This window comes from Artibeus jamaicensis, unplaced genomic scaffold (assembly GCF_021234435.1).
Source record: "Artibeus jamaicensis isolate MK-2021 breed Jamaican fruit bat unplaced genomic scaffold, CSHL_Jam_final contig_548, whole genome shotgun sequence".
Classification (NCBI taxonomy): Eukaryota; Metazoa; Chordata; class Mammalia; order Chiroptera; family Phyllostomidae; genus Artibeus; species Artibeus jamaicensis.
This window is the reverse complement of record NW_026521883.1, coordinates 6,223,269-6,342,943: the sequence shown is the minus strand read 5'-3', so window position 1 is coordinate 6,342,943 and position 119,675 is coordinate 6,223,269. Positions and strand designations below refer to the sequence as shown.

Below are 119,675 nucleotides of genomic sequence, written 5' to 3'. Positions count from 1 at the left end.
GGCTTTTAGAAGAGGGCAAAATGTTCGTGTCCACTTAAATGTTAATAGTGGAGAAAACCCTCCCAGGATTAAATACTCCTCCTTTTTTTCTCTCGCTGGACAATTTGCTCTTTTCTGGTACACACCACCAGTTGTAGTAGCTTTATTGGTTCACTTGTCTGTTTTCCCATAGAAAAAACTAGAGTTGGCAGGGACTTTGTTGTATTTAATATCACATTGTATACATAACCCTTAGAAACAGGGCCTGTATTTAGCTACTAAATAATTCTTCCTAAAACAAAGTAGTTAATGAATGAACATCTTCAGAATTTTGTCTAAGGCCCCTTGTTAAGTTCTTATTTGGGCTAGTCACTTTTCCTCTCTGAGCTTTTATTTCTGAATACATATTTATATACCAAGGGAATTATAATCTCTTCCCTGTGTGCCTCACTGACTTGTCATGAGGAGGATCCGAGCTAATAAACCTGGAAATGCTTCATTAAGTGATCTTTAAACGTAACGGATTGTTATTTTTAGTCCACGCGTACCCCCGCAGGTAGCAGGTGCTGATTGGAAGAGCGGGGCTCTATTGTTTCCTGTGACTGGAGCCCTGGAAGCTTTACAGAAAGGTTCTGCTGGCCTCGTTGGGGCGGGGCTCAGGCCAGCAGCCCTCCGGCAGTGGCGGGTCCTTGGAGGCTCTAGCCCGGCCTGGACTGGGGGCGGAGATGCCGAAGGGGGAGTAACTGTCAAACCTCCCTTCTTGGCGCCATTATTTAAATGCAACGTGTGCGTTTTGCAGCTGTACGCGCCCGGGGCGGGGCTCCAAGCTCCAGCGACGGGGCGGAGGCGGGGGGCGGGCCTGGGAGGTGGAGGGACGAGATGGGACGAGCCGGGGCGGGGCCAGACTGGTTAGAGGGGCGGGTCTAGCCCCGGCCCCCGGCGAGGTTCAGTGCGCTTGCGCTGACAGACGCAAGATGGCGGACAGTGCGGAACTAAAGGTAAAGCGCAGCTCGAATTCACTTCTAATATTCGGCCGCGGAGACGGTGCCGCTGGTGCCGGGGGGAATGGGTCTGGCTCTGGGGGGCCGCTCGGGCCTGCCTCCACCCGAGTCTGGAGTTGTAGGGAGGAGCGGCGCTCCGGGCCCTAGCTGAGGGGGCCCGGCAGCGGCGGGCCGCGGGCCCCGGGTGCCTCGGGGGCGCTGACGGGTCGTCGCCAGCGTGTTATTGTTGTGGGCGCCCCTGGCGGGGGTGGCGGGGGAAGAGATCGGGATTCGGAGGTGCGGGCTGCGGCTACCCCTGAGGCTGGGTTTCTTCCCAGTCCAGTCAGCCTCCCTGGCCCACCTTGAGGTGCGGGGGCTGGGGTAGAGTGTACATGTAGGGGGGATTGGGAAGCTTCCCGTCGCCGCTTCCTCTTCCTTCTTTGCAGTCCCGGGCTCCTGTCAGGCGCTCTCCTCAGACCCTCGGGAACTTGGCTCCGGCCGCCCCGCCCCTCCGTGGCTCCCTGCCGCCCCCGCCGCGGACTCGGCTGTCCCCGACTGCCCGCCTGTCAGGAAGCTCTTGGGGTGCCCCGCTCGAGGGCAGTACGATCTGGGGCGGTGGGGAGGGGTTATGGGTAGAAGCTCCAGTAAAGTTTAGTGAGCCCGGGGCGGCGTCGGGGTTCGGCTGCGGGGTAGCGGGGAATCTGCCTGGGCGGGACGTTACTCTCTGCGATTCTGGGCTACCGGGGCGGGGGGGGCTGTATTTGGAAGCAGTCGTGGGTGGTGGGAAGCACCTCTTTTCCTTCGGCTAGTGTGGAGGGTGAGAGGAGCCTTTGGGGGTCTCTGCACACTCCATGATGGCGATGCTATAGCTGATGGAGGTGAATGGTTCGTGTTTATATCCCCCCGTTGCCTTTTGTTTGTAGGGACATCTTGCTGGCCATGTTGATCTGAACGAAATTCTCCCCTAATCCTACTTCAACCCCCAATAAATAGAACGTTCCTCCGTTCCTCTCAACTGTACCGATTACTCACGCCTCGCGAAATTGGATGAAAGGGTGCCCCCTCTGCTCCGCTTTTTCTCCCACCCCAATCTTTACCTGATGATGGCTTCTTTACCGAAGCAGTATACCACTACACAAGCAGTTGGCGGGGGCGGGGGCGGGGGGGATGGAACCCTTATGATTGGATTGTGATAAATGGGTCTCCGCTTGAATAATTTTGGTTTAGCAGCAAGCAGTTTTTAACTAACGCGTATTATTTGGAGGCTCTCAACGCGATATTCCCCTCTGCGGCTTCCTATGTGTGAACCAAGCAGCTGGTTATATCCTGACCCAGAGAACTGACACCTATCAGTGGGGATTGGGATATACAGTTGTAAATCTTGGAGGGGTCCTCTTTCATAGTTAATAAAAATCATTAATTTTTTTCTGCGTAATAATGAAACGACAACTTCTAGAAGAAGCAGACACCAGGTTAGTTTCTGGAGAGTTTTTCTATAGGAAGCTTCGCTGAAAGATCGTTTTCCTCAGTAATTTTGCAGTGTTAATATCCCCAAATTTGTATATTCAGACATTATCTTTGAGTGTCATTCTTTTAAAATTTACTTCTGATTACAAATGAAGGGAGAGCAGATTTAGATTGGTTAGTTTCGCTTTTTTTTTTTTCCAGTTAAACTATTGACTGAGATGGAAAAGCCTCAGGAATTTGCATATTTGGAGGTAATTAACTCTTGAACTAAAGAATACATAGCTTTAGTTCATGTTTTCTGTAGTTTTGCTCCTAAGACGTAGTCAACTGTGTGATCTTTGCCTTCTGGTATTTATTTTGTTAGAAATCCTTTTGAATGAAGCTAATCAGTTCTGTTTTACATGGAGCACAGAGTAAAGCTGAAAAGCTTGTGCTGGCTATATTGTCACTCTTGATGCTGTCCAAAGAAATTGGTATGGAAAGCACATGCTGGGAGATTTCCTCCTTTGTTCTTTCTCATTTTAAAAAAGTGCCTTTGGGGATAGATAGATCAGATCCCTGGTGAGAGTCTTGTTAGGTAAAGTTTCTTTTTACAAAAATGAGCCGGTATCAGATAAACGCTAAACAGTTGGTGGAAAACATTTTTCTAAAATCGATCGCCCTTTTTTGCTCTCCAAAATATACTTGAGGTTCTCCAGAGGAGTTGTTTTCTACTTTTATGGTCCCGTTGTACATTTTTTAAAATTGTAATAACTTTTGACATACTGGTCTGTCGTGTGTGCCCAGTACTTTGAGGAGCTGTGATAAATTGCTTTGCAGGTGATAGCTGTATTAAAAATCTTGTTAATATTTGATTATGGTTAGATTTGCCCTTATTTTTGGAGGAAGAAGCTGATCTTAGGAATGCCTATCATAGTTATTTTATAATGTGTTTACATAATGTCCTGTGCTCCTTTTGGAAATTACATTTTCTGATGGTTTTTGGAGGTAAATAGCATTCATTCCTAATAAGGTAGGGAAAGTCATTTAGAATGAAGAAAAACCAAGATTTTTTTTTTTCAAAGTTTTAGGTGAAAGTACTGCCAGTGGATTTCCAGTTGTGAGGCTTTGAGTAAATGCAGTGACTTTTTTGTTGTTTGAATTCACAGCCCACATATTTTGCTGTGGATTGTATTTATAATTATTTTCCTCATAGCCCCTTTTTGTGTGTCCTTTTAACTCTATAACAAACCTACAAAAATCAAATGAGAAAAATGAATAATCTGTATCCCCTGTAGGAATAGTGCAAGCTGCAACACTTAAAAGATATTGCCAATAAAAATTGGATTGTGAGTCATACGTATCAAAAAGAGTTCTCTGCACACATTTGTTTGTGAAAGGTTTAATTTTTCATTAGGGGTATACCCATAAGTGACATTTGTTGAGACTGTGGAGAGTGAGGATTTTATTATCTTTAGGAAGTTAAAAGCAAGAGGGTGTGATGGCTGGATGATCTTGGAGTTATCCGACAGCTCCGTGTATCTCTGTCTTCTTAAATTACTTTTAAAAAACTACACATGCTTTATGCATTAAAACTCATCAAGTTATGTTAGCATGTTAGCTCACAGGAGGACCAGTGGCAAGGAAGAAGTTAGTAATCATTTTAGTGAATAGTGGAATTCAATGGGAAGACAACCATACTTTTAAAAGTACTATAAGTCTGTCAGTAAATTCTATCATCATATTTTGTCTTTTTATTTTCAAGAAATAGCCACTTAATTTTGGTATTTGTGGTAAATTCTCTGCTTTTATTTTAGATATAAGCAAGTATATCTGACTATGGATTTGTTTTGAATTTCCATGACTTGGCTTTTGTCAAGTGCCACATTTATACGGCTTTTGTTTTAGGTCACCATTTTTGTGAACATTATTTGAGTACAGTTTATAGAACACTTTAGTTTTTAGGTATTTCATTGTAATTGTTTTTGAAATACTGCATTTTTCTCCACCGTTTTCTTCTGGGTGATTGTTGTTTTTCTCCTCAAAGAATCTGCTGTAATCCCTGTTGATTGCTGTAGCGCTTAGTGGTGAGTCTATAGCTGATTAACCTTGGGTTTCTCCTAGTGCACTCCATCACCATGCTGCTCCATGGTGCTTGCTGAGGCTTTTGAGTTCAGTGTAATTCGTACCTTTTCCTGCTGGTAGCTAGGGATTTAAAAAATGGGTAATGATTGTAGTGGGTCCTGGAAAGAAGTGTCTAAGTTTCTGAAAAACTGGGTGTTTATGATGAGATGTAGCCTTTAAAAACACAAAACTACTGGTTCATTACTTCATAGAATTGATTGTAGTGTTTTCTGAAGTATTCTGCCCTGGCATTAGGCACGTTTTTTAAATGTTTGAATAATATATAGTGCTTTGCAGTTCATAATGTATCTCATTTTCTCGTTCGATCTTTCCAACAGTTTTTTGAGCTAGGAAAGGCAGGTAATAATCTCTTTTATTGATAAAAAGGGAGCCCAGAAAGGCTAAGTGAGTAGTAGCTCAAGGTCATACAAATAAAAGTGTCAGGGACTTGAACATAGGTCTTGTGATTTCAGAACGTACTGTAGGCTGTTTTAGAGGTGCCTTGTTAGTCCTGGTAGCCTCATTTGCTAAGATTTGTAGTTACATTGTGGCTGATATTTTTTCCTCTTGTTCTTTGCCAGGATATTTTGGGTGTTACTTGGGTTTTTTGCAAGGAAGATTTTGAAGTTTATTATTTGGGGTCATAGATACTAATTCTTGGAAATACCATTTTGCTTGGGAAAATTTCAGAGAATAGTAAAAAAAGTAAACATCAGAAAAATAAACATCAGTGCTAGCATTGCTAATCCTAGCATTTAGAAGTATTGTGGTTAACATCTGGGTATCTTGTTAGATTTTCTCTCTGTGAACATATGTGTTTGTATGTTCATCACAAAAAGACATCATAGTACTCTTTGTAAGCTGCTATTTTCATGGCTATCTTTCCAGGTTAGTAAGTATGATCATTTCCAGGTCTGTATAATAATTTGAAAGGCAACATTATATTTTATTCATCTAGTCTCTTATCATTGGACAATTAGATTATTTCCACTTTCTTGCTATTTTAAACAATATCTTGACAAACAGCATGATATAAAAGTTTGCAAATGTTTTATTCTAACTAAATATATTAATGTGACAGTCCTTTTGATGCTTTAGGGAGCAATGCAGATGGCATTTTAGTTAGATGAAGTGTGAGTGAAATAAGTAATTTTTTGTTCATTGTCTACACCTTTATTTTTGCGTCTGTAAATCTATCAGATGAGATTATTAAATGATGACAGAGATAGATTTTATAAAAATGTAAGTGAACATTTCTTCTGATTCAGACATTTAACAAAAATGAAACAGTTTATGAAATAGTATGTACTTCAGGTATGTTTGATTTTGGAAAATTATGTGACAATAGTCAAATATTGTAAGATTATGTGCCTTGTTTAGATGCTCATCTGTTTTTAACTGGCATTTTAAAACATAGTGCTGAACATTAATCTTCAGAAAGTGGAAATGAGAATTTGCTTTACTCATATTTTTAATCTTAAGAGAAGTATTGCCATAGTATTAGATTGGTAGGTAACATTGTTTCCAGGAAGCTATTGCAGAAAGGAGGCTATATAGGCAATGAAAATATTTTTTGTATTTTAAGAAGGAAGTGTTAATGTATTAAGACAATTAATAAATAATAAATGCATATGTGGATTAAGATTATTTGTACAACATCTGAAAAATACTGACTGTGGAAGGAACAGTTGATAAAATTAAGGATGTGAAGTTGATCATACTTTAAATTTGATGTCAGATTTGGTCCTCATCTAAACCTGCATTTATGTAACAAATTTTATCATTAGGATTTTTTGGAAATTGGTGATAGAGCAATGTGAAATGCCCTTGACTATCAATTTATAGTAGTTCTAATTGCACTTTTTATAGTAGTCCATGCACTTTTTGCTGCTTGAACTACAAAATATTTGTACTGTACTTACCCTTCCATGTTAAAAATTATGGAGCTCCCATTGCTTTTGATTCTATTCTTGGTTTCAGTGGTATCCCATGAAAAGATAGCACTCCAAATCCCTTCTGCCCTCAGAATTTTCTGGTAAACCTTCATTCTTCCCTATGCACTTCTAAAATTCATCCAAATTAACAAACCACCTTTTTTTTTTTTTTTTTTTTGCTTAATCTTGGATCAACAAAACAAACAAACTCTTTGGACATTAATTAGTAAGCTTGAAATAACACTAACACAGGACTGTTACAAATGATCCTATTTTTAAAAACTTCATCTCTTTCTTACCTTACCTTTCCTGCTATTCTTTTCTGCGTTCAGTATTCCGGTTTGGTTGCCAGGTTAATTTCCCCCAAACACTCCTTTCATCCTGTCACTCCAGTGGCTTTCCATCAAAAACAGGATAAAGTCTTAGCTCTCACTTTTGTATTCAGGATTTTCTGTAGGCTGACCCCAGTCTACTTTGTGTGTGTTTTGTCTCGATGCTGTCTAGCAAACGTCCTTAACTTAAAGCTATAGCTGTTAGTTTGCTTCTTTTTGTTGACCAGTATTGTTTTGTATACCACTCCATTCTCACAGTGGTGTTTAAGATATGTTTATCAAATGAACAAATTATGTCCAAGATTTTTGTTAGGGAGCTGATGTACAAGTCTATTTGTCAGATAATTGTTAATGTTCTGAGATGGAGTTATAGCTTCACACTTTTTTTTATTGTTTCTTAGATGAACTTGCATGACATTAACTCCACAATAATTTATGAAAGACTTTCAGGTTTATATATCTTTAGATAGATAATGCATGAACATATTTCTCATTGTAATGATATAGCGGTAAATAGTGTAAAGATTTTTTTAATTTTTAAAGATTTTATTTATTTATTTTTAGAGGGGGGGGAAGGGAGGGAAAAAGCGGGAGAGGAACATCAAAATGTGAGAGATACGTTGATCAATTGCTTCTCTCACGCTCCCAGCTGGGGTCCTGGCCCACAACCCAGGCATGTGCCCTGCCTGGGAATCGAACCAGCAATGTTTTGGTTTGCAGGCTGGCACTCATTCTGCTGAGTCACACCAGCCTGGGCAATAGTGTAAAGTTTTAAAGGTCTTCATCATTCCCCCTCCCCAACCACTTCAGTATCTAATCTTTTTGGGGTAAGGCAGAGCATAGCAGCTTTATTGAGATAATTTATATACCATATAGTTCATCCATGTAAAGTGCAAAGTTAAATAGTTTTTAATTTACTTAAAAGTTGTGCATTCATCACCATAACCAGTTTTAGAATATTTTTCTTATCCCTGCCAAAGCAGTCATGCACCTTTCAGCTATCACTCCCATTGCCCACAACTCATCTCACTCTCAGGCAACCACTGATGTATTTTCTGTCTCTGTAGATTTACCTATTTTAAACATTTTGTATAAATGGAATCATATAATATGTCGCCTTTTGTGTCTGAGCGATTCATTTTTCTTTCTGGGCTTTTAATTATGTGTGTCTGTATAATTTTAATTTATTGTATGTGTATATGTCTCAAACTAAAGCAAACTAGGTGAATAGAAGGAACTCTTAAGTATTTATTAAATTAATGTACTTATACATAAATATATTTCCTAAAAACATAAACTGGATCATACTATGCATAGTATCCTTCCACTTGCTTTTTTTACTAAGGAACATATACCGAACATCTTGCCACGACATGTTCGAAGCAAGGTGGTCTCATTGTTTTTAACAGTGTAAATATTTCATATGTATATTTTTTGTGTTGCCCAAAAAGTCTGTGTGTTTTTTTCTGTAAAATAAAAGACACATTTTACATTTTCACCAATAACTTTATTGATTTGGACATTTTGAGTATGTCAGCTATCTTCTGTGTGGTAAAACATTAATTGTTCTCAGTTAATGTCTCGATTTGATTGCTATCAACTTAAAACTGGTCTGTCCCACCATTGAGCATCATCCATCAAGAAGTCTCTAGCACAAAACTTCACAAACCATTTTTGACATGTTCTGTCAGTCACAGCACCTTCTCCCTACACAACACAAATCTTTTTTTGCATTTCAGTTATGTTTTTATCTTTCTTGAAATAATAAAGCATGATACACCAACAGTGTTGCATATTTTCCTTTCATCCTCAATATTAAAATGCCTACACAAAATTTCACCAATTTTGTAGAGTTTTTTTAATGCATGCTGATATGACAGCTGTCATAATAACAGTCTAACAGAATTGTTTTGAATGAAGTTAAAGACAACTAAGCACTACTAGAGCCATCGTATGAAACTTTCACTAACCCAATAATAATGTGTCAACATTGGTTCATTATAACAAGTATATTAAGTTAATGTAAAATGTTAATTGGGGAAACTGGGTGTGGAGCATATGGGAACTTTCAATGTTTGTACATTTAAAACAGTTTTAAAATGAAAAGTTTATTAAAAACAAGATTAGCTCCAGAGTCAAATATGCTGGGTACATCACTGCTTAAGATAACAGAACCTCAGTTTTTTCATCTGCCAACCCTAAGGTCGTCTACAGTTCTTCTAGGAGTTTTATCTTCATGCCTTTTCTATAGTTCCCTCTTAATCCCTCCTCTAGGCCATCAGCCTTTCAGTTTGATTTACCTTACTGTTTCCTAGTCCAGCTGTTAACAAAGTGTGGGGTCTTTCAAAACAAGATGTTATTTGAGATTTCCCCTAGATTAACATTTGCACTGTTGGTGAAAAAGCAATGGTGGACAAAGCTGCTGGCAGCATTAGCACAAGTTAAAGCAGTGTCACCAAACTGCCCTTAAAAAGAAGAAAGCAAACAAAAAACAGAAAAGAATCTAGCCCTGACCAGTGTGGTTGAGTTTGTTGGAGCGACATCCCATAGACTGAAAGGTGGTAGGTTCAATTCCAGGTTAGGCCACATACCTGGGTTTGGAGTTTGATTTTGGGTTTGATCCTGGATTGGAGCATGTATGAGAAGGCCACCAGTCAATGTTTCTCTCTCACATTGATGTTTTTCTCTCTCTACCTCTCTCTGTCTAAAATCAAACATATGCTTGGGTGAGGATTAAAAAAAGAATGGTATTTTGTGTGTAATTGAATCATATTTAGGGAAGAGAACATGAATTTTAGAATTGCCATTAGTTTTCACTCCTGAGTTTAGACAGTAATCCAAGGAATAGTTCAGACTAAGGATCAGCAGTGAAAATTAATAACCCTTAATTTCAGACTATTTTTAAAAAGCTTTTTCAAGTGACAACCCTGCTGTGCCTAATGGAAAGAATGTTAGAGAAAACTCATTAGTAACTAGCAGCATTTGCATGTAAAGAAAATGTGCTGTAAGTATTTGATAGTTCTGTTGAGTAGGTTTGACTTTGCTACTTATAGTTTAGATGATGATTGTTTAGAACATATTTGCTTGTAGGTAAACCTTCATACTCAACTAAGTTACTGGTTTTCTGGTATCTACTGATCGAACAGATGATTTATTTGAGTATGGAGCATGATACTGAACAGTGTATTTTGCAAATATTTGTAGCATTAGTAAAAGTGGCCTCTTGTTCAAACATTTGTCATTGTAACTGCACGATTCCTTTGAAGGATTGGGGTCTGAGGGTGATGTATATTTGTATATGGAGACAGGGTGAGGATGCTGTGAGTGAATGCTGTTGGAATTTAAATGGTTTGTCTTCCGTCCAAGATAATTCTACCAATAAAATTAACCAAGGGAAAAATGATACTGATATGAAGTACAAATAGTTAAATTCTAGCTCTTATTAATTAGCTCTGGCTTTAGGGTGTTTGAAGACATCAGTAATACCTTATTAGTATGGAAATAATTTTTTGATTTAATTTAAGAATTATTTAATTCCTTAATATTTTCTCTTGTAGCCATAGCTCATTAAAACTAAGTAGTGAAGAGAAACCTTTTTTACTTTCTATATGTTAGGCCTTTTCATGCACTCATTTATTCAGTGAATATTTGAATGTCTACTGTGTGCCTGGTACTCTGCTAGTCATCAGTATACAAAGATACTAAAACATAGTTCTTGACAGGAAACAATTTAGTCTAGTGGACCCATAGAAACATACAATCTTTCATCATAATTATCTGCTTAAGACCAACAATAATATGTATAGTTGATAAGTACTTTTTGCCTAACTTTTGAATTTCTACATTTCTGAATTATATTTAAGAAAATTAACTGGTTCTCCTCAACTTTCCCATATGAATGTTTTAGGTTGATAGAAAAAAAATTAGTTACCATGACTTAATCTTTTGAAGAATTTATATGAAGTCTTTTGTTCTAGATTCCTGTGACTCCTGTCCAGCTACTTGCCTCCCCCTCCCTTCCCAGCCTCATGGTTTTAAAAAAGTATCATTCATTTTTAGGTTAGCTATTTTGCCAAGCTAAATTAAAGTAACCAAAATCTATTAGGAGCAAAAGAGTTTAAATAAAGTTAACATTGAATTTTAATAATGATCTTACTCAATGTTAGTTTAACAATTTTTGATAAATCTAGCTTTTGAGGAAATTTTTTCTAAAGTATAGGTTTATCTCTTGGATATGAAACACTAGACAATTTGAAGTATGATATGATTTTGAACGGTTAGAACAAACATTTTCTTTTCTTACTCTTTTTTTTTCTTTTGTAACAAACTAAAGTATACAATGCCGGAGAGCCCAACCTGGTGTGCTCAAACTTCGAGGTTAAAAGCTTTGGTGTATTTTTTTCAGTTATTGTGCTAAGGTACTTTGTGACTTAGTGTGAAGACACATGGCTTTTATTTCTAGGAAATTATCCTGTATTAATCCATTAGTATTTTGTTAATTTTCTTCCTTTCATTTTTTCTATTTTCTTATGTTAGAGGACTGGTCCATTTGCCTATTTTTTTTTTTTTTTTATCAGTCGGTCATTATGTTTTGCTCTATGTCCTTGTGAATTAAAATTTTTTTAATTTACTGTCTTTTTGTCTCTTTAGGGAGGGAATATGGTAGATAGTTGAGTATGGTCAGTTTGTACTTAACTGGTAGACATTGTAAACTTTCTGTGAAGCTCATAATGTAAACTATATTAATATATGATAACCATTCTCAAGTAGTTGCCAATGTTGAAATAAGACTTACATTGAGCCCTTTGGCTCTCTGAGCAGCAGCATGGTGATTGGCAGAACAAGTGCCTTATGAAACATGGCAGAAAGGGAGGCAAGAAGAAAGTGGTGGATCCATTTTCTAAGAAAGATTGGTGTGATGTGAAAGCACCATCTATGTTCAATGTAAGAAACATTGAAAAAACACTGGTTATGAGAGTTCAAGGAACCAAAATTGCATCTGATGGTCTCCAAGGCTTGTTTGTGTGTGTGTGGTTTTTTAAAATTATTTATTTATTTATCTTTAGAGGGGACGGGAAGGAGAGAGGGAGAGAAATATCAATGTATGGTTGCTTCTGGTGTGTCCCCTGCTGAGAACTAGCCTGCAACCCAGACATGTGTGCCCTGACTGGGAATTGAACTGCAATTTGTTTGGTTCGCAGGCCTGTGCTCAATCCACTGAGCTATACCAGTCAGGGCCAAGGCTTGTGTTTTTGAAGTGAGCCTAGCTACCTGATCTGCAGGATGATGAAGTTGCATTTAGAAAATTGAAGCTAATTACTGGGGATGTTCAGGGCAGGTAATTTCTATGGCATGGATCTTACCCTGACAGAATGTCCTCCATGGTCAAAAAATGGCAGACCATGATTGAATCTCATGTTGATGTCAAGATGGTTATTTGCTTTATATGTTTTGTGCTGCTTTTACTAAAAAAAAATGCCACAGTCAAAATTAGAAGACCACTTATGCTCAGTATTAACAGGTCTGCCAAATCCACAAGACGATTATGGGAATCAGACAAATACAAACAATGTCTTGAAAGAAGTGGTCAATAAATTGATTGTAGATAACATTGGAAGAGACATAGAAATTGCTCGCCAACCTATTTATCCTTTCCATGATGTCTTTGTTAGAAAAGTCAAAATGCTAAAGAAGCCCAAGTTTTAATTGGAAAAACTCATGGAGCTTCATGGTGAATGTAGCTAGCTGATAGATATGAGCCCCCAGTCCAAGAATCTGTTTAAAATTCAGACATTTGATGATGCCAAGAAAAATCCTATTTATGATTTTGAAAAGGTTTATATTGAGTGATAGTAAAAATTGTTTTCTGAGACAAAGCTAGGTTGCTTAAATAAAAAATTAAAAAAATTTTATTCATTTATTTTTTTAGAGATAGCATAATAGAGGGAGAAAGAGAGGAACATTGATGTGTGAAAGAAATCTTGATTGGTTGCTTCTTGCACATACTCCAAATGGGGACCAGGCCTGCAACCCAGGCATGTACCCTGCCTGGAATTGAACCGTGACCTTTCGCTTTGCAGTAGATGCCCAACAAACTAGCTACAATGGTTGGGGTGCTAGTTTGCTTTTTAAAAAAGAAATAAAGGTATAGTATATGCAAAATAATATGTATAACGTTGTAGAAGAATGTATCACTTACAGAAGACTGATAAAACATCAAACTTAATAGAATATTCCAAAATTTTGAGGCCTATAATTTGTGCACTCTCGTTTTATCTAATCCCTGCTTCCTCCCAGGTAACTTGGAATAATAGGTTACCTATAAAATTGAAACTGGTAGTGAAATATTAGTTTTGTACATTATTTACTTGCCAGGTTGTTTTTAAGCCATTGCTTCTAACTAAACTAGTTAACTGCATCATAGTGTTATGAATTACCAAATTTGGTATAGCATTCTTTGAAGAGGAGGATTTCATAGGTAGAAATGAGAGGAAAGTTTTGGAGAACTTATTTTGAAAATATGCTTAACTGTGAATACTCATATATATGTTCATAGAATCCAGCAGTTATGCCTAAAAATGGGGAAGAAGAAGGGACTTAATTGTCACAGTGATGCACACTTGGTTAGGTCTTGAAAAGTGCTTTTGAATCAAAGTTATGAGAAAAGTCTGGCTTTTTAAAAAATATTTTATGTATTTTTAGATAGAGGTGAAGTGAGGGAGAAAGAGAGAGAGAAACATCAATGTGTAGTTGCCTATCTTGCTCTCCGTACGAGGGACCTGGCCTGCAACCTAGGTATGTGCCCTGACTGGGAATTGAACCGAGGACCCTCTGGTTTGCAGGCAGGCACTCAATCCACTGAGCCACACCAGCCAGGGCTACATTTTTGCATTAAAAAAGTTACTCTTCATCCATAACTTTGGCTTTGCTTCTTTCTTCCCTCCCTCCTTTTCTCCTTCCCTTGTTAATATTTTCAATATGTTAAAATTGATTCTGTTAAGAGTTTTTGGCGCCAGAGTTTGTGAGTAGCTCATCTTCCCTCTCCATAACTTTCAGGAAGAGTGTGTAGTATATTTTTATGGTCCTCATCTTGAAATGTATTTTTATGTACATTAGTGGAATTTTTTTCTGAAGAGAATATCAGCATTTTCTTAAACTTGCTTTCACTACTATAAAAAACTTGGAAAATATTAACCATAATGCTCTGTTCTGAAGATTATGATCTCTAAGTTTCATAGTGGTTTAGCAATTTTACTTTATGTAGAATAAAACATTTTTTTGTTGTGAAGTTGTTTCTCTTATAACTGGTGGAATAATTGGGTAAAAGTGTTCTATTCTGTGTAGAAAGGAAAAGAATATTATCATTAATAGGTTTCTAATAAGATGTAAGAGAATACTTAAGCAAGCTGTCATTGCAAGATTTGAACAATTTTTTCTTGAAACCTATTTTTTTCTTTTTCTGAAGCTTGTGAAGAATTATTGTCAGGGCTTTTTAGAATATTAATGTACATCTTTTTCTTAACTTTTTTTCTCTGAAATCTACAAATCAAATGGGATACCCTTCATTATTTTTCTTGTGTAACCTAGACAGTGTTTAAGATTGGGGAACCTTGGGGAAAGATACTGCTCTGAATCCTAAGTAGTTAAACAATCTTATTTGTAATCTTAAACTTTATTGTTAAGTTGGGGGAAATCTCAGGATGTGCCACAGGGCTGTATACTCTTGACCCCCTTATATTTCAAGTTTTAAAGACCACCTGTATGAATATTTAAGAGGCAAAACTCATATTTTGTAGGTGGTACAAAACTGTGAAGAATGTTAGATGACAGAATCAAGGGGAGTTAGTTGATCATCATCTCTTGGGCATTAACTAGATATCATGTACTATGCTTAGCATAGGTGATACAGAGATGAGTCCTTACCCTTGAAAAACACAAAGTCTGGAGGGAGGACCTAGAAAATCAGTGATTTATTACACTATGTGATTAATGCTGCAGTGGAGGGTGTAGGGTGCAGTTCTTCAAAGGGTATCAAGAGTAAATGATGATAACTCAAGTAAATGATGACCTGAAAAAAATGTTAAACAGTATTAAATACAAAGTTCTACTTTTAAATTTAAAAAATTATATTAGAGAATAAATAGGTTTAACCTAATAACACTTCATGTGAAAAACAGAATAAAGGTTTTTATGAACAACACTGTTTTGTGGTTGCTGCTCCCACTCCCTGCTAAAACATACCACATCCTTCCCCTTGCCCAAATAAAACAAGCCAGTCAGCCTAAAATGTGAATGCTTTATTAGGTTACATAGGTAGAGATACTGTGTTCATAGTAAGAGAGGTAGTAATACTGCTGTATTCAAGACTAGTCAGACCACTATCTGGATGATTTCATTCACTCTGAATAGGATGGACTGCAGAATGCTCAGAGAACAGTGATCAAGGTGAGGGGTGGGGTGGGGGGTGGTCTTGAAACTAGGACAGTTGGAGCAAAGGAGACCTCTTAAACACATTTTAAAAATAGACTGGTACACAAACAGGACAACCTTTTAGAATCATTGGGTGGAAGTTAAAGGAAAATTTTGATTCATAGATGTTCAAGTAATGTAGGCTGCTATAAAATTAGGCTGTGAACTCTTAGAAATGTTTCAGCAGAGGCTGGGAGACAATAAATTAAGGAGGTCACAAATGGAGAGTTGGATGAGAAGATGTATAAAGTTCTGCTTTATGTTATGATCCTTGTATTTAAAAAAAAAAACCCAGCATTTCTAAAATTACCTAATAGTGCTTGTCATTGTCAGTACTCTGCAGCATTGCATGCACTTTGGCATCTGACTTCAGTCTGAGCCCCACTAACTTGCTAGCTCTGTAACCTTGAGTAGGTTACACCTGTTACTCTGAAATAGTTCTCTTGATACTTTCCTTCCAGGGTTTTTCCTTAATCTCTTCCTGGGACCTAGATTGAAGGCTCTGATTTAAGGACATTATTTAGCAATAGAATGCATTTCCCCCCTCACTTTTTGCTTTGTTAATATTTGTCTCTTTTTCCTTTTTGGCTTCTTTCACATAGAGCATGCTGTTTCTTTTATTGCTTCTTGTTGACACTTTAACTCCAAATACAGTGTTTTGTTTGTTTTCGATTGCAGGGTTTGTCAAAGAATACTGTCTTTTATAATTTGATGACATAAAATTTCTTTATTTTTTATTTTTATTTTTTTAATTTATTTTTTATTGATTATGCCATTACAGTTGTTCTATTCCCCCCTTCATTCCCCTCCACCTTACCCCCCATCCCCATCATTACCCCCCTTTAGTTTATGACCATGTGTCTCAAGTTCTTTAGATTCTGTATTTCCCATACTATTCTTGCCCCCCCATCTATTTTCTATCTACTGTCTGTGCTACTTATTTTCTGTACCTTCTCCCCCCCTTCTCCTCTTCCCACTCCCCTGTTGCTAACCCTCCTTGAGATCTTCATTTCTATGTTTCTACTCCTGCTCTAGCTGTCCTTTTAGTTTGCTTTTGTTTTAGGTGTGGTTGTTGATAACTGTAAGTTTGCTGTCCTTTCACTGTTCATGTTTTTTTAACTTCTTTTTCTTAGATAAGTCCCTTTAACATTTCATATAATAAGGGCTTGGTGATGATGAACTCCTTGAATTTGATCTTATCTGAGAAGCACTTTATCTGTCCTTCCATTCTAAATGAAAGCTTTGCTGGATAGAGCAATCTTGGTTGTAGGTCTTTGGATTTGACTTGTAATACCTCTTTCCAGCCCCTTCTTGCCTGTAAGGTCTCTTTTGAGAAATCCCCTGATAGTCTGATGGGGACTCCTTTGTAGGTGACTGTCCCCTTAGCTCTTGCTGCTTCTAGGATTCTCTCCTTCATTTTAATCTTGGCTAATGTAATGATGATGTGCCTTGGTGTGTTTCTTCTTGGGTCCAACTTCTTTGGGACTCTCTGAGATTCCTGGATTTCCTGGAAGTCTATTTCCTTTGCCAGATTGGGGAATTTCTCCTTTATTATTTGTTCAAATAAGTTTTCCACTGGTGGCTGTTCCTTTCCCCCTTCTGGTACCCCTATAATTCGGATGTTGGAGCGTTTAAAGATGTCCTGGAGGTTCCTAAGACTTGCCTCATTTTTTTTTGAATTCTTGCTTCTTGACTCTTTTCTGTTTGGCCATTATTTGCTTTCTTCTGGTCCACTCCATTGATTTGAGTCCCAGTTTCCTTTTCATCGCTATTGGTTTCCTGTGCAATTCCATTCATTTCAATTAGTTTCACCTTCATATGTTTGTCTAATTTGTGGCTATAATCAACCAGTTCTGTGAGGATCCTGATCACCAGTGTTTTAAACTGTGCGTCGGAGAGTTTTGCTGTTTCTTCATCACTTAGATTTATAGGCTCTGGGGCTTTGAGATCTTCTTGAGCCATTTTTGGTCTGTTCGCACCAGTTAAGTACGAGGAGTGGAGCCTTGGACTCCCAGGTCACTGGGTTGTGACGCTGTATGTGGGGGCGTGGTCAGCGGGGAAATGGCAGCCGACCTAAGATTTCTTAAAGCCCTGCTTATTCTTTTTTTAATTTTTGATTTTATTTGAAAAAAAGTGTTTGTTTTTTTTAAATCCAGATGTCAGTTCTTTTTATCGAATGGAAATAATAATGATCTGTCTCTTGGGGTTTTACGAGGTTTAAATAAGATAATCATGTTGGCTGTAATTAGTATGTAATTGGCATAGTATAAGCATTTAACATATATTAGGTTTATCATTATTTTTAGTCTATTAACCCAAGTAAATGACAATTAAAATTTGGTTGAAAACATTGTTAATAGAGAAAGATTTCACTATTTGTATTGTTTGTATTTCTTTAACTATGGAAAAGTACAAGAATCAGAAGAATTCATTTAATAAGAGTTAATAGAATTATAGAATTTAAAAATTTGAAGGGACTGTTGAACTTCTTGTTAATTTCTCCTTTTTTCAAGTGAGAAAACAGACCCTAAAAAATTGTGATTTAGTCAATTGGTGATTGTTAGTACCAGAACCCAAAATTTAAATGTACTAGTATATATATATTTTACATGTTCAATAACTTTTGAATTAATATGATTATGTATGTATGTCTTTGAAGACTAACATATCTTTATGTATTCATTGTTTGTTCCTATATTCCCTCTTTTTGTGTACTTATTTAGGACCTATGCATTGATCCAAAAAAAATTTATTGAACATCTTGTTGACACAGCAGCTTTTTACCGAAATAAAAGTTGTGTTTTTCTCCTTTTGTGCAGGTAGTTTGGCAGTGTGTTAGAATTTTAAACTCTAAATAAAAAAAAATAAGTTAAACTTTGTTTTTTATTAGAAGAAATATTTTATCTAACTTTTGAACTGTTAGTTGGGTTTGTTATTTTTAGCATTTAAGTTATCTAGAAGGAGCCCTTTGAAGGGATATATCCATATGTTCCATGGATATAATGGTACATAAATGGGGGTGATTAATTTATCAAAAATTGAAGTTATGGTACCTCATTTCAAGAGAATATTAGGTTATACTTTGCTTGCAGGAGAATGGGATCTCCATATTTTGTTGTTATGTGGGAGCAAAATGCCACAAGTATGATGGAATAGACAAGGGGAGGAGGAAGATGATCAGCTAGAGGAGTAGGAACTATGGGTCATTTTTCAGTCATCTTCTATTGAGAAAAAATAAATTGGGTGGAACAAGATTATGGGGAAGTATGTAACCAACTTGATTTGCTGCTTTAGTAGAAACTGTCTGACTAGGTTTTCTGGTTGAACTGGGCATTGTTGACAAATTGCTAATCTAACAGCTGCTTATTAACTATTTCAAATGGAGATGATTAGAAATGATCCAGAAGCCAGTTTCATTACATGAAGAATCTGACTTTGAAAATAATGAATTAAATATTTTTGTTGTATTACTGTATGCAATTCAGAATTTTTGAAGATTGCTTTTGTGGATAGAAAGTAAAAATATGAGATATTATGACATTGTTAAATGCCTATTTTTTCTATCTTTAGAATTAATTTTGGTGTACAGTTGGTTATAAATTAATACCAGATAAAGATTCAGAATATAATATAGTCTGCTTTATGACTAATCCTTTAAACCACTGCAGTGGGATGTGTTAATGAGAGTAATTATGTTGTTCTATAGGAAGTGCCTAAGTCTTATTCACAATTTCAGTATGATCTCTAATAATGTAAGGTCATAGCTAGTGAGACAATAAAATTGGCACTTTCTATTTAATCGCAGAAGTACTCTGTCTACAATACTTGTTAATATTGCTTGAATATAGGGTTGTATTTATCTTTTTCAGAATATATTTCTGCCTCTAGTTGGAATAGTGTTCTCATACATGTATATAAACAGTATATATGTGCACGTGTTTGTAATATTTTACATATCTGAAAAGGAGATTGAATGAACTGTCTTAATGAGTTATAGGCACCTTGCCCTCATCTCTTCCCATTTACTTACTGTGAGAACATTGTAAGTCAATCTTACACTGCCAGAGAAGGACCCTGGAGGATTCTTTTCTGTCAAAAGTGACCAGACAAAAGGAAAATAAAGGAATCCTCAAAATAGCTAGGTTCTCCTGCCTGGTTATTCTAGAATAAAGTTCACTGGTGTGCTCACTCACACAGATCTTTTTAGGATCTGATTAGATGTAAATGTACAGCCAAGGATTCTCTCTCTCACATGAAGAAAATGTCAAGCAGGAAAGGCAGAGACCAAAGCAAATAACAAAAAAGAACTCAGGTTACAGAGACAGCGCAGGGAGCAGAAGAACAACAACAGTAATGTCAAACACTTAATTTATACCCTCAGAGAGAAAAGAAGATACTATATTATGGAAAATAAGAATAAGGTATAGAGAAAAGAGAGAAGAAAAATATATAGCAGACAGAAAAAAGCTTGTGGAAATTAAAAATACAATAGAAGAGTTAAACTTCTAAAGTTGAGGATATCTTTTAGAAAATAGAGCTAAAAGACAAGGGCTATAAAATACAAAGGAAAAAAATAACGGAAAATTAGAGAATCAATCTGGGAATACCAGTGTCTTAAAATACAGATGGCTCTCAACCTAGGATTTTTTGACTTTACGATGGTGCAAAAGGCATATACATTGATCTTTCCCCAGGTTTAGCAATATGTGGTTAAGATACTTTTTCATGATCCCAGGCAGCTGCAGTGAGCCATAGCTCCCAGTCAGGTCTGCCATCATCAGGCTAAACAATCAATACTTTTCAGTGTACTGTGATGTCAGTGATTTTTGGATATTGTATTCTGTGCACATTTAAGGTGGGTTGGACTAAGCTATGATCTTCAGGTTAGGTGTATTGAATGCATTTTTGACCTAAAATATTTTTCATTTATGATGGGTTTATCAGGAGGTAAGTCAAGGAACATTATAATAGACATAGGAGGAAGAGTAGAAAAAGTCTAAGGAAGATTATTCTAAGAAAATTTACCAGAACTGAAAAGCATTCATCTCTGCATTTAAAAAAACGCAGCAGTGATCACTTCAAACAGTTGGGGGGAGGAGGAACACAAGTCAACCCCAAGACATACTATAAAATTTCAGAGCACATAAACGGAACCTTCTGTAAACTTCTTGAGGGGGATATACAGGTGACCATGAACAACTGGGGATCAGAATGGTGCTAGGCTTCTTAACAACACTGGGAGCCAGAGGACAAGGAGGAAAGGCCTTCAAAATTCAGACAGAACATGTTTTCCTGTCTAGAATTCTATACTGAGTCAATTTCAGCTATTAAGTATGGGTAAGTGAAGATATTTTTAAACAATGTAACAGTTTTTAAAAAGTCCTTTCCATACCCTGTTCTCAGGAAATTACAGACAGAAATACCCTACTGAAAAGAGAAAACCAGTAAAGAAGTGAGATCAAGGAGATGTATCCACTGTGGAAGAAAGACAAGGGAATTACCAGGATAAGTTAAAGGGAAATTCTATGAACATAGTTGTATACCATGCCTGGAGAGCAAGCAGTCCAAGTAGGAACTGGTGGAGGGGGACTGGAGGTATAGGAAAGTAACACTTTAGCAAGAGCTTGCTGATGAATTAGAAAACTAAGCAAATGCAAAAATGGTGCAGTTATTCACTATAGGGAAAGCAGGTTCATACAAATAGGGAAAAGTAATGATACACCTTTGGCTCAGCTGTGAATATTATTTACAGCCATAGTAATAATGTAAACACTGACAATTGATCAACATCTCAGATGTATTTAGCTTTCTTGTCAACACTTCACATTCAACTGTTCCTTCTCTGAAGCTTTTCAGTTGAGTGATGCTTCAGGTGTTTGTGTTCCCCATTCCCTTTTATTTAGTTTTAAAAATACTGCATGCTTATTACAGTCCTTAAGAGTATGGAACAACTACTTCAATAATAGCAATAGATAGCACCTCATTTTTCAGTATACCCGATTATAAGGTGCAATGGCTGATTTGAATCTTGGTAATTCTTTTCTTAACCACCATTTTTTTAAATAACATAATTGTCTTTTTTTTTAAGACTTTATTATTTATCTTTAGAGGGGAAGGGAAGGAGAGAGGGAAAGAAATATCAATGTATGGTTGCCTTTCGTGTGTCCCCTGCTGGGAACTGGCCTGCAACCCAGGCATGTGCCCTGGCTGGGAATCGAACTGCGATACTCTGGTTCACAGGCCCACGTTCAATCCACTGAGCTACACCAGCCAGGCAACCACCATTTTTTTAAAAGCCAAAATGTTGAAGCTTGAAATGGAGATTGAATTTAAATAAATTAATCTTGTAAATGGTTTTTCTGGTTCTAATTAAAGGACATGTGGCTTGTTTTCTCTAAAAAATAGTATCATATACATCCTCTATCCAAGGACATTATTTTAAATGAATTTTTGGAGCTGGGAGATGGAAGGGAGCTTCCTCCATCTATCCCCCACATCCAGCCGGTGTTGCAGTACCTCTGGGAATGGTGCGCATGCAAAATAAATAAGTAAATAACAGTATCAGTATAAAAACACAGTGTTTGGAGTAGAAGTAGTTGTGCAACAGTCAGTAAATTTTTAAAAGATTTTATTTAATTTTAGAGAGAGGGGTAGGGAGGCAGAAAGAGGGAGAAAAACATGGATGTGTGAGAGATACATCTATTGGTTGCCTTTTGCATATGCCCAGCTGGGGGCCTGGCCAGCATCCCAGGCATGTGCCTTTATTGGGAATTAAAATGGCCAGCTTTTGGTTGGCAGGCTGACACTAAATGCACTGAGCCACACCATCCAAAGCAACCAATTTCTTAACCTTCCTAGGCCTCAGCTTTCCCATCTGTAAAAATGAGGGTAACATCTACCTCAAATTTGTGATGATTAATTATGCATCTTGTAAAACCAAAAACTATACATACATCATTAACTTTTTTTGACTATCAAGAGATTTTTATTTTATGTGAATTAATTATACCATAAAAATAGAATGATAATTACATCTGTGCTGCATTTAAACCCTTTTATAACAATAGAATAAGGACACAAGTGGTCATCAGTGTATGGCCATCAGTTTATGGTAATAAACTGGAACTGAATTACCATCAGTTTATGGTAATCACTGAATTTCGTTTTTGTTTGTGTTTGACTTAGGAGAAGGGAGTTGAATTGAAATGGGAAGGCATTTTTCTCTTTCTAAAACTTACAGTTTTCTCAGTGAAGTCCATTTGCCCAATGCCAGCTTCAATTTATTTTTAACCTATAATCTTTGAGGTATAATTTTTGTTATTTCTTTAAAAGCAGAGTCTTACTTTTTTTTTAAAGATTTTATTTATTTTCAGAGAGAGGAGAAGAGAGGGAGAGAAATATCTGTTGCTTGCCTTGTGCTCGGCCCCAACTGGGGACGTGGCCAACAACCCAAGCCTGTGCCCTGACAGGGAATCGAACTGGCAACCTTTCAGTTCACAGGCCGGTGCTCAATCCACTGAGTCACACCAGCCAGGGTGGAAGTTCACTTATTAATATATTGCTATTCTGTTGAGGTCTCTGTTTCTTATAAAATAAGGAATAAAAATCTTTACATTATTTTGTATTCTGAGGACATAGTATTGGGAAAATGATATCTTACAGACATTATAGGTAATAATAATTTAATCTCTGATGACCCCTAAAAATAAACACAGGATTTGGGGTGGACTTTGATGTTAAGTCTATCCCAACTCTATACCTACATTATGCCTTTTATAGAACATAAGGATTTAGGAATTAATTTGCATTTATGTTATATTTATATGTAAAACAAATCACTATAGATTCTACTCCCATTCTTGTTTGACTTCCTCTCTTCCCTCTCCTCTCAGTTCACCCCTCACCTTCCTCTGCCTTTCTCTCTGTCATTTGAAGAGTTTCTACTGTTGTCAGACTCTAGTGTTAGATGCTCAGGATAGCATGATCCTGTGCCCTAGTGGGCCTCAGTCTGGTCATGAAATCACTTGTATAAACAGAAAAGTATAATACAGCAAGGTAAGTGCTAAAATAAAGACAGGAAAAAGGGCCAGGAAAAGTAGTGTGGAGAGAGTCATTACTTCTTCCAGGCCTAATGAGCAAAAGCTGGACTTTGAGGAAACAAAGCATAATGCCAGGCCGGAAAAGTAGGGGAAGGGCTTATATTTTTTTTGATTAACCAGCTATATTGCATATAAAACTCTTTATACACTCTTTTTGTATTTTACTTTTTTCTTTAATTGTTTTGCAGTCTGCAAAGAACTAGAGGATTGGCTGGGAGAGGCTGTCATCTCAGGGAGTGGTGGAGAAGGCAGGCAGTTTAGCTTTTATGTACTGGTATTTAGTATGAGGTGAGGACATAAAACAGATAGCCAATGGTAAGCTTACATGTGTCTTGCATCCTAACACTCCCCTGTCAATGGTGGTAAAGTCAAGATTTTGCTGTTACTAGATGTGTGATCTTGGGTAAGCCATTTCTTCTTTGTGGATTTCATTTTACTCTCCTTTAAAATAAGAGGATTGGTATAGATAGACATTTTCTGTTGACAGTCTTTCTTAGTAGTTGGGGAGTGGGGAGAAAAACAATGACTAAATCAGTTTGGGAACACAGGGTTAAACAAAGTAAAATAGAGTTCTTTACCATAGTCTTACACATTGTGGCATGTGGATTGAATTTCTGGACTTTTTAGCCTGGCTTTGCTGGGGAGTGCTTCAGTAATGTTTCCAGCTCCATCCTTTTCCTAATGGTTTAGTGGAAAGAGTGTAGACTTTAGAATCATGCATTAACTGGGTTTGAATCCTGGCTGCTACTTAGTGGTTCAGTGGCCTTAGGTAAGTTATTTAACTTTTCTGAGCTAGTTTCTTTTTATGTAAAGCAAGAAAGATAACAACCTTGTGTAGTTGGAACGATATAGTGACAACCCATATGAAAATATTAAGTGTATCTGGCATATAATGGATCAGAAAAGGTCTAGGTTAAGTCCTACAAATTATAGAATTATTATACAATATAATACTTGATGTTATTTATATCTTGCATACATCTAATGTTTGAGGTGGGCTGTTTATGTGTTTCGTGTATACTTACAATTTCCCCCTAAGAAAACAAACATTCTCAAGGGCTCATTACTGTCTTTTGCCATCCATGTAGCACTCAGCATTCTTCTGGAGACTCAGTAAGTGCTTGATAAATACTTGATAATTTCATCAGAACACTGGGATGAGGTGAGATGTGGTTAATCTTAAATACCCCTGGGTAGAAGTCAGTGAGTTTATACATATTAATTTTCATTGATTACTCATGTTAAATGATTAAACTAAACTTAAAATAAGTAGAATCGATGGTAAATGAATTGTCCTCTAAGCAAACAATAAAGAAAAAGTGTTATAATCAAGTATTGTTTAATATTGTAAATTATATTCTTGGAATACTAATGCTTTACATTTTTGTTTTGTCTCTAAGCAAATGGTTATGAGCCTTAGAGTTTCTGAACTTCAAGTACTATTGGGCTACGCTGGGAGAAACAAGCACGGACGCAAACACGAACTTCTCACAAAAGCTCTGCATTTGCTAAAGGCTGGCTGCAGTCCTGCTGTACAAATGAAAATTAAAGAACTCTATAGGCGGAGGTTCCCCCAGAAAATCATGACGCCTGCGGACTTGTCCATCCCCAGTGTACATTCAGGTCCTATGCCAGCAACTTTGTCTCCATCTACCATTCCACAACTCACTTATGATGGTCACCCTGCATCATCACCGTTACTCCCTGTTTCTCTTCTGGGACCTAAACATGAACTGGAACTCCCACACCTTACATCAGCTCTTCACCCAGTCCATCCGGATATAAAACTTCAAAAATTACCATTTTATGATTTACTGGATGAACTGATAAAACCCACCAGTCTAGGTAAGATTATTCTTTAATGGTTATTTGGTTACTTCGGGGGGGATAACTTTTCACTTTAGAGTTTTAATTTGACTCACTTTATTATATAAAATAAAATTTACATTTGGTAACAACATCCAGATGATAATGATCTTTCAATTTTAGATAGAATCAGATGTATGAAAGCTGTCTTTTCGACAAAGGAAAAAGTACAATCAAGCTTTTAGTGATGGTTGCTGACACAGTATTTATTAAACCATTTTCAAAATATAAACGTGTAAAGTATATTTTATATTGATTAATATTTTATGATAACCCATACAAATTAAAAAACAAAAACCCAGTAATTATTACTAGCCTCTAAATTTAGTTCTTAATTTCCCAGGGTTGATAACATCTAAAAAAATGACTAACTAGTTTTGATTATTTAAATGAGTCAGTGGTTTTAATTAATAGAAAAGGAGATTTGAGATTTGATGTGTAGTATTTCAATTTCAGCTGATTTTCTAAAGTTGATATATGTGCTTTGCACGTGTACACGTTATCATGGTTATATAATGAGAATGCTTGAAATATTTACTGTGTTTTCCCATTATTTGATTAATGTCTAGCATATTAATAGAATATATTAATCAACTTGTAATTTTAATTGCTATAATGCAACCTTACTTTATTTAATGAAGAATAAAACTGACTCTATTGTGATCTCTTATGCCTTTGGTGTATTTTATTTAAATATCAGATTTCCAGATGCTGTTTTTTTTTTATGAATCTGTGGTTGGAAAATTATGGCAAGCAAGGCAAATATAGCCAGCAGACTGTTTTTTTTGTGTGTGTGTGTGTGTGTGTGTGGATCTGAGCTAAGGATGTTTAAAAAAAAATCCTAAAGAGTTGTTTTAAAAAAAATTTCAACAGAGACCATGTATGTCTGCAAAACCTAAAGTATCTGTTGTCTTTCAGAAAACATTTGCTGACCCCTGTTACAAATAATTAAACATTTCAGTTTGGGGTATTGTTGAGTGTTAAATTTTGAAAACATTTACTGAAATTCTTTGAACTGGAAAGTGTTTGTTTTTAATTATATTTTGCAGAATTTACCTGAGTAAATCAAGATTATAGGGATCATTTTCAAACAACACAAATTTTATATCACATTATTATATTTTTAAAATAGCCATAACAAGAATACTTAACTATACGTTGTTGAGAACCTACTGTATGCTTATGAAGTTTACACAGGCTCATTATAAAAAGTGCAAGTGCCAAAGTCTCTTCCTTGTGAGCAGTTTAATGTGTAAGCATATATGTATAAACAAATTATGTTTCCTGTTTTTCATGAAGGAATCATACATAGCATTCTGTGCCATGTCTTTTTTCCCATAATATATTACAGGTATCTCTCCTTGTTTATCACATTTGTATGTGTGTGTGTGTGTGTGTGCACATGCACAAAACTCAGGGCCATATATGCACACACATTTATAATGGCATGTATGTGTACATATGTGAGTGTGTGTGTATATACACATATTCTAGCTTATTTCTTATTAAAGATTGTATACTATTCTATGATTCAAAGAAGTTTTTTATTAAAAGACAAAAATTTCCAGTGTTCTGCTGCCGAAAATATGCTGGAGTGAACATTACCTGAAATTTAAAGAAAAAAAATGGTGGCTTTATTTGATCCCAGCTTTCAGATTTTCTTCTAGTTTTAGTTAATTAACATATCTTGCTGTTTTCATTTTCACTAACATAAATTACTAATGCCAGTATAAATAAGAGTTGTTTACATATGCATCTAAATTTTATTATAGAGGAGTGGAAATGCACACTGGACACATGTTATGATTATATTGGATAATATTTAAATTAAATTTAAGAAAAATTTAAATGATATTTTGCTGAGGCATTTTGTTTGAATATGTTTATTTCTAATTGTGTTTATTAATTGTCTTCTCATGCCTTTGTAGCTTGTTAATATAATTTATATCTTTTATTGATTTAATACTTCAGGATACACCTGTCTTTATGAACTTATTAATGGGTAATGGGTAAATAAGGAATTATGATTGTCGCTTGAGTCCAGAATGTGATAGGTAAATTTAATTTTTCATTTTTTACCCTTCCATTTTGACATTAGGCTCACTAGATTTAAACAGATTTTGAGATGTCTTGATGTAAGCTGAATGTTCTTATGGTACATGGTTCATGTTTCTAAAAAAAAAAAATCAAAATTTTTGTTATTCCCCCATTTTATTAAACAATTCTTACTCTTATAATCATTTAAAATTATTTCTTTGAATTAATTGTAAGGTATTTCTTACCAGAGAGTAATTGTGGAAATTTATTCAGTAAATATTTGGGGTAGGGAAATGGAGCTCAGTGAATCTGAAAAAGATTTATTGCAAAAAAGATTGAGTAATCTGCAAATATATTTTAAGGCTCTTTTTGTTTTATTAAATAAAATTAAAAATCTATAAGACTCTGTAGTGTTATTAAAAGACTATTTCTGTATTTTGTTAATTGAAGTGACTTCATCATAGAATTCAGTTTTCTAAAGGATTACTTTTGCTAGTAGATTATTTGTTTTTTTATTTTATTAGTATTTTTAATATATATTTTTAAAGATTTTATTTATTTATCTTTAGAGGGGAAGAGAAGGAGAGAGGGAGAGAAATATCAGTGTATGGTTGCCTTTCATGCATTCCATGCTGGGAACTGGCCTGCAACCCAGTCATGTGCCCTGACTGGGAATCGAACCAGTCACCCTTTGCTTCACAGGCCCATGCTCAATCCACTGAGCTACACCAGCCAGGGCAGATTATTTGTTTTGAATGTAGCAAAACAATATTTTCTAAAACAGTTAAGTGAATTACAGCATTCTTTTTGTTTCTAAAACATATTGGATGGGCCAAAAAATTCATTTGTTTATTTCCCTTAAGATAGCTCTAGTATCTTAGATGTCTTTAACTTTATTCAAAATCATTTTATTAGATTGTATTGTGACAGCTGTCATATCAACGTCCATTTATTTAAAAAAAACATCAAAATGGGTGGATTTTTGTGTAGCCATTTTGATGTTGAAAATGGAAGAAAATGCACAACATTTTCTGCATATTATGCTCTATTATTTTAAGAAAGGTAAAAATGCAACTGAAACACAAAAAGATTTCTGCATTGTATGGAGAAAGTACTATGACTGATCCAGTGAACGTGTCAAAAGTAGTTTGCAAAGTTTTGTGCTGGACATTTCTCACTGGATAATGCTCTGCTGTCAAGTAGACAAGTTGAAGTTGACAGTGATCAAATGGAAACATTACTTGAGAACAGTCAATGTGATACTCAAAATATCCAAATCAATAAAGTTATTGGTGAAAATGAAAAGTGTCTTGCTTTATGGAAAAAAGCATATGGAATTTTTGACCAACTCAATACTTAATATTTATTGTAAAATCTTTACAAGCTCTTAACAGCTAACCAGTTTGTTGTGATTATTACTTTAGTTTAGAATGTGACAGGTAAATTTAGTTTTTCATTTATTTCCCTTCTATTTTGGCTTTAAGCCCTAGATTTAAACAGATTTTGAGATGTTCTCATGCAAGCTGAATGTTTTTAATGCATAGTTCATATTTCTAGAAAATCAAAATAATTGTTTTGTTATCCTCCATTTTATTAGATAATTCTTATTCATTATATTTATTATTATTTGTTTAATTTTAAAGTACTTTTAAGGTCTTTCTTCATTGTGGAACCACATATTAATGAGAGAATTCTTTTCATTGTCCATAGTTAACTAGAGGAATTGGGAGATGAAGTCAAGGAGGTTGTAAAGTAAAATGCTTGATTTCTTGTGTATTTTTGTCTGTCAGTATTAAAATCTATTTGTTCTATGAGGTCCATTTCAAATGCTTTTTAAAAACTTTTCCATTGCTCTTTCTAAGATTCCTCACTTAATCCGTCTATCCTCCTACTCCATTTTTTAATCAATTTCATTTTCCTACATGCTCCTAAACATTTTGTTGTGAGTTTCTCAAAATGGTAAGGGCTCTGCTGTATTCATCTGTAATAGCTATCTATAAACCAGTTACGTGGTAGTTGTTAAGTAAGCACTTATTAGCTCTCCCAGTCATTTAAATACAATAGTCTTTTACTTTAATTCAGTGAATTCTAACCATTTTTTAATCCATTTACAACTGGGGTGTACCACATATCAAAAACAGTACCTTGACAGGGATGGAAAATAGAGTAGGTCAAAGAAGTATATCCTTCCCTCTGTTGTTCCACTGACCTTCCTACTCTGACCTCTGTGGTTAATCAATGACTTGGATATTTAATATACTCTTTTTAAAATTTTCTCTAATTGTAAATATATCACGTTTAATGTAGAATCATTGACACTACTTACTTTAGAGATAAATTTTAAAAATGTTTCTGCTGTGTTACTGTAGTCAGTCCATTACTCTGTGTGTATGTGTGTGTGTGTGTTTGTTTTCATTTTAATGAAGAGGAGACTCAAATACTGACTTAACCCAGCCAGATGTTAGTCACATATATTATTGATTCATATAAATAATGAGGCACAAAAAAATTTTTAATCTTCACAGTATATTGGATACCATGTGTTAAAAGTATATTTTGAAATATTTTAATAGTGTGCCACTTTTGGTGTTGATGAGTTATGAAATTTACAGAATTATGAATATCAGATGGACAAATAATTTTGAATTAAAATGTTTTGTTAACATCAATTTTGAGGAAAGATGTTTATCCTCAATCCTTTAATATCATTTAGAATAATACAATTATTATTGTTTCTGTTTATTAAGTTGCTTGTGTTAGACTATAATGGTAAAAACAATTTTTTTTGCGACGGAAAGAATAATTCGTAGGATGCAGTGCTTTATTTGATTCAGAATTGAATAACCAACTCCATTAATACTCTTTTTCATATCTATTACAAATTTCATTACTTCTATGTTCTTTGACTCTGGTACATTTTCAAAGAGAAAATACATTTTTAGCATAGTTATTTAAATATTTATAATTACTTCAAATATTTAATAATTACTTCAGAGGCTAGTATGTAGAGAACAGACAGCTTTGTATTTATTTGGAGTAGTTGTGTAAAAGTTTGGTGAGTCATCTCAAATTTTGCTTTATAACAAATTTAAACCAAATTATATCTTCCCCAAGAGATGTTTTCCTTTTCATGTTTTTATTTTTTATTATTTTATTTATTGATTTTTATTAGACAGACAAAAAGAAACATTGACTTGTTCCACTTACTTATGCATTCATTTGTGGATTCCTTTATAGGTATAGACCCACACCCTGGCATTATCTGACCACCTGAGCTATCCTGCTAGTGCTCCTTTTCAGATTTTTAAAGGATTTATTCAACTACACCCCAATAAATTCACATCATGTATCCACAGATTAGAGATTTCTCATATTGGTATGAGGAATAATTGTTGACATTGAGTGTTGTTTCTAATGTTCTAAATTGTGTTGTAGTTGATTAATGAAAGATGCAGTATTCCTTCCTATTGGAACCAGTAGTTAAATGATAGGACTGATGAATGATAAAATTGATACATAGTAATTTAAGCATCTCACTTTAATGTAAAACATGTCCATGTATGTTTACTTGCCAGTCTTTTGATGTAGGTCAAGGCCTTTCCTTTGAGACTGCTGATTTCCCAATTTTAGATTCCTTAATGCAGAGAGAGCATATAAACATTTGTTAAGCAATATGATTCCAGAATCTGCTAACAACCGGGAGAAACATCTTTTGTAGTTGTCACTCACATAATTCCAATATATATTATTTAAAGCAGTGTGCTTTTATTGGGTCTTTGCAGAGCATTCAATTTAGTTTTTATAGAAACAGTTTTTATAAAAACAGCAACTTTCCACACATTTCATCAGTGTTGTAATATTTAAGTTTTGTAATTACAAGTGCAACTGGCATAAACAGGTTTGAGAGTAAACACCCCTGGTTCTTGGTAAACATCAGTTAATCCAAGAGGTTAGCTAAGAGGGCTTCCACTGATTTTCTTTTGTACCATTCTTATTTAACTTTCCAAAGACAATATATGGTAATTAGAAGTTTTCTTTATCTTGCCTAAGAATAATTTAAGTGGTTTCTTCTCTGGAGGAATAACATGGATCATAATTTTTATGGTTGAGGGTTTTGTTTTTTTTTTTAAAGAAATCTTTTCGCTATCTGTCCCTTCATTGGAAGGATTATAATGGGGGGGGAGGATTGAGAACAGTAAGGAGGTAAGGAAATTAGGTTTTGATTGTACAATTTTATGTTTGTAGTGTTTCTTATAGAACTTAATACAATTTAATCTTTTTCTCACTGACCACAGTGACAGTAACTAATGATGATAAAATGAAACAATTCACACGTGTCTTTAAACTAAACATGGTCATAAAAACTGGAAATTGTCTGTGAAGATGGTCTCCTTTTATTTCTCCTGATTGTAAAAGTGTCCTAATATTGTTTGGAAAGTATTTGGATGCTATGTACTGAAGAATTCAAAACACCGAGACGTATTTTAATTGATTACGTGAATGTCATTCAATTTGTGATTAAACAGATCACTTATTTGTTTTATCTTTCTCATTTTTAAGCCTTGGAAGATGACTTCTATTTAAGTTTATTGTTTGTCAAAAAGTTGTTTACATAAAACATTACAAGTATCTGTTGTCTGCAATATACATAGTATTTGGATTCCTACAAGCAGATCTAATCTGATGTGGGACAGTAAACGGATACTTCTAGGGAGGACTGACCAACAACCTAGGTGGACTGGGTTTATAGTCTCAGTATTTTAGAAAGCTAGGTTGATTACTTTCCTTTTTAAAGTAGGATATTTTTGTATAGAAAATTACGATTATTTTAGGTTTGGGAAGATGTATGAGTAATTTATAGAAAAGGTTTGAGTTTTTTAAAAATAGACATGACTTGGGTTTTTTGCCTTAGGAAGAAAGGAGCAGATGCTTCAATACTTTGAAATAGTTAAAATGATCCATCTTGTTTTGTCCGGTGTGGGGAAGGTTTCTGTTACATTTTAATAATATTGGTTACCAGTGTTTTCTGCCAAAGGCTCCTCTGGCATTGGATTATATTTCACAGTTTCCTTTGCCTCTCATATTTTATAATTGAGTTTGCCTTCCTCCACATGCCTAATAGCCAGTGCTTGGAGATCAGGTGGTGCAAATTCAAGGACACAGGCTCTGATAAGTATTGGAAAGGGCATTCAAAGGTTTTATGATTCACTCTACTCTGCTTTTAAAAACTTTGCCTTCTAACAATTCAACACAAGCTGTGATCTTCTGTACTTGAATTTTGGGAAGTTAAAGCCATGTATATAAATGTGTGTATGTATATATGTATAAAATGTAAAGTTAGCAATTCATATTTAGATAGTTTAAGAAATTACAAAGGAAATGATGGCTAGAATTGATTACATAAGTATGTGAAACTTCTATGTATTAATGTTTTTTTTTAAGCCCCAGTATAAAAGTAAAGTTGGACAGTGAAGAAGGCTGATAGGAAAAAAAATCATTCATTTGAAATATGGTGTTGGAGGAGAGCTCTATAGGTACCTTGGGCCACCAGAAAAAACTAAGAATCGCATCCTAGAGCAAATTAAGCCTGTAACATAGCTGGAGGCAAAAATGACAAAATCGAAGCTGTCATATATCAGGGCCATCAAAAGAAGGCAGAGTTTCTTTGGAAAAGACAGTGATACTAGGGAAAATAGAAGGACTAGAAAAGAGAAAGGCCAAGTATGTATTTTGTTAACATGATAGGCCTTCTGTAACTTAATACCTGAATATTTTAAAGAAAACCTTAATTTTTTTCCTGACTAGTCTAGATTTTAGATTTTTGCTAAGATTTATTCTATTGAAATGACATATATATTAATCTTGAAATATTCCTGATGATTTTCTAATACTTTGGGGAGCAAAACAATTTTTGCCTTAAAGAAAATGATTTACAGTATTTTTTCAAGATGTAGAGGGACCTTAAAAATAAAATGAAGATTGTAAGGGTCCTTAAAAATACTAGGGAAGGAGGCAGGAACATACAGTGGGGTAAAGACAATCTGTTCAACTTAGTGTTGGGAAAATTGGACAGATGCATACAAAAAAAATGAAACGAGCACCTTCTTATATCGTATTACAAGAGTACACTCAAAGTAGATTAAAGACGTAAGCGTAAAGTCTCTGACATTTCTCTCTCTTTTTTTAAAAGATTTTTATTTATTTATCTTTACAGGGGAAGGGAAGGAGAGAGGGAGAGAAATATCAATGTATGGTTGCCTCTCCTGTGTCCCCTGCTGGGAACTGGCCTGCAACCCAGGCATGTGCCCTGACTGGGAATTGAACCGAGATGCTCTGGTTCACAGGCCTGTGCTCAATCCACTGAGCTACACCAGCCAGGGCTCTCTGACATTTCTCTTAATATTTTTTTCTGATTATCTCCTTGGGCAAGGGAAACTAACTAACTAAATAAATAAATGGGACGGCATCAAACTAAAAGGTTATTGAACAGCAAAGAAAACTGTCAACAAAATGAAAACACAACTTCCTGAATGGGAGAAGTTATTTGCCAGTGATATATCTGATAAGGGATTAATATACAAAATTTATAAAGAATTCATACAACTCAGTACTACCACCACCACCAAAAAAAATCCAATTTAAAAGTGGGCTGAGGACTTGAATGGGTACTTCTCCAAACAGGACTTGCAGATGGCCAATAGATACATGAAAAGATGTTCAACATAAAAAAAAAAGCAAATTAAAACCACAATGATGTATCATCTTACACTTGTCAGAATGGCTATCATCAATAAAATAAAAAAACAAGTATTGATGAAGATGTAGACAAAAGGGAACCTTCGTACACTGTTGGTAGAAATGAAGATTGGTACAGCCACTATGGAGAACAGTATGAAGGTTCCTCAAAAAATGGAATTGTCTTATGACCCAGTGATTCCACTACTGGAGATATATGTGTGTGTGTGTGTGTGTGTGTGTGTGTGTGTATATATATATATATAATCTCCAAAACACCAATTCAGAATATCTGCACCCCTGTGTTCACTGAAGCATTATTTACAAGAGCTAAAATATGGAAACAAACCAAGTGCCTACCAATAGATGAGTAGATAAAAAAGTGATGGTTCATATAAACAGTGAACTATTACTTAATGAACTATTTCATTTCATAAAGAAAAATGAAATTTGACCATTTGCAACAGCATTGATGGACCTAGAAGGTGGTATGCTCAATGAAACAAGAGAAAAAGACATACCATATGATTTAACTTATATGTGGAATCTAAAGAAAAAATAAAATAGAAAGAGACTCATACTTGTAGGAAACAGATTGATGTTGCTGGAGGGGGTGAGGTTGGGAGACTGGGTGACAAAGGTGGAAGGGATTAAGAAGTACGAATTGTTAGTCACAAAATAGTTCTTGGGGATTTAAAGTAGGGAATATAGTCAGTAGTACTGTAATCCCTATGTACAGTGCCAGGTAGGTATTGAAATACTGGAGGAAACACTTTGTAAAGTATATGATTATCTAATCACTATGCCGTATACCTGAAACTAATACAAAGTGATACTTACTGAAAACAAACTAATTGAAAAATCTTTTTAAAAGGGAGTATTAGGCAAAATTTTAAAGTTCTAAAATTAATTAAATAAAAGGTAAAATGCAGTTAGAGAAGACTCATGTAGTTTATTATTTTCTTTCTTAGTTCCTTTTTTGCTGATTTTTATCCTTTCCATATGCATCAAGCCAGTATAAAACATTCCAAAAGAACCAAGATCTTAATAAAGCATGTTTTCATTTTCATGTAAATGATCCATGGCCATGGAAGTAGATCCTTTCCATCCCTTTCTCTTAAAAGATTTGTGACTTTATAAAAAACATAAATATAAAAATAACAGTTTTGATTTTTAAAAAGTTTATTCATTCAACTAATATATATTAAGTGCATTGTTTGTGCCAAGCACCATTCATTCTAGTTGGCAGGAAGACAATAAAAGGAGTTCATGAGCTAGTCCAGGAATCAAACACATAGGTTCATCTTAGACAGCACAAGGCAAAGGAAACTAAAAAGCATAACCTAGGGTAAAAATTAAAAGGATTATACTTAACCAGGGAGCATGAATTTAACATTTTTTGTCTTGTAGAGTAGTTGAATCAGAAATACTGAGGGTGTTTATTATTAAAAATAGATTTCCCTGTACCCCAGGTCTTCTGAATTACACTTAACACCATAGGATATTATACACAGCTGCCCAGGTAGATCACTTCATTTATTTGAATTACTATAAAATGTATCATGTATAATCCTTTCTGTGAACATAGGTTTTTTTCTATTATTTTGCTCTATACCATTAAGCATTCTTATATATTAAAAATACATATTTTTGTACTTATGTGTTTCTTTAAATGCAAAGTAGTTTTCCAAGGTCAGAGGATATACATACTTCTAAGTTGCCATTAAACTGCATCCTCTACACCCCCTTAAAGTTTATACTCTACCAACATTTTTATGAGAGAGCTTATTACCCACAATTTTTTTAGTAATTAAAAATTTTAAGTGGTAAAAGGAAAATAATACCTTGTTTTAATTTATATACCTTTGCTTACTGCTGAAGCTGAACATTTTATAATTATCCTTTTGTACTCTGTGAATTGCTTGTTCATATTCTCTGCTCATTTTCTTCATTTGTATTTGTTTTTCCCTTACTGGTTTGTGCTTTCTGTATAATGCAACTAGTCAGCTCTCTATTATATGTTGTAAATATCTTAGTCTGTCACTTACTGTGTAACTTACAATATCTTGCATTATACAGAAGTTGAACAACTCAGTTGTCACTCAGATATGTGGGTTAATATGTTTATGATGTTTGGATTTCTTTAAACAGCTTCATTGAGATATAATTCACACATTTTAAATTTTGTTAAACCTAATGGTTTTTTAGTGGTATGGTCATGGAGTGAGTGGTACATTGATCAGCATTATTTGATCCAAAAATTTTCTATTACCCCTAAAGGAAACACTGTACTGATTAGCAGTCACTCTCATTCCCCTCCTCCTCCTTCCATCCCCTGAAAACCACTCATCATCTTTCTGTCTCTATGGATTTACCTAATCTGGAGAGTATATAAATGGAGTTAGATGACATATGGCTTCTTTCACTTAACATGATGATTTCAGTATTTATTCATGTGATAGCATACATCAGTGCTTCATTCTTTTGGGGGGGAGTATAATTAGTTTTAATGGGATGTGTCTAATTTCCTGTTTTAGAATTTTTAATTTTTGTAAAAAAAACTTAACCATTTAGTCATATTTAAATGTACTTACTGTTCAGTAGTGTTAAATGTATTGGTATTGTTGCACAGTAGACCTCTAGAACTTTTTTATTTAAGATTTTATTTATTTTTAGAGAGTGGGGGAGAGCGGGAGATAGAAAGGGAGAGAGACAGTGACGCGTGAGAGAAACATCCAACTAATGAAAACCGATGAGCAAAAAAAAGGTTTTAAGTAAATTTACACAGGCCACAGGTTGAACACCCAAGGAAGAGTCCCACTTCACTATTTTGTATGTGGGTATCCAGTTTCCTGAACACCATTTTTTCAACAGAACCCCTCCCCCCACCCCCATGTGGTCTTGGCACCCTTGTCAAAGATCATTTGACCTTACATGCAATGGTTTATTTCTGGGCTCTTCTGTTCCATTGGTCTATATGTTTTTATGACAGTGCCATACTGTTTTGATTGCTTTAGCTTTGTTATGTGTTTTGACATTAGGAAAAATGAGGCCTCTAACTTTGTTTTTATTAGTTTTTCCAAGATTGATTGGGCTCCTCTAAGTCACTTGAGGTTTCATATAAATTTTAAGGTTTTTTTTTTTTTTTTTTTGCAAAAATCACTATTGGGATATTGATAGGGATTGCATTGATTCTGTAGATCATGTTGGGTAGTATGGATATTCTAACAATATCAAGTCTCTAATCCATGAGTACTGGATGTGATTTCATTTGCTTGTGTTAATTTTTTTTAGCACTGTTTTGTAAATTTTCAGCATACAAGTCTTTTGCTTCCTTGGCATTGTTACTAAGTATTTTATCTTTTTTACTAGAAAATGGAATTGTTATTTTAATTTCCTTTTCAGATTGGTCACTGTTGTGTATAGAAACAAAGCTGATTTTTGTGTTAATTTTATATCCTGTAACATTCTTGAATGTTTATTCTACTAATATTTTTTTTAGTGGTATCTGTAGGGTTTTCTACATATGAATCTTTTCATATGTGAACAGAGATAATTTTCTTTTCAAATTAGGTTGCTATTTATTTCATTTTCTTACCTAATTGCTCTGAATCCTCTAACTAGGACTTCTAGTGTGATGTTGTATAGAAAGTTGTCTTGTTCCTGATCTTAAAGAAAAATTTTCAGTCTTCTGCCACTGAGTGTGATGTTAGCTGTGGGTTTTTGATTTTCTTTCTCCCCCTTCCCCTCCCTCCCTCCCTCCCTCCCTTCCTCATCCAACGTGTATGTTTATTGATTTTAGAGAGAAAGGAAGGGCAGTGGACAGGGAGAGAGACATCGAGACATATCAGTTAGTTTCCTCCTGTATACACCTCCACCAGGAATCAAATTGGCAACCTTTTGGTGTAAGATGACCCTCCAACCAACTAACTGAGCCACCTGGCTACATAGGCTCTTTATTATGTTGAGGTAGTTTCCCTCTAGTCTTAGGTACTCAGTGTTTTTAATCATGAAAAGACATTGAATTTTGTTAAAAGATTTTTCTGTATCAGTTAGGGTCACCATATGGTTTTTTCCCTCATTCTGTTAATGCATATTAGATGGATTAATTTTCATATTTTGGAGCATCCTTATTATGTTCCAATGATCTTAGTTGATTATAGTATATAATCCTTTTCATATACTGTTGAATTTGAAGAGTAGACATTATTATCTTGCTCTTTAGAGGGAAAGCATCTATAGTCTTTTACCATTGAGTATGATGTTAATTGTGGATTTTTCTCATAGGTGCCCTATTTGTTGAAAAAAAATTTTTTTAATATTTTATTTATTTATTTTTAGAGAGAGGGGAAGGGAAGGAGAAGGAGAGGGAGAGAAACATCAATGTGTGGTTGCCTCTCACATGTCCCCTACTGGGTACCTGGCCTGCAACCTAGGCATGTGCCCTGACTAGGAATCGAACCAGTGACCCTTTGCTTCACAAGCTGTGTTCAATCCACTGAGCTACACCAGCCAGGGCTGTTGAAAATTTTTAAGTCATGAAGGTATTTTGGAATTTATTTAAATGCTTTTTCTCCATCTTTTGAGATGATCCTGTGGGTTTTGTTTCTTATTCTATTTAATATGGTCTATTATATTGAATGCTTTTTATATATTAGACAGTGGCTTTTGGATTTTGCCTGAATTTTGATGCCTTATCTCCAAGATAAGTAAATTAACAGTCTTCTTATATTTCTATTTCTACCATTTGTGGGGTTTTAAAAACTAATTCTGGATTTTGCTTTTTTTTTTTTATATGAGAGTAAGGCTCTTCTTTCTCCCAAACTTTTTTGAATAAGTAGATCTTATTTCTCCACTAACATGGAATTATTGTACTTAGTTTTTTATTTTTTACAGTTTTTGGATAGACAATACATTCATTTGAGACAAAAATCTAAAATTACAAAAGGGGTTTATAATGAAAAGGAAATCTCTCCTCCATTTATCTTTTTTTATTTATTTTATTTTTTTATTTTTTTTATTTTTTTTATTTTATTTAGTTATTTTTCAAGTACAGTTTTTTGTCTATTTCCTCCATTTATCTTAAACACAGGTGGTGCTTTCAGTTCCTTTTATGTCTTTCCAGAGAGGTCTGCATATACAGATATTTGCCTCATTCTTTTTTTTTTAGCATCTCCTTAGTGTGTGATTAATTGGACTATGCTTTATTGAATACTCTCTTACTGATTGGCATTTAGGTATTTTCCTGCTACAAAAAACAGTGCTACTGAGAATATTCTGTGACCCATATCACTATACACATGTCTAAGTATATCCAGTATTTTAAAAGATAAATTCCTAGAAGAATGGACATTTAAAATTTTGATACATGTTGACAAATTTCTCTCCAAAGGTTTGTGTTAATTCTTAGTCCTGCTGTTTGTGCAGAGAATTCCTATTCCTCTAGCAATACTGTTATTACACTTTTTGATCAATTCTAATAGGTGAATATTTGCAACTCGTTATAGTTTTACCTTTCATTTCCTTTAAGAGTGAGGATGAAGATTTTTTTAATACATGTTTGAGATGATTATATTTATTTTTCTTTGAATTGTTCAAGAACTTTACCCATTTGAAAAGTGGATTATTGGCCCTGGCTGGTGTAGCTCAGTGGATTGAGCGCGGGCTGCAAACCAAAGGGTCGCCTGTTCAATTCCTAGGCAGGGCACATACATGGGTTGTGGGCCAGATCCCCAGCTGGGGGTGTGCAAGAGTCAACCACACATTGATGTTTCTCTCCCCCTCTTTTTCTTTCTCTTTCGCCCTCTCTAAAAATAAATAAGTAAAATCTTTACCAAAAAAAAGTGGCGTGTTGGCCTTTTTCCTCTCATACATAGAATTGAAGGAGTTTAGCACATTGTTATATAAATTGCAACTATTCTTTCCAGTGTGATATCTCTTGACTGTACTTATGATTAGTGTTGAAAATTTACCATTCATTCCTCTTTTTTTAAAAGATTTTATGTATTTATTTTTAGAGAGAAGGGAAGAGAGGGAAAAACATCAGTGTGTGGTTACCTCCCATGTGTCCCCCACTGGGGACCTGGCCTGCAACCCAGGCATATGCCCTGACTGAGAATTGAATTGGTGACCCTTTGCTTCACAGGCCTGTGCTCAATCCACTGAGCTACACCAGCCAGGGCCCATTCATTCCTTTTTATTGCTAAGTAGTAGTGCAGTATTTCATGGTATGACTGTAGGACAGTTTCTCTATCTTTTCACCTATTGAAGGGCATTTTGGTGGTTTTCCAGTTTCTGTCTCACAAATAATGTCATTTCCACTTGCAGTGTATGATAAATCCATATTTTCTGCATTCTTGGCAGCATATTGTTACTTTTTATTTTAGATGTTTAAGTAGGTATGTAGGGATATCGCATTGTGTTCTTAGTCTGCATTTCTTTCATGGTAATGATGTTGAACATCTTTCCATGTGCTAATTGCCCTCTCTGTATTCTCCTTAGTGAAATATGTGTGTGTACATCTTTCACATATTTTGACTGCATTGTTTGTTTTTATACTGTTGAATTTTGAGAGTTACGTTATATATTCCAGACACTAATCCTTACTCATATGTTGTTTGCAGCTATTTTCTTCCAGTCTATACCTTGTGGTTTTTTAAAACTTTTGATTTTGAAATATTTATAGATGTGTATAAGGAAGTCATGAAAAAGTATACATGAAGGAATGTCCTGTGTACACTCTTCATTTAGCCTCCCCCCATTGTTAGTATCTTTCCTGACTACAGAGAAATACCAAAACCAGGAAACTGACATTGGTACAGTTCACAAAGCTTATTCAAATTTTGAGTTATTTTATGTACTCATTTGTGTGTGTTAAACTGCCACCACAGTCAAGATACTAACTTTCAGCCCTGGCTGGCATGGCTCAGTGGATTGAGCACAGGCCTGTGAACCAGAGTATCGAGGTTCGATTCCCAGTCAGGGCACATGCCTGGGTTGCAGGCCAGTTCCCAGCAGGGGATGCATGAGAGGCAACCATACATTGATATTTCTCTCCCACTCTTTCTCCTTCCCTTCCCCTCTCTCAAAAAATAAATAAATAAAATATTTTAAAAAAAGATATTAACTTTCTAATATTATAAAACCCCTTCTTGCTACCTCTTCACACATTCACGCACCTTCTTCTCCTGTCCCTAGTCAGTTCTCTAGCTCTAAATTATGCTATTTCACCTATGCTATATAAAAGGAATTATGCCTTATACATCCTTTGAAGATTGGCGTTTTTCACTAGCATGATTTCTTTGAAGTTCATCCAAGTTGTTTATATCAGTAGTTTGTTCTTTTTATTGTTGAGAAATATTCCATCACACAACATGCTACCATTTGTCTAACCATTTTACCCACTGGAGAACATTTAAATAGTTCATTGTGTGGCTATTGTGAGTCAAGTTGCTATGACTGTTTATATACAAGTTTCCCATTTTACATTCCTACCAGTCATGTTTAAGTGATCTATAAGTGATAGATTTTTCTGCAGCCTGGGCAGCATTTACTTTTATCACTAGTTTTTATTTTAGGCATCTGATAGATTTATAATGATATCTCATTGCTTTTTAATGGCTAATGACATTGATTATGTTTTTGTCATCTGAGTATCCTCTTCGGTGAAATTTTTCTTTATAGCTCTTGTCCATTTTCTAATTGGAATATCAGTTTTTTTTTATTATTGAGTTTTCAGAGTTCTTACTATATTTTTAAATAAGTCTTTGAATATGTGGTTTGCAAATATTTTCTCATACCTTATAGGGTTTTTTTTAATGTTAATAGAGTTGTGGAAAACAAAATTAAAATATTTTTCTTTTATAGATCATGCTTTTGGTGTCAAGTCTAAGAACTCTTTGCCTAGCCCTGTCTGATATTTCTCCAATGCTTTTATCTGAAAGTCTTATATTTTATGTTTTACATTTTAAAATTAAGATCCATCTGTCATTACTTTTTATATAAGGTGAAGTTTAGGTCGAGGTTCATATTTGGATATTTGATTGCTCCTGTACCACTTGTTGAAAGGCTCTTCTTCCTTCATTGAATTGATTTTGCACCTTTGTCAAAAATCAGTTGTCCATTCTTGTGTGGGTCTATTTCTGGATCCTCTGTTATGCATGACTACTCTATGTGTCTGTCTCCCAGCTATATATACTACATGATCTTGATTACTGTAGCTATATAAGAAGTAATTTCTAACTTTATTATTTTGCTTAAAAGGTTTCTATGGGCTATTCTAGTTTCTTTGCCTTTCCATGCAAATTTTAGAATTATCTTGTCTGTCTATAGAAAAAAATCTTACTGTGATTTTTGATAGATGTGCATGAAATCTGCATATCAATTTAGGAATAATTAATAGTTTTTCAATATTGAGCATTCCACTGCGTGGACATGGGATGAGGCTGCATTTGTTTAGATTTTTTTATTTTGATCATCAGTATTTTGTAGTTTTCAATATACAAGTCCTGTACTTATTTGTTAGAGCTCTACCTAAGTGTTTAACTTTTTGAGTGGTCACCGATATTGATTATATTTAAATTTTTTATTTTCATATGTTTATTGCTAGTATATAGAGATACAATTGATTTTTTGGTTGTTTATTTTATGTCTTGTGACCTTGCTAAATTCACTTCTTAGTTCTAGGACGTTTTTTGTAAAATATTTGGGATTTTCTACATTGACTACTATGCCATCTGCAAATAGGAACAGTTTTATTTCTTCTTTTACCATTGGTGTGCCTTTCATTTACTTACCTTGCCTTATTGCAGTAGTTGGGATTCTAGTATAATGCTGAATAATACTAGTAAGACTGAATACCCTTTCTTTGTTTCAGTCTGAGGGGGAAAGCCTCAACATAAACTGATTGTTTTCTTGTTTTCAGGCTTTTTCTCTTTAAGTCCACCTTGTTTTTGTATTTTTTAAAACTTTTTGAAGAATTAACATTTGCCTGATAGAAACTTTGTTCTTTGTTTTGTTTTTTCAACCAACCTTTTGTGGCATTTTGTTTTAGGGTGTCCATTGCATTTAAACATGTAATGGCCTTAGTGAGATACAATTTACATACCATACAGTTTACCCTTTTGAAGTGTATAAGTTCATTGGTTTTAGTATAGCACCACTGAATTTTAGAATATTTTCATCAGCACAGAAAGAGACCCTGTACCTGTTACCATTACTCCTCATTCCTACCTTTCCTAGCCCCTGGAACTATTAATGTTTTTATGGATTTGCCTATTTTGGACATTGCGTGTAAGTGGTATCATATAAAATGTGACCATTTGTGGCTAGCTTCTATTAGTTAATGTATTTTCAAGTTTCATCCATATTGTAGCGTGCATCAGTATTTTATTTCTTATTATGGGGAAATAATATTTCATTGTAGAGGAGTACCACATTTTATTTATCCATTCATCAGTTGATGGATATTTGGATTGCTTCTGCTTTGTGGCTACTGTGGGTGATGCTGCTACAAGTATTTGCATGGGGATATGTTTTCGTTTATGTTTGGTGTATATATATAGAACTAGGATTGCTGAGTCATGTGGTAACTCTGTTTTAACATTTGAGGAACTGCCAGACTCTTCCAGAGAAGTTGCACCATTTTACGTTCTCACCAGTAACGTATGAGGGTTCTTGTTTCTTGTCAGTGCTGACTGTCATTTTGATTATAGCCAACCTAGTGGGTGTGAAGTGGTATTTCATGGTCGGTTTTCTCACTGATAAATGGCAATCAGATAGTTTGCTTTAAAAATTTTTTAAATGTAACTTATTCTCATTTTTATGTTATCACTACTCTATTTGGTCTTTGTTCTGCCATCTTTTTCTTGTTTATTTTTGTTTCCTGACCAGTAAGATGAATTATGCTTTCTTTTTTCTGGTGGTTTGGGAATTCTCCCTTCTATTAGTATTTAATAACTATTTACTATTTATTTATTTTAGATTTTATTTATTTATCCTTAGAGGGGAAGGGAAGGAGAAAAATATCAGTGTATGGTTGCCTCTCATGAGTCCCCTGCTGGGAACTGGCCTGCAACCCAGGCATGTGCCCTGACTGGGAATTGAACCGCGATACTCTGGTTTGCAGGCCCGTGCTCAATCCACTGAGCTACACCAGCCAGGGAGTATTTACTTTTTAAAACTTACCACTTTTAAACCTGAAGTTTTCTACCAACATCAACAGTTTTTCAGTGTAACCAATGTGTCTTATCTCTTTTCCCCTCTTCATTAATTTAATTTATTCATTTATTTTGTCAGAATTGTATTAATGGCTGGTTTCTCAAGATTTATATTAACAAGTAATGCTTGGAATCATTGACAAGCATTTTTCCCTCATTGTGTGGTAAGAATAAAAATCTAAATAGATTAATAATCATGGGTATGAAAGAATTGCTATAAAATGGAGAAATATACAGTCATTTTTAGTGACTCTAGTACATAAAATTGAAAAGCTAAGAAGCAGTCATTCAGTGCAAAGTAGGCGGCATGGGTAGGGGATAAGAAAGCCTGATGAATGCATCGGGAAATGAGTTAAAGTTCAACCAAAAGAGTGGAGCTATAATAATATTTAAAATGTCAAATTATAATTTTATCCATCTAGCAGATTAGGAATTCAGATTTTCAAACTCATGCAGCATGTGAATTAACATCCTCTTTTTTATACCTATTTGTTTATATTTTTAGAGAGAGGGGAAGGAATGAGAGAGGGAGAGAAATAATTGATTCAAGAAACACTGATAGGCCCTGGCTGGCATAGCTCAGTGGATTGAGCATGGGCCTGCGAATCAGAGGGTCACTGGTTCAATTCCCAGTCAGGGCACATGCCTAGCTTGCTGCAGGTCAGGTCCCCAGTGTGGGGCACATGAGAGGCAACCACACATTGATGTTTCTGTTCCTCTCTTTCTCCTTCCTTTCCCTAAAAGTAAATAAAATCTTAAAAAGAAAAGAAGAGAAACATTAATAGGTCACCTATCATATGTGCCCTAACTGGGACTGAGCCTGCAACCTGGGCATGTGCCTGACTAGAAATCAAACTGGCAGTCTTTCACTTTGTAGGATGATGCAAAACTGAGCCACACCGATCAGGGCAAACTTACTTGTTAGTAGAAAGAGTACATTATTGTTTATCATATAGCCTTAATACTATAAAATACATTTTTACCTAAGATTGAAGTTTCTGTAGAATTGATCTCATGGTTAACTTTTAGATAAAGTAAATTCGCCATATGTTTGCATTTATCATTTGTATATTTGTGTACGCTTTGCTCATGCTTATGCTTCCTCATCTGAGGACACGCTTATTGATTTTAGAGTGAGGGGAAGGGAAGGACAGAGAGAGAAGGAGAGAAACATTGATATGAGAGAGAAACATTGATTGGCTGCCTCTTGCACATGCCCCAACCAGGGGCTGACCGTGCTACCTAGGCATGTATGTGTTAGTCACTGGGTATTGAACCCACGACCTTTCAGTTTATGGGACAACTCTCCAACCAACTGAGCCACACGGGTCAGGGTGGTTATGAAGTGCTTTTGAAGTCAGTTTTAAGTCAAGATCATATTTATGTAACATTTATGTTTTGCATATTAATTTTCACCTTCTCACAGTAAGACCTAAGTGTGCTTAATCAGAAGAATGTTCGGAAGACAATGAGACTTTACTTAGTGTGACTAAATTAAAAAGTGCAGGAGCTTTTATTCCTCATGAATAATCTATATTAGCCTTTTTAATTGTGCAGCTTACTTTTACTCTGCTCCCCAATCTAGCATTTCACCTCTAGTTTTATCCTGTGATGCTTAAAAATATATTAAAAGGGTGTGTGGGGGGGCAAGATACATCAATGTGAGAGAGAAACATTGATCAGCAGTCCTCTTGTATGCACCCCAACCAGAAATCAAACCCTCAGCCTGGGCGTGTGCCCTGACTGGGAATTGAACCCACGACTTTTTGGTCTATGGGATGATGCTCCAACCAAATGAGCCACATGGACCAGGGCCCCTGTTGTGCTTTTAATGTAACTTCTGAAATGTGTTTTAACTTTATGTAAAATGAAACTACAGTTAGTAATGATAGTGGTTTGCTTTATTTCTTATTCTATACATAAACTTTCTGTATAAAATTAGAGGATAGGCATACATATTTTTGATAATTAAGAAATCATCTCACAATAAAACATTTTATCATTTAAAAATGATAATTACCAGTCTGATTCAGTTCATCAACTGAAGGTCATTGCAAAGTGTACTTTTTCTGTATGGTGAACTACAATTTAGATATTCATTTAGTTAAAGGTGATGTGCCCTTTTCCAGTTGATTTTGTATACTCTAGTTTGTATATGCATGCATTTGCATACATTAATATGTGTGTGTAAGACATAATACATTTGTTTGTACCCAGAGTTGGAGAGAGGAAGAGAAAGAAATGAGATTGCATGTATTGAGCAATTTATACTCCCTTTCCTCCCCTATCAAAACTAAAAATGATGGTTGAACCTGTCCCTGTGCTCATGAGGAAAGTAACCTATACTTCTAGAATTTCTAGATTCTATGAAAGGAGAGTGTTTTGGTACATGAAGGTGAACTTCAGAAGCAGGAAGAAATTAATTATTTCCTTACCTATGCACAAAATTGGTCCAGCCCAGATTTCATTGGGAGATCGTTTTTGGCATCTTGCTCTTTGTCTTTATTCATAGTTCTCCCTCCTCATATTGCCCCCTTCTTCAGCTCCTCACTGTGGTATTTTCCCCAGGCCTGTATATGGCACCTCCTGTGAAATCCCCAGAAACCCCTCCATTTTCCTTCCAATATTATCTGTAAAATAGAAAACAGTCTGATCTATAGAGTGAAGGGAGTTGGTTCTGAAAGTCATTGTATTAGTCCGACTGTTGAAAATTCCTGAAATTGTCCATGACAATAGTGTGCCAGGTTTAAATCAATATACAGCACAGTAAGCTTTCCTTCAGCATTGGGTCAGATTGCTGTTTCCTTGACTGAACAGAGATGAAGTAGGCTTATGTTTAGGGGCATGTTGTATGGGGGAAAAATCAGTACCGGATCTTTAAAAGACTAGCATCATATTTAGCATGGCAGGATGTTCTTGTTAGAAGTGCAAAGAAATAGACTGAGGAAGGGAACCAAACCCTTCTCCCCTAGGGACTGGTAAAACTAAATATCTGGCATTTTTATGGTTATTTAGCACCATAGAGGAAAAATGGTTTTGAACATTGAATTAAATCTAAAAGCTCAATTCTGGTTGAGCATTCTTCTGGTTTGGCTCCATTAAATTAATCTTGATATTCATAATATTTCTACTTTTGAAACATATGTTTTCTACTTAGGGATAGTAGTCCAGGATTATAGCTATTTGTACATGTTTGCCTATTTGTAATCAGGTGTTTGTCAGGGATTATTCATTAATTTACAGCTATTTTCCCCTCCGATCATCGCACATATGTGTGAATATGGATTCATTTGCCACCACCTTTAACCTGATGAGTCCTCCTAATCCTTATAAGAAGGAAATTCCATTTCTTCCTATGGGCAAGTAAACATACTAGTTTGTAAGGTAGAGTTCTCTTAAGCGTATTTCAGAAGTACAATCAGTATTTAATAAATGCCTGGAATTTCTACTTTGTATATTATAAATATACATTAGTTATGAGTAAATGTTATTAAATGCCTAATATTTACACTAGATAATTATAGTCTTTGGAGCCTTTTCTGGGTTAATGATTTTTTAAGCTGCTACTCAAATTTTAATATTTTATACTTCATTCAAAAAAAGAAAGGATATTGTAGAATGGATTTGAAAATGGCTATTTAAGTGATACCTAAGTGCAGTTATACAACTAGTAGTAATGTTTGATGGAAAGATAAAGTGGCCAGCACTTATAAACAGGAAAAAGGTTGATGGTAAATACTGAATGTTTATACTTAGCTAGAGAAAATACACACTTAAGAAAAAACTAAGTGCACAGACATTTCATTTCAATCTGAACTACCAGGTAGAAACGTTTAAAATAATTCCCCTTGCTAGTGCAAAGTGGTAGTGTAGTTAGAAACTTCTAGCTGCTTCTTTTTCAAGAACTCTTGTACAAGAAAACCAAGAGAATCAACTGTGAGGAAATGTTAGAACTAATTAAGGATTCAGCACAAGAGTTAATTAAAAGTTAATGTAAAAAAATGAGTATTCTTTTTCAAGTCTGCAAATGATAGAAAAATCCACCTAAAACTGGTATAAACACAAAAGCTAATTCATTTAGATTATAAAGCAAAGAATGAAGGGCTTGATGCTGAGCACAGTGAACACCACCAAGATACTTTCTTGACCCTGCACTTTCCCTGCCAGCTTCTACCCCACCGCTCTGTTCCTCATGGTGGCAAAATTTCATGAGCAAATCAAATTCACTCCAGTCAGGCATTTGCTCCAGTCACTCCACTGAAACCTCCCTTGTCAAGAAGCTCTGTGATGCCAAAGCTCATGGTCTCTTTTCAACCCCCAGCTTCCTGGATCTGTTAGCAGCATTTGACTGAGTCAATCAGGTTCTCCTGTTTGTAGCAAGCACAATGTCATTCAGGACACTTCTCTGTCTCTTGATTTTCCTTCTGTCTTACTGGTCATTTTTTCTTATACTTCTTTGCTTGTTCCTCTTCTTCTCCCAGACTTCTCTGTCTATACTTTCTTGGTGAGTTTATCTTGTCTCAAGGCTTTTAATAGTAATTTAACATTGAGGGTCTTAGTTTTATGTCCCAGTCAAGACCTCTCATTAGTTTCAGAGTCACATCCAACTTCCTATAAGAAAACATCATTCAGATCTTTATCTCAAACTTGTTAAATCCAGAAGTAAAGATTTGTTCTTTCTTCCAAAACAAATTATATCCGCAGTGTTCTCCCTCTTGGGTAAGGGTATCTTCATTTTTGTAGTTTCGTAGGCTAAAATTTTTAGTCATTCTGGGTGTTTCTTTTTTATTATGTCCAAATCTACTTAGGAAATTTTGTTGGCTCTATCTTTAAAATATATCCAGAATCTTACCACTTCTCATAACCTTCACTGCTGCTACTCTGTTTTGAGCCATCATCTCTCACCTGGATTAATACATTGACCTCTACTTCTGCCTTTCTCCCCCTTAACAGTATTATCAACGTAGCAGCCAGAGTGATTCTTTCTCTTTAAAACTCTCCATTGTCCTCCGGTATGATTCACAGTGAAATCCAAAATTCTTACGATTTAGTACTCACTTCATTACTTGTCTGATATCATCATTTACTAGTATTTTTACTAGTGTTTTTGTTAACTTTGCTGTAACCACACTGGCTTTCTTGTTTTTCCTTGAATATACTGTATTCTTTTAGGGCCTTGGCACAGGTCTGTTCTTTACCTGGAATGTTCTTCCTGCGGATAGCCACATGGCTGTGTCCTTTAACTCAAGGTATTAGTACTTTTCACGACACTTAACTGGACAACCCTATTTAAGTTTTTACCTCATTCTTTCAAGTTCCTATTACCCTGTCCTATATTTCCATAATATTTATCACTTTATAATATACTGTATTTATTATGATATTGTTAATATTATTTTTCCAGTTAGAATCTAAGTGTTATAAGGACAGAGGTTTGGATCTCTTGTTCATTCATTATCCCAAGAACCTAGAATAGTATCTTAAACCTATTCCATGCTCAGTAAATATTTGTTTAGTGATTGTGTAACAAATTTAATTTCAAGTTCTCTATTTTGTGACTCTGCTTCCTAGATGTTGGTCCCAGTTTTTTAGGCATTGTGTAGTCCCCAGCAGTTCCTGGAATTCTTCCAGATTTAAATCTAGCCAAAAAGAGGAAAAGTCTTTGTCCCAACATTTCCAGGAAAAGTCCTGAGCTTTACTATGATTGAACTACTTTAAATGCCATGTCTAGCCCTTGACCAATCAGTCCTGTCAAGGGAATGCAATGTACTTTTCAGCCCAGACTTCGGTCATATGGTCCATTCTGAGACTCCAAGTAAAGTCACAAACAAATGGCTATTGGAGGATTCGAAACTGCTAAGTAATATACAGGACATGTGTACTAGCTTATACACTGCTGTTTTACAAAATGTGGTCCTTGGATACTGGTTCTGTGGGATCCCAGTAGGTGTCTGACCATGTCTGATTAAGTTTAAGAACTTTAATTTAAATAAGTTTTGTTATTGCAGAATTTCTCAGGGTTTTAAATGTTCTCTATAAGTCTCTGACTGAGATGCTTTAAGCAAGAACTTCCCAAATATTCTTTGACCATGGAACCCTTTCTCTTCAGATCATCTCAAAGTGTTTTCTTAATGGAGCACACTATGAGAAATACTTCTGTACTTGCTAAGAACTAGTTAGAAAATTGAAGAAAAATCTCATGTAGCAATAAAATAAAATATAAAAGAATACTCATCAAATGTATATTTGAAGAAAAATGTTTATTTGAAGAAAAAAATGTTTACAGACTCCCCCCAAAATGTTAATATATAGAAAGACATAGCCCTGGGCAAGATAAGAGGTCTGATCTCAATAAATGTAGTGTGGTTGTAATTAAAAATCCAATTTAATAGGGAGGGAGATGAAGGGAAGAGGAGAGCTTTATCAAATTCTAAAATTCCTTTGGGTTATAGGCTTTTTTGATTACAAGGAAGAATAATACCTCAGGTCACCTAAGAAAAGTTCATTGTAAGAAAATATGGGAATTAAAACCAGGATTGGAAATCTATGATTATGTACTTTTTCTCTCTGGTTATGTGCATTCTTTCCCTTTATGGCACCTCTGTATCTTTCTAAGCATCTGTTTTGTTTGTCTCTGGGTACAAAGAGCACTTAAGACACTCCATGTTCCACACTCCACATCCTGGAAGAAGGTTGTTTGAATTGATTTTAGTTAATATGTTGTTAATGGATGGATCCCTTCAGGCCTGGTCATTTAATGCTTTGCCCAGAAGTCAGTGGATAGGCCACCCCTGAGAAAACTGTGCTCCCTGGTCGTATTAATGGCTGTTCAGTACAGAAAATAACCTAGAGTTGCTTCCCTGGTAGGAGGTGCAGGCTGGAAAGGTGCATCTGTAAGAAGAATTTGGATATGGTGGGTACCATGATCAAAATGTCCAATATAATAAAAAAAAATGAGAATAGAGGAATTCTGAAAAGGGGGTATATGCAATACCACATTAAATATACTATATATATGCAAAGGTATAGTAATTGAAACTGTGGAACTGGTGCCTGAATAAGCAGTTAATGAAGTTAAAAAATGCAATTTGAAAATAGCATAAAAATGAGATTTCTCATTAATGGGATCAATTGAATATTAAATTGTTTGGGAGTACGTAATTAAACACTGAAAAATAAGATTCCTACCTTGTAACTTATCAGAATAATATCAAAATTATTTAAAGGTTTAACTGCTTGAAATTAAGCTCAATATCAGGAAATATAGGTTGTGTTTAAATAAATGCCTAAACAATGCACAAATAATATTTTAAGTAATATTGGGTTGAGGAAGGAAAGGCAACAAGACAGTTTAAAAAAAACCCTTTATTACATTAAATGGCAAAATAAGTAAACCAAGGGAAAATATTTATAATATATGACCATATTATGTATCTTTAATATATGAAAGGCTATAAGGAGTAATTTGTGTGTAAGAGAGCTTAACCCTGCCCAGCCATCAGGTAGCGTTACTCTAGTTTACATATTGTCTCACTTTGCTAGATGACTATTCCATGCCTTATTCTCACACAGCACTATTTTCTGTTGACTTTGCTTCTTTCTTCTTCTGTGTTGAGAAAGTGGAACCAATCAAAAGTTAACTTCTAAAAGTTCCCACGATTGAAAGTACCTGTACTCACCTATCTGCATCTTGGACAGTACACTTTATTCATTTCCTCCTGTGACCCTGGATGAACTCTTTTTTAAAAAAAAATATATTATTTATTTATTTTTAGAGAAAGGGGAAAGGAGAGAGAAAGAGAGGGAGAGAAACATCAATGTGTGGTCGCCTTGCCTCTCATGTGTCCTCTACTGGGGACCTGGCCTGCAACCCAGGCATGTGCCCTGACTGGGAATTGAACCGGCGACCCTTTGCTTCACAGGCCTGTGCTCAATCCACTGAGCCACACCAGCCAGGGCTGGAAGAACTCTTCAGTCTCTGGGGTAACGCCAGTTCTTACACTCATGCGTTAGATCCCATTCACTTGCTTATTCATGGATATTGCTTAGTAATTCTTCTCTCTCACTTCTATATCATCAATTTCCCTCTTCACTAGACGATTCCCATTAATATACAACTTCATGTTAACTTTTTTCATTTTAAAAACAAATTACATTTCTCTTAATTTCCCTCCAGCTATACCTCCATTTTTATTTCCTTTACCACAAAATTCCTTGCCAGGGGTGTGTTGATTTACTGTTTTTGATTTTTTTCCTCCCTTTTTCTTGTGAACCTTTTCCAAGTAGGTTTCACCTACCCTCTGCCAAAGAAACTGTTATGTAGATCAAGTTCATTAAAAGTAGTAATCATTTCTCAGTTTTGAAACATCAAAAGAAAATTAAGAGATGACTAATATAGTAGATAGAGTGATTCACAACATAAAACTAATAAGGGTATAGAAAGTAGTCAACTTATAAAGTAGTCAAAGAAATGGAAATTTAAGACAAGACTTTTTTTATCTACTGTCCAGTGTTGGCAAGGAAATCAGAACTCTCATATACCATTTACGTAAGTGAACAACATTTCTGAAAACAGTTTGTCAACTTGTACATAATGTGTATATCTTTTGACCCACTCGTTCCTTTTGTAAGAGAATGTCCTAAGGGAATAAAGATTATAGAAAAAACACACACATACACACCTAGGGTGGAGGAAAGGATTCATCAAACATTGGTTTTGGAAGGAAAAGTTGGAAATAACGTCAAAATCTAGCAGTAGGAGAGTGGTTACATTACAGCACATCTATATAATAGAATACCGTGTAACCGGTGTCTACTCGTTTTCACCAGGGGCCACATTGGCCACGTGGTTGCCTTCAAAGGGCCAGATGTAATTTTAGGACTGTATGAGTGTAACTACTCCATAATGGTTAAGCGAGATCTCTGTACTCCCACCTGGTAGGAACAAGGTGCCAGGCCGGATAAAACAAGCTGGAGGGCTGGATTCAGCCTGTGGGCCTTGTGTTTGCCACCTGTGCCATGTAACCACTTTAAATGGTGATGAAGATATGCTATTAACATGGGAAGATTTTTTTATTATACACTTTTAAGTGACAAGATGTTCAGTACAATTTTGTGGAAAACAATGTGTATGTTATGTTTAGATGTCTGTATATATAGGAAAATGGCTGGAAGAATATATATCAAAATGCTTTCTAGCTGCTATCATTAAGTAGCAGAATTTTTATATTTCTTTTCCTAACTTGGAATGGTTGTATATTACCAGCAAGGAAAAAAAAACATGAAAAGATATTTTTGTAAAAGAAAAAGGGAAAACTAGCTTCCCAATTACAGTTGGCTTCCTTTTTCTATTTTTGCATTAAAACATTGATCATCAGACTTGGTTCATAGCTGACTGGCTTGGTTTGACTCAGTCCTGTTTCTTAACCCCACTGGACTTAAAATAGCCTGATAGCCTGCCAGCTATGATAGATGGGCCAGATAAAATATTTACTGTACTTTTAGCTTTAAAGTTTCCAAAGAGTCTATATAGGCTCATTTGATTAAGTCCATCAAGGGAACAGCTATTAACTCAGTGAACTGAGCCATAACATACAGACAAATAGAACAGGTAGAGTTAAACCCCAGAGAAGAAAGATGGTGAAAGAAGAATAGACAAGTGTACTGAGACTGAGTTTATTAATGTAAATTAATGATGTAATTAAAGTGTGATAAAAGGAAATTAAAGGGTTTTATAGAGCTACAGTCCAGTAATATTGCATGTGACAATTGTGAGTATTGGTATTTTTTGTTCTTTCTGAATGGAAAAATGCATGTGTAACTTTCGTTATACTCCAAAAACTTCATTCAGGTTTTATTGGAAAATACTGGACATCATGAAAATTCTCAATGTAGCAATAGAACATTCCAGCAGTATATTTAATGTGTGTGATACACTGTGGTTTTTTAATGTGGAGAATTTTAAAAGTAGTTACAAAGAAATTAGTTTTTGTTCAATCTTACTGGCCTTTGAATGCATATATATATATATATATATATATATATATATATATATATACACACACACACACACATAAATGTACTTATGCTGTACATATCAAGTTTCTATCGTGCCTTTTTTCCTTTAATAGTTTGTGACTGTTCTCATGACACTAATATTGTTTGCTTTAAAAACTTCCAGTTGATAATTCAGTATGTGCCTTTTATTGGAGGAAACAAATTTTCTTCAACCTTCTTATTGTTTTTAGAGAAGGGCGGGGAGAAAGAGAGAGAGAAATTTGTTGTTACACTTATTTACGTGTTCATTGGTTGCTTCTTATATGTGCCCTGAACTTGGGGGTCCAACTGCGCTGTCTTAATGGTTGTTAGTAGTCTAATCAATGAAACTATCATTCAGCTATATCTTTAAAAATTACATAGTTATCCAGGTTTTTGTTTGTGTGAATAAAGCAGAGAGCTCATTAAAGATTTTAAGCTCTGACATTTGTAGATAGGTACTTTAGTTTCACTTTCCCCAAGATAGCAAGAAATATTCTATAACAGAAAGATGACTATTTTTAGCTTTTCTTTCTGCTGGTGAGGTGGAATAGTGAATATTTTTAGAGCAGTTGAAAGTACAGCCACTTAGATTAGCTCAGTGTTTCTATTATCAGAATCTCAATAACCTTGTTTATTTTATGTATCTAGGTTTTACAGTCCAGTGTTTTGAATTTATGTAAATTGCAACATGATTCCTCTTCTTTTTAAGTCTAACTTACCTCTCTGTGGGTATGTAAAAAAAGGGGAAATTTCGAAAACCTGAACTTTCTCTGCATATTTTGTGTGTTTTGAATTATAACTATGTCCTGCAGATTGTGGGAAATGCTTTTCTTTCTTATAAATGAAACATTAGTAATTAATATTTATGAGGGTATGATTGTTGAAAATCTACCACGAACACAAAAAGCCCTTAATATTCACAAGAGAACATTCTAAAGTGTGGCCTTTGTACATATTCTTAATTATGAGCCACCACTAGAACATTTCATCTTTTCTCTAAATTGAAACATAAAGTGAAAATCCAAGTGACTTCTGTTTTTGCCCTCAACCACGGCTACTGACAAGTATAAAATTCAGGTCACGTTGAGAGGCTGAGGACACTCATCCTGCATCCTCAAAGCAGCCAATAAGCAAACTCCTTTCTTAGCAAAATTTTAAATTACTCTACACTATAAAATTTTGGAGGCTTTCAAGATTGATAATAATAATTCAAAATAGTATGGTAATAATTCACAAATCTGAGATTTTTTAACACTGTCCACTCTGGCTTTGAAATAACTTTCTCCCCTTGATACCAAGAGTGCCGTTTCCCCCTACTTTTCTTTCTGAATTTTTAGCCAATTCTTCCTTGACTTGAGCCTTAAATATAAGTACCAGTTCTCCACAGTTCTCTTGTTCAACTCTTCTGCCCTTTTTTTGCCTTTTTGCTTTAGTCACTACTTTCTTAAATGACTTTATCAAAATATTCTTGACATACCATAAATTACATATATTTAAAGTGTATATTTTAATACATGTTGAGTGCGTGACATTCTGACAATCCCAATAATGAATATATCCATCACTACCCAAAGTTAGCAATCCCTCCCAGCTCCCCCTTCCAATCCCACCCAAACCCTAGATTGGATGTACTTTCTGTCACTATAGGTTACTTTGCATTTTCTAGAATTTTCTAGAATCTACACTCCATGATTCCATTTATGTAATGGAATCACAGAGTGTATAGTATACTCTGGGGTGGAGGAGGTCTACCTTCTTTTACTTAAGGTTACATTCTAAGATTTATCTATGTCCAGTATATCAGTAATTTATTTTTATTGCTAAGTAGTACTTCATTTTGTGGGTATAATACCATTCATTCATTCACCTGTTGATACACATGGGTTGTTTCTAGACATTGACTGTTGAAAAGAAGACTGCTAGGAAAATTTTGGCCCACACCTCTGTATGGTTATATTCTTACTGTTTTCCTTGGGTAAATTATTTAGGAACGGAGTAAGTGTCATATAATAGATGCAGGTTTAATTTTTTATGCAACTGCTAAACTGTTTTTGACAGTCTTGGGCCACTTTACATTTTCACCACCAGTGTATGAGCTTTCCAGTTGCTCTGCATCCTTGTCAGTACTCAGTACTGTCATTTTTAAGATCGTAGACATTCTGTTAAGTGTGTACTTCACTGTGGTTTTAATTTGCATATTCCACAGACCAAGGATGTGGAACATCTTTTAATGTGCTTTTTTGCCATCTATATATTTATTTTGGTGAGGTATCCATTCACATCTTTTGCTCATTTTAAATTTTATGAAATCATTAGCTTTTTTGTTAGTGACTTGTGAGGGTTTTTAATATGTTCTGGCTGCAAGTCCTTTAATGGGTATGTGATTTGTAATTTTTTTCTCCCATTCTGTGGCTTTTTTTCCATTTCTTTAACTATGTCTTTTCAAGAGCATAAGTTCTTAATTTTTATGAAGTTCAGTTTATCAATTTAAACAGTGGATTGTGCTTTTGGTATCATAATTTAAATCTTTGCCTAACCCAAGGTCACAAAGATTTCTTTCATGTGTTTGCCTAAAACTTCTGTAGTTTTAGATTTTACATTTGGGTTTGTATTTTACCAATCTTTTTATTGTGGTAAATACATACAATGAAAAGGAAATTTGCTATTTTTAAGTGTACAATTCACTGTGCTAATTGCATTCACAATGCTGTGCAACCATTACCACTATTTCTGAAAAGTTTTATATCACCACAAACAATAACTTCATACCCATTGTGTAGTAACACCTCACTCTTCCTTCCCCCCTCCAACCTGTAGTAACACCCAACCTACTTTGTATCTCTATGAATTTACTTTTTCTAGATATTTCATATAACTGGAATCATACAATATTTGCCCTATTGCATCTGTCTTATTATAATTTTTATAATAATTTTATATGATAAAATTATAGTATCTTAATTGTTATACAGTATTATAATTTATAGTACAGTACTATGATTTACTATACTATATTTGTTATATATTATGTAATATATAAATACTATATAGTATTAGTAACATATATCTTATAAACATTACATATCAATATATGCTTGTATTGTATAATAAATAACATTAAATATTATACATTTATTATAAAATATAGTATAGTGTTATAATTTATACTATAATAAAATTATTATAATTTTATAATTAGTATAATTTTTCAATGTTTATTCATGCTTCACATATCACAACTTTATTCCTGCCCTGGCTAGTATGGCTCCATAGATTGAGTGCTCATCTGCAAATCAAAGGGTTGCCTGTTTGATTCCCAGTTTAAGGCACATGCCTGAGTTCTGGGCCAGGTCCCCAGCACGGGGTGCACAAGAGGCAGCTACACATTGAGGTTTCTCTCCTCTCCCTCCCTTCCCCTTTCTAAAAATAAATAAATAAAATCTTTTTTAAAAAGTCAACCTAAAAAAAAATCTTTATTTTTATGGCTGAGAAATATATTCCATTGAGTGGTGGATATACATTTGTTTATCCGTTCATCTGTTGATGGACCCTTGGGTTTCTTTCACCTTTTGCTATCACAAATAAAGCTGTTACGAGCATTGGCATGCAGGTATCTCTTGGAGTCCCTACTTTTAACTGTTTGGGATAGTATATATATGAGAGTGGAATTGCTTGGTCTTATGATAATTCTGTGTTCAACTTTTTGAGGAACTGTCAAATTGTTTTCCACAACTTCTACACCATTTTAATATTTCCACCATCAAGGTATGAGGAAGCGTTACAATTTCTCCGTATGCTCACTAACACTTACTTTATTTTGTTTTGTTCTTAATTACTGCCATTCTAGTCAGTGTGAAGTGGGATCTGGTTTTGGGTATATGATATGTTACTTTGATGTGCATTTTTTTAAATGACTACTGATACTGAGTATCTTTTCATGTGCTTGTTGTCCTTTTATATATATTCTTTAGAGAGATAGCTATTCAACTTCTTTGGCCATTTTTTAATTGGGTTTGTTTTTTTCTTGTTTAGTTTTAGGCATTCCTAGTTATTAAACCCTTATCATATATATGATTTCAAATATTTGTGGCTATTCCATGAGCTGTCTTTGTACTCTCATTTTAGTGTCCTTTGATGCACAAATGTTTTAATGAAGCCTTGTTTATCTATTTTTTCTTTTGCCTGTGCTTTTGGTGCCATATTAAAGAAACCCTGGCAAAATACAAAGTTATGAAGATTATTTCCCTCTCAGGTTTTTATATTTTAGCTCTTAAATTTAGCATTTGTTCTCTTTTGTGTTAGTTTTCGTATATGATGTAAAGGTCTAACTTCACTCTTTTACCTGTGGATATCCATTTTTTCCTAACACCATTTATTGGAGAGACTTCTTTCCCCACTGAATAGGATGCCTGTCAAATCAATTGACCATATAGATGTGAGGGTTTATTTCTGGGCTTGCACTTGTATTATTTTGGCCTCTATGCCTATCCTTGTAATTTTTTGTTGAGAGCTGGCTATTTTGAGTATTTTACTGTGCTAACTCTGGAAATCAGATTTTTCCTTCTCTTCAGGGATTGCTTTTGTTACTTGTTGGGGACTGTAGCTGCCCATTTGAATAGTGACTTTTTCGACACTATTTTTGCAGTGTTTGTTTCTTGTTGGGTATAGTCTGAAGTTTCTCTTCCATTGTCTCTTTAGTCAGCCTGTGACCTGACATCTCTCCAAATGTTTGGAACCCCCCCAAAAGGGTGTAATTTCTTTTAAATCTTTTGATATATGCTATTGTGGAAGCTACTGAAGCCTGATGCTGTCTTGAAACAAAGGGAAATAATCTGCTCTGGTCTCTCAGGGAATTGCCAGACCAAACAAAATGCACAGCCCCAAAATTTTGGAGGACTAAGTCCTTACTGTCCATACTAGCCAGCCTTTCCAGGAACTTGGGCCACAGTCTTCACAGCCCCAGTAAGGCTAAGGAATGGCGGGTAGTTCCTAGATCACGCACACAGCTCTCAGCAAATTTCGTCAGGTATTCCTCAGGCTGCTGTATGTATCTGGTCAGGTTCCAGACTTCTGAATTCATTGATTCTGATGTTTTCCCAGCTTAATTGTTGTTTTGCAGGAGGGACTAACCCTTGGAGTTTCCTGCTTTATCCCTTTCTGTAATATCTATCACTTATACTCTATTTTGAGGCAAACATTTTTTTTCTTGCACATATGATACCCAGTTTTTACAGCACCATTCATTGAAAAGACAGTTTACCTGAACCTTACATAATGTTGTAAATCAGTGTTACCTCAGTTAAAAAAAAAAAAGAAGATAGTGGGTTTTTTTTGTTTTTTGTTTTTTGGTAACTAAATTACCTTTGCACCTTTGTCAGAAATCAGTTGTTCATGTATATGTAGGTACATGTCAGGACTCTATTCTTCATAGATCTATTTTCTCTCTTGACACGAACACTGTTCTGACTTAATTATTATAGCTTTATAGTAAGTCTTGAAATCAATTAGTGCCAGCCCTCCAGCTTCGTTCTTTTTTGAAGTTGTTTTGGCTCTTCTGGGTGCTTTGCATTTCCACGTGAATTTTAGAAGCACCTTGTCTATTTCTTTATTAGAAGAAGAAAGCTAGGGTTTTGATTGAATTACATTGAATCTGTAGATCAGTTTGGAAAGAACTGATATCTTAACAACATTGAGTGTTCTGACCCATGAACACTGTATATCTCTTCATTTGTATGGGTCCTTAATTTCTCTTGAGTGGTTAGGATTTTTATGTGCACACATCTTGCACCACTTTGTCAGATTTATCCCTCCCTAAGTATTTTGATGAGAGGGATGCTATTCTAAATGTGTTGTTTAAATGTCAATTTCTGACTTCTGTGTATCGTCTTTACCTCACTAAATTAATTTTTTCTAGTAGCTTTTTGTAGATTGTAACAGAAATTCTACATTGATCATCCTGTTGTTTGTGGATAGACAATTTTACTTATTCTCTCATCCAGGTGATTATAATTTTTTTCCTGGTTACAGTAGTGAGAATTTCCAGCCCATTCTTGAATAGAAATGATAAGAGTGGCTATCTTTGCGTTGTTCCTAATTTTTTAGGGAAAGTTTTATTTAGTCTTTCACTTTCAAATACAATGTTGGCTGTAAGTTTTTTCATATAAATTCTTTATTGGGTTGAGGAAGGTGACTTTTGTTTCTGGTTTTCTGAGAGTATTTTTAAAATCAGGAATGGATATTGAATTATTGTCAAATGCATTTTCTACTTCTATTGAAATGACAATATGGTGTTTCATTTTTAGTTTTACCCAGTGATTTGAATGTCGAAGCAACATTCCTGAGATAAAGCTCCTTTGGTTATGATCTTTTTTATATATATAGTTGGATTTGATTTATTAAAGTTTTGTTAAAAATATTTATGTTTATGCTCATTTCCTTATAATGTCTTTATTTTACTTTGGTACTTGAGTAATAATGGCTTCATAGAATGAGTTGGGTATTCCCTCTTTAATTTTTTTTTGGAAAGAGTTTATATAGAATTTATATTACTTTGTAAATGTTTGATAGAATTCTTCAGTTTATGTAGAATTGGTATTATATTTTTCTTAAATATTTGGTAGACTTAAGATATCTGGACCTAGAGTTTTCTTTCAGGAAAGATTTTTAACAACAAATTCCATTTCTTTGCTAGGTATAGGACTATTCAGTTAATCTCTTTCTTCTTCTTGAGTATACTCTGGAAATTTTCAAGAAAGTTTTTTCTGAGTTGTCAGAAGATTTGCCATGTAGGTGTTCATCATATTCTCCTATATGCTTTTAATGTCTATAGAATTTATAGTAATGTCTCCTCTTATTCTGGATATTGGTCATTTTTGTCTTTTCTTTTTCTTATTAGTCTTCCTAGAGGTTTACCAATTTTATTGATCTTCAGAAAGAAACCAGCTTTTGGTGTTACTGATGTCTCTATTTTTTTTGGTTGCAGAGTACTCCATTATATGAATATTTATTCATCTTGTTCTATTATTAATATGTGGCATAAGAATAATCTTAATGGGAACTGTATAACTAATTTATATAATAAAAGTGATAAAACCTTGAGGAAACGAATAAACAGACATAGGTACTGTACCTGAGGAGGGGAAATTTAAAGATATAAAGATGTCATTTCAAAATAATTCATAGGTATATTGTAATTCTACTCAAAATACCATTGAGCTTTAAAAATAATAGCAAAGGATTCAGAAGATCATTCTGGGGTGTCCAGCTGGTGGGCTCCATGCAGCCCAGGATAGCTGTCAGTGCAGCCCAACATAAAGTTGTAGATTTACTTAAGACATTATCAGATATTTTTGTGATTACATGTCACAGTGTATTTAATGTGTGGCCCAAGGCATCTTCTCTTCTTCCAGTGTGGCATAGAAATGCCAGAAGGTTGGACACGAATAAATATTTGAGTCTATGTTCAAGTTTTGAAACAAGAAGAACAGATGGAGAGAGAACCCTAGCTATAATATATTAAAACGTAATGAAGCTAATACAATGAAAAAGTAGAGTGCTAGCACCAAAATAAAAAAGATCACTGGGAAAATAGCCGAGAAATAAACTGTGTTGAATATAAGAATTTAATATATTATAAAGGAAGCACACATATCCATAGGGAAGGATTATTTAACAAATAATGTGTTGGTATAACTGTATGCAATTTGTAGTAGCAGAAATTTAGATTTTAAGGTGTCACATTCTAAAATAAGTTCCAGATGGGTTAATAATTACATAGAAACAACAGGCCAAAGAATTGAATTTTTGTTGATTGAACCTAAGAAAGGGAACAACTAGAATTTACAAAGACGATTGATAGATTAGACAACATAAAAATTTAACTTTTACATCATCCAAAATTGTAGCCAGAATGAATAAATATAGCAGACTGGGAGAAATAATACTCAGCATATTTCCAAGGGTCACTGTTTATATATATCAAATCCTTATGCAAATATAAAAATTGGTGTAGGACAAGATTAAACAACTAAATAGGAAACTAAAAACAGGGAAATTCTTAATGCAAATTAAACTACTAAGGAGTAACCAGGACCCACCTATTAAATTAGCAACAACTCCAATGCAGGCCAGAGCAGGGTACAATTAGTAGATGCATAAATTGCTAACCTTATTTAAAATGTTACATACGTTACAGCCATTTGAAAATCATTCTGATGTGTCAAGATCCATAAAAATCTCTATACCTTTTGACCCCAAAACTTCACATCTGGGACTGATTCAGAGACAATAATAAGTACTAGCTCTCCAGAAACAAGCCTGTAAATTCAAAGGTGTTCACAGAGTTGTTTCACATAATGAGAAGTTAGAAACAACCTAAATGATTAATTAAGGAAGTAATAAAAGTTTTCATATACTCTGTACATAGAATACAATGTAATAATTAAAATACAGGGATTGTAAAATAGAGATTGTAATTGAAAAATATAGTTGTGGCAAGGATAATTTTTAAGAGAAAGCTTTCAAATTATATACATAATTTGATATAAAAATGGCTGGAAGGAAATATGTGAAAATGATAACTAGTTATGATGAGGGGTCGTGAGTAATTCTTCTTTCTTTGTGATCCAGTATAACACTAGGCTGCATTTGTAGAAGTATAGCACCTGTTAGGGGAACTAATAGATCTAACATTATGAGGAGAACATAAGCTTCGAAGATGTATAGATCTGAGTTCCAGTTCTTGTTCTACTTATATGAGGCTTGATAGTTACATTACCACCTGAACCTCAATTTCTAAATCTAAAAAAAAGAGCAGATATCATTTCTTCATGATTGTTGTGTGCATTAACAATATTAAATGGTTGTTGTTGATTAAAAAAAATACTGTTCTAATCACATCCTGGCAGGAATAACATGTCAGTCAGCTTACAAGCAACCATAAATCTCAGTGGCAAACCAGTAAGGTTTATTTCTTGCTTGTGTTGTACCTGTGGCACTGCTCCATGCTCTCTTCACTCTAGAGTCACAGCATACTGGAAAGAAAGATGGTAAAACCGAAGGGTAGCTCTGACAGAGTTCTGCTTGGAAGCAGTATGCTTCCACTCACATTTCACCGGGCAGGGCTAATATCAGTGGCATTGGAGGTGGAATCCTCCCGTGGGGGTGGGCCAGTACAGAGGGTGCAAATATTTGGAATAAAGTATGCTATGACAGAATGTGTCCAGTTCTGGCTGCCACCTTAGGGTGTGACAACCTGGGATTTGCCTATAGAGTAAGAAGACTATTAGGGTGGTGGGTAATTCCGAAATCTTCCCTGGAACATAGTGGGAAGAGTCAGTGGGGTGGGGGGCACATTAATGCTGTCTAAAATATTCAAAAAATGGCTGGATATGCTGTATGACATCAATGGGTGGAAGTTACAGCATTGTATATTTCGACTCAATATAAAAGCGTAAGGAGGAAAGGGGACAGAAAAGGGAATTGTTGGTTATTTTAAATACCTTACTGTGTTTATATTCTTCAAAATAACCCAATTAGGGTTTGTGTGTATATGTGTTTAAATATTGAAGGGAACAAACTCAGAGTGGGAAACTACCTAAGGTCACAAGGCAAATATGTGGCAAAACCAGTTTGGAATCTAGGCCTGTGTGATCTCATCTGTGTCCACTAAACTTTGCTGCTCTCTATAGGGCGGCCAGCTTTCTTACCATTAAACTGTTCATCACCAGCCATCTTCTGCCTGATAAGGTAATGGCCACTCTTGCTCATCTCTAAAAGGATTTAAACAAAGTATGAATGGATGGATTGAAATAAGGTTTAACTCTAGATCAATGGTCTACAAACTAATTTGATCATATGGATATCCCAGAAAAATAATTTAGCATATACTATGTATATGTTGTATATTAAACTATTAATGTTGTATATTATAAAACACAAAAAGAGAAGTGTAAGGTTTTCATAAAGTTTAGGTGTTTTTATTAACTAGATTTTAGATTTTATATAAAATCTCAACTTTTAAAACTCCTGTTTTATAAGTACTTATTTTTCCCTGCATCCATGTGTCTGTGTGGATACAAGACACAACACTGAGGTGCATACACCCAACACTGCAAGTCACTGTTTTGGATAACTTCTAAGAGTATGGAGATTTTATGATTGTTTGGCTTGAATGTTTCTAAAAAGGATATTGATAGCTTAATTCACTTAAAGTTTTTAGGTACTCTGTTATCTAAGACCCAAATTATAAATTCTTCACTGGTGTTCATAACAGAAATTAAGCCTGAAAACTACTTAGTATAAAAAGATGCTTTTCCAGATAAATAGTAATAACTGTGAACATTATAATTTGTGTATAAAAGAGGATGTTTTGTAATTAGGGGTTATTGTTAAGTAATAAACCTGATTCTGTGTATGGCACAAGAAACTGCCTCATTATTTTAGTCATATCTGCTCTATCTAAATCTGCATGTACATGTAGAAAACTTACTGTACGCATCTATTCTAAAATGAATCTGAAATTTTGCCTACTGAGTAATATGAATGTTTGTACTTGGGAAGTTATTTTAGCACTGTCGTAGAATGGAGCCAGAAAGCTAAATTAGGCTAAACTTACTGGACTAAATTTAATCTTTATAGAGACATCATCTCTAAGAAGCAAAGGAGTTACTTGCATTATGCCTGACACAGGAAACTGTCTGGTCCTTGGTTATTGGCCATTTGCCAGGTTGATACTTCACAATTAAGATAACTTTCTGGTTAGTAACTACTTCTTGGGGATAGATTCTTTAAGAGAAAAACTGCCACACAGAAAGCAGAAACACAAACCTGTCCTTTTTGAGATAAAGAGCAGCAGTGCTTTTCCCCTCATAGTTAAACGTTTGTACAGATTGTTCAGTGTGGCACACTGCAGTTTGGTGGTAGTTGTAGAGGAATTGGTGCTTGCAAGTAGGATCAAACCCAGTTTTTAAGCAAGAGTTGGCCAAATTCAGCTGCTTTTTCTTCACAGGTTTAAGTGGCCCACAGGCCAGGGATTCTTTTGGTATTAGCTTTTAGGGATCTTTTAGTTCTAGAAAATTACCCTGGAAAAGTACAGTTTAAATAGTTTAATCTGCTCTTTCTTAATTTGCATATTATTTTCTTCGGTCAACCGTCATTCAGTACTTCCTTGTGCCAAGCACTGAGAAAATATTAGTGACCAAGAGGGATGTTGACCACTGATTTTTCGTATATATAATGTGTATTAAAAGCTAATAGGGCTGTTGTTTCTCACAGCAGCATGCTGTGTGAATCCCTGCTCTGCACTGACCTGTGCTTGTTCTTCGGCTCTTTTCTCTCTCCCTCCACCTCCCTTTCTCTCTCTCCCTTTCCTTTAGTCCCTTCCTCTATTGTAACTCTTTGCATCTTTGAGATAGTGAGTGACCACAAGCAGATTCCGAAGTCAAGTCATCTAAGCATAGAAGAAACTATAGATGATATTTATTAGGTAAAACTTGAATGGTATAGTTAGTAGATGACGAAAGTCTTAATTTGCCGTAAAGACTAGATGTCACCTTACCTGGGCAGATCTCCAGGTGCATGTGTTTGTTACTCAGCTCAGCAACCATGTACTTTATCTTTAAGTGGGTTTATGTTCTACTTTAAGTAAAATTAATATCAGCATGTTTTATCTACAAGTGTGCTTCTTAGATGCCAACTTTATACAATTAGATTATATTTTATTAATATTTCTTGGATTACATATTTCCTGAATCTGAGTCCTGATGTATTTTCTGGAGTTAGCCATTTTCGTGCCTTTTCCTACAACTGGCACATTTTATATTCTTTAGTGCTTTCGTTACCTTGTTATCTAAACTCGAAAATATATCTCAGTTAATGAAAGGCATGTGATTGGTTATTTATTTTTATTGTGTTCTTTATTGATGAATTTGAAGGTATTTAAAAGTATAATTCTTCTTTTTTCTTTAGCATCAGACAACAGTCAGCGCTTTCGAGAAACCTGTTTTGCTTTTGCATTGACACCACAACAAGTGCAGCAAATCAGTACTTCGATGTAAGTTCAGCTCAAGTGTAACGTGCAGTTTGGCCTTTAAGTCCAGTCTTATCTATAAGTGATTTTTAAAAATAGCATATTGGGCATTAGTGTCATGCAAATATTAGTTTTGAAAATCCTATTATAGTGTTAGTTACCAAAAAAACAGTTGTATTTTTGATCATTTGAAAAACTACCTGGAGTAACAGTGTCTTTGAATCAGCTTTCATGTGCATATTTTAAAAATAATTGTAGTTCTTATTCTGTCCTTTCTAGGGATATTTCTGGGACCAAATGTGACTTCACAGTGCAGGTCCAGTTAAGGTACAGTGTTGACTACAGTATATACGGAAGTTTAAAAGTTAATGTTCCTGAAAGATTTTTTAAAATTCACCTAGTTTTCTTTTTTTGTTTTTAAAGATTTTATTTATTAACTTTTAGAGAGAGGAGAAGGGAGAGAGAAAGGGAAAGAAACATCAGTGTGGGAAAGAAATGTGGATCAGTTGCCTCTCTCACACCCCCAACTGGGGACCTGGCCTACAACCCAGACATGTGCCCTGACTGGGAATCAAACCCACAACCCTTTGGTTCACAGGCAGGTGCTCAACTCACTGAACCATAGCAGCCAGGATGGGGTTTCTAAAATAGTATTCTAAATGCATGTGGATATAAATAATGTTATTATTCAACATTTGATTCATCAATCTTTGATTCTCAGGGAATAATGGAGTGCCTTGCTTAGTGGATAGAATTAGATCCAGGGGATGGACTTAGAACATTTTGCTAAAAACAAAAAATTCCACAGGCAAATAAAGTTTGGAGATACTTTGTATTATATCTCCCTCTTAAAAAGTTACATGGATGTTAGCCTAGCTCTTGAGAAGTTCTATATTAAGAAAACTTAATTTCATTTTTTGATTCAGAATTACTTAAATTTGGTCAACTATAAAACCTTTTCCCTTCATCCCCTCAGAACATGCTTAAATAATTGGAAACATTATGCAGACAACTACAAGTGGATAGTCCTGATCACTGAAACTATATTGACAGAATTACCTACTTTAAACCTGTTTAAATATGCTTATTCATCCTATGAAATGTCTAGTCTGATAGTTTTTAAATTAAGTTTGACCATCTTTTAGATTAGCTATTGAGCAAAAATACTAATGAAGTCACATTTTAATAAAGGAAATTAAACTTGTTCTTTATTGTTTAGGTTTTGTTTATCAGAAACCAGTTGTCCACAAGAAGATCACTTCCCACCCAATCTTTGTGTGAAAGTGAATACAAAACCTTGCAGCCTTCCAGTAAGTCCTAAAAGCTTTTTTTTCTAAATGTATTGCCAACACAGGTATTAAATGGTCATCACAGCTGTTGTTAATCATAGTTTTTTTTATTGAGAAAACATCTCTATTTTGGATATATATTCACTGAGCGAAATGCTTTTTACCAACTATGTACAGTTAACAGCTGTGGAGACAAAATCTAGGACTTGGAGTTGGGTGTCTTAATGATGCACTGGATTTGGGGGAGAAGAAATTGTTTCAGTAAGACCTCAGCTATATTCATGTACATCTGGAAGCCTGTGGTAGAATGGAAGAATGCTGTGGGGTGAGGGGAGGGGCTGTTATCAATTATCTTTCCAGTATTCCTTGTATATACCTATTCGAGATTTTTATGAATTTATTCTGATTCTTTAATTTTAGAGATTTTTAAGATCTGTCACTGTTTGCTTCTTAGCCTTTTGGCTAGGATCCAGTGTAGATCTCTCGCCAACATTTTTTTTAGGCTTAGTATAATGAGACTATAGGGTTGTTTAGAGAAACACAGGCAATTCTTGTAAATGTTTGCTTCTCTACTTTTTAATGGAAATAGTCGTATATTCTAGTGCATGGTTTGTAGGGGTTTTTTGAAAATGGAAGTTGAAATGATTATAGAGATAATAAGCAGAAATAAATTATACTTTATTCTTAGGGTTATCTTCCACCTACTAAAAATGGTGTGGAACCAAAGCGACCCAGCCGACCAATTAATATCACCTCACTTGTCCGATTGTCCACAACAGTACCAAACACCATTGTTGTTTCTTGGACTGCAGAAATTGGAAGAGTAAGTAGTTTTTTTATATACCAAGTTTTTATATTACGATGGGTTAATCTCCATGGCTACCTGAGCTTATATGTAAATCGCATTGTAAAATGAGTTGCAGAGGGATTTATTTTTGTCTCATAATGAATTTTCAACATGTTCCCATTTTCAAAATAGGATCGTAAAGTCCCAGTGTTTTATAACCCGATCTTTCACTCAGCAGTTTATCATAAATGTCTTCCTGTGTTGTTACATATTCATCTACAGGATTTTAGACGGCTGCATTATATTCCAGTGTGCATGTGCCGTAATTTAGTCTAATTCCTGCTGTTCAGGACTTAATTGATTTATTTTTTGATTACTTCATTACTATTTCAAAGAGCGTTTTGAAGACTATACTAGTATCTATAGTTTTCCTAGGGACATGATAATTTACATAGAGTAAATTCCTAGAATGGAGTTACTGAGTCAAAGAGCATGCTGAATTTTAAGAAATATTGCGTGTAAAAAAAAAAAGAAATACTGCGTGCATTGGTGGGTTACCTTATGAAAGATGTATTGTACAGATTTACCCTCTGACTCTCAGTGTTTATTCACTTGCCTGTTGACTCCTACCCTGTCAGCACCGTATTTTTTTTAAATCTTTACTAATTTTAATAGATAAATAATGGCACCACATTGCTCTAATTAGTACTCCTTTTACTATTACTGACATTTAACATTTTATGTTTGTGATTATTTTTATTTTAAAATTATATTCATATCTATGTTGTTTTTCTTATTCTTATTAATTTGTGAGTTCTTAATAATGTTAAGACTTAACCTTTCTTCCCATGTTGCAAATATTTGTTTTAGTTTATTTGCCTTTTATTTTTATTTCTGTAGTTATTTCATGTGTAGAAGATTTAAATTATTATGGAGCCAGTTTTTTTTCCCTTCATAGTCTTTGCTCTTGCTCCTAGCCCCCGTCAATGCATAGCCTACTGGTCCTCCCTGAGATATGTAAATAGTATTTGTTTATATTTTCTTCTAGACTTAGAGGTTTCTTGTTTTCCCTTAAATATGTAATCCATAAATTTATGTGTGGTGTGAAATAAAAATTTACTTTAATTCTTTTAGTCATTCATTTGTTCTAATACCACTAAATAAATGCTTATTCAGAATACACCATTATTATCTATTTGATTTTTATCTGTCCTGGGTGTGTTTCTGAACTTTTAAAATATTATTTCTTATACTAGCATTCTTTTTCTGGAACAATGTCAGAATGTTTTTAATTCAGTTTTGTGATACGAGCTCATATCTATTCACTAATTCAATTGAAATTTCTTTAATGCTTACTGTATGCAATGAACCATACTATAGTATCATAGCAAGGGGAAAAATTATTACTCTCTTGGATCCTGAGATCCAAGGGTCAGGTGGTCACACACAAAAATGTGAATGTATTTATCTTAGGGACCATAAGGGAGAGAGGTGCGTGGTGATTTTAGACTGCACTAGAGGATATTTTGAACTAGAAAGAGATGAGGCAGGGCTTCCCTGATAAAGTAGTTCACTGGGCCAAGAGCTGAGAGAAGGGTGGAAGGAATCAGGCAAAAGGTTCAGAGAAAACAACCTGCACAACAGCCCTGTGGTAGAGATGAACGCAGCTGTTTTCAAGGAACTGAAAGGGAGCCGCTGTGGCTTTAGTGCGGGGAAAGGCACAGAGAAATAGTTGACATGAGGCTGGAGAGGTAAGAAAGGCCCAGCCTTAGAAGGTGGGCATGAGAAGCCATGGAAGAGTTTCAAAAAGGAAGGATGTGGTAAGCAGTGTTGAACAGATGTTGAGAAGTCAAGTATGGTAAACCCTGAAAAATACCCTTTGAATCAAGAACACAAAAGTGGCTTTATTTAGTGTGGGCTCTTTTTGGTGGGTGGTGGGAGAAGCCAGAAGGTGACCAGGTGGAGCTGAGGCAGTAGAGATAGTGAGTTATAGAAGTGTGGCTGGAGAGAAGTGTGAGAGTTATTTTTGACTTTAATGGGAGAGTCTTTAACATGTGTTAAGATGATGACAGGTATCCTTTGGAAAGGAAGAGATTAATATACAAGAGAAAAGGGGATAATCGATAGTGAACTGCATCGTAATGCGGGATAGCTAGAAGGGACAGCTTCTATTTTTTAATGGAAGAATAAAAGGACTGGATAAGTATATGTGATTGATACTGGAGAGATGAGCAAGTTCCGATCAGATGACTTAGGTTTGTGAGGTAAGTCTGCTGAGAGTGAAAGATTAAACGGGCTTTAATAAAGTAGGGTGGCCAGACAGGTTGAAAAAGTAATCGCAGAAAGGCTTGTACCTCCTGCATTACTCCCCCAAATCTTATTTATTGTTAACTTATTTAAAAGCCAGTTATGTCATATATTGGTTCCAATAACTTTTTATTTGATTTCCTGTTACTTCTTGGTAGGTAGTATGAGTTTCAGATGTATCATTATACAAATAATCCTAATACTTGGGCCATACTTTCTGTTGTGCTGGCTAGAACCTTCAAAACAATGTTAAATAATGTGCTAGTGGACATTTCTTCACTTGTTCCTTATGTTAATGAGGATACTACTAGTGTCACAACATTAAGTATTATAATAATTATTAATTTCTGATAGAGCTTATTACATCAGTGATACATTCCTATATTCCTCTTTTAGTAGATATTCTTGTGAGAAACATATTTTGAATTTTATCAGTTTTTTGACATCTGCCAAGGTCACATTTGTTTCCTTTGCCTAATTAATATTGTTAGGTTTTCTGAATCCTTTTTATTGCTACACTTCTAGTATACCTTGGGTTTCCCCTTTTTGACCCCTTCTTTGAAGGGGGTATTAAAATGTTTGTTTTTTTCCTCCTTGCGAGAAAAGTATAGCCTGCCAAGGAAGTGTGGTAGACATCAGGGTTTACAGTGAACTGAGAACAAGGCTGAACCTGCGGGACAGGAGGGAAGGTGGTTGCCGATACCCACACAGCACCAGAGGGGGGTGCTCTTCCCGTGGAGAGGCTTCCGCGTCTTAGAAAACAGGTAGTGATTTGAAGGTCTTCCAGGTGAGGCGAGATCTCGTATAGACTCCCGATCTACGGGTTAGAGACCTTTTTTGAGGTAAAACATTGAAAGAAAATTACTCTTTTTCAAAGCCCAGAAGACAATTTAATAGTTATTTCTCAATCACTAGTTTTCATTCAACTTGTAAAGATACTCTATTGTAATGTCTTATCCTACCTTAGATAGTCACTGCATTTAGAATTTCTTAAATGTTTATTGTAGAGAAGTTATTTACATACTGGTATAAAAAGCACTTAATAAGTAGACTATATCTTAATTATGGAGAAAATGGCCTATGAACTTTGAGAGACAGTTTTGAAGACTTTCAAAGAAAGCATTTGACAAAAACATCAGTGTAATGCAATATATATCAGTAGTCGGAGTTAGGTAGTACTTCGAAGAGTTACTGAGAACAGTGTAACAACTACCTAAAAGAAGAGATACTATACCACTATTAACTTTTAGGGGTGTTGCTACTGAATCTCTTTCATGTGATGTAAGATTTAATTCCGTATTATCAGTACAGGTGGCATTTGTTGATACCGGATCCGGATGTTCTTTTTGCTGTTGCTGCTGCTTCTGCTTTTTTTTTTCTTTTTCTTCTTCTTTGGTTACATGTTTCAACTAGAGTGAGCATGCCTTTTCCTGAACTTGTAGTTGTGGTTCTACTTGATCTTTCTTTAAAATTTTATATAAACCCTTAGGGTAATTTCTAGTTCTGAAGATTCAAGCTGTCAGTACATAATTTCACAGTGTTAATTAGCATTTCTCTAGTTTCTGTCATACTGGAAACATTAATTAAATAAATAATAAAGGTGAATAAAAATTTTCCCTCTAAAAGAAGCCTTTTAAGTTTAATATTAGATTGATATGTTGTATTCTCTAAAACTTAGGCAAATATTAAGATTACTTTTTCCTCATTAATTGTTAAATTTACAAATGAAAGTAAATTAGCTTTGACACTTCGTTTTTTAAAACTTGTATAACATGTGAACATGAACTCTAAATGAAAAATTGACCTTTCCGAGGGTATTATAGGATATTTTTCTCTCGTCAAAAGAGGGAAAAGCATTTTTAAAACTGAGAGGAACTGAAAGTCGAAACGTGCATGGGACTAGGTTGGGGGAGTCAAGCAGTCGGAGTGTGCGAAGGCGGGAGCTGGGGAGAACTCCGCTGACCTCGGTCGTGCAGTCCGTGCCCCGGGCCCCTCTCCGCTTGGCTTCTAGTGCAGCTTCATCACCAAGCAGATATGTGATCATGAGCAAGTTGCTTTTTGTGCCTCAGTTTCATCAGCCCTTCACTTAGAAAAATGCTTATCCTACCGATTTCTTATAGGCCTTCTGTGAGGTTTAAATGAAGCAGATAGTCTTACATTGAGTGCTTCAAAACTGTATGTAAGTATAAGATACTAAGTATAAGATAGAAGATGGCGGTAACTTTTTTTCTTTTGCTTCTTTCCAAATCTCTTGATCTTCCTCTTGATTCCCATACCAAATGGGAAGTGGGCCTTCTCATCTAGATCTCTCTTACCCTCATAAACCTCAGCCCTTTTTTCTTCCTGTTATGCAGTCACATACCCTTCTCTCTTCCTTGGCCTGTTGATTAACTTTTTCCTTTGTCCTCCTTTCCTCCCCGTCTCTGGGTAGTCTCTCTGCTGGTAATGGATATTCATTCATTTGCCAACCTAGCTGCTTTTTATTGAAAATCTTTAATATTCCCTCTGCTTGTTGTGATAATGGCCCAAGTAGGGTCTTTTCAAGGACTAGTTAAAGGCATAGAGATTAAATAAATATAGGTTAGGAAGCCAATCTAACTTGTAATTTTTTAAATAACTACTATTTCATATATATACATATATATATGTAAATATACAGCCTCCTAATGATGGTTCATGACGAGTTTGGCATCTTATTGACATTGGTTTATATTGAGTTGTAATTGTGTTCTTTTATGTAAGTGCTTTAGCACTTATTGAAGATTAGCTTCAATATAGAAGCATGAGAGACCTGGCTTCATCACTTGAAAGTTGCAAAATTAGGGCAAGTTCTTTTACTTCTCTACATTATTCACTTTACTTTCCTCATCCATCCAAGTAGGTTTCTGACCACCTCAGAAGCTTTTTGGTTAGGATTAAGGAGTTACTACTGTTCATGAAAACACCTAAGATACTGTTTGGCATATAGTAGGTGGTTTAACAAGTGTTAGTTTTCTTTCCCTATCACTGTGGGATTAAATTAGATGTACTGTTTACTTACATATGTTGTTTGTTTTCTGCATCTTTTTTTTTTCCAGAACTATTCCATGGCAGTATATCTTGTAAAACAGTTGTCCTCAACAGTTCTTCTTCAGAGGTTACGAGCAAAGGGAATAAGGAATCCGGATCATTCTAGAGCTTTAAGTACGTATGATGAACTTACTTCATTTGTGTAGTTGAACTGTTTTGGTAAAGGTTAGAGTAGTATTTTCTAAACTCAAGACATTTAAGGGCTTTTTAAAAAGTATTAGAGCTTATCATAACTGAAAACCTTGTTTCAAGGTAGAATAAATCGAGACTTGAGTAATTTAATATAGTTGTCATGACCTATATTTTATAATCTGTATTTTACTGATCTTAACATGAACTTTGTAAAGTCAGTACATGAACGTGGAAGGGTATGTTACTAAAACTGCATAAAGTAAATGTTTAAGCAATTCTAGGAGATGGGAAGGAAATCTTTGCATATATATTTCATGAGAATTACTTCACATTTGAGATTATCCAGGAAAAATGTGCAGGGATATATGGTAACCACATTCCCACATTAACAAAGCAAAAAGAGAGTCAGTGGAGTCGTAGAGATAATAACGAAGTGAGTTCTGCTGTTAATTAATTATGTGGCCGTGGGTAAGTCCCTGCACTCCTGTGAGGCTCATATTCCTCATCTGTAACTAGGTTTGTACCATCTGGTTTCTAAAACCCCTCCAAAGTCTGGGTTCATAGGTATTAGTGACTAGGTGATTCATTTTGTCATGTCGAGTGAGATGTAGTAGTAAGGTCTGCAGATTTACTCTCTTGGCCTCAATTTTTGAGAGTTAAGGCCAGAGTTTGTCAGCTTTTCTAAAAGGTGGACTAAGGTCTTTTATTGTTTTCTTTGTGAGGGATAGATTTTTCATGGATGGATTTGGGAATGGGGCTGGGTGCTTAGGGAATAAAACTTCTGCAGACAAGAGTTAATGTAGCTACCCGTTAAGGATTCTTGATGTGAACTGATTAATGAAGCCCACGATAAGATTTATAGTTAGGAACGATGTGGTGGAAAAAAGTAAATAGTAAGGCCAGCTGTTGTCTCATTTCCTTTTGTGACATAGCTTTTGTCTCTTTTTATAACCTGTTTCTATGCCAGAATAAAAAATCTACTACCTCTGAATATCTGTATATCCACAGTAGTTCATTGAAGGATTTCTCCATACTAAAGGGGCTTTTTAAAAAGGCAAATAATAATCCTGAGTCAGGAGGCACACATTTTTTGGCTGACTCAGTAGGCATTCATTGACAGTGGAGAGCTAGAATGACAGCAATGGGTTGGGGTCTACGGGAGTAGAAGCACCATTTGGCAGGGACAAACAGATAATAAGGGATCCTGAAAATAAGAAGGATCTGACATCTGTTTTGAGGGAGAGTGCAAGAGAAGAATTTTTTTCCCCACACTCTAGCTGAAGTCCATGCCTGGTCATTCTACTGAGACTCTTGTATTTGCCACATAGTCTAGGATCTCATGTAATTAGAAAGCATTCTGGAATTAGGTGAGCCTAATTCTAGGTATGGAAAAGGTTATACCAAGAAATAAGGCAGATGAATCTGTTATACTTAATGATGATGATGACAGTGATGCAGTAGCAAGCTGTCTTTGCACAAGCTCTTAACTCTTTCCCACTTGTAGCTGCAGCATCATCTGGAGGGAAAGTGGGGAGGTGAGCCTAGAATTATTCTATTTCCTGGAAGTAACCACTGTTAGCCACTATTAAGCAGCAAAAGCTGCATAATTCGAAAGCCATTGATTTCATCTCTGATACAGTGCTGGAGGTGAAGGGTGACTGCAGATTGGGTAGGATTGTTGTGGCAGTTAATATCTTACTGGCTTCAGGAACCAAAAATACATTAGTTTGGATCCCACCAATAAGACATTTGCTGTATTTAACTAAAGAACAGATTATTTGCCTTTATGCTATCTGTAAAGAAATAACTTTCCTAACGTATCAACTGCAATTAAAAGATTACATAAAACAACTTGACAGAAGAAAATGTTGGTAGGTTTCTTAGATATTTTTGAAGAATCAAATTAGCTATAAATATGAGTCACTCATCAATAAAGTCTACTGGCAAAGTTTTAGTAGTTGAATCAGGCACTATTATGTTCTTGAAAGAATAAAGTTGCTAGTATTTAGACTTTTTCCAGAGAATTCATCCTTTGATTAAGTTGATTTTTATATTGTAGTTTTCACGTTTGTGTAGAATTGTCCCCTCACAAGTATCACAGAAACAGTCCTTTAGTAATTCTTGGTCAAGGTCCTGCTTCCTCTCCCCCTTCCTTTAAGCAGTCACTTGACAGCTTGGCCATACTTGGTGCAAGCACTGTCCTCCTCTCGGCGCACTGTCAGTGCAGGAAAATTGGGGCTACATCATGTGAATTCTCTAAACTGTCAGTTTCTTTGTTAGTCTTAGTGCCATCGTAACTGCTTTTCAATGCACCTGCACCTGTACCCTTCCTTACTTTATTTTCTTCAGTCTCAGGAGGAAATATTCCTTTTCCTGATTAATCTTTTATTCATTTACTCTTTTCACTCAAGAATATTAAGAGTCTCCTATGTTCTAGGCACAGGAGAATGTAGTATTAAACAAGACATATGCAGCCTTGCATCCCCCCCAGAAGTTTGCAGTCTTGTGGGAAAGGCAGAATTAAATAATTGCACAGGTCATTAATGAATTCCAGTTGGGACTTGTGTCTTAAAGAAAAAAGACAGGGAGCTCTAGAGGTAATAACAGAACATAGTCCTCTCTGGTGCTGTGATGTTTAATACAAGATTGTAAGGATGAGGAGCATTTAAGCCCAAAGATGTGAGGTGGATATGTCAAGACACAAGGCCAATGGAGCTGGAGTGGAGAGAAAAAGGGAAGAGAGTGGCCAGAGAGATGGCCACAGGGCAAAGTCACGTAGGCAATAGATTTTTAAGCAGAGTGACATGATCAGATTTGAGCAATAGAAAGATTGCCAACTATTGAATTGAAGGTGGCGAGTGCTAAGGTTAATGCAGTGATGGTAGTTTGGAATGTATTGTAGAGATAACAGATAATGATATCTTGAACTAAGGTAATGGTGATGGAAGTAGAGAAAAATGGACAATTCAAGAAGTGTCGAAGTGTAGAAATTGTGGTGGGTTACATGTGGGGAGTGAAGAAAAAGGAGAGGTAAAGGTGTTCTGGGCTTCAGAAGCACCAGGTTACATGGTAGTGCTGTTTACTGAAATGGAAAACAGTATTGAAATGACCAGGTTACAGGGGAGAGATCAGAGTGCATTGTTAGACTTTTGGTATTTGATTTGTGTATGAGATTATCCAGAAGTTGATACTCAGAAAGAGTATTAAGAGACCTGGCTCCATATTACTGCACTCTGTCCTGTATTTTCATTTCCCTCTTTACAGGCTCTTTTTGTCAACCTTCCCTGTCAAGTTCTTTTTATCCTTTAAAAAAAATAGAAAAACAAATTATTCTTGAGGTAGACCTCTGTGTTCCTCCTATTGTTCTCATCCTAGTTTCTTGAAAGAGTAGTCTATACTTATTCCTCACTGCAACCCATTGTGATCTCTTAACTCCTAACTTTCCACTGAAACTGCTCTCAGATGTCACAAAGCAGTACTCTGATTGCCAAGTTTAATGCTTATCTTTTCAGATTTTATGTTTGATGGTTTTTTTTGTGTGTATGTGTTTCATATCAACCACTTTCTGCTTGAAATTCTCTTCTCTGACTATTACTACTCAACGCTTGCCTTCAATGGATTATCTTAAGGAAAGCATGCTAAATGTTTTCCCAGGGGTTTCATCCTTGGTCCACTTTTGTGCATACTTTCCCTAGAGATAATCACATCCAGTCTTGTGGTTTAAACTGGCACCAACTTCCACATAGATACCTTCACCCCAGACCTTCCCCTGAATTTCATACATAGAAATGTGTAGCTAACTGCCTTCACTGAAACATTCTGTTGGTTCCTCAAATGCAAGTATTTAAAACTGAACTCACCAAGTTCTATCAAACTTACACTCTAAGTATTTCTCATCTGTCTTTTCTCTCTTCATTAAATCACTGTTCTTATTTAAATTCTCATATCCTGCCTTTATTTTAAAAACTTTTTCTTAAATAAAGTATTCCTCTCCTTTCTTGGCTCCTCTTCATCTCTCTTTTGGTAGTAACCTAAATGATTAATACAGATCTAACCACTTACCATTCCATTGCAACCCATGTCTCCTTAACGCCAGTGGAATAAAAACTCCAACTTTGTTAGGATGACATGTGTAGATTTCTGTGATGTGGCACGTGCTTATTACTTCCAGTGTCATCTGTATTCACTCTTCTCATATTTTATGTTTCAAAAATACTTTAGAATTATCTTGTTTTTCCTCGGTGCTTTGTGAGTATTGTTCCCTGTGCCTCAAAACTTCTCTGTTGCCTCCTTTGCCCAGCTTTAGTTATTTTTTAGGTTTCACGTTCTCCGTGAGATTTATCAGAACTCCTACTGTAGAAGAGTTGACTTCTACATATTGACTCCTGAACATATTTCTATGTTCAAAGTTGACTCCTGAACATATTTCCATTAGTATCTTTACTTTCTACTGGACTATTAGTTTCTTTGGACAGGAATTTAATCTTATTTTTCTTTGTGTTCCTAGTGCTTAGCACAGTGCCCGTCGAGCACATAGTAGATCCTCAGATGTTTGTTGATGTAAACTCTTAAAAGGGCTACAGAATAAAAATCAAATGTCTATGCCTCTGTTTCCTTGCCTATACAATGGAATATTGGACTTAATATGTTCAATTGTTTCCAGCCCGTAGAATAATCTAATATTAAGAAAAGATAAAAATTATCTTCAGAAAACAAACCTAGAACATCACTGTCTAATGGAACAGTCTGTGATGCCGGAAATGTCCTACATCTGTTGTCCTACAAATGTTGTCCTATTTGGTGGCCATCAGCAACTGCGGTTATTGAGCACTTGAAATGTTGCTAGTGCAACTGAGGAACTGGATTTTAAATAAATTTAAATACAACCACACATGACTAGTAGCTAATTCTCATAGCCTGTGACAACAGAAACTTTTAAAAGATTAATTTTAGCCCTGGCTGGATGGCTCGGTGGAAGCCTTGTCCTGTGCACCTTTCCACATGCAGCTTTCAACTGCATGTAGAAAGGTTGTGGGTTCGATCCCCTGTCAGGGCGAGTACAGGAGGCAGCTGATAGATATTTCTCTGTGTCTCCCCCTTCCGCTCTCTAAAATCAATTGGTATATCCCTGGGTGGGTTCATTTTAAATGTGTCTAGCTTTAACTTTATTATAGGTCATATAATAAAATACTGTTACCACTGCATTTCAAAATGATACAAGAAAACTTTTAATTTCCAGAAGACTTTCTCATGTTGATTGGTTGCAGCCAGATGAATATTATGTCCTGTTTTTATTTTTTATTCCCTTTCCCACAAAGAATAAGTAGTTACTTTATTTTTCGTCCATACTTTCTTATGACTAAATTTAATATGATAATTTTCCCTTCAGTTATGTTTATTGAAGTATAGTTTACAAGCAGCAAAAATTCACCTTTTTAAGAGTACAGTTTGATGAGTTTGACAGGTGTGTGCATCATGAACCACATTACAATCAAAATACAGAAAATCTTCAACCCAGAAAGTGCCCCTGTGTGGCTCTTCGCAGTCCATCTCATTCCCTTACCTCCAGTTCCCCTAACCATTGATGAGATTTCTGTCTCTTCAGTTTGTCTTTTACAGAATGTCAGGTATTTGAAATGCTACTACAGCATGTACCCCTTTGTGCGTGGCTTATTGTATTTAGCATAACACTTTTGAAGTTCATTCATGTAGTTTATTCCTCTTTATTACTGAGTAGTATTCCATTTATTTACACTTATTTGCACCATAATTTTTCCACCTGTTTATTGGTTGATTTACCTTTAGATTGTTTCCAGTTTTGCATTGTTGTGAATAAAGCTGCTAAAACATTTACATTTTGAATATGGATATCCCCGTTTTGTAGACACACATTTTCATTTTCTCTTGGAAAAATATTTAGAACTGGAATTTCTGGGTCCTGATAAGTGTATGAAAAATAGATCAGCAATGTCCTATAAAGTGCATATACTGTTTTTGCATTCCCGTCAGTGATGTATGAGATTTAGAGTTGTTCCCATCCTCACTAGTGCTTTGTTGTCAGGTTGCTTTGATTTTAGCCATTCCGATCAGTGTGTAGTAATATCTCATTGTAGTTTTAATTTGCATTTTCCTAATGATTAATGATGTTAAGCATCGGTTCATATGCTTGTTGCCATCTTTCCAGCTTCTTTGATGAAATGTCTGTTCAAATCTTTTCTTCATCTCTTTTTATAGTTTGTGCTTTTTAAGTTAATATTGTATATGATGCAAGGGAAGGTTAGAGGTTCATTTCTCTCCATAACGATATGCAGTTGTTCTAACAACTTTGGTGAAAAGACTGTCTTTTTCTCCATTTAATTAGCTTGGCATCTTTGTCATAAACCATTTGACCATAGATGTATGAATCTATTTCTGGGCTCTGTTATTTTCCATTGACCTGTATATCTGCCGTTTTGCCAATACCATTGTCTTGGTTACTGTAGCTTGATAGTAAGTCTTGGAATTAGTCTAACAACTTTTTTTCCCCAGAATTGTGTTAACTAAGTCAAACAATAAACTCCAGTATGTATATATAAAAAATACATAGTGACCAAGTAGAGCTTATTCCAGTAATATTAGGTTGATACAACATTCTAAAATCAGCATAATTGACCTCACCATACTAAGAAAGAAAAAGATCATATGATCATCCATAGATGCAGGAAAGGCATTTGGTCAAATTCAATATCCATTCATGATTAAACTCTCAGCAAAATAGAAAAAGAGGGGAACTGCCTCTGTGTAATAAAGGGTATTTATAAAATGCTGCTAGTTAATATTATAGTTAATGGTGAAAAAGTTGAATGCTTTACCCCTGAGATTGGAAAGAAGGCAATATCTGATCTTACCATACTACTCTGTTTATCATTACCTTCAAGATTCTAGCCAGCACGATAAGAAAAAAGAAGCATACAGATTAGAAATGAATGCATAATTATTTTCTTTATTTGAAGATGACCTCATTGCTTATGTAGAAAAATATCCTAAACAATCAACAAAAAGCTGCTAAAACTAATATATGAATTTAGCAAGGTTGTGGAGTACACGGTCAGTTTATAAAAATAAATTGTATTTCTACTAGCAGTAAACAATTGGAAGTTGAAATTCAAAAAAAACAAGAATTTACTGGAACATCCAAAAATAAGGAGTACTTAGGGATATGTTGCACAAAATATGTGTAAGATTTGTGTGCTGAATGCTACCAAATGTTGCTGAAATTAAAATAAGACCTGAATAATATATAGATATACCACATTAATGGATGAGAACACTCATTATTGTTATTGGAGAGATGTCACTTCTCTCCAAGTGATGTGTAGGTTACGTTCAATCCAATCAAGATAGTAGTTACGATCTTTAAAAGTATCTTAACATGAAAAGATTGGCTCAGATTGAGTCTGTAATGGCAAGTGAAAGAGAAAACTTTTTTAAAAACACGGAAATTGACAAGCTGATTCTTATCCCACCTCTGGGAGAAAGTGAACATAAAAATCTCATTTTGTTTCAACTAACAATACTTAATATTAATTAAGTATGATATTAGGTTATTTTAAAGCATTTTACATGGGTTAACTCATTTAATCCTTTAAAAAGTGTATGAGGGTCTATTATTCACATTTATAAAGTAATGGAACTGAGGCACAGAGAAGTCAAATGACTTGACTGAGGGTGAATTCTAATCTAGGCTGGTTTTAGGTCCTGGCTTTACCACTACTTCAGGCCGCCTCTCCTCTTTCATTTTCTTTTTGAACTACTAAACATTCAACTTTGTTTTGCATAATGCTGATCTATGGTATTTCTTCATTAAGTAGAAGATGAAATAGACAAAATCCAGTCAGTTACTATTCCCATTGCTATGTATGTGATGGGGTGTTGGAGCAATGTTGAGTGAAGACATACAGAATGGTTGGTAATCATATTAGCATTCTTTTTGCATGTTTATTTTGTGTGGCAATTGCTACCTTTAAAAAGTACTATTAAATTTATCTTTATAAGACAGAGTTGACTAAAATTTGGTCTAAAATAGAAAGGCATGCTTTTTATAATTCACATATGATATCAGTTAGCATAAGTGATGTGACAACTGTATTTCCCAAGCTAAAACCTAGGGGTTTAATGCCTTTTTCATCTGTGAGGCAGCCTATGAGTTACATAAAGTTAAAAATTTAGAGTTTCCAGGCCATGAAATGAGTTTAAATTACCCGTTGGTATTTAGTGAGAAATTCCCCATTTTGATTTAGTGAGAAATAAGTTAGAAAGCTCTGATGTACATCTTAGTCGAGCTCACTGGAGGTCTCAAGATCACGAGATTTATAGAGGCAGTTGAGTTAGAATATCCAAGATTTAGACCATCTCAAAAAATTTAGACTATCTGATCACTGTGTTTAATAAAGGCAGGATTCTAAACAATTGATTTGAGAGAGACAGAGAGAGAAAGATGGATTTGTTGTTCCACTTATTTATGCATTCATTGGTCAGTTCTTGTATGTGCCCTGACCTGCCACCTCAGTACTCTAACCAACTGAGCCATCTGGCCAGGAAAGGTAGGAATCTTAATTCCCATAAGCAGTTTTCAGTACACAGACATTTACTCTGACATCATTCTTTGAGTACTTTTTCTCCCTCCTCCCCTTTTTATTTTTTTTTTGGCCGTCGTATGTTAACTACCTGGACACAGTTGTGCCACAGCTCTGAAATTCTATGATTGGCAATGTTCATAGCCACTCCACATGGGCTTCCTTTCCTTATAAAGACTTTAAAATTATTGTCTAAAATAGACAATAATTTGTCTATTTGGCACAGTTTGAAAGTTATTGGAATGTTACATGTAGGCATTTCCAGTCTCATTTTTATTTTGCAGTTTAACTGAAGTTCTAAGTTGTAGGTTTTAGAATAGATGCCCCAAGTTTCCAGATGAGAAGTATAAAGGTCCTTATTATATTAAACTGAGTAACAGAATGCAGTTAAATGTGAAATTAATAGTGACTTCTCTATTAAGAACCACTGGAGTTTTGAACTGACTTAGAGATTATCTAGTGTGGGTTCTTATTTTGTTAAAAGTAAAATTAAGCTGAGGGAGGAAGATGGATTTGCCCAAGCTTACAGAATAGGTTTATGGATAAATAAGTGTACAACTAAAATAATTAGGTGACAAAAAAGCAACTGAAGTATTTTTTTTTATAATTTCAAATTTGAATTAATGTGTTTTGTTAACAATATTTTATTATCTGAGCTTTTGGAAAATTTATAAATGTTTGTTTTATAGTTGCTATTTATTAATATCTTTTAAAATAATGTGACCATAGTTTAAAAGAAAGGGTTATAAAAGAAAAGGGGCCTGCCTAAGTTGAATATGTCAGCCTAATAGAGGTTTCCTTTATGTTACTGCAGTGCAGTTTTTGCTCCATAGATGAGAAACAGGAAATGTACAGGAAATGTAGACAGTCTATAGATAGACAATGGTTTTCCTTCCTTTGTTCATTGTAGAAATTATAAACCATATAATTTTTATCTTTCCATTCAGTTGATTGGAAAATAATTGAACAGATTGTTTTGAGTTCTATTTTTTAAGGTTTCTCATCTTAAGTTCTTTGTTCGTTTACTTATATTGCATTAGCGATGTATCTTTTGTAAACTTTCTGTTTGTTTTCTTTTCATTGAATGTCAGTTAAAGAGAAATTGACTGCGGATCCAGACAGTGAAATAGCTACAACCAGCCTAAGGGTTTCTCTGCTATGTCCAGTAAGTGTTAACTGATATTTGCTTTCCAGAAGATTTAAAGTATATATTATTTTTTAATAAGTATTTTTATTATTTGAGAAATTTTGTTTACTTTTGAAGTGTACCTACCATTGTTTCAGTTTATGATAGTGGACAGACATGATTTACTTAGGGGATTTGGAATATGAACAAATTTATTTATAAGTCTATAAAAATTTTTCTACTCAGTAAAACATTTAAATATTGTTTGTGATTAATAACTGTCTCTCAGATTCAAGTATAAAATCTCCCAATAAGGAATGGTTATCTCAGTGTATTTAAAAAATTTATTTAAAAAAATATCCTTCTGAAAAAAATCTGGCCATGATTACAGTGTAACAATTTTGCCAATAATGACTATATTGTAAGAATTTACCAGTTAAAAACTGTTTTCTTTAGCCTGAATAATTGAATTGTTTATGCATTAAAACTAACCTAATGGATGGAACTGGAAAGCATTATGCTGAGTGAAATAAGCCAGGTGGTAAAAGACAAATACCGTATGATCTCACCTTTAACAGGAACCTAAACAACAAAACAAACAAGCAAGCAGAATATAACCAAAGACACTCAAATAGAGAACCACCTGACAGTGACCAGAGGGGAAATGGGAGGGAATTTCAGGGGAAAGGGGGAAGGATTTACAGAAACTAGTGTAAAGGACACATGGACCAGAGCAAAAGGGGATGGAAATGGGAGGGAGGTGGGGACCATTGAGGGGAGGGCTGGGATGGAAGTAAAAGACAGAAAACTGTACTTGAACAACAATTAAATTTTTTAGAAAAACTAACCTAGATATATTTTTAAACCAGATAATTAGGTCAAAATCAATCATTTGTACAAAATAAATATAAGGCCCAAGATACTAAATAATTAAACTTGTGAGTTTTCCAAAAAGTATTGTTGTGATTTATTTTTAACTAGTTCGATGTTAGGTTTTCACTAGTAGTAGGAGTGGGAGATGAATGTGATTTTTATACAAAAATATGTAAACTGAATTACTTCGACATTTTGATTATTTTTTGTTGTATAATTCAAATTAATCATATATAAATTAGAGAGAAAGTATGAAGAATGAGTGGATACAGCTGTTTACTGGTTTGCCTGGTTTGTTCAGGTAGACCAGGTATTGAAACTTTGATTTTTTAAAAATATTTTATTTATTCTTTATATATTTATTTGTTTAAATTCTTACCCAAGGGTATGTTTATTGATTTGAGAGAGAGAGAAAAGAGAGGGAAAGCATCAGTTACTTGCCTCTCATATGTGCCCTGACCAGGAATGGAACCTGCAACCTAGCTGTCTAGGTATGTGCCCTGAATGGGAATCAAACCTGTGGTGCTCCAACTGAGCCACCCAGCCAAGGTTGATATTGAAAGCTTTTAGTATTGAGATCCTACTACTCTGTAATGAAGAAACAAAGAAATTAAACAGAAATTAAATTATTTGTTCTGTATCTTAGTCTATTTTTAATTTATAAAACCTCAAACACATTATGGAAAAAGTCATTAGCTCTTGAATTTATAATACTGTAGTGAACATACCTCTTTTTAAAAAAAACTTATTTTGTCTTGTGAATACTAAGGGAACTCTTGTTCATTGTTAAACTATAGGAAAAATACAGTTAAAAAACACCAAGTCCTATCATTTTTATTCTTCTTTATTCCTTACCATAGTCATTTCTTAGAATATTTTGACTCCAGGCTTTTAATGTTACTATTAAAAAATACTTTGCCAAATATAGATGCAACCATTGACAAAAACTGAAGGGAGACATAGATAGCAACACAACAATAGTAGTAGATTTTGATACCTCACTTTCAATTATGTGTACACCTAGACAGAAGGTTATTAAGGACGCAAAAGATGTAAACAACCCTATGTTATCAATTGGAGTTAAGAAATTTAGGCAGAGTATTCCATCTGACAACAGCGGATTACACATTGTTTTCAAGTGTGTATGAAACATTCTCCAAGATAGACCACATGTTCAGCCACGAAACAGGTCTTAACCAATTTAAAAATAAAATCATAAAAGTGTCTTCTCTGACCTCAGTGGGATGAAAGTAAAAATCAACAGCAGAAAGAAAACAGGAAAATTAACAAATACGTGGAAATGAAACAACATACCTTTAAACAACCAATGCGTTAAAGAAGAAATCACAAGGAATGTAGAAACTCTCTGGAGACAAATGAAAACAAAATCCAGTAAACCAAAACTTAAGGGAGACAGCAAAAGCAGTAGGAGGAGGGAACTTTATAGTACAAAATGCTCACATTAATAAAGAAGAGAGATCTCAAACCAACACCCTAACTTACCTTAAGTAACTAGAGAAAGAAAAATAAGCTAAACCCAAACTCAGCAGAAGGAAGGGAATAACAAAAATTAGAGCAGAGATAAATTAATGAGAAAAGAAAAACAGTAGAAAAAATCAGTGAGACCAAGAGTTGACTTTTGAAAAGATAGGCAAAATTGACAAACCCTTAGCTAGATTAAGAATAAAAGAGGAAGCCTGGCTGGTGTAGCTCAGTGGATTGAGCGCAGGCCTGCGAACCACACGATCTCGGTTCGATTCCCACTCAGGGCACATGTCTGGGTTGCAGGCCGGTTCCCTGCAGGCCAGTTCCCAGCAGGGGATGCATGAAAGGCAACCATACATTGATGTTTCTCTCCCTCTCTCCTTCCCCCCTTCCCCTCTAAAGAGAAATAAATAAAATCTAAAAAGGAAAAAGCTCAAGTAGCTAAAATTAGTGACGAGAGAAGACATTACAACTGGTGTCACAGAAATAAGAAGTATTACGAGAGACTACTGTGAATAGTTAAATGCCAACAAATTGAGTAACCTAGAAGAAATGGATGAATTTCTACAAATATAACCTATCATGGTTATATTTCTTCTTGAATCCTGAAGAAATAAGAAATCTGAACTAACTAGTGAGGAGACAAAGGAAGGCCCAGTTCCCCACGGCTTCATTACAGAATCATACCAAACATTTAAAGAAGAATTAATGCCAATTTTTTTCACTCTTCCAAATAATTTAAGAGGAAAGAACACTCCCAAACTCATTCTGTGAGGCTGGTATTGCCCTGATCCCAAAATCAGACAAAGACAGACAAGTTTCAAAAGCCAAAAAATACCTACATCAGAGATCCCTGGTGAATATTAATACGAAAACCCTTAACAAAATACTAGCAAATTGAATTCACTGGCGCATTAAAAGTATACACCATGACCAAGTAGGATTTATAGCTGGAATGTAAAGGTTCAGCAAACAAAAATCAGTCAATGTAATATACCACATTAACAAAATGAAAGATAAAAAAACATGATCAGCTCACTTGATGTAGAAAAACATTTGACAAAACTCAACATACTTTCCTGATCAACACACTCAACAAATGAGAAGGAAGCTTCCTGAGTGATAGCCAGATAGGCAAAACCCACAGTGAATTTCATACTCAGTGTGGAAAGAATAAAGTCCCTATTTCTAACAGGGATATCCAACCTTTTGGCACTGTTGGGCCACACTGGGAGAAGAAGAGTTGTCTTGGGCCACATTAAATACATTGTCACATGTAATCACAAAAGATCTTATAATGTTTTAAGTAAATTTATAATTTTGTGTTGGGCTGAATTCACAGCCATCCAGGGCCATGGGTTAGATGCACCTGCTCTAATGGGTTATGGCTGGGACACCCACTCTCACCACTACTGTTCAGCATAGTGCTAGAAGTTCTAGCCAGAGCAATTAGACGAAAAGGAATTGACATATAAATTGGAAAAGAAGAAAATTATCTGTTCACAGATGACATGATTTTTTTATGTTGAAAACCCTAAAGATTCCACAAAAACTGTTAGAACTAATAAATGAATTCAGAAAAATTGCTGAATATAAGTACAAATCAACAGTCAGAAATTAGTTGCCTCTCTATACACTAATAATGACCAGTCTGAAAATGAAGTTAAGAAAGCAATCCCATTTACTGTAGCATCAAAAAGGGTAAAATATTTAGAATAAACTTAACCAAAGAGATAAAGGACTAATACATTAAAAACTGGAAAATACAGTGATCTTCAGATTGAGTGCATTCCCTTTCAGAATTCCAGTGGCATTTTTTGCCAAACAAACAATCAGTCAATCCTATAATTCTTATGGAATCTCAAAGGACCTCAAATAGCCAAAACAGTCATTTAGTGAGAAGAAAGTATGAGGCCTCACCCTCCCTGATTTCAAAAGATAGTACAAAGCAACAGCATTTAAGATGGTGTGGTACTGACATAAAGATAGATGATACAGACCGGTGAGACGATATGGGGAGCCTAGAAACTAACTCTTGCATATATGTCCACATGACTTTGAACAAAGGTACCAGGACTCTGCCATGGGGAAAAGACAGTGTATTCAGTAAATGATGTTAGGAAAACAGAACTGTGTGTTTGGGTGCAGTATAATGAAGTTGGACCCTTACTTTGCAGTATTTGCAAGAAGTAACTCAAAATGGATTAAAAACCTACAACATAAGACATTGAACTATTAAACTCTTAGAAGAAAACATAGGGGGAAAACTTTCATTGAATTAGCCATGATATTTTGGCTATGACATCAAAGCACAGGCAAAAAAAAAGCAAAAATAGACAAATAGGACTACACCAAACTAAAAATTTTCTGCCTGTCAAAGGAAATAATCTACAGAGTGAAAAGAAAACCTGTGGAATGGGAGAAAATCATTGCAAACCATATATTTGAATAAGGGATATTAATCCCTTATTCAAATATATTTGAATATATATTCAAGTTCAGAATATATTACAGAACTTGTACAACTCAACAAGAAAATCAAACATCTGATTTAAACATAGGCACATGTCTTGAAACAGACATTTCTTCAAAGAAAATAGAAAAAGGACAAATAAGCACATGAAAAGATGTTCAATATCATTAACCATTAAGGAAATGCACATCAAAACCGCATGAGGTATCACTACACATCCATCATGACAACTGCCACTATGAAAAGAATAGAAGATATTAGCTGTTGGCAAGGATGTCAAGATGCTGGAACCCTTGTGCATTGTTGGTGGGAATGTAAATGCTGCAGCTGTTCTTGACAATATGGTGGTTTCTCAAAAAATTAAAAATAGAATTACCGTATGATGTGGCTTCTGGGTTAACATCACAAAGAATTCAAAGCAGGATCTCAGAGATAATTTGCACATCCATGTTTATTACAATAGCCAAGAGGTGGACACAACTGAAATATCCACTGAGAGATGAAGGGATAAGGAAAGCATGGTGCATTCATACAATGGGATATCATGTAGCATTAAAATGAAGGAAATCCTATCATATGCTACAACATGGATGTACCTTGAGAACATCATGGTAAGCAAAGTAAGCCAGTCACAAAAGCATAAATAATGAATGATTTCACTCATTTGAACGGTATAAAGTTGTCAGAAATCATAGAAACAGGAGGTGGTTACCAAAGACTACAGTGAGGGGGAATTAGTGTTTAGTAGGTATAGATCTGTTGTATAACAGTGTGAATATGCTAAACACCACTGAGCTGTACACTTAAAATGCTTAAGGTGGTAAATTCAATATTATGGGTTTTTGGGGTTTTTTTGACCACGATAAAAAATATTGGCCAGGAGTGCCTGAGGTGGGTTCCTAAGTAACTAGATAAATATTATAACAGGCTCTGCTGTAAAAGGAATCTGGTTTGGTTTTCTTGTTGTTGTTGTTTTTTTACCATTTAGGAAAATGGTTCACAGACTTAGGTAAGTGGAGGATAAGAAGAAGACAAAGATTTAAAAAAAGGATATATATTTATCCTATTTTCTTTCCCCCAAATCCTGATTTATCCACCCTCCTCCTCCACATTTCTTGCCACCCCATTCATTATAAAACACCAGTACTGAGAATTTGAGAAATTTAGAAAAGTGCATAAGCTTCATCTTCCATTTGTCACTAGAAGAAGTCTTGTTTTCCTGCAATTTTATTTTAAAAGTTATATTTGTGCTAATGTATATATGATATTTTTGTCATTTAACATGTAGATGAAGCATTTATTCATAAAAGCAAATGCTACAGTATAAATCTGTATTTTATTTATAGAACTAGTTTTGAATTTTATAATTTAGGTGATCTTTGCTATTATTAGAAAATGTTAATCACATTTTATTTCCTTGAACCTCTTCATTTAATGGGCCAGGTTTTACTTCTTTCCATATTCCCCCTGCTATTACCTTTTTTAGTTTCAACAATTTTAGCAGTTTGTTTTAAATTGACATCTCCTATCAAAATTCTAATTATGGGGGAAAAACTATATATAAACCATAATTGTAATCATTTTATGGATTTCTGTTTTGCTAAAGGGACAGTCCCTTTACAATTATTCTGGAATAGTAATGCAATATATTACATGTGTTCTTATTCTAAAAAACCTTAATAATGACAATTCATCTATATATCAAATTTATAGAATAATAAAAGAGATTTGTACCCTTTGAAATATGTAAATATGATATCTGACTGCATTTGAATTGCTCTTGTTGTGACATACAGAGCTCATAATAAATTAGTTTCTGTTGTTTGTGTGCCATTTAGCTAAAGGCAATGAAAATAATTGAAAATGTTTTTGCTCTTTGGGAATTTTTTAGTTCTGATTTATTAAAAATAGAACTGGAAGGATGTTTAAGACCAGCTTTGTGAGATACTCCTCAGACCTATAAACTCAAATGCAAATGGCTTGGCATTGATAGAAGAAGAAAAAAACCTGCTTGGAAATTTATTTGTGAAAATTTATGGTGATGATGATGATGAAGAAGAAAAAGTTTGAAGTTATTCTTAATGCCACACTATCTCTTTTTACAAGGAAAATACATATTTTATTGGCTAAAAAGGGTCCTTTTGATATAAGCTGGTTTTGATATAAGCTTAATTTAAACACCCATAAATTTAGCTTGGGTGTTTTGTCTCACATCATCTTCAGTTACTAATATAGCACTATTATGTATAATAAAGTTAGTGGCATTAGAAAACTCATTTGGGAGTTGTTTTCAAAGAAGGTATTTGCAAATAATGGTAGATATCCACCACATCCTCTAAGGGGAAGGAGGGACTTTGTAATTACAAGATGAAGATATTCAAAGCTCAGTTTCTGTCTTGATACCAAGTTAAGGAAATCCATCCATTTGTAGATAAATACTTAAAATTCAGTGATTTTTTAAAAAAATCAGGAACATGAGGAGGATTATTATAATACTTTGTAATTCTTGGAAGCAAGGCAAATTTTGTGTGACAGCTAATGAACAGTGCATTTGAAAGTGAATTTTTCCTTATACCTACTTATAAATGTTCTCCCTGTGCCTCATGTAGCAGTATTCCTTAAAAAGCTCAGTAGGTAAACATATCAGTGTGGCTTATCATAAGGCTTTAGAGTTGCTCTCTCACCAAAAAGATGAACTGACAGCTGGGGATTATAGGGATGAAGGTATGTGAGATGAAGCCTTATGATCTTACCCATCATCTTCATGAACTATCAGAAGTAGCCTGCTAGTTATGCAGCACATGAACTTGTCTACTGTTACTGTATTTGTCTAGGATTCTTAGTCTCTTATTTCTCCTAGTATTAAGGCCGTAACAAAAATATCTACTCGGTAGGAATTTGCACTTCACAGGTAAGTTAAACTCTGATTTAGGATGTAAAAATTTAATTTAGCACCACCAACCAGATTGTTATTTGGAAAATGCCTTTGGACTGTTGGAACATGCCTTGGCTAATGGTAAATAAATGCCTTTTCTTTTACAAGTGCTAGTTCTTTGTGTCTTTTTGTCAGGTGCTTATGTAAATCGAATAATAAAAATTGAATAGAAGTATATAAAGGGAGTAATGAAGTTGTTGAATATTGTATGACTATAGAATTGAAGAATGAGCTGAGGTTTGGGATAGCTTGCAAAGTGATTTGAAGCAAACATGTTCCTGTACTTTAGTAACGGGTGACATACAAGGTCTGTCCAAAAGGTATCCAGCCATGCACTATGAAAAATAGAGCTATTTCTTGAAGAAGATACAAGATAAAAGAAATAATTGTTCATAGGACAGTGATGTCTCAGTCCCCTTCAAAGTAAGCACCTTGGGACTTCACACAGTTCTCCCAGTCACCACCTACCCCATAATATTTCCCTGAATCTCATCAGTGGTCTAAAATCTCTTCCCTTTCAAAGGTGATTTTAGTTTTGGGAAAAGCCAGGAGTGGCCAGGCACCAAATCTGGGCTGTAGGGGGGCTGAGTTACCTGGGTTATTGGATGTTTTGCAAAAGAACTGCACAAGACGATGCATGAGCAGGCCTGTTGTGACGAAGCTGCCAATCACCAGTTGCTTGTAGCCCTGGCCTTCTGAATCAACTGGATAGTTTTTGAGGAGGATTGTTCCAGCTTCACACAAAATCTGATGCAGATTCATTGCTCTGCTCACTCAGTCATTTGGAATGCTACAACCACACAGTACACATGCTCACTGAACAGCATCCACCACCCCCACTGTCTAGTACAGTGAAGTCGTCATTGTTCACACATGCACATTCCAGTCCAGTCTGCTTGGCTGCCAGGTTACACTGATGATATGCAAACCATTCTCATTACTTTAACAATGGCTGGACTTTTCTGGACAGACCTCGTATATTGAGTACTTAGCATGTTTCAGGCACTGTGCAGTAAACAGTTTAAACCCATAAGCTTATGATGCAGATGCTATTTTTATCCCCTTTTACAAAACAGGCTCAGAGAGACTAAATAACATTCGGGATTCATAAGTAAGTAGTGGGGCCGGGATTCAAACCTAGGTACCTCCAGACTCCTATTCAGGGCTGCCTCATGAAGCGCTGCATACAGCCTCCATGAATGGTGCCTCAAACTGCTCACCCTGCTCAGCTGAAGCCTCTGTCAGTATACCAGACCATCTTCCTGCTGTGTAGCAGGTGCATTTCCAGGTGCCAAGGATAAGGAGATGAGTCCAGTGTCCTTTCTGGTAGGAGGGGACACACACATAAATAGCGTAATTATATGCAGGGTAATGTGGGAGCACAGAGAAGGGAGCTCAGTTTTCTCTGCGTCCCTCCTGTTCATACTTAGGGTGTAAACTGGTATTACTCCTTTGTCATAAGTTTATAGCACATTCCAGGCCCTTTTTTTATTCTTCATCATGACATCCTGTTGCAGTAAGGAGGAAACAGTGTTTCTTCAGAGATAGAAAAAGAGGCCCAGAGCGTTTAAGGGCCTTGCCTAGAAGCACAGTAAGTCATTGGTATCAGAACAATAATTTAGGGCCCCAAATGGCAATTTCCTTGGTAGATTAGGAAATTGCACATTTCCCTGAAATTCTTCTAAACCAAGAATCTTTTCCCCTTTTTTTTCTTAATTTAAGTCGTAATCCTTTTCAAGCCTTTATATTTTGTAAGCTTGCAAATGTGTGGAAAATCTTTTGCTGGTATTCAGCAAATAATGTAGTTACTGAAAATAAGTAACTTCTATACTACAGGCATACTTCAGATATTTTATGTTCAGTTCCAAACCACTGCAGTAAAGAGGGTCATAATCTTCTTGGTGAAGGGTCTTTTCTTCAATTTGTAAAAAAGATGTGCATCTGTGAAACAAAACAAAGTCAAGTGCCCTGAAACAAGGTATGGCTGTATACGGGCATTGTGGCCTGTGGGGTCCCCACAGTGGCAATGCAGCTGCAGTGTACACAGTTATCCCAGGAAGCGGGTGGTGATATGACAGCTCCCTGTGGGAACATCAATCAGTAGCTTCTCTGCCTTGGGCCAAAGCTCAAGGACCAGATGAAGCAGATTTTATTGCACATAGGACAGACTTAACCTGTGTCAGCTTAAGCATCATTTGCAGGGCAATATGATAGTCTTAAAACATGCTGGAGGTGCCAGAGGTCCAGGGGCGTTGCTGAATTACTTGTGATGGTGCCCAGTGAGAGGAAATACGGAGAGTGCACATACTTGGCTTCCATCCAGAGATGTCATTTGGCAATTATGTCAAACATTGTGGGGAATGCTCGCAACTTATTTCATTTTGACCTGCGAACTACTCATTCAGATACCAGATTGGTAGTAAATGCCATTGTATACTGCAGTATTTAAAAAGACGACCTTTTTTTCCTTTCCCAAATCCCTAGTAAAATGGTTCTTAACTGTTTTCAGGTCAGGGATTACTCTAAGAATTTGGTGGAAGCTCTCTCTCCAGAACAATGCACATACTGACAAAATTTTACATATTATCTCAAGTTCATGGCCCTTCCTCCCCCCAAAAGCCCATCTGTGAGCTGTGAGTGAGGGTAAATAACTCTCTCTGTAGACTTTCCATAGTCACTGTGTTTTATATCTAAAGAATTACTGTCATTTTTTAACCTGTAGATGTTTCACAGAAAATGTGTTTAATGTTTTTCCATATTGATGAAAAGTGAACACTATGCTTTAAATCAGAACACATACACATTGTGCTTCATGAAATTTTTATTAAAATTTAAATTTTGAACAGTGGTCTGATACCTGCTTTTGTCTTTTTTTTTTTAAGCTTGGTAAAATGCGGTTGACAATTCCATGTCGGGCCCTTACGTGTTCTCATCTGCAGTGTTTTGATGCAACTCTTTATATTCAGATGAATGAGAAAAAGCCAACCTGGGTTTGTCCTGTCTGTGATAAGAAGGCTCCATATGAACACCTTATTATTGATGGGTACGTCATTTAAAGTTTTTCATTTTACCTCAAAATGATATGTTACCTGGGTTTGTTATTTATCAGGTTATGTTTTCTGAGTTACATATTTTTAGGATTTTCATGATTCTACAAATCAGTATTTTCCAAAGTAAGTGATATTGTGAACATTTTACCTTTTTAACTTAATGTCCTCTTGTTTTGGAAATACATGCTTCACTATCATTGCCTCCTGACATTTACCATTTCAGCACCAATGACTCCCAGCAGGTGATACTCACACATTCTGTACAGGTGACCCTGTCTATCCCTAGACATGTGGACCATACTGGAGAAAGAATGAAAGATTGTGAAACTCTGCTTAACTTATGTTCACCAAAAATTGGGCTTTTTAGAAGTTAGCCTATTTTTGTAGATTTTCTCGTGCCTGTCCCCTGCTGTAAGGGATCCTAAAACTGACCAACACACTGAATGAGTAGTAGCTTACTTTGGTTTTCTATTTCCTCTGAAATACTTGTCTTTGATTTTCTTCTCTCCCTACAGCATCGTAACAATCTGTTTTTAAAAAATCTTATGTTTTAACTGCCCTACCAAACATCTTGGAATGTTCCTCTAAATTTTCCCCTATTCTCTAGCCTTCTTTTACTCCTTTTTTTTTCTTTCTTGCCACTGAACAGAAAAAGAAACTGTGAAAAAAGGATTTTCTTGAGATGCCCTGTATTCTTAGGAAAACACATAAGGCAACTTAGTCTGTGGTGTTTGAGGAAACATAGGCGACTGAAGGTGTAGCATGCGGAATGGAGTACATTTAGCAGCACAAGGGCATTCAGTCATAGGGGGAAATAAACATGTAATTTAATGTTCTACATTTAACTTTTCATAGATAACACTGATCACTAACAAATCTGAATTGAATGTTTTACTGACTCTGTATAGTATATTGCTTTAGATCACCCCATCAATTGAGGTTTTATGTTTTCTAAAAACCATATATACATATACATTTAAAGAAGAGTTGGAAATATTAGGACAATTGAAAGCTTTTGTACTGGGTTAGTGTCACAGTTGTGATTGTACAGTATGAATATTTTTTACCCTCAGAATTTGACCATTAATTTTACACATTTTTTGTAAATCTCATTTTTTAGTATCAGTATGATATTTAGCAGGAGACTCAACATTCAGTACATGTTTTTGTATGTATTGCTTCAGTTTATCAAATAAGATATGTTTATTATAAGCAATTTGGACTGTGTAGAAAAAATATAAAGGAGAAAAATACAGTATCACCACTTAGATAAGTGCTATTTCTATTTTTTATTATTATTTTATTTATTTTTAGAGAAGGGGGAAGGGAGAGAGAAGGAAAGGGAGGGAAACATCAATGCGTGGCTGCCACTCGCACACCCCCTACTGGGGACCTGGCCCACAACCCAGGCATGGGTCCTAATGAGGATTCAAACCAGCGACCCTTTGGTTTGCAGGCCAGCATTCAATCCACTGAACCACACCAGCCAAGGCTGATAAGTGCTATTTCTATACCATATACATACAGACTTATTTTTTAAATAATAAGGTTTTATTTTCTTAGCCTCTTCCCATTTTCTGTGAACATTTTCCCATATTAAAAAATGTTTGGGAACCTCGTTTTTTCATGGTTACATTATATTTCCTTGCATAAAAGCACCATAGTTTAAACTACTTTCTAGATAGCCCTAGATTATGAGAACAAATGTAACTTAACCTAGTCTCCTTTCTTTTCTCTCATTTATACTTATATAAAAGATAGAGGGTCTGAATGGGTTTGGGGCAGTAATAATTCCAGTCTATCTACATCTAACATGTGATACTCAAAGGACAAATTGTTTTTTATAGCTTGTTTATGGAAATCCTAAAGTACTGCACAGATTGTGATGAAATACAGTTTAAAGAGGATGGCTCCTGGGCACCGATGAGGTCGAAAAAGGAAGTGCAGGAAGTTTCTTCCTCTTACAATGGAGTTGATGGTGAGTGTCAGTTTTCCGAAAGGGTAGAGCACTCTTCCTGCTGTCAAAGCCTTTGTTTTCGATATTAAAATGCTCAAATTTTATAAAAAAACACTCAGCAGTTTATGGATAGCTCAGTAACTAAGTTATTGATTAAATGTTCCAAAGTAGTAAGGCTCCTTTTAAACTCACTTTTGCCAGCTTTTAAAATTTTATGGTCTAAGATTTCAAAGTAACATAAATCTAATAATAATAAGTCTTTGTGAAGTCATGCTTTTGAAATGGTATCCTTTCAAATTTTTAACAGATTTGGTACAGATTGGTGAACATTGTTTTATTTGCATTTTTTTCCCAGGCTTTTAGTATGGGTTTGCTGGAGAGAGGCTATGACTTTTTTTTGAGGGGGGGACATCGATTGCTTGCCTCTTGTACACGCCCTAACCAGGGACTGAACCCACAACCTAGGCATGTGCCCTGACTGGGAATTGAACCTGTGGCCTTTCGGTTTACAGGATGGTTCTCCAAACCAACTGAGCCACACTGGCCAGGGCGTGGCTAGGACTTTCTAAAAGTGTTACTACATTTCATAAGTATATCATGTTCTGTACTGGTAAACATACGTAATAGATAGTCTTTGCCCTCAAAACTTCTTTTATTCTGAAATGGGCATACTTTTGATTGTCCTGATTCAGAATTGTTTTTCAAAAAAAATCCTTTAACAACCAATAATAAATAGTATTTTTAACCATAGGGAAAAGAACCACTGTTGGTTTTCTACTTGCTGACCCCAGCAATATTATAAGTCTAAACTCTAATAAGCACACTGAGAAGTAAAGACAGGTGTCACAGGTCCTTTTGCCTTCTGTTTTAATCACTCCTGCACAGGATGCTTGAGCTCCACACTGGAGCATCAGGTGGCTTCGCACCACCAGTCTTCAAGTAAAAATAAGAAAGTGGAGGTGATTGACCTAACCATAGACAGTTCATCTGATGAAGAGGAGGAAGAGCCGTCTGCCAAGAGGACCTGTCCTTCCCTGTCTCCCACATCACCACTAAATAATAAAGGGTAAGTGCTGAGACCTTAAAAAAGGACACTGTGAACACTAATTTTTCAAATAGGATCAAGAGATCTGCCAAATAAAATTATTATGCATGATTATAAAACTTACCTTAGCAATTAAGTTAAATTTTTCCCAGGTTTGTGATAGTCTTGAGGGCTTGGGTCACTTGGCTATAGTATTCATCATGTCAAAAGATGGGTCTGCTACACTGGTTCTCAAACTTCGGTGTACAGCAGAGTCACCCAGAGGGCTGGTTAAAGCACACGTTACTTCCCTGCTCACACCGTGTGTGATTTAGGAACAGGGAGTGAGACCATTTATATTTCTAAATAAGTGCCCAAATGATCCTAATGCTGCTTACAGGATTTAGAGCATTTACTCAGTCTGGTAAGTGTAAAATTAACTCTTGAGTACGGTGTTCCAAGTAGAAAGCAGAGGAAGAGCCGATAAATGCCTCCACCCTGCCTCAGAATGTGTAAGGCTGGCAATTAAAGAAGCCTAAGACTTAAGTTAAAGTACACTTAATGCTTTCTATTTTGGAGACTCACTTGCCATTAGTCACGTGTCAATAATAATGTACCTTGGTTATGCTTCAGTTCAGTTCATGAAATGCTGTTATCTGTTTTATGTAAGATACCCCATGCTAAAGAATATGGGTGATGATAAAATGAGTAAATACATTCCTAACCTTAAAAGGTTTAACATTTTGTAGAAGATGGTAAAAAAAAAAAAAAGGTAGCTCACTCTGCATTCTTAAACAGTTTGTTAGTCTCAGGAGACACACTGGGAATCCTCAGCAAAAAGACTTCATGCTTTGCTGAAGCACAGTTGTAGCTCACTGAAGGTTAGAAAGAGATGTGTCCCCTTTTAGGTGTACATCTCAGGGGGGTTGCATGGCCTGTTGTAACCGAATAGGGGCTATTCAAAAAAATCTCCTTCCAACAAACACTACTGCCTAAAAAAAGAATGTAAGTAAAAGAAGGAAAGTCCACAGATGGCGTTGTTACAGATTTCAGGGTTCAAGAAGAAAGTTAATACCAGACCAAAAGAAGGCTTAGAGTTCAATTATTTTCAGGTTTGGTATTATTTGATGAGATAAAATAACCTTCTATTTGAATATAATTGCAGTTACTGGAAAGATAAAGTTGCAACAGTAAAAGTGATGAATGTAGCTCCTCGCTTGTTGGGGGAATTTGACTGTTTCAGGAATCTTCATAATGTAATCAAACATAACACAGATTGGTATTTTATTTTCACTGCAGAATGGCTTGTCTCAGCATAGACAGAAATAAAGACATTAGAAGCAGTATTATTATTCTAAATAAAATGAATATTTAAACACTAATATTACTTTAAATCCTACTTAATGAACATTTTTACCTCTGATTACATGTAAACTGCAATAATTTTACTGTCCGAATATATATTTTTCCCTTAAAGGAAACTTTTTTGGGTGTTTAGAAATCCAGCATTTCTTCTTTGGATATTATGTTGCTGTTTATACAAAGATAACTTTGTTTATTTTATTTAGAAATTTACATTAGATGCATTAACTACTTCCTGAGCTTCCCAGTGCATAATTGAACCCAGACATAGTATTTGCAAATGCCAGATCTTTCTGTATTTTCAGATAAAACAAACAGCCTGAAAGCTTATGACATTTTGAGAAAAACAATGCCATATTCAATATTAGTGGCCATTTTACAATAATGGCTAGCCAGTAATAGAGCCTAAAGCTAGCATATTGCATTTGTTATTGTGTATTGTAAAGGGGGGAAATACACTTCAGAATGTTACCACAAAAATGGAAAGAACCCAGGTGGGAATTAGAAAGAGGAAAAAGAGTCAGTAAATGTAAAACACTTTGCTGTCTTCGGCCACTTCATCCAGAAGTTCCCTTGGCTGTTTGGTGGTGTACCAAGATGTTCAAAGACCAGCATTTCAGCTGCCTTCTTCTCTCTTGTAATCCCTTAGGCATTGTCAGAGGAGACAGCTAATGGAAAACAGCACTTTTTATAGATGCAAGAGATTTAATTGTTTCCATTAGATGAAATATTTTAATGAAGCAAATGAGAGTGTATTTTATGCTTTGTATCCCATTCATAAAACGTGGTAGATGCTCAGAACTGAAACTCTATTCCTGGAACTCCAGTCTTAGAATCTTCTGAAATATTCTGTCCCACTGAAATTGCATTTCTGTACCCCACATACTTTACATAAAGTTTTAAAAGCAAATGGTAGCCGCTTTATGCCTTCTGTTTTCTTTATTTTCTGTAATTTACCTATTAGCCTCCTAATGGTTGGGGTAGCATGTTATCCTTGTGTTTGCACTGAGGACTATTAGAATTCTTTGTTTTTCTTTTCAGAATCATTTTGATTCTTTCCTTTTTCATTTTTATTTTTCATCCTTTTTGTTTATTATTGGTAAAGAAAAAATTATTTGATTACTCAACTTCTTAAACATTTCATTCTGTTCCAGAATCCAACTTTTTATTCTTTTTTCTTTTTGTAGTTACACTGTTCTCCCTTTAAAAAGTTTCCATACCTGTTCATTTTGGAGCATCTCTTCTCCTTGTCTTGTTGCCTTCATTCATTCAGTAAGCCATTTATGTGGACAGTGTGCTGGTGACCGTGCAGGCCATTGGGTATAGCAAGATAAACCATTCCTAGTTTTTGTTCTCATGAAGCTTACGAGTCTTGGGGCCAGCTCTTAACTCTGCACTCATCAGATTACTACATCCGCCTGTCTTACTATATGTGTTTTCTTTGCAAGAACTTATGTGTCCTTTTTACTAGCTGACACTCCAGTGCTTATTTTCAAAAGGTTTCAGAATATCATCTGCTGTAAATACCTTTCGTACTCCATTGAAGTAGCTCAGCCATGCCTTCTCCCTGCTTTCTGAAAGTGTAGGTTACTGTATTTTGCTGTGTATAATGAGCACCCACATTTTTGTGCACATTATACATGGGATTATTATATCCTATTTATAATATGTATTCATTATATTCATGTATAATGTGCGTTTTTGTTTTTCTCTAAAAAAATTGGACAGAATAATTGCACATCATACACAGCAAAATATGGTATCATGATCGAATGTTGGACACCATTGATTGCATCCACCCATTTTCTCCTGATAGCTGCTGCAAAGTGCTGATAAGTATACAGATTATTTCCTAATACAGTCAGCCTTTGTATCTTAGGGTTCCCCATCCACAGTCTACAGTTGTTTGAATTCACAGATGTGGAACCCACAGATACACAGGGCCTACTAAAAGGACTTGAGCATCTGCAGATTTTGGTGTCTGTGAGGGTTCCTGGAACCAATCCTTGTGGATACCAAGGAACAACTGTACTTATAACAGTCTGAATTATATATTGCTTTTCTTTAGCACAAAAATTAGGACTCATTGTGAGATGCAACTCCTTTGTTAAACTTAAAAGTTCAAATGAGAATTATGCAAACCTTTCCTTCTAGCATATTAAGTCTTCCACATCAAGCATCTCCAGTGTCCCGCACCCCAAGCCTCCCTGCTGTAGACACAAGCTACATTAACACATCTCTCATCCAAGACTATCGGCATCCTTTCCACATGACACCCATGCCTTATGACTTACAAGGTGAGTCACCAGTTCTTCAATATTGTCACGTAGCGTTATGAATGCCTTTGATTTATATAGTCTTCTGGGTGTGTCTAAGAAAGAATAGAAAGACTGGGGGGAAAGGCCTAGACCTACAGAAGAGGTCATAAATAAATACAAATTCACTTCTTTGTACTTTTCGTCAATAGCCAGTGCGTACCAACAGTGGCAAAACTAATGCAATGATCTTTAGGTTTTGTGAAATTCAAAGTAGTCCACGTGTTGTTTTTGGATGACTTCTGATGTGCTGATTTGAATTGTGATATTTATGATATTTTTTGTTTCCTGAATTCACTTATGATGCAACATGCATTGTGGGTAACTGTGTTGTATTATCTTGTAGGTAATGCAGAACTGAAAAATTACAAGAGTGTAATTTTTGTTCCAGTGAAACTGATTCTTCTTTTTAAAGTAGTTTAAAATGCATTATACTCATTTATACAATGTATTTTGAGTTCATAATATATGATTTACATTATCAAAAAGAATTATAAGTTCTCATTTATAATTTAATAATTTGTACATTAGCTGTATAATCTAAGAACATTTTTCTTTGTTATTACAAAGAGCCACATAGGCTCATTGTAGAAAATTTACTACACAGTGGAAGTTTCCCTCCACCCCTCCCCAGTAGAGAACTTAGTCCACTGGTAAGGATTCTTGGGAGCTGAGATAGTTGAATGGTTAAGTGATTATAATGAAAAGCCTGTTTCGCCTCCGTCCAACGGAATTTTCTGCAGTGATGGAGATCTTGTAATCCACTGCCTAATACAGTAGCTACTAGCCACATAATTATTGAGCATTTGAAATGTGGCTAGTGTGACTGGAGGACTGGATTTTTTGTTTTATTTAATATTAGTAAATTGAAGTAGCCGTATCACATGGTTAGTGGCTACTGTATTGAACACTGCAGCCCTGTTTTTCATGGAGCCCCCTGCAGGTCTTCATGTTGCAGTCTGTCCTCGTGTAGGCGGTAGGTGGATTCCTGAAGTGTTAGCATCGCTCTCAAATTTTTATCTGTCTTTGCTTGCACTTTCCCCAAATTTAGATGTCATAAATGGGGCATTTTATTCATGTTGGTTTACTGGATCTCCGTTGCATTACTCATTGGGCAGCATGGCCAGGAATGCAAATTGGAAGGGGCGGGCCTACCATGACTCCCTGGCAGCCGGGAATCAGAGCTGAGCCTTCTGTAGTAGCCAACGCCCAGCAGTGGGCCACCCCCTCAGGTCTCTTCCCCCCTCGTGCCACTGGAGACTCTTGAGTCAGAATATGGTACAGATAGTGGCAAGTGAGCAGATTTGAGAAAGAGGAAGAAAATCTGTGCTCCAACTTGCTTAACAACTTTCAAACCTTCTCATTTACAAAAATGAGGACAATAATTAACACACCTCGTGAGGTGCTTGTGAGGAGAGAATTAGAGTAGATTGAAAAGTTACTGAAGAGGAGTCAATGAGAGCATTTGGTGAAAAGCACCATGTCGGTTTAAGGGGCCAGTGCAGGGTCTAACAGGGTGGCAACGGCCCAGGTCCCACGGAGGAGTCCCGGAGAGAGAGGACGCCTACGCTTGCGCTTCAGGCTTAGTGATCTAGAGAAGGGAGGGATGTAAAGCATTCTGCTCAACTCTTCATGTTTAAATAAAATTCTGAATGAATTAGAATTGGCACTTAAGATTTTGTATATATTTTCGAAGTATTGGGGCATTTGGGAAAATTTCCTGGTTTCGTTTTTCAAAACTGAATTCTTTTTCTCCCACAGGATTAGATTTCTTTCCTTTCTTATCAGGAGACAATCAGGTATGTTTTATGAAAAAAGCTATGGTTATTTTGATTGTATATTAAAATATTTAAAAGTATAATATGTAGCCAAGAGAAAGAAATAAATTTCCTTAGAAAATACAGAGTAGTCATACCCGCTACTGTATTATTAAGGTTTTAAGAATTTAAATAAAAATTCCTTTGTCATCTGTGCCTGAGTATATAGTAAGAACAGTATCTCTTTGTTGGTTTCCAGTACTGTTTTAGAATGAAACAGAGAAGTGAACCATGTGCACTGATAAATTCTTGGCCAAATATCTCTGTAAGAGAAAGTGGGTAGACTGTCCTCGTTTCTGCTACTTCTGAGCATGTGCCAGTTTGGAAAAAGAATTTTGAAAATTGCTTGCAATACAAATTAAAACAAAAATACAATTTAAAAAATGTTTTTCTGTTTCAGACCCAAAATGTCTCAGGATCAATGATGCAATCATTTCATAAGGCCATTTGATTTTGCAGAATGTTTTATTAGGTATTTCAAAAACACTAGAATCTCAGAATATATTAAAGCTAGAACTTTGTTCTGCTAGGAAGAAAGCTTATGGATTTGTAAGTGTCACTAACATCCACTCTGTCTTTCTCCCTCCCTAGCATTATAACACCTCCCTCCTCGCCGCAGCAGCAGCGGCAGTTTCAGATGATCAAGACCTCTTACACTCGTCCCGGTTTTTTCCATATACCTCCTCGCAGATGTTTCTCGATCAGTTAAATGCAGGAGGCAGCACTTCTCTGCCAACCACCAATGGAAGCAGCAGTGGCAGTAACAGCAGCCTGGTGTCCTCCAACAGTCTAAGGGAGAGCCACAGCCACACCGTTGCCAACAGGAGCAGCACGGACACGGCGTCCATCTTTGGCATCATACCGGACATTATTTCATTGGACTGATCTCCTTGTCCGTGCTGCTCTCACACGCACCCCAGGTTAAATGAACTTGGCAGAAAGAAGAGGACTTTGTGCTGTGTTTTACCTTACTCTGTTTAGAAAAGTACACAAGTGTGTGGTTTTTTTTCCTTTTTTTAGGGAAAAAAATTAAAAGAAATGTACAGAGAACAAAACTATATTTTCAGTTTTACTTTTGTATATAAATCTAAGACTGCCTGTCTGATAAAAACACTTGTTTAAAAAACCAAAAAAAGGAAAGAAAAGGAAAAAAGAAAAAAAAAACAAGTACCCACAAACCACCTTCAGTTCAATTTTTCTGGATTCTGAAGATTTTTTTTCACTATTTGTCCTATGGTTTTGGTTTTATTTTACTTCAATGGCATTATTTTATTTGCAGTAACGGAAAAGGAATTGCATGTATGAAGTTTTAAATTGTGGGCTTTTCTTTGTTATGGGGAGGGGCCTGAGGGGATAGTTTTAATTTCCGTTTTTCTAAAAATGACAGACTTGGATTCTGTTTGTGTGTATGCATATTTTATCCAGCCTTAAGTTATAAACCTCATCTGTCCCACTGCATTCCCTGTGTATTTCCAGGACATAGCTCGTGGGTGTGTGTGTTCAGTTTGTGTGTCTGTATTTTTCTGTCATTACTGTTCCTTCTCCCGAGTTTGCATTCAGTTGATAAATCAGTAGCCTGCTTCTTTGAGAGTGCTTCGAAGGTCTTGAACTCACATAGGAGCATCTTTAATGACTATCCCAATTGCATGTTCTCCATCACATATGCGCTTTTATTTGCTAGATACCCCGAGAATATGTTTTTAGAGATTGAAGTAAAGCTGTCTGGATAAGGGGTAGGCTTAGCAGACCTGCAAATAATACACCTTTGTCTAGTGCTTTATTCTAAATTTGGATTGCCAGTATTACGCACTTAAACCAAGTCTGTGAACACCTGCTTTTTTAGCCACAGGGTAATGAGTTTTTATGTGAGATCTTCATACCGAAGTGGGAAGTACAAGTAGCCTAGGAAGCCCTGTTGGGGGTCTGGCGCGGACAACAGAAGTAAGGTTATGTCACCTCAAAAAAAAGGTCAGTTACCCTAAAACTATATTCTCCAGAAAATACAATGCACCACACACGTCAGTCCGTAGAAATCTGCTCTCTGGTCAACAGCTGAAGTTCAAAATGGGCTTGATTTTTAGTCATTTTACTCTCTGGTTTTGAGTGTACTTATTCTCAGTTGTTTTGTTTGTATTATTTTATTCTTCACCTTTTAAGGACAAGCATGACATAGGAAAGTCAACTTTTTTCTTTTAGAATTCGTGGATCAGCCTGATCTATTCTTACTAATAATGGAACATGTAAATATATTGAAAACTGTTTTTCAGGACATGAGTGAGGGTTGGAGGGAAGGAAAAGTGGTTCCACTTGTGTTCCAAAATCCTCATTAGAGAATGTGTCACGTTCTCCAGGTAATAACTGAAGGTGTGGGAAATACTTTCTAGCTGATTGAGAGGTTGAGCAGGTTTAACAGAGAAGATAAAGAAGGGGCATCATGATTACCAGTTTCCTAGACTGGGTTTTTATATCACAACTGTTACTGTTCTCAGAGTTGATGAAGGACCACCTTTGTGTATAACATTGTCATTTTAGACCTTGCAATGGAAGCAGAATGACCTGTAATCCAGGTAAACTTCAAGATGGCTGTATCTTTGGTTGTATGATAAAATTAATGGTTCACATGACTATGTGGCGTCTGAAAATAATGTTTCTTACAGCATCTCTCTGTCACTAAATTGTTGACTTGAATTTTGAAAAACAAGTTGGTGTTGATATGTATATGTGTGTGTGTATATATGTATTTATAGACAAGTGTGTGTGAGTGACAAGTGAGTTATATAGTCTTCCCCAACGCATGTGTATTCCACATATACATGGCTGAGTTAGTCACTAAACAATTCGCAATAAAAAAAAGATTTATTGTTGGTTAAAACAGGAAATAGTTAAGTTTTCAGATGAATCTGGTGTTATGGTAAGTGAATACTTTAAGAACTCTCATTGCCATATTAGGCTAATATCTAATAATATAATTTGTGTCTAAATTCAGATTTGAGTAGAAATTACTTAAATTGTAGGGAGTTGCTTCTTATTTTACATTACTATAGGAAACATTTCTATTCAACTACCTAAGATAAAATGAGTAGTTTATTTCTGTTTGTTCTTTTTCTTTCATTGGTGGTAAGTGGTCTCAAAATTCTGTTCAATAACTTTGTGTATGATGCTGAATTACAAACTCTTTGAATAATCCAGTTGAAAATCCGTCCTTCTACTTTCTTCAGCCCAGTTTCAGAGAGGGTTAATTTCCCCTTAGTATCCTGCATTTATACCTCCCCACAGAAAGAACAGGTAATAGGGAGAAATCAATGTCTGTCTAGTTAGTGGCTTTGGTCATGTCTCCACAGGAGAAACTAACTGTTCATTTGTCTCTTTTAGTTCATTCTGTCCTCGAAGGAGTTGGCTCCCTTCAGTTACTGACCTTTCAAAATGTTGACATTAGTAGTAGCTATTACTCTGTTGGTCCCATGGCCAATATTATTAGACTTTCATGATCTGTAGTCATTCTTAGTAGAGTCATGCATTGCATCTTTATCTTCTAAGTTGTTTTTTTAAGTGTATGGTCATGCGATCTGCTTGTTCCGAAGCCCACCCTCACTCCCACTGACATGCTGTTTGTGGACAGAGAGCGAGTCTCAGAATCTTTAGGTGAGTTGTTGGCAGCCCCCTTGCCGCCGTCTTTTCTGGCAGGCGTGTGTATCCGTGTTCTGGGCAGCGCTGGCGCGTCACTCACTTGGTAAAGTCGCTGTTCGGCTCGCAGGGCTGGAGAGGCTTTTCGTTATTTTGTGGGCATTGTTGGGCACATTGTTTTAAACAGTCTGAACTTTAACCACACCACGCTTGGTTGACTAATGTACTTGGAACATTAAATTTTTTCTACTATATTAATTTAGACATTTTCACAAATCTGTGTCATTATCAACTAAGGAAAGATTCACTTTTAAGCTTCTCAAAAATGTGGTATCTTGGCAGATTTTCCTTTGAGTCTAATGTCTGAAACTGAGTGAAAATATGTCCCAATTTTAATTTCTAATTGTTAAAGGAATGCTGTTTCTAAACAATTCCAGTTTGAAATACATAAAACACTTCAAGATCTTCGGAACTTTAGAGCACATTTGAAATTATTTTAGTATGGATCTTATTTTATCAGTAAACGTTGAGTTCATTTTTTTTAATTAAAAAAAAAACACAACAAAGCTTAGATTTCAGAAAGAAGGAGGGAGAATAGCTGGTGGTTCCAGAGTATGCTGCTGTTAATTATTCAATTAACAAAGGGGAAAATGTATATAAACAGATATATAAAAGTTACCATAAACTCCATAAACTTAAATCTGTGATTCATTGCCTTAAGACTTTCTCTCTTAGAATTTCCATACCGCATGCCAAACCAGTAAAATGGCTTTTAAAAATGTATAGTAGACCAATGTCAGTTTGTATAAAAGTACCAAGTGAAGATATTTATTACATGCATTGGAAAAAAATTGTTTACCTATTGAATGTTACCTGTTTATGTAGAGCTCTTTAGATGTAATAAAAGAAAAGCCTTCAGTTAATTTGTCTTCTCTGAAACACACTTCTGGGTGTACCGGGGGCAGGCCCTGTGCTTCCAAAGCACTTTCATCCCCAGAGTTCAAAGCATGACAAGTAATTCCTTTGCAGCATGCTTTGAGGTGAGTAATGAATGTACAGCCATTGTTCCCTTTTCTTACCGAAATATGGCTTTGTAATGAGCCGCAGCATCTGCTTAGTATTCATTGTGTTCAGTAATCTACAGTTTGAGAGCTAAGAGCACTGTCACTTTTTTGTAAATAAGATCAGTGCTAGGTGAACCCGCTGGAGTTTTAGGGATGAGCGTAAAACCTGGACGTGGGTGGTGTAAAAGCCTTTCCTGGGGTAGAGGTGGAAGTCAGACACGTCATAGGAGTCTAGAATCCTAGTCCCTGAACACCTTAATTAGGGACACTGAGTCCGTGGAGATGAACCCCGGGTTCTAATGACCATTCCACACCACTTAGTAAGTTTTTGGCAAGCTACACTTGAGGCAAATGAGAAGAATAAAAGTTGCCTTAAAACCATACTGGGGCCATTCAGTGATAAAGACAAAAAGGCTTTAAGGAATAGTACCCTCATTTATCATCAGATCCCAGAATTTCCTTGCCCTGTTTCATCTAATAAAGGTATCTACTGTCTAGTCCTTGGTATTCCATATTGGCTGTGTAGCGTTTGCTCCCTAATATCCATGATGAGTTAAGAGGTGTGGGCCTAACCCTTGAGCCTTTCCTGAGAGTGAAATAAAGCAGTTCTTTAGGGGGTGTCAACATCTTACCAGACCCGAGAGGATTTACCACAGTGGTAATGAAGTTTAAGTACTTGGGCCCCTTATGTGCTCCAGCCTCTCGGAGGGGCCTCAGAGCAGTCCTACCAAATCTGTGTTTCTATTTTTACAATTCTTCAGCCTGCCAAACAGTACAAGCTCAGACCACACAAAACCTGGGTCTGCCCCTGCACAGTGAACCTACGTTCTCAGCTAGACGCTCACAGCTTCACCTGAGTTGGCTGTGCCATTTATTCCGTGGCCTCCACAAAACCTTTCTCTGCATCTCCTGGGAATTTCTCTCATTGGTAATTCCACTGTTGGGGAAACAAGTTCTTTCCAGGGATCTTGGTTGGTCTGAAGCCCACAGTGTTGTGAGATGGTCGCACTAAGCCTGACTGTTGTCCCCTGCAGTACCCCTTGTGCCTGGCCCTTAGACGTGTGTCTTGTATAACCTCCCCCAAAACAGACCTTCCTCAGTTTGATTTTCTTTTGCTTTAGCCACTAAGCACAGTTCGACAAAGCCACAGCCCAGAGAGCCCAGTTTTGATACATACAAGGACAGGGATCTCTATTTAGAGCTCTGCCCTTTCTCCCACCCCTCAACGTGCCAGTGTGACTTCAACCCTTTTTTAGGGCAGTGCCAACTCTGCCAGTGGATCCACAGATTGGATCACACGGGCAGCACCAGCCTGGCACCTATTGGCTACATAACTCAGCCACTTCATCTGGAATTGCTACCAGCAGGGCCAGTACTGCTACTGCTGTAGGGGTACCAGGGCTCTTGCTCTATCATAGTTATGTCCTATTATATCCCCTTATTACTTTACATTAGTCATGGGGAAATGACTTGAAGCCATGATCAAATTGACCCACTCGAGCTGACCCATCCTAGGTTCCAGCTGACCCATCCTAGGTTCGTGGACCACTCTGGTGATAGGCTGGGGAAGAGCTGGGACTTCTGACAGAGCATCAGAAAGGGCCTTTGAAGTTTCGTGAGACCTTTTCACACCTCGATTGCTTTGGCTTCCTTCAGTGCAGGCTATAAAGGCAGATCATTCTTCCCACTGTTTAGGTGAGGCTGCCTTGTTTTACTGTGAATGTTTCCACCCTATACTCACTGCATTTATTTCAAGATTTATGTTTAAGAGAGGAAAAGGGAGAAAGAGGGAGAGGAACATCAGTGCGAGAAGCAACAATCAATTCCCTCTCCTATGTCCCCTGAGCAGGGACTGAACCGCAACCCAGGCATGTGCCTGACTAGGAATTAAACAGGTGGACCTTTGCTTTTTGGGATGACACCCAACCAACAGAACGACACCCATCAGGACACTATACTTGGTGTTAATGAATGAATCTCAACTGTGTCACTATGTGTTGAGATGGGAATGAGAATTTGTAAGTGGCCCTGTGGAACTGCAAAAAATGTCACCACAGTTACTTGTTTTATAAAGTTCTGCTTGGTGCTGTTTCTCAGCGAGCACTGGCCTTGTCTTGGAAACGTGGAAGCTGATTCCAGCACCAGACAGAATACGGTCTTTTGGGTGACTGCCCTTCCTGGGAAGAGCACTGCCACGGTAACTCAGGACTGCTCGGTGCACTACAGTTTGCAGACACTTCCCCAGGCATTATTAACTCAGCCCATCCTCACCAGGCTCCCTGGGCTAAGAAGTGGAAATCCAGCTTTAGTGAAGACCCTGGGGGTTTGAGGGGTGAAATGATTTGCCCAAACTCAGCTGGGAAACAGCAGTCGGGGGAGGAAGCCGGGGCCAACTCCAGACCATAGGCCCTTTCCCTGCTATAAGGGGCTGGACTAACAGCAGCGATTAAAATGAATAAAAATCTTTTATTGAAGGCATGCTAATTCCATGGCCCAAATCATTTCATCTGCTAAGTTATCCTCTGCTACAGTTAGATGATGTCATCTCGCTGCCTGGAGTGAAAGGAACACCTTCCTTTAAAACTCATCCGATTTTTGCAGGCCGGGGAGGCTGTCTCACATTCTCTTCGTTCAGTAGTCTCGCACAGGGGTGGCGATCTTGTGGATGAACTCATCATACTTCACTTTGCCGTTTGGTTCGATATTTGCTTCCCTGAAAAGATCATCCACTGCAATAAATCACATTAATTTTTCAGTTCAGCTTTACTGCTACGTTATAGGACATTGAGTTCTTGGGGGTTGGGGCTCCCCAGAGGTCTTCCCTGAGCGTCCAGTTGTCTGCTCACCCAGACCAGGAAATCAGCCAGCAAACAGAGCAGGACAGCCCACCCCCACCCCCCGGGAGACCACTGAGAGAATTGGGAGTTCACTGGGTTTTCTGCAGGGGCTGGTGCAGATTCAGTCACTGAACCACCTTGTTTTGTTTTGTTCTTTTAACAGCCTCTATTTCCTGTCCCTGTGTTTCTGAACACCTTCATCCAGGGTTTTACCTCGCAGAGCCCACCCTCCCAGCTGAACGGGCCCCCTCGGCAGCTCCACACCGGGCCACCCTGGCCTCCCCTTCCAGTGGGCATGCCCCGCCCCAGGAGAGGGCTTGGTGACAAGTGGTGTCTGCCACGGTCACCTTTTTTTTTAAAAGTTTGTGTTTTGGGGGTGGGGAGAGTATGAGAGAAAATAAATTCAACTGTGTCTAAAGCTGAAAGGGTACAAAACCGCCATTGTTCTCTGACATTGCTCCAAAAAAATCACTCCATTTACTCGTTTCTTGTGTTTCTGGATTCCTTGAACAAAATACTAGTTTGTCCCAGATCTTGGCAAAAAGGGTCATTTCGGCTTAAACTTCTCCCCAGGGGCCTCTTGGGGCCAACATACCTTCGGCTCTTTGAACTGTCCTGACCCTCTTGCAAAAACCCTCACTGCCCTCTGTCAACTTCCTCAGCCCTGGACGTCCCCGATGCGTAACTTTGGACTTGGAAAATACCCTGTGATTCTCTGTCTAACCAGCCTCTTCTAAAGTGTAATTACCATGCTCCATGCCCAGGCTGATGGGAGTGCTGAATATTTTTAGAATGTTAAGAGGAATGTAAGTTATCTTCATGGAGAAACTTCTACCCACCAGCCACCTGGTTCAAACCACCCCGGTGGACTGGCCCAGCACCAGCGGCCCTGCCAGCCCGAGCCTCCTGCCTAGAAGAGGGGCCACACCGGACAGCCAGGTGGTGGGGCTGCCTGCTGGGGAGGACGGTGGTCTGCTCTGAACCCAGAAAGAATCAGGGTGCTGGAGTCAGCCTGTCCTGGGCCTTAGGTGCGAGGCCTCCGGGACAGCTTTCTCCAGCCGCTGCAAGGACGCTTCGCAATGAAAGTGAAGGTTTTCTTTCAGTCACTCAGGGTGAAGGACTCCTACTTCTAGCATCACCTTTCACATCTCCCACAGCCAAACAAGGGAAGCTGGTCCCCCGGCTCTCTGGGAACACATTGCCATTTTCTTTGAAATGTTTCTTTACTGGTTAAACAAATGAGAAATGTGTACGAGTTTGGGGCCGTGGTGCTAACTTCAGACAGATCATTAACTGAGAATGAAGGCCCCAGCTGGCCCTCTCTGTTAACACTCCCCCGGTACATAAAAGGCACACGAGCAGTGTCCTGCGGGCCGAGAGGGAGGCAGAGCCCATGCTTCCCCCGTTCCCATGAAAACAGCCACAGTGGAAGAGCACGATAGCTGCAGCCTGAAAAAGCAGGGGGGCGGCGGGGGGGCTGATCTGCCTTCTGCAGCACTATTTTTAAGTGCTTTGCGCTGTGCCTTCGTGGCTGCAGATAAAATCTAAGCAGTGGGCTTTATAGAATGTTAGCTCTTGGAGGGACCTGAGGGATTGTCTATTGTAACCTCATTTTTTCCCCAACATGGAAACTGAGGAGGGTGAGAGAGGTGAAGAAACCCAACTGAGGTCCTCCAGAATGAAGGCGAGCCAGGATTCACACCTAATTCTAACCACAGCCTGGCAGCCCCTCCACGGGCTCACTGTGATCTAACCCACGGCTAAAGGGCCAACATTGTCAAAGCCTTTCTCCACCACCCGCTGTGTGCCAGCCGAGGGCCTCCATCCCGACCCACACCTCCGCCAACCACGGCAGACCCGGCAGACCCGGAAGACCCAGGGCCCTTGTCCTGCTCGGACGCTGGAAGGCACACTGCGCTGCTGGGAGCAGAGGCATACCTCACAGCATTCTGGGACCAGCAGCCCCAACAAAGGCCACCACGGACACCCTTCTGGAAGAGCTGTTAGAGTGGCTGAGGCATGAGGGGAGGGAACAAAGGAGCAGGTCAGTTTGTAAACCATGCGTCAGCAGCGACTTCAGAAGACAGCAGTGGCGAAAGAAACGAGCCTGAGCTGGCCTGGGGCGCAGGAGCTGACGCGTCTAACAGGCCTCTGTGCAACTCCGGCTCTGCCACCACAGGCCACTGGGCTCCCCTGCGTCTTCGTCAGTATGAGAGGGCCCTGGTGTTCCTGGGAGTGGCAGAACTCTGAACAAAGGCCCACAGTGAAAGCTTAAACTCAGGCTGAGGCCCAAGCAGGTCCCACCTAGGACTGCCCAGGCCCTCCCTTTGCCTGGTGGACTTCTCCCCTGTCACCCCAGCTCCCCCAGCTCTCCCTGGGCTCCAGTCCACAGCTCACCCACCTCGCCATCTCGTCGCAGCCTTCTGGGACATGCATGAAGTGCAGTGTCTTCGAAATCCTGGTGGTGTCACCACCTGCCCACTCCCCCACACCCCGCTCCCCACACACACACACATAATCCCCTCCCACTGTGGGGAAAGAGGGAACCAGGCCATTACCTTCCTTGTGGGTGAGCTTCTCCCCCAGTTTCGTGAGTTTTGACCGCAGCTCGGACGCCATGATGTAGCCTTTCTTCTCCTTGTCCGCCATCAACATGGCCAAAAGAATTTCTTTCTTTGGGTCCTCTTGTTTTATTTGCGTGTGCATAATGGTCAGGAAAGTGGAGAATTCCAGCTCTCCATTTTTGTCTAGGAAATCCCCAAACACAGCAGAGTGAGCAGGCGAGGAAAGGCTTGCGTTAGGGAAGCCAGCTTGCCTCCTCCCCAAGCCTCCCTGGCCAGCTCGAGGGCCACCGGATTCCAGGAGGGCCATGATGGTGGCAGTGGTCATGGTGAAGAGGTGCAGCCCCTTCTGCTGAGTTCCCGGCACGGACATGCCTCGTTTAATCCTCCCCACATTCCTCAGGGACTGGTTATCCCCATCCCATTTTGCCCACTAAGGAGACGGAGGCTCTGAGTGCGAAGTCACCTCATAGAGCTGTGGGAGGTCCAGGATGGAGCCCCACCTCCTCTGCTCCCTTCTGGGTGACTCTCTCATGCCCCAAACTGCAGGGGAGTACCTCGATGTGTCTGCCCCCTTTAGCAGCCACCACTGCACATCCACAAAGGTGGACAGGTGACCCCACCTGGGCCCTCGAGCCCCAGTCCCAGTTGGGCTGGTTGCTTGCCTTTCCCCCCACTGCGACCACCCCAGGCTCCCCAGCCCATGCGCCTCCTCTGAGGATGCCCGAGGGGCTCGGCCCTGCCTCTGCGTGGGTATAACTGCGGGAAATTGGAACTTCCCCTGACCACAACTTCCTGTCTGGAGGAAACAGAAACCCAAGGAAACCGCCACCCCTCGAGGCGGAAGCAGGGCATCTGTCACTGAGCACCCTGTTGCCCGGCTCCAGGCCTTCAGAGGCCCGCCCTGGCCGGCCCAGCGCTGCTGCAGGCGCACTGGTGGGACTGGGGGGCGGCCCCAGCACGTCGTGACGTGGTGGGGACCCGGCTGAGAGACGAGGCAGCTGAGTTCCCGATGGCCTCCCCATCCAGTGGTCCTTCCAGAGCCCCGCTTTCTCTGGGCCAGTCTTTCTCTCCCGAGTGCCCAGCTACCAATGCGAACAGCCACCCCAGCCTCGGACTCCCCTGTTGTTTTCTTTAAAAAAAAAACAACAACTTGTTTCTGGTTATAAAATCTTGTATGTCCCCACTGTCAAAAACACAGGAAACAATGATAAAGGGAATGAAAACCATCCATAAGGAATGAAAATCGCCACCAGAGAGAACCACCTGGCAACGTTTTGGCTGGGTTTTCCTCCTTTTTTTTTTTTTTTTTTCCTCCCAGAATTGCAGAGTTTTTAGAAGGTCAGTCTTTGAAATCAGAAGAATTGGGTTCCAACTCTGATTCCTCCATTGGCCTAAGCACTTGGACAAGTGATCCAACGGCTCTGAACCTTGATCTGTACCTGCAAAGCGGTGCTTCCTCACAGGGTTGCTTGAGCTAAGCACGCGACAAATACTCAATAAAAGGAAGTCGTTCTGTCAGAGCGGTTTTGGGATCACTGTTGGCCCTGCATCAACTGCAGAGTTGTGACTGCCTTGTTGAGGGCTCAGCTGCCCTGGTGCGCTGAGACGAGGGTGCCATCAGTTGCTGCGAGGATTCAAGGAAGTCTGAGCGATGCCCAACATACCTGGACAAACGCCTCCACAGCTCCCAGCTGGTGACCTCTGACCTGTTCACACGCCTGTCAGGCCCCGCCCCAGGACCGCAGCTGCAGGGCTCAGGGCCCACCCACCAGCCCAGCCCAGCCTCACTCACCTATCCCATGAGTCTGCAGATGCCGCTGCGCCTCCCCGGGGGTCGGGCTGGCCCCCAGGCACCTCATCACTACCAGGAGGTCGGTAGCTTTAATCTTCCCCCGCTGCTGCTTGTCGTACAGGGAGAAGCATTCCTTGTACTCTGCACACAGCCCCGAAGGGAGACTCAGGAGCCCTCCTCCTCCCCCCGCCCCCCTCCCTCTCCTTGTGCCCACTCCTTCCGTCGCCCTTCCCGTCCCAAGTACAAATACAGGACTGGCAAGTTCAACTGAACTTCCAATAAACAGTGAGCATATTTCGGGGATAAGTATGTCCCAAATTTTTGCATTGTTTATCTGACATTCAAATTTAACTGAGTGCCCTGAGTATTTTTTTAAAGATTTTATTTATTTTTTAGAGATGGAAAGGGAGGGAGAACGAGAGGGAGAGAAACACGGATGTGACAGGGAAACATCAGTCGTTGCCGCTCATCCTCTCCCCCAGCTGGGACTAAACCTGCAGCCCGGGCAGGTGTCCTGACCGGGAATCCATCCGCCACCTGTAGCTTTGCAGGATGATGCTCCAGCCCCCTGAGCCACACCGGCCAGGGCCGAGTGTGCTGCATTTTATCTGGCAACCCTATTTCTTCCCTCGCCTGACTCCCCTTCCTCTGCTCCCCTTTTTCTCTTCCCACAGCTGACTCAAAGCACAGGGCAGCTCCCCACACTACCCTCCCCACTAGGTCCAGTCCAGGGAGACCCGGCGTCTGCAGCAGGGTCTCCAGACACCCAGGGCAGCTCTGCAAAGACAACTGATGTGGGGAAGGGGGACAGTCATGCCTCTGGGCTACTGACAGGACCAGAAACCCCCCACCTTGGAAGAAGCCTGGCAGCCAGTGACTCTCCTATGCGGTGACAGTTATTACAGTTAGGGACATTTCTGACCCCCTGCTCCAGCCCAGCCTCCAGGCTGCAGGCGCCCGAGCTGTCCTCTGACACAGGTCCTGGTCCTGTCCTTTGGGACTTCGAGGGGTTCCACCAGGGTGTGTCCCAGCCTCTGAGCAGGTGTGACTTGCATCTCTCTTCGAACCCTCTCTCCCTTGACGGACATGAAAGGCCCACAGGAGCTGAGGCCTCTAGAGCCACATCCTCACAGCCCAGTGCAGCAGGGCGCCCACCCGCCTCTTTGTGCCCGGCTGCCAGCTCCGGAGGAGCAGCGAGGTGGCGGCAGCTCAGGAAGGTTCCTGGACCCTCCCACAGAGACTCTGATTCAGAACTGGGGGTGGGCTGCCATCATGCCATCAGAATTGTTCAGATCGCCCCAGGTGGAGCCCCTGCTTGGGGCGGGGCGAGGGTAGGGACTGCGACTCGACCAGTGGGGTCTTGTGTCAGCGAGGCAGCCCTTTTTGGAGGAATGCACTACTGTTCAATCCGGTAAGGGATCGACCATGAAACTATTTCTTACCCTTGTACAAATTATATTCATTAAACCAAAACCTCTTTCAAATCTTTAGCACTGCTGATTGCAATAGGGCCATCTTTTTAATTTTTCTGTACAAATGCAGGGGGTGGAACATTGTTTAATCTGACATTATTTGATAATGACTGGTTTTAACAACCAGCTCCTAACACGTCTACAACTGCACCAGCCAGCTCATGCTGGAGCGCGAGCTGGCACGCGTCTGGGCGACACCCCGTTGCACCGGGCCCATGGCAGGCGCACGGCTGACATCCTGTCTGTGGCTCGCAGCAGCCTCGGGAGGTGGGGTCGTTATCCCGCCTCGGAGAGGAGAAAACTGAGGCTCAGACGTGCTGAGACCCCAGGCCCGCTCCCCACAAGGCTCCTGTTCTTCCCACTCCAACGGGCCACCCGTCTGTCACTCATTCATTAAACATTCGTGGCTACTTTTGGTGTCAGACACGGGACCCAAAGGGAAGTTTGCTGTCTTTCCTTCTGGGAGCTTCAGAGAAAAGGTCGATGAGCCTCGGAACCAGGTGTGGGTGGGGGACACTGAGGCTGACAGCCACACTCCACTCCGTCTCTCCTTGAGACCGGGCACGAGAGGCCCCTGCCTGGGTCTTGTGCTTTAAAACTCCTTGCTCTGGCCCTGCTCTGGGGGTGAGAATATCAAGGGGTCCACGGGGAGGTGCCCACCTGGTGCCTATAACCCAGCCAGTCTTCCTTCTAGACCAAGCTCTGGGTGCCCAGAGCTCCGGAACCCCTGCGCAGGTCACTCTCAGCCCACCCCAGGGCCCGCAGCCCCCGTGTGGGCTATGCTGGGCCTCCTCCCCTGCAGGTCTGGGCCCCCAGTTCTGTGTAACCCAGCTGGCCCGTGGCCTTGGGGAAACAGAACTATGCAGGCTTGAAACCGAAACCTGCCTGGGGCTCAGGGTTCAGGGAATAAAACACTCCAACAGCCTTGACGTCGGGCAGAGGGGACCTCCCGCCCTACAGGCAGGGAGACTGGGGCCCCCAGAGAGTAGAAGCATGCTGCCTGTGAGGGCAGACCGGGGCTCCCTGGCTCAGCCGGGACAAGTCCTCTCTCTGGTCGGGCCCTCAGCCCCAGCCGGTTAACTGTGGTCGCTCTCTCCAACCCTGTCTCACCCCTCCCGGCCCGCAGATCCAGCTTCCGGAGGAAAATCAAATGAGCTCTCTCTGCTCTTTCCTTGTATATCTCGCTGGCAGATGTAACGCCAACGTTTCTACCTGTGAGCCGTACACCCCACCGAGCAGCCGCCTCTTGCCCGTGGGTGGGCCCAACTCCCCCCTGAGCCGCCTTTTTCCCACCAACAAAAACAGCAGAGCAAATTGCTTAATGAGACCCATATTTTGCTGTGAGCTGCTAATTAAAGAGCAAACCCAACCTACCATTAATTTGGTCCTGAGAAAAAAACTTGGCCTGCAGCAGACAGAGGGAAACAGTCAGGGAGGGACACCGTGGACATGTGGCCCCTGCGCCCCACCCCCGCCGCCCAGCCCGCTGAGCCGGCAGGTGACACAGGCCCCCTCTTACCATCTCGGGGCCTGCGGCTGCACCCTGGGCTCCCCGCTCCCAGGACTGCCCTCCTGGTTTCCTTCCTCCGTGCTTCAAGTCGAAAGTCCGCCAAGCTGGGTGGAGGCCCCTGTAATAAACCCGCAGCTGCCATGGAGACCAGGCCCAGCGCCAGGGGTCGGATTCCAGCTTCCCTGCACAGCTGATGCCCGGCAAGTGCTGGGCAGAGCAGCTGGTTGGGTTTTGAGAAAACAGGGCTGCAGAAGGGCTCCCTGGGGCCTTGGTCCCGCACTGGAAAGCGGAAGCTCCGAAGCAAACGGACAAACATTCCTTCCTGGGAGCCCTCCCTGGACTCCATGAAGGGGGCAGTGGCCCACAGAGAGTGGGCCCTGCCCTGGGCCTCCCTCGAGGGGGTCTTTCCTGTCTCTCTCCTGGGACTAAGTGGGGAGCTGACAAGATGCCAGGTCCTTAGCATGCTGTCTCTTTAAAGAGTCATCGCCCACCACCTGGTAGGTGGGGAGGGGACCATCCCACGATGGTGCAGCCCAGTGATGGCCTCTGCCACCGTCCAGTAGTTCTCAACGTGTCGGTTCCCTTCCCTCCTTCCATGCACCCTGGGGATGGATGGGGTGGTGGGGGTGGGCGCCAGCTTTGGGCTCTAGGCCCCATGGTGGGCTCCCCAGGGGGCTCAGAGGGAGGCAGCTTCTGCGACTTTCCTGACCAGGGCAGGAAGCTCCTCCTTTTCTTCCTTTCCCTTCTCTCCCCTCCACAGCCCCCACTTCTTCCGTCAGAAGCTGCTGACCCTCCCTGTTTCCTCAGTGGTTTGTGCTGCTCCCCAACCCCCACTGGGCGCGCGCGCGCACACACACACACACACACACACACACACACACTCAGAGGAAGTGAGGGCAGGGTGGGGCATTCCCTGGAGCTGCTCAGCCGGGTGGCTGGGCTCTCCCCATCCAGCTGCCTGTGCACAGCTGGCAGCTCCAGGGTCCCCCCTCCATCAGGACCCGCATGTATAGCTGCATAGGTTGTGCTCTGTGCAAGGGGTCCTGGCCCAGGAGACAAGTGGGTCCCAGCGAGGGGCCGCACCTGCCCAGAGGAAGAGGGACCTCTGGCTAATTTGTACAAGGCATGTATGTGGACCAGGGGGCCTGCCTCTGGTCCATTCTCCTCCCTCCCTTCCTGGCCATCTCCACGTGGATGCTTCTCTCTTCCCCCAAATTGTGTGTTGAATCACCTCTTAGACCAGACAGTTTCAGCTGGAGGGCTCCCCCTCCCTCCGGGTGGGGCTGGGGAGAGGAGAGGCTGGCCCCTGGTGCAGGAAGCAGGAGGGGAGGGAACTTCTAAGTGTCGGAGAGAAGAGGTGAAGGACAGTCAGGTGGGGCCTTGGAAGGGCATGGGAACAGGGCCAAGGCTGGGGGAAGTCTGCGGGGACCAGGCCAACGCCCGCACTTGGAAGCCCCTGCGTTTGGGAAGGGGCTCGTCGGGGAGACACATTTCCTTGGGTTTAAGTCAGCGTGTGCTGGGGTTTGAGGCCGTGCGCCCCAAAGGCATCTCACAGACGCACCCTTGCCAGCTGCTTCCTTAGGTTTTTAGGGGCATCGTCTCTCATGTGACCGAAGCACCTGCAGGAGGGTGGTGGCTACATGAGGCTCACTGTCCAAAGACACATCAACCTGTGTGGCGCCCTGGGTGTGTGCCCGCCCCCCTTCAACGCTGCAGGGGAAAGCAGACCCCCTCCATACCACTGGGGGGCCCCACCACCGGGTCTCTGACTCAGACGGTGCAGTGGAGCCAGGTCGCAGAGTATCTCCAGAGAGACCTTCCCAGTGCCCTTCCCAGAGATCTGTGAAAGGGGCGGAAATTTCTAAGCCTCTAATAATTCAGTGTGACTTCTTCCCCTTCTATGTCGACTCCT

General features: G+C 37.4%; 2 protein-coding genes across 10 annotated transcripts; one reads left to right on the top strand and one right to left on the bottom strand.

Moving 5' to 3' along the window:
* Positions 1-913: 913 nt before the first annotated feature.
* PIAS1 (protein inhibitor of activated STAT 1) lies at positions 914-107,442 on the top strand. Of its 3 annotated transcripts, XM_037155545.2 has the most exons (15): positions 2,630-2,677; positions 24,764-25,208; positions 66,224-66,308; positions 66,564-66,611; positions 67,504-67,594; positions 68,262-68,396; positions 73,745-73,850; positions 83,575-83,648; positions 94,258-94,418; positions 96,273-96,403; positions 97,268-97,448; positions 100,923-101,065; positions 102,845-102,882; positions 103,301-103,372; positions 103,492-103,576. In XM_037155545.2, exons 1-14 carry the CDS (start codon positions 2,645-2,647, stop codon positions 103,349-103,351), a joined length of 1,722 nt encoding a protein of 573 aa, XP_037011440.1. In that variant the 5' UTR covers positions 2,630-2,644; the 3' UTR covers positions 103,352-103,372; positions 103,492-103,576. The 3 variants fall into 3 exon arrangements, with proteins under 3 accessions (XP_037011439.1, XP_037011440.1, XP_037011438.1); XM_037155544.2 differs by lacking the exons at positions 2,630-2,677; positions 103,301-103,372 and adding an exon at positions 914-977 and having other exon boundaries at positions 103,492-107,442; XM_037155543.2 differs by lacking the exon at positions 103,301-103,372 and having other exon boundaries at positions 103,492-107,442.
* Positions 107,443-110,034: 2,592 nt separating this feature from the next.
* CALML4 (calmodulin like 4) lies at positions 110,035-118,509 on the bottom strand. Of its 7 annotated transcripts, none has more exons than XM_053669977.1 (6): positions 118,473-118,509; positions 117,773-117,881; positions 117,628-117,658; positions 114,782-114,922; positions 112,984-113,172; positions 110,035-110,317 (listed from the first exon to the last, which is right to left on the bottom strand). In XM_053669977.1, the coding sequence occupies exons 2-6, from the start codon at positions 117,773-117,775 to the stop codon at positions 110,220-110,222; spliced, it is 462 nt and encodes a 153-aa protein (XP_053525952.1). In that variant the 5' UTR covers positions 117,776-117,881; positions 118,473-118,509; the 3' UTR covers positions 110,035-110,219. The 7 variants fall into 7 exon arrangements, with proteins under 7 accessions (XP_053525952.1, XP_037011688.2, XP_037011692.2 ...); XM_037155793.2 differs by lacking the exon at positions 118,473-118,509 and adding an exon at positions 118,365-118,435; XM_037155797.2 differs by lacking the exon at positions 118,473-118,509 and having other exon boundaries at positions 117,759-118,307.
* Between the last annotated feature and the right edge of the window lie 1,166 nt (positions 118,510-119,675).

Bases quoted from the DNA above. Each gene is read 5' to 3' on its own strand.
- PIAS1 (XM_037155543.2), top strand. From the start codon at position 2,645: ATGGAAAAGCCTCAGGAATTTGCATATTTGGAG. The intron at 67,595-68,261 runs GTAAGTCCTAAA...CTTTATTCTTAG, and splicing joins CAAAACCTTGCAGCCTTCCA to GGTTATCTTCCACCTACTAA. The intron at 94,419-96,272 runs GTACGTCATTTA...TGTTTTTTATAG, and splicing joins GAACACCTTATTATTGATGG to CTTGTTTATGGAAATCCTAA.
- CALML4 (XM_037155797.2), bottom strand. From the start codon at position 118,226: ATGCTAAGGACCTGGCATCTTGTCAGCTCCCCACTTAGTCCCAGGAGA. The intron at 114,923-117,627 runs GTAGGTTGGGTT...GGCTGTGTGCAG, and splicing joins TTCTCAGGACCAAATTAATG to AGTACAAGGAATGCTTCTCC. The intron at 110,318-112,983 runs GTAATGGCCTGG...GATTTATTGCAG, and splicing joins GAAGCTCACCCACAAGGAAG to TGGATGATCTTTTCAGGGAA.